Here is a 144,179-nt window from a genome sequence, read left to right on the forward strand (position 1 = left end):
TTCTTCTTGGAGCACTCTGGAAAGAGGAAGCCTCCCTTTAACAGATTTTTCTTTGTCTGATTGGTCAGAATTGGGTCATATGCTAATTTATAAACAAGCCACTGGTTGGGGGAAGTGGAGTTATTGTGATTAGCCTTGACTAGAGATTCTTACTCTATTTTGTACCAAGTACACCTGGCGCAGTTTTGTGAGGTCTACAGACCCCTTCTGAGAACAATGTTTTTAAATAAATACCACTAAAATCAGCTATAAAGAACTATACTTGACAAAATTACCAAATTTGTGAGCTACTGATATATATTATCTTTTATTAATTACCATTAGACCCTAATAGTAATTAACAATAATTGGTCTAATAATAATTGATGTAATTAAAAAAAAAGTTTTATGTTTATTTATTTTTGAGAGAGAGAGAGAGACAGAGTGCAAGCAGGGGAGGGACCAAGAGAGAGGGAGACACAGAATCTAAAGCAGGCTCCAGGCTCTGAGCTGTCAGGACAGGGCCCGATGGGGGGCTTGAACTCACGATGAGATCATGACCTGAGCAGAAGTCAGACACTTAACCAGCTGAGTCACCCAGGCACCCCTAATTAATGTAATTTTTAAGAAGTGCCTAGTATAAGTCATATTTTGAGATATCTGCAAGAGCTATCACGTGACTTGAAAATATCTGTGGTTTCTATTGGTGACAAAGACATAGGTACTATGGATATGCTACTTGGTTTACTGCCTACAGTGATAATTCAAGGAAATGCTACATTTTATTTAGAGGTTAACTAAAAAAATAGAGGTTAATTAAAGTATAGATGTGATTTTTTTCTTCATCTAATATATGGACACCCTGAACTTAATCCTAAATTAAGAACTCCTGGCTTACACTTGAAGATTAAATGATGCAAAAATGTATTTAAAGTGTTAAGCATAATGCCCAATACATGATAGGTATTGAAGAAATGATAGCTTAAAACATAGACATACACAGAAATCTTGGGAATCCAAAACCCAAAATAATATAATTTAAATCAATTCATTTTATCCTTATGAACTAGAAAAGGGGTTTCAGTGTAATATATTAAAATATACTACTCCAAAACAATTTTACATATACATTTCAAGGCAGTCAGAAGAATGGCAAATGGATGAAACGAACTTGGTGGGTGGATTAGAATCCTGTCAAGGAATATTCAAAATCACACCCAGCTTATTAAGGTTACTAGTAGGAGAACTTGCCCCTCGATGCCATGGTTTGGCACCACCAACCACTGTGATTGAAATGCCTGGATTATAGCTCACTCTGTCGTGTTGCTGATACTGGATAAGCCGGGACCAAGACTTGGCTATGCATCCTATGGTGTGGTCACCTTGGCTCAAAGCTGAGTAGTTCTGGCTTACACCAGTCATGGTTCTTCATTAAATTTTAGTTCCTTACCCGCCTCCCTTGAGAAGGATGTAATTCTATGACCATTAAGGTATCATATTTTTGTCAGAAAGATAAAAGGTCATCTTAACCTACAGGATGGGTTGGGGAGAAAAGGCACTTGCTTGTTCATGTGTGTGTTTGGGTCTGGAAGGAGAAACTTGGAGAGATGGCTGTTTTCTGATGATGGTTCTTATATTCTCTCCATAAAAGAAAGTAATTTCCTATTTCCAGAAGTGTTATTTTACTCTCAGAATTACCCTGGTTTAGTCATTCAAAAGCATTGCCTCCTCTAGACTGAGCACTCAAGTTCTGGAGTCAGAAAGACCTGAGTTCAAATTCTGACTCTGCCACATACTGTCTGTGTGACTCTGAACAAATACCTACTTCTATAACATAATAAACATTATAATATATATTAATTCAATCTATAACAATGCGTCAGAAATAATTATATAGTATGTATAATAATATTATGTAACATTGTATCTTTTTATGACATAATAATAGTAGTGATCATAGCAGCAGCAGCAGCAGCAGCACTAGTATTAGTAATGACATACTTAGGATTTACTCTTACAAGGCTAAGAGTAAACATGGATTCTTTTATTTAATTTTCACAGCCCTAAAAAATAGCTTATACTTTTTTTTTCTCTCATTTTACAATGAGGAGATGAAGCTAATGTGGGTTACGTAATTTGCTTCTAAACTTTCTTTTCCTTTCCTACAAAGTGGAGATAATTGTGCTACCTGCCTCACAGACTTGCTGTAGAGGTTACATTGCTTTATGTGGCAGGTTTTTGATTGTGTGATACATAGTAAGTGTGTGGTGAGTTGCATTGTTAGGTCGTATTTGTCTACCTGATCTTGTACGGCCAACAAGACTTTACTGCACTTCCCCTTACATTAATAAAGTACTAGAGTAGTTGATTTTGCTTATTGATTTTGCTTATTCAGGAAGAGATGATATGGATTCATAATCATAATTACCACATGTGACCCAAGGGTACATATATCCTAAGCATAGTCTATGATCATGCTGATCCCATCCCTTTTGCAAAACAATTCCTGGGCCTTCATGAACATGATTTGGCAACCATTGGCACTGTTGTTATATGAGAATATTTAGCAAGGAATATCTTTTTGTTTTATGTTTTTCCCTGCTTAATTCATTCTTATTCAAAATGGTTTGGGCTTGTTTTTTAATATTCAAAGTGACATATGGTTCGTTAATTCTATTGCAAATATTGCTAAATTATGCAAGGGATAACAGAAATATCTTAGACCAAATTACCATAGACAGGGTGGCTTAAGTAACAAGAGTTATTTCTCACAGTTCTGTAGGTTGGAAGGCTGTGATCAGGATGCCAACATGGTCAAGTTCTTGGTGAGTTCCATATTTCAGTTCTCCAAAGGGCTGTCTTCTTGCTGTGTTCTCACTTGGCAGACAGAGCAGAAAGCTAGCTCTTATGTGTGTTTATAAGAAGCTAGCCTCTTCTTCTTATAAAGGAACTAATCCCATTCATGAGAGCACTACTCTTTTTTTTTTTTTTTTTTTTAAGATTTTATTTTGAAGTAATCTCAACACCCAATGTGGGGTGTGAACTCACAATGCTGAAATCAAAAGTTGCCCGCTCCACTGACTAGCCAGCCAGGTGACCTGAGAGCTCTACTTTTGTAACCTAATTACCTCCCAAAGGCCCCACCACTACATACTATCATATTGGGGCATTAGAATTTAACAGATGAATATTGGGGGATACAAACATTCAGTTCATAATGTCCACAAAGCTATATTTTCAGTGTGGAATTTTTCCAGTCTCGGATTACTTTACACACAAAAAGCCACATAAATTGCTTCCTGCTTATATGCAATGTCAAAACTTCATTTAAGAAGACACTAGGAGTGAAATTCATGGTCTTTTATTAAGAAGCCATCTGTCTACTATTTATTTACTGAGCTGTAATGAACAATCTTTTGTGAACAAAGATTTCTCTGCCAGTGGGAAAGCTCCCTGTAGCCTTGGATGTGAGTGCCACCTGCTGGATGCTGCACACAAAAACTTTCCTGTACCTCAACCCAAGAATGGCTGATCATTATCTGGGAAAATGCCCAGGTAACACCCCTTTGATTTTAGGTCACAAGGACAGCTGTAATGCCTAATGAGTAATGTAATCTTTGGGTAAGAGCGCAGATTTTATAAGAAAAACACACTCAGGAAAAAAACCCAGTGCAAAAATATTCCACTGAGCTATTGTTTATAAGCTTGCCAGTGCCAAGAATATAGTAAATAGTTCTCTGTTTATATTATGAGCTCACTGAGTTTTATACATTGGTGACATAGGCAGTTGGTGGGTGGCTTTTTACCTTAAGGAGGCCGTACCTATATCTTGCAGAAGGGTAGGAAATTAGGGACCCCTTGGCTATGACCATGAGTTGGCTTCAATACCAAATATGTAATCTCATCAATTTTAGTTTTGGTGCCAAATTCCCTGTTTGGGGCTTAGGGAAAAAGTGTTTCTTTGCATCACTCTAATGGACTCTGTGACTTATGGACTCAGTAGCCTGGGGCTTATATTAGCATTGGGACAATTTGTAATTTCCATTGAGGGCAAGAAGGTAGAAATGGCTCTTTAAGAGAAATAAATACACACCTTGGTCTATCAAGAGCTTTGTGAAGTTTCTTCCAGTTTGGTCCTTGGGAAGGACATGAAAATTGCATAGCATTGTTTTCATGCTAGTTACCTAGGAGAAGGTAGGGGGAAAGAGGCCCTTGGAAAGGGACAATCATCTACCCTCCTTGTTTTTGTTTTTTTTTTTAATTTTTTAACGTTTATTCATTTTTGAGAGACAGAGAGAGACAGAGTGTGAATGGGGGAAGGGCAGTGACACAGAATCCAAAGCAGACTCCAGGCTCTGAGCCGTCAGCACAGAGCCCGACATGGGGCTTGAACTCACAGACCAGGGGGATCATGACCGGACCTGAAGTCAGATGTTTAACCGACTGAGCTACCTAGGTGCCCCTCCTGGGGTTATTTTGAATCACTTTTGCAGAAATTTAAAATTTTTAATCATTTTTGCAGAAAGTTTAAAGTTGGGCCTTTTCTCAGCTGCTGCTAAGGTGCTCTGTCCTTCCGAGGAAGCTAAGGCTGCTTTGGGGTGAGGCCCTCACTTCATTCAGCGACTAGCACTGTGCCAGCTCAGCACAGTGGCCTCTGTCCATGGCCTCGGTCTAGGAATTCACCTGCATCTGCTCAGCCCTCATCCAGCATGATGATGAGGTGACAGTCATGGAGGATAAGATCAATGCCCTCATTCAAGCAGCAGGTATAAATGTTGAACCTTTCTGACTAAGCTTGTTTGCAAAGGCCCTGGTCAATGTCAACATCGGGTGCCTCATTGCAATGTAAGGGCTGGTGGATCTGCCCCAGCAGGAGGACCTGCTTCTTCCACCACTGCTGCTCCAGCTGAGGAGAAGAAAGTAGAAGCAAAGAAAGAAGAATCTGAGGAGTCTGATGATGACATGGGCTTTGGTCTTTTTAGTTAAACCTCCTCTGTAACCTGTTCAATAAAAAGCTCTTAAAAAAAAAAGTTGGTCCCTAGGTTATAACTGACCCAAGGATTGTCTTTAGTATGTTCTTGACATGATGAGACCAGTTATCTGCTTTTAGAATTTTATAGAAGCTGGTGGCATGTATTTCTCCTGCCCTGGCTCCCTTTTCCTAGCGCTGGAAAAACATCATGCATAATTCACAAGAGTCTTTTGGGCTAAAACAAAAATTCTCTTCCTTTGTTCCAAAGTTGGTTAATGGATTTTTGTGGCTAAAATTTTTAAACCTACAAAATAGGATTCAGATTTGGAAGGGGCTCAAGGCAGAGTGAGCTTTTTATTTTTATTTCTGGTTATGTGCAGCTCAGGACTATAACACCATGGTGCTGGAATTCAGATTTTATGGAAAAATGATGGGTGCTTGACAAGATTCTATATTGAGGGGCACCTGGGTGGCTCAGTCGGTTAAGTGTCTGACTCTTGATTTCAGCTCAGTTCTTGATCTCAGGGGCATGAGTTCAAGTTCTGCATTGGGGTCTGTGTTGGGCATGAAGCCTACTTAAAATTTTTTCTAAAAAATGAAGAATCTATATTGTGGACGTTGACTAGCCTTTTTTTTAAGAAGGGATAACATGAGTGGGGTAGAGGGACTGAAGGAGAGAGAATCCTAAGCAGGCTCCACAATTAGCATAGAGCCCAATGTGGGGCTCAATCCCACGACCCTGGGATCATGACCCAAGTCAAAACCAAGAGTCAGACACTTAACCAACTGAGCCACCCACGTGCCTCTAGACTTATTTTTGCAATATATATGAATGCAGAATCATGTTGAACACCTGAAACTAATATGTTATGTGTCAAATATACCTTAATAAAAAAAGAATCTATATTGTATGAGATTACATGATATTTAGCACGCTTGTCTGTACCTACATCAATGCCAAGCCAGAACACAGAATGGAGATGTTACTTCTTATACCTACAATGGTACAATCAGCTCATGAGATTGACATATGTTGACTTTGCTAATGATTGCATGTTCAGATTTTTGGCTTCTCAGGACCCTTCAGGATAATATACCAGTTACATGTTTCTTGTACTCTTATTCTGGGACATATATCAATTTTTGGGCTTCTGTCCTCTAGCAACTCTATCCCATAATATGCAACCCCCAGAAATTTTTTCAAATGTGACTTTCAAATTGAATTGTTGTTATAGTTGGTCTAATAGTACTATCATGTAGATTTGCATCATATCTTAGAAATTTCCTCATTTTACACTAAATGGATTTTAGCATTTTCTGCTTTTTCATAATTGGGTTCTCCAAAAATGTTGCTGGGCAGAAATTTCATTCTGAGCTTCTGTGGAACAGAAGAGAAATTAAAGATTTACACAGTCATATGCTATAGAAGTCATCAGATTTTGCAAAAAGATTTTGAAACAAGACAGGAATGGAAGTGCAAAACTCAGTGGGTCTTAGTGTTTCATCACAAAGTTTTGTGGTAAAACCAAGATGAAACCACAAGTTTCACTGTTAGCCAGACCAGCACTGGAAGAATGATCGATTTCAAGGTTAGCCAAGGTCAGGCGGAAACTTGGCTTGTTTTATTCATATGTTCAAACCCCAGACCTACTGAATTTTGTATGATTTGGGGTTTCCAAAACAGAAAGCATTTTGGGGCCCAGTCCAAAGCTGAGGCCTACAGACTAAGGGTAAAGAAAGTTGTTCTGTCTTGGTTTGCACTTTAGCGCAATTACTAGCTAATTACTACCCAATTACTAGCTGAACCTTATTTACTTAAACTGTTCTTTGGAAGTTTAAAAAACCAAAGTATGTATTTTCTCCCTATCTTCTGTCTAATAAGAATACCAGGATTCTTCTCCCAGAGTCTCCAGATGTTTCTACAGGCCACAAGAAGATTTATTTCTTGAAAGATTTCATGGCTGCACTTACCAGCACTCATAGACTGCATTCTATTCTTCAGCTCAATATTTGGATAATTCTCTAGGGGTAAAAATAGCAAGGTTGCCTACTCTTAAAGAGTCTGGCCCAACCCAATAATTTGAAAAAAATCATGTACTTTCAGAATAAGAATTCAAAGAAAAGAACAGAAAAGAAAAGAAAAGAAAAAAAAAAAGTCAAGCTCAGAGCCTCAGACGTGTCCCCCATTACAGTGGGGAAAATGTGACACATGAAAGACAACCTGTGGCAGCCCAAGTTCTGATTAGGGCATCATCAGTGAGGAATATGAGGCTGGGAGTGACTCCAATTATGCCAGGACCAAATCTACTAGGAGGTGGCAAATCCATCAGGTCAATTGGACATGCTTTTGGCTTCACATTATGGAAAATCCTTCTACAAGGTTTCAGTCTTACAGGGTGTTATTTGTTGAGACTGGTTGGTGGTTCACTGATGCCATCAGGAACCTAGACTTTTTTCTTCTTTCCATTCCACATTCTTATTATGGTAACCTTAGGATCTTAAGATGGCTGCTGTGGTTCCAGACATCATTCATGTTTGTATTCCATTCAGGCAGAAGGAAAAAAGGAGCTAAGGCTTAGGGGCAAAGTGGTGAAAAGGCCCATTTTATGCAGAAAACAAGAACTTATCCAGAAGAACATATTTTCACATGTGCTGACTGGGTCATCCAGTCAACAATATCTACCTTAACTAACTGAAGACAGGTGGTCAACAATAAGAGGATACCCTGTAACTGCACAAAAGAGCAGATGTGAAATACTCTGGCTAAGGCAGAGCTCATCTACAAACCAGACCCATGGAGTAATTAGCTGTAGAGAGCCTTGCAGCTAAACTTTGGACGACTCTGAAAGAGAAGGTTCTTTGTGAAAGTTCATGGAGAAGTCCAGGGAAGGTAGTATCAGATGATCATAAAGGGATTGTGTAAACTACAATAATTGGACATGGGATGGTTAAAATGTAATGTTATGAGCTATTATTGACCATTAAAGTTTCCAGAATGATCAAACCAGCTAAACCCACATCTTTCAGGGTCTTAAGGAAGACTTGCTTCCTTCCTTCCTTCCCCCACCCGCTTCTCTTTCTTTACATTTTTCTTTTTTTCTATTCATATTTTTAAGTTTTTAATCATGAAAAATCTCAGCATACAGAAAAAGAGAAAGAATAATACCTCACAACTCCCCCATTAAGTTTCAATAAATTATTTACATGCTTTGCCTTATCTTTCATTCTATATACAAAACCATTAAATACATGTTAATAGGTATATACACACATGTATATATATATATAAATTCCTATATACACATATACATATACACATACACATATCTATCTATCTATCTATCTATCTATCTAGATATCTATCTCTGAGCTATTTAAGTAGGTTGTAGACACTTTACCCCTAAATACTTTTTAAAAATTTATTATTATTATTATTTTTTAATGTTTATTTATTTTTGAGAGAGAGACAGAGCATGAGCAGGGGAGGGGCAGAGAGAAAGGGAGACACAGAATCTGAATCAGGCTCCAGGCTCCGAGGTGTCAGCACAGAGCCTGGTGCCAAGCTCGAACTCACGAACCGTGAGATCATGACCTGAGCTGAAATCAAGAGTCAGACACTTAACCAACTGAGCCACCCAGGCACCCCTGTACATCACTTTCTAAACCACCTTGTTTTAAGGATTAGGTTTTTAAGCTGTCTGAAGGACAAGCAAAATTGTTTTGTTTTCATTCTTCTTGAATTTTCCTTTGTTACATGTATTTTTCCCTGGTTACCTCACTGTGTCTGCTTTTGCTACTGTTGATTTTATCACACCTCCACTGTCACAGGCAGCATGTTTTCAGCCTGCTGGGCTAAAAGTGGTGGAAAAGGTTTCCTCACTGGCACTGACTCTCTCTGGTTTCTTTTTAGGGCCAATATACTCTTGTTTTAATTATTCTATTTCTCCTGACATTCAAAATCTCCTCTCTTTTTAATTAGCTTAAACCAACCTCAGGCCTTTATTGATGGGAGAGAGTTTTCAAAAGCAATATGCAGAGGGTTTGCTTGCCAGAAAGGTTAGCCAGCAAGCACCTACCTCTTGTACAAGGCCATATGTTCTCTAAGGAATAGGAGTTCATTAACAGACTTTGTTGTCTGAGAGTTTCTTTTTTATTCTTTCCTCTCTTTCAGACTTAGAAGGATGTCTAAAGTGTTTATTATTAGCCTAAACTGAGAGCAAGTGAATGTTCTTATCATTCAAAAACAAATACACCTGTCTGGCAACAGGAACTCTGCCTGGCTTTATGAACCAGGAAAATCAACACTGTATTCTGAGCTCAGCCAGTAAATCTAAGGGGCCTGTAAAGTCATGTTGGAGAAGGGGCTCTTTGTGGAAGGATCTAAACTTCCACAGGCTCAAGAATTCTCACTGGAAGACCAGACTTGCTAGTCATTTGTCTGCACAGACTCTGTATCCTACTTATGTGTCCTATACTACTAAATATAAAATAAAAGAACTCTGAAGGTTGGGAACACACTGAAAAATTGGTAGGGAAGAAATCTAAGGGATAAAGAACCAATATCCTGTGACTGCTGTCAGATTGGCACTTCTTCCTGATATCTCCTAAGGGCCCCCTTCACTACTTTCCTTTTTGCTAAAAATGAAGCTAGTTTAGTTCCAAAAGTTAGCCATTGTCCTGATTTCCCTCTCCTAGAATTAAAAATGAAATTTAAAAGCAACTTTACTTTTCAAAAGGAAAAGGGTGTCTCGACACTGCCCAAATGCACAAAGCTAAAACACCCAATATTCATTTAGTTATTTGACTACTCTTTGAGTAACTGTGGATTTTAAGGACAAATAAAGGTGCAGTATATGAGAACTTGCTCTCCAGAAACTTATGATCTAATGGGGATATAAGATGCATCACACCCACACCAGATCCACACTCTCTAATCCTTAGCATCAAGGATGTTTTCATATTGGAGACAGTTTCAGTGTCCTGCTGGCCCTGACCCTTTCTCTCTGTAATTTTAAGCCTTCTTAGATTGGACTCAATGGAATTAAAACAAAACGAAACAGCTTTAGAGTCACCTGAATAGGTGCAGGTAGTGCTGTCTCCTTTTACCTTAGCTGTTTGGATATAATTAGATGGTTTATCTCTGAGGGGAGAGATTTCTACATCAAATGTAGGAGTTTGAGTGAGTTGTAAAGGAAAATATTTTTGACGAAATAAAAATGTTCAGGATCTGTTTCAAGAAATGATCCCAAATTAGGGAGCAATTGAACACATAGCTATTACTACTAATGAATGTGTTCAACCAAATTTAGAAGTCGTATTTGTCATACTTTCAAACCTAAGATAGCCTGTGAGACAATGTATGTTTTGAAATGAGCAGAATGGTGTTCAAATTCTGCTCCACCATTTTCTATCTGTATAGCTTTAGACAAATAACTTAAAAGTCTAAGCCTCTACTTTTACCTCTGCAAAATGGTTATTACCAACATTCACTCTTCACAATGGTGTGAAGATTGAGACAATATGTGCAAAAGCTTTTAACTCGGTGCCTGCCCCCCGTCCCCACCCCGCCAGTGCTAATTCTGTCCTTGTCTTTTCCTACACTTCTCTTTGGAGGATTATGCCTGTATTTTATTTTAGTTCATCCTTTTTTATTTTTTTTCCTGTTCTTGGCTTTTCTCATTGTTTTTGTTCTTATTTTTTCTGGCTGATCTTGTCTTTTTGGTTTCCCTCTCTCTCCTCTCTGTGGATGTTTGTTTTGCCTGTGTTTATTTTTCCATCGTGAACTTTCCTTGAGTTCCTTTCTCATTTGCCTTTTTGCAGGCGTCTTTTGTTTTACCTGGGGCTCTAGCCCTTTGCACATTGATGTCAACACTGACTGCTGATTTTGGACTTTGCTGAGGAAAGGGGGGTGGAAGGTGTGGGAAAACCGCTCTTATGGGGCCTAGAGAAAGGATATTGGGATGTTGAAGCAGTTAGTTACTTGGCTATACATATTTTGCAGACATACACTTCAGTTCCTGGCCAGAAGTCTGACGCTTTTTCCCGCAGATCTTCAGAATTTTTGAATCTGCCCTGATTTCACTCCCTTTCTCTTTCCTCCCTGTTTCTCTACCCGGTTGCAGTAGAGCTCAGCTTTCCCCTCCCCAACTTCCTGCTGTCTTGCTTTCTCTGAAACATGTTTTACCTATTACTGCTCCTATCCAACATTTCACTTATGTGGAACACCCACTTGGAAGGGGAGTTGTTTTTGAAGAGGAGGAGGTCATTATTGATGATAGCAATAAGAGTAAGAGTTGCATATGAGGCACCAATGCTCATACAAGGCCAAAAACAAGACAGCAGGAACTCATGACCCTGTTCCATTGGGCACAGATTCTAATAGAATCCAGAGAGTCCAAAGGATAGAAACAAGCTAAGGGAGTGGTGGGTGGTGACAGGAAGGAGAAGCCAGAGAATATTTCTTGCATCTTAATTTCCACATTTATTCATCACCTATGCTGGGCCAACCAGTGTGCTAGGCTCTGGGTATCATTTGATGAACAATATACAGAAAAGTTTTGTCTTTAGTAGTGTTTGATAGTTCTAGTTGTGTTCTAAAGAGTTAGACTCTCCCCAAAATTCCTATCTAGTATTTTAAATTTGGACATAATTTTCTACCTTGAGAAACACCATGGAAGGGAACCTGTGGCTCCAGTGGCAGCAATAGATCTGGCAGTGCTTGGGGGCAATGGTTGGTGGCACACCACGATTACCCATTACATGTCCTTAAATATTTTTATTATGGAGTTTTAAGCAAATGTGGAGAGAATAGCAGAATGAATGTTTATGACCTACCACTCAGCTTTAATAATTATCAACATTTTTTGGATCTTGTTATAATTCTTCCCTCCTCTACTATTTTCCTGAAATAGTTTCATGCAAATTCCAGACATCATGTCATTTCACCTTTATCTTAGTCTGCATCTCAAGCAGGCAAGACTTTTTTTTTACATAGCCATGATGCCATTATCACATGTAACAAAACCAATAATAATGACATAATTTCCTCTACTATTCATTCCACATGCAAAATTTTCCCCAGTTATCTCAAAGATGCTTTTTTATGGTTGGTTTGTGTGCATGAAGATCAAAGCAAAGCCCACACATTACATTTAGTCATTCTGCCTTTTAAATCTCTTACTCTATAATAGGCTCCCTCCATTTCCCCCCATATCATTGCTTTTTGTAGAAATTTGATGTAATGGATGCTGTGGTGTGCTGCCTAGATCCCTTCCTCATGACCAGAGCACTCATCCCTGTAACTTCCAGACCCACAGCATGTATCTAATGACTACAGTATGGAGGTTCTTCAAACAATTAAAAATAGAACTACCCTATGATCTAGCAACTGCACTACTAAGAATTTATCCAAAGGATACAAAAATACTGATTCCAAGGGGCACATGCACCCCAATGTTTATAGCAGCACTATCAATAATAGCCAAATTATGGAAAGGGCCCAAATGTCCACTGACTGATGAATGGATAAAGAACACGTGGTATATATGTATACACACACACACACACACACACACACACACACACTGGAATACTATTCAGCAATGAAAAAGAATGAAATCTTGACATTTGCAACAACATGGATGGAACTAGAGTGTATTATGCTAAATGAAATGAGTCAATGAGAGAAAGACAGAAGCAGCCCCAGCATCCGGACCGCAACATCTCCGTCTCGCACCATGAACCGCAATGCTCAGCCCTTCCTTCCTGGCACCCACACTGGTGTCCCCCCAAGTTATGAGATACTCAAGGAGGAGCATGAGGTGGCGGTACTCGGGAGGCCCCAGAGCCCAGCTCCCATGGCCACCACCGTGATCAACATCCAGACTGAGACGTCCGTGCCCGACCACATCGTCTGGTCCCTGTTCAACACAATCTTCATGAACTGGTGCTGCCTGGGCTTCGTGGCCTTTGCCTACTCCGTGAAGTCTAGGGACCGGAAGATGGTGGGTGACGTGATCGGGGCCCAGACCTATGCCTCCACCGCCAAGTGCCTGAACATCTGGGCCCTGGTCTTGGGCCTCCTTCTCACCCTTACGTTCATCATTCTTTTCTTCACTGGCTCACTGGTGGTTTTCCAAGCAATTTCAGAAATGATGAAAGGTTATGGAGGGTACTAGCAGTCGTCCATGGCCTGAGGCCGTCACTCCTGTCACAGCATTTTGTGTACAGGTCAGTCTACAACTGAATTCAATAAAGCATGTGTGTGTGTGAAAAAAAAAATGAGAGAAAGACAAATACCATATGATTTCACTCATATGTAGAATTTAAGAAACAAAACAGATGAACAGAGGGAAAGGGAAGCAAAAATAAGACAAATACAGAGAGGGAGGCAAACCATAAGAGACTCTTAAATACAGAGAACAAACAGGGTTGCTGGAGGGGAAGTGGGTAGGGGGATAGGTTGAATGGGTGATGGGCATTAAGGAGGTCACTTGTTGGGATGAGCGCTGGGTGTCATGAAAGAGATGAATCACTGAGTTCTACTCCTGAAGCCAAGACTACACTGTATGTAAATGAACTTGAATTTAAATAAATGAATAAATAAAAATTGTTTAGAGAGTAGAAAGGCCTGACTCTCTTGCTTCAGTTTAGGGCAACTCTGAAGGACTATCTCAACTCCAGAGTTTCCTGTGGGACTAAGACCTCAGTTGTGACTATATCACAGATCAATTTCTTCCTCTGCCTGAACTTTTTCCCCTCACTCCCTTCAGGTATGTTCCTGAGGCTACTCCCGGTAAAATGCCTTGCACGAATCACCATGTCAGAGTCTATTTCCTAGGAAACCTAACCTAGACAGCTGATACTATGAACACTCTAATCAAGCAGAGTGTAAAATGGGATTTTAGAACTGGATCACCTGCCTATCAGCTGGCAATACAAACACCATTACTGGTGGTAGATGAATACTGATAACATTCATATGGTGTAGAGTCATAATTTGTAAACAAGAATTTCATACTCCACTCTTTAATCATCAACACCCTTTCCCCTTCCTGCCCTCTAACTTCTCAAGGTATAATTATTGGCATGGCCTCACTCTCTCTTTTTATTGAAAAAAATTTTTTTCTTTTAGTAAGCTCTTTATTTTGAGATAAATTTAGATTTATATACAATTATAGGAAATAATTCTGAGAGGTCCCATATACCTTTTACCCAGTTTCTTTCGATGGTAGCATCCTGCAAAACTATAGTACCAGAATGCAATCAAGGTACAGAACATTTCCATTACCAACAGGATTTATCATGCTTTCCTTTAAAAACCACACTCTCTTTCCTTCAGTGCTCCCCTGCCTGGCAACCACCAATCTGTTCTTCATCTCTATAATTTTTCATTTCAAGAATGTTGCATGAACGGAACCATACAGTATGTAAACTTCTGAGATTACTTTTTTTTCACTTAGCAAAATTCTCTGGAGAGTCATTCAGGTTGTTCTATCAATAATTTATTCTTTTTTTAATAGTTTGTTCTTTTTAAAATTGCTAAATAATATTCCATACTATGGATTTACAACCATTTGTTTAACCATTCATCCATTGAAGGATATCTACATTATTTCTGGGTTTTGGCTATTATGAATACAGCTGCTATCAACTTTTGTATATAGGTTTTGTGTTAGCATAAGTTTTTATTTCTCTGCAATAAATGCTCAGGAGTGTAATTGCTGGGTAGTATGATAGTTTTATGTTTAGTTTTTAGAATAAACTGCCGAACTGTTTTCTAGAGTGGCTATACCATTTTACATTCTTACCAGCAATGAATGCATGGATGATCCAGTTTTTCCACATTTTTGCCAGCACTTGTGGTTGTCACCTTTTGTTTCTTTTTTCTTTTACTTTTCCAGCTTTTTTGAGTTATAATTAACAACTTAAAATGTATATATTTAAGGTGTACAACACGATGATTTAATATATATATCCATTGAGAAATAATTATGCCAAGAAAGTTAATTCACGCATCTGTCACCTCACATAGTTATTATTTGTGTGTGTGGTGAGAACACTTAAGATTTACTTTCTTAGCAGATTTCAAGTATACAGTACAGTATTATTTTTTTTAAATACGCTTTTTCACTTTTTAAATGCTTATTTATTTTTGAGAGAGAGAGCGTGCGAGTGAGCATGATTGGGGGAGGGGCAGAGAGAGAGGGAGACACAGAATCCAAAACAGGCTTCAGGCTCTGAGCTGTCAGCACAGACAGAGCCTGATGTGGGGCTCGAGCTCACAAACCATGAGATCATGACCTGAGCTGAAGTTGGAAGCTTACCCAACTGAGACACCCAGTGCCCCTACAGTACAGTGCTATTAGCTATAACTCTCATTCTGTACAGTAGATCTCACTTCATCTTATAACTGAAAGTTTGTACCCTTTGACCAACATCACCTCATTTCTCCCCACCCCCAGCCCCTGGCAACCACCTTCCTACTTTCTGGTTCCAAGAGATAGAGCCTTTTTTTGTATTCCCATATATAAGTGAGAACCTACGGTATTTGTATTTTTGTGTCTGGCTTATTTTACTTAGCTAATTGTCCTACAGTTTCATTCATGTTGATGCAAATGGCAGGATTGTTTTCTTTGTTGTGGCTGAATAATATTCCTGGGTGTGTGTGTGTGTGTGTGTGTGTGTGTGTGTGTGTAAAACATTTTCATTATCCATTCATCTGTTGATAGACTGTTAGGTTTTTTCCTATGTCTTGAATATTGTGAATAATGCTATGATAAACATGGGGATACAGATATCTCTTCGAGATACTGATTTCATTTCCTTTGGGTATATACCCAAAAGTAGAATTACTGAATCATTATGAAAATTTTTAATTTTTAAAGAAACCTCCATACTGTTTTCCAGAGTGACTGCACCAATTTACATCCCCACCAACAGTATACAAAGATTCCCTTTTCTCCACATTCTTACCAACACTTTTTATCCTTTCGTAAGAGCCATCCTAACAGGCATAAATATCTCATTGTGGTTTTGATTTGCACTTCCCTGATGATTAGTGATGTTGGACACTAATCTCATGTACATTTTATTGAAATTTGATGTCAGTTTGCTAAGTTGATAAATTATTCAGGTATGTTAAATGAAAGGAAAGGGGGAAGGTCTACGGTCCTCCTTTTAGTATCCCACTTCCTCTGTATGGTAATGCATATCTGACATCTGAAGATAATGCTTTAATCTTTATTGTTCCATAAAAAGAATGACTGTAGGGATGGGAATTCATAGCGGGAAGGGAAACACCTTGGCAAGCTAGGGTGGCAGCTTTTTGGCAGGGATGGTGTTGAATGTAGTAACTATCAATTAACTCAGTGGGCTGCAGCTTACTAAATTTACACACAGGCCTGGCTGAAAGGCTTATGTTCAAAAGCATTAAAAAAGTGTTCACCTAAAATAAAAGACATTATTTGTCGATGACATCTGATCTTTCTCACACACTGGATCACAGTCAATGTTGTAAGGTTCTTTTGATTGCCAGTAACAGAAAATAACTGGGAGTAGCTTAGCCAAAAAAGGAAAGGGGAAAAAAACACAGAGATAGACTATGAAATCCAAAAAGAAGTTGATCATTAAATAAGGTTATATGGAAAGGAAGTGACCAGAAGTTAGAAATCTGTCAGAACCCACGCCACTATTCTCACTTGCAGTGTCTCTCTGCTTACCATTCTCAAGAGCGATTGTGATTGGCTATGTCCGGTCAGGTGTCCATTCCTCATTCAACCATGTATGGTCAAGGGGACAGGCCATTTACTACAAATTTGTGGGGAGGGCCAGTTCTCACCAAATGGGACTTGAGTTATGGCCTGGAAAGATAGCCCCCAAATCAGGCAACATCTAATAAGTATGAGAAATAGATAAAAGATGTGTGTATGTGATTTTACACATGTACATGCAAATACATATATTTATATGTATGATTTAAACATAAAATTCATATTAAACAGTGAACACTAACATTAAAAAGAATCTGTAGATCAAATATTAAAATGATAAGATATGGAAGCTTCATGAAGGCAGGGACCTTGCTATTATATTTACTTCTTTATGCCCAAGCCTGGAAATATATCTGGCTCATGCTAGGTATTTGGTAAACATTTGTTGAATTTATCAATCTTCATTAATAATGATAAAAATAAAATGATACTTAGTATCATTAAAATTGGGACAGTGAGGGGGCTCCTGGGTGGCTCAGTCAGTTAAGCATCCAACTTTGGCTCAGGTCATGATCTCACAGTTTGTGGGTTCGAGCCCTGCATCGGGTTCTGTGCTGATAGCTCAAAGCCTGGAGCCTACTTCAGATTCTGTGTCTCCCTCTCTCTCTGCCCCTCCCCTGCTTGCATTCTGTCTCTCTCAAAAAATAAATAAAACATTAAAGAAAATTAAAAGTGAGACAGTGAGCCCTGTGAGTTTCTTAATAAGATGCAATTTGAAGCACACAGCTCTACCTATAAAACATTCTTGCTAAAAACTTGAACCTTGGTCTAAGCAAGGCTTTAGAACTAATTTACAGTTTATAAGAAGAGGGGAGAGAGGAACAGGTTAAATGGTATCACAGGGAATAAGATAAATCCAGAATATGGGACATTATACAGGACAATTGACCTGGTTTCTGTAATAAGCCAATGACACAGGGGAGAAAAAGGGAGATGTTTGAGACATAATAAGTAAATATAATATGTGGACCTTGTTTAGATCATGATTCAAACACAGTAAATGAATGATAAAAAGAGATTTTTGAGACAATTGTGGAAATGTGATCATAGACTGGATATTAAATGATACCAAAAAACTATTGTTAATTTTGTTAATTGTAAGAATAGCCTTATGGTTACATAAGAAAGTGTCCATATTTTTTTAGATAACTAAAAAATGGGTAGAATGATATGTCATCTTAGATTTTATTAAAAATGCTTCATCAAAGAAAAGCAAAAAGGAATAGAAGATATAATGGCAAATGTTTACAATTCTTGAGTGTGGGGGATATGCATACGGAGGGTTATTGTCTATTTTGTTTTCAATGCATTTGAAATTTTACATTAGAAAAGAAACTGAATAGAGCATACTTTCAGCTTTTTCTAAAAATATTGGGTATGTTTGAGTTTTGTCATTAGAATGTCTAAATTTACATAGAGAAACACTTCTTGTTGGACAAGATGAAATGGCGGAAAGTACACTAGCTTAGAAGTCAGACAAGTCAGTGGTTTGATTATTATCTGCACTGCAAGGTCCTGAGGAAGGAGAAACATGGCTGAGCACAGATGGCAAGAGCATAGATAAGGCTGGTTTATAACATGTATGTGCATGTTTTTTGGGGTGGGGATGGTGCTGGGGTGCTTGAGGCTGGCTGTGTCAAGTTTAGAGCAAGCATATACTTTCTCTGTTTGCCTTTTTGTCTTGTTTTTGCCGTAATTATGTCATCAGTCACAATGACTGCCTTGTCAACAAATTATCTCAAAGAAAATTGTTGGAAAGTTGTCACTCTTGGAGATTATGCCCTGGAAGCAAGTCTACTTCCCTTCCTCTCTCCCTAGTAAGACAGAGTGCAGTCTGAATAGAAGCTGGTGAGGTAGGTAGAGATGAGATCATGCAGAGCATTGTAGATGGCTCTAAGGAGTTTGGTCCTGATCCCAAGAGCAACAGGGAGACATCTGAAGATTTTTAAACAGGATATGCATTGTGACATGATTGGTTTTGTATTCTGAAATGATGACTCTGGCTAAAGTATGAAGAACAGATTGGTAGGGGCCAGAGTAGATGTATAAAAAACAGAGTGGGTGCTTGGAGGCCAGGGCTGTTGTCCATGTGAGAGTGGGTTGGGGGGGTAGTGGTGTTGGAGATGAAGGGGAGCAGATGTTTTGAGGGACACTGAAGAGGTAAAATGGGCAGGACTTGGTGATATATCGAAATAGTAGAGTAAGAAGATGCTGTCACTCTTGATAGGTTTCTGAGTGGTAAAACTGGATGGATGGTGGACTGATTCACTTGGGGATTTCTGGAAGCAGACCAAATTTTGAGGAGTGAAGGAAATAATGATTTTGCTTTTGGGCACATTGAGTTTGAATTTAAGGTGTCTTTGAGACATATAAGAAGTGATGTCAAGAATGTAGTTCAATACGACAGGGATGCCCACTCTCACCGCTGTTGTTTACAATAGTGCTGGAAGTTCTAGCATCAGCAATCAGACAGCAAAAGGAAATCAAAGGCATCAAATTTGGCAAAGATGAAGTCAAGCTTTCGCTTTTTGCAGATGGCATGATATTATATATGGAAAATCTGATAGACTCCACCAAAAGTCTGCTAGAACTGATACATGAATTCAGCAAAGTTGCAGGATACAAAATCAATGTACAGAAATCAGTTGCATTCTTATACACTAACAATGAAGCAACAGAAAGACAAATAAAGAAACTGATCCCATTCACAATTGCACCAAGAAGCATAAAATACCTAGGAATAAATCTAACCAAAGATGTAAAAGATCTGTATGCTGAAAACTATAGAAAGCTTATGAAGGTAATTGAAGAAGATTTAAAGAAATGGAAAGACATTCCCTGCTCATGGATTGGAAGAATAAATATTGTCAAAATGTCAATACTACCCAAAGCTATCTACACATTCAATGCAATCCCAATCAAAATTGCACCAGCATTCTTCTCAAAACTAGAACAAGCAATCCTAAAATTCATATGGAACCACAAAAGGCCCGAATAGCCAAAGTAATTTTGAAGAAGAAGACCAAAGCAGGAGGCATCACAATCCCAGACTTTAGCCTCTACTACAAAGCTGTAATCATCAAGACAGCATGGTATTGGCACAAAAACAGACACATAGACCAATGGAATAGAATAGAATCCCCAGAACTAGACCCACAAACGTATGGCCAACTCATCTTTGACAAAGCAGGAAAGAACATCCAATGGAAAAAAGACAGTCTCTTTAACAAATGGTGCTGGGAGAACTGGATAGCAACATGCAGAAGGTTGAAACTAGACCACTTTCTCACACCATTCACAAAAATAAACTCAAAATGGATAAAGGACCTGAATGTGAGACAGGAAACCATCAAAACCTTAGAGGAGAAAGCAGGAAAAGACCTCTCTGACCTCAGCCGTAGCAATCTCCTACTCGACACATCCCCAAAGGCAAGGGAATTAAAAGCAAAAGTGAACTACTGGGACCTTATGAAGATAAAAAGCTTCTGCACAGCAAAGGAAACAACCAACAAAACTAAAAGGCAACCAACGGAATGGGACAAGATATTTGCAAATGACATATCGGACAAAGGGCTAGTATCCAAAATCTATAAAGAGCTCACCAAACTCCACACCCGAAAAACAAATAACCCAGTGAAGAAATGGGCAGAAAACATGAATAGACACTTCTCTAAAGAAGACATCCGGATGGCCAACAGGCACATGAAAAGATGTTCAACGTCGCTCCTTATCAGGGAAATACAAATCAAAACCACACTCAGGTATCACCTCACGCCAGTCAGAGTGGCCAAAATGAACAAATCGGGAGACTATAGATGCTGGAGAGGATGTGGAGAAACGGGAACCCTCTTGCACTGTTGGTGGGAATGCAAATTGGTGCAGCCGCTCTGGAAAGCAGTGTGGAGGTTCCTCAGAAAATTAAAAATAGACCTACCCTATGACCCAGCAATAGCACTGCTAGGAATTTACCCAAGGGATACAGGAGTACTGGTGCATAGGGGCACTTGTACCCCAATGTTTATAGCAGCACTCTCAACAATAGCCAAATTATGGAAAGAGCCTAAATGTCCATCAATTGATGAATGGATAAAGAAATTGTGGTTTATATACACAATGGAATACTACGTGGCAATGAGAAAAAATGAAATATGGCCTTTTGTAGCAACGTGGATGGAACTGGAGAGTGTGATGCTAAGTGAAATAAGCCATACAGAGAAAGACAGATACCATATGGTTTCACTCTTATGTGGATCCTGAGAAACGTAACAGAAACCCATGGGGGAGGGGAAGGAAAAAAAAAAAGAGGTTAGAGTGGGAGAGAGTCAAAGCATAAGAGACTGTTAAAAACTGAGAACAAACTGAGGGTTGATGGGGGGTGGGAGGGAGGGGAGGGTGGGTGATGGGTATTGAGGAGGGCACCTTTTGGGATGAGCACTGGGTGTTGTATGGAAACCAATTTGACAATAAATTTCATATATTAAAAAATATATATATATATAAAAATAAGAATGCAGTTCAATATTAAAGTCTGGAGCTCTGATGAGACACCAGTGTACATCTATAAGTTTGATAGAGAAAGGAGCTTACCCTTTGGACTTTTCTATATAATTGTGTTACTGCTACAGCATATACAAAGATTTAACACCTATAATATCTGTGAGAAGCAAGGACTCATATAAACCAAAGTTTTGTTTTGTTTCACAAACGAGCAGGTTTATTTTTACAGGAAAGCATTTACCTTTCCCCTGCTTTTAATTTTTTTATTGCATATACTGAGTGATTCTGGCTAAGACTTCTGAGCCAAGCATGCCTTAGTTTTCTCCTCTTATTACCATTTCTCTTTTTCATGATGTGTATTTGCCAATTACTAGTTAGGTCAACTTTCCATTGAAGGATTCCATAGAAATCTGGAATTGCAATGTAGCAATTTCTAAGCAGGGACACACCTCTCCACCTCATTAGAAAAAAAAAAACTGTTAGAGAATTGTTAATATTATCTGAAGAGTCAGATCCCAAATATATTTTATATGTAGAACAGAATGAGAAAAGCTGGAGGGGAGGGAGTGGTGGTGGTGGAGGGACTATTTCTAATCCTATTTTAAGCAAAGTTGAAAAATGCTGTTTCTGTAAATAATTTGGTTTTTCAAAGGGCTATAGTCCTTCAGAGCCTTTGGTAAAGTCAGACATATGCTGAGATCAATTGTCCAATTTGGGGTTAGTTTTGCTTAGCTTTCCATAGAATGTTTTGAGTAATCATATATATACATACATATATATATATATATATATATATATGTATATATACACATATATATTTAATGCTACATAATATATATGTATATATATGTATATATGTATATACATATATATTTAATGCTACATAATGCTATTTAATGCTATGTGTGTGTGTGTGTGTGTGTGTATATATATATAAATGTTTGTTTATTTATTTATTTATTTAGAGAGTAAAAGAGAGAGAGAGAGAGAGTGCATGCACAAGTACACGAATCAGGGAAGGGCAGAGAGAGAAGGAGAGAGAGAAACCCAAGAAGGCTGGGCATTGTCAGCATGGAGCCTGACTAGGGGCCCCATCCCATGAACCATGAAATCATGACCTGAGCTGAAATAGTCAACGACTGAGCCACTCAGGTGCCCTGAGTAATGCTATATTTTTAACTAGGAAAGGAAAACAAGTTGATGGGGCACTAATGGGTCCTTGGACACCCCTTGGAGAGTTTGTCACCCTTCCCTTGCTGCACCTATTTACTCATTTCTAGGTTTTCCTAATTGTTTCTTAATTTTGTAGACAAGTCTATGGTTTAGTGAGTAGATAAAAATTATCAAAACAATAACTTTGATTTATCTAATTCCTTTCTCTTGATTGATATCCCATGTGTGATTTCACTAGAATTTATGTGATATTTCTGTCAGTGAGTTAGAGAAGGATAGGTGCTATTATTCCCTTTTTTGATAGGGTAATATTTACCCTATTATACCTTATTTTGATAGGGTAAAATATCAGTGACCCACAGAGTTAGCATCTGAACCAGGGCTGGAACACAGGTGTTTTGATTTCTATTCTAACAAGAGAAAAAGAAAAAAAGAAGGAAGATAAAGGAAAAAAGGAGGGGAAAGGAGAAAAGGCAGGATGTAAAATGGAAAATAAGTTTATTTATTCCTTCAAGAAAAGTCTTTTCCATATGGAAAGAGCACAAATGTCATGAATGGATACAGAATACGTGGCATATATATACAATGGATGCAAATACGTGGCAAATTTTTGGCAAATACGTGCCAAAAATACGTGGCAAAGAATGAAATCTTGCCATTTGCAATGTGGTGGAGCTAGAGAGTATTATGCTAAGTGAAATAAATCAGTCAGAGAAAGGCAAATACCATATGATTTCATGCATATGTGGAATTTAAGAAAACAAACAGATGAACATAGAGGGAAAAAAAGAAGATAGAAGCAAACCAGGAAACAGACTCTTAACTATAGAGAAGAAACTGAGGGCTCCTGGAGGAGAGGTAAGCAGGGAGATGGGTTAAATGGGTGATGGGTATTAAGGAGGGCACTTGTGACGAGCACTGGGTGTTTACGTAAGTGATGAATCACTACATTCTATACCTGAAACTAATATTATACAGTATGTTAACTAACTGGAATTTAAATAAACATTTGGAGAAAGAAAAAAATAAACATATGTAGAAGCATTAAAAAAAAAAATAAAGTCTTCCAAATTAGAAAAACACAAAGGAGAGGAGTGATGAAGAGCTGGGACATACCCTGTAGGAATATTATAAATGGTGTTAGGGCGCAAAATCTAAGGTGTATCATGGGTGTTAAAGGCAGAACTTGTAGTCCAATTGCTAGCTCTCAAATTATTAACTATATATATTTCCTAACTTTTTATCTGGGCCTCTGAGTCCTCTTCTATACAATACAGATAACAATACACACCTTGAGTGGTTACTACAAAGATCGGTCATAAATTTGTTATACCACATGGCATACAGCAGCAACTAAATAATGAATAGCCATCACCATCACCATTGTCATCATCATATGAGAATGCAAACCAAGGCTCAAAAATGCTGTTAACTAATTTTCCTAAAATCTCACAGAGAATTAATTGGGATTAAAACCTAGAGTTTGTTTGCTTGTTTGTTTGCTTGTTTTGTTTGTTTTGAACTAAACATCCTTATATAAAAAGGTACAGAGAAAAATCTGAAAAAACAGAAAAGTTTTAAAATTTATTATTATTTATTTTTAAGAAAAAACATTTTTTAAAGACTTCAATGTTCCCATTCCCGAGAATACAATGATGTATGATTCATGGTTACATGAGAGGAGCTAAAACCCAAGGTGGGGGGATGAACTCATAAATGTTATAATACAGAGGAAGAATTAAAGGAGGGACATGGAAGATGTATTGCAGAAAATGAATTATAACACAAAGTAATTTTTGTCAGTGGTCTCAGTTTCTCAATCCAAATATCTAATATCTTCTCATTTGTTTATTCTGAAGTGGATTTGTTTGTCATGTATTATATATTACTTCTCATTCACACACTTTTGTGTCTTTACACTATTTTGCCCACATTTTGACATAAGATTCCTTGATTTTCTCAAATGTGTATCCTTTCTTAGTCACATTTTGCCCATTGAAGTTGTTGTAAACTCCCATTTTCAATTTTATGCTCCCAGAATTACCAGTTTGGAGCAGGGGAGGACTGCAGGAGATCTTCGAATCTTGATTCCTGGCCTCTCTCCTTGTATCACCTTCACAAACCTTGATGGAGCACCATGTCGTATTCCTGGACTTCCAAACACTGTCCATTTCCCCCATCACAACCCAGGGATAACCAGTGGGCTAGATGCTATACCATATGCTTACTTAGTTTTTAAAATATATCATTTCAGAAGATCTTGTTACAGAATTAAAAAATAGTAACCAGGCAGGGGTAGGGGAGGGAAAAGATGGTCAAATCTACAAATGTTCAGTTACAAGATAAATGAGTATTAGGGATGTAATTACAACATGATGACTATTGCTAACACTGCTGTATGATATACAGGAAAGTTGTTAAGAGAGTAAATCCTAATAGCTCTGATCACAAGGAGACAATTATTTTTCTTTTATCCTTTCTTGTCTTTTTACTGTATCTATATAAGAAGACACATGTTAGCAGAACTTATTATGGTAATCATTTCATGGTATATGTAAACCATACCATCACGTTGTACTCCTTTGACCTACACAGTGGTATACGTTCATTATTTCTCAATAAATATGGAAAAGAAAGTGGAATTGGGTTTGAGTGAAGGAAAGGTATGGTAACTGATGTGACTCATTTAATAAAATGTAATTAACTGTTTTTATCTTAACGCATCATGCTTTGTGTTGGTGCATGTGCACACGTGCGTGCACGCGCGCGTGTGTATGTGTGTGTGAGAATTATCAAGAAACAAACCACTACTACTTCCTTACATTTCAGATGTGAGGGCTAACCTATTCTTGTGGTCAGTTTTGAAGAGGGAACTTTGCTTACATATGTATTTATTCAAAAAGCATTTATTGAATACCTTCTATAGTCAAGTCACCTTCAGATACCTGGGAGATACAGAGGTGCCTGGCTCCCAGGGTGGTGGCAGGGTTCAAATAAATTAATAAGATAATATGTTCATATGAAACCTGCTTTAAAAACAAACATTTTAGTGTTGTTACAAAGAACAAAACAAAATCAATTCATCTTTTCCTATTGCTTGTTTGGCACAGAGGTGAAATCATTTCAATGTTGCACCTTTGTAACCCTGGGCTTATGGAACCGCGGTAAATCTGGCTTGGACTTGGTTCACATTCGTAGATCTCAGAAACTGTGGGGACTGTGGTAGTGGCAGCACCATTCATCTTGTCCTTTGTAAGCCCCCAGAGTTATAATCTTCACTCCAATTTGTGTAGAAGAGGAATCTGAGACCAGTTTTGCCTTTTGAGTCATGTAGACCTTGAGTGACTTAGATTTTCATCCTCACTAATTTCTTTTGCAAAATGTCCTTGCATAGCAGGTGTGGGCAGAGAAACTATGGTAGACTCCCTCCTCTTGCAAAGCAAAGTGGAGTGTTACCGTCACAACAAATGCAGCTTTTCTTTTCCTCTAGTTTTCATAAATGCCCAGGTGCATAAACAAATGTCCTAGGACTATCTGTGGCTTGCTCAAGATTGTAATAATTTTTATATTTTCTATGTTGAGGTCTTTTTTTCTCCTTTCCTAAATTCTGTTATCTGGCCTACCAAGGAAACATGCTTATTCTCAAAATATGGATAAAGAAAAATAAGGCTCTACATAGTGAAATCAGTGACAACTCAAATTGTTTGGCCTTTGTTCACAAGATAAGAATTGTATATCTTGGTTATGGTCTATTAGTTGCTCTGAAATCTTTGGTACAAATTAGTAATGACCTTAGTTGTATTTGGGATTGAAAACAGCAGAGAGTAATACACATTTTATTCTATAGAGTAGTTCCAGCTGGTGCTGACTGGAGCCACCTGACTCTTAAATAGTGTTTATTGCAGAGGTCATTTTACATCATTGCTTTATTGTCCAAGGTTAATTGCCAATTTGCTTTTAAATATTATGCAAAAGCATTGGCTGAGATGTAGAAAACTTAGAGAATTTGACTGTCTTAGGAATGAATAATGTCTTGTGAAGTCACACACGTGAAAGAGAATTCTAAAGTTCACCTTGACCATTCTTCTTCCTTCTTCCTAACTGTATCCTATTTTTAAAAATTCCTGGAAACCACTCTATGTTAAAAAAGAAATAAAAATGTAAAAGCAAACATGCTGAGAAAGTATTCACAAAACATATGATAGACAAAAGATTGCTAATTTTATTATATAAATTTATAAGAAAATCATAGAATAGATTAGGTGAATGAAGAAAGGGTCTGAACAGTCTACAAAAGAGGGTTTACCTAACAAACATGGAAAATTGGTCAGTCTCACAAGTGTCACAGGTATATGATAACAGATGCTTTTTTTCCCCTGGCCAAATTAGCTTTGGGAAGATTATAATACTGGTGAGAGTGTGGTGAAATAGGCACTGTCTTACATAATTTCTGAGTGCACAAATTGATAAGACTGTTTTGCAAAGTGGGAAAACTGTATGAAGATTCTTAAAAATACTGCTACGCTTCGTTTTCAGTGATTACACCCCTAGGAATCTATTCTACAGATATAATGTCACATAAAACATATAATGCATAAATACGCTAATCTAAAGTGAAACATAAGAACCGCAACAGACATATTCAGCAATAGGAAAAGAGTCAATAAATTCTGTTTACTGTTGACCATTGAACACTAGGGGTTTGCACTAGGCTGGTTCACTTATACACAGATTGTTTTTACAGTACAGTGCTGTAAATGTATTTTCTCTTCCTCATGGTTTTCTTGATAACGATATGAATATGGTTTTCTTTTCTCTAATTTACTTTATTGTAAGAATACAGTATAAAATATGCATAACATACAAAATATGTATTAACTGAGTGTTTATGTTATCAATCAACAGGAGGCAGTTCAGTTTTGGGGGAGTGAAAAGTTATACGTGGATTTTTAGCTGCATGGTAGTTGGCACCCTTAACCCTTCAAGGGTCAACTGTATTTAATATTATGTCCTAACTGAATAATATTGTAATGTTAAATTGCAAGGTCAAAAGGACAAATATTGCATGATTCCACGTATATGAGGTACCCAGATAGTCAAATTTATAGAGACAAAGAGCAGAATGGTGGTTTCCGGGGGTGGTGAATGGGGTAGGAAATAGGGAGTTGTTTAATGGGTATGGTGTTTCAGTTTGGGAGGATGAAAAGTTCTGGAGACAGAGTGATGATAGTTGCACAGCCATGTGACTGTACTTACTATCACTGAAATGTATACCTAAAAATGGTTAAAATGGTAAATTTTATGTTATGTATATTTTATCACAATAAAATTGCAAGTTTCTTATAATAGTATGAGGAATGCTTCTTATATGAGTTCAGTTTAAAAAAGCAATATACATGCTCTGCAAAAGACACTGTCAAGAGAATGAGAAGACAAGCCATAGACTAAAAGAAAATATTTGTAAAAGACACGTGTGATAGAGGACTGTTATCCAAAATATATGAAGAGCTCTTAAAACTCATCAATAAGAGGGGTGCCTGGGTAGCTCAGTTGGTTAAGCATCCAACTTTGGCTCAGGTCATGATCTCATGATTCATGAGTTCGAACCCTGCATTGGGTTCTGTGTTGACAACTCAGAGACTTTGGATTCTTGTCTCCCTCTCTCTCTGCCCCTCCTCCGCTCACGCTCTCTCTCTGTCTCTCTCTCAACAATAAATAAACATGAAAAAAATTTAAAAAAAAACCCTCAAGAATAAGAAAAAAACCACTTGGTTAAAAAAATGGGCCAAAGATCTGAACAGACACCTCACAAAAGAAGAGATACAGATGGCAAATAAGCATATGAAAAAATGCTGAACGTCATATGTCATTAGAGAATTGCAAAGTAAAACAGCAACAAAGTACAACTGCATACTTATTAACATGGCCCAAATCTAAAACACTGACAACACCAAATGCTGGTGAGGATGAGGAGCAACAGGAGCTCTTATAATTTGCTGGTGGGAGTGCAAAGTGGTATAGCCACTTTGGAAGACAGTTAGCAGTTTCTTACAAAACGAAACAGACTCTTACTATATGATCCAGCAATTGAACTTCTTGGTATTCTCCCAAAGGAAATGAAAACTTATATGTACACAAAAATCTGCACTCGGTTGTTTATAGTAATTTTTTTTATGATTGTCCAAACTTAGTCCAATTTCATTCTTTTGCATATGGATATCTGGTTTTCCTAGCATCATTTGTTGAAGAGACTATCCTTTCCTCATTGGGTTTTCTTGGTTCATTTGTCAAAGTATTAGTTGACTGTATATGTCTGGGTTTATTTTTGGGCTCTTGGTTCTGTTCCATTGGTCAATGTGTCTGTTTTTATGCCAGTACCATATCGGTTTGATTACGACATCTGGGTAGTACAGTTTGAAATCAGGAAGTGTGATGCTTTCAGCTTTGTTCTTTCTCAAGGTTGCTTTGGCTATTTGGGGTCTTTTGTGGTTCCATACAAATTTTAGAATTTTTTTCTATTTAATTTAATTGTTTTTTTCTATTCCACAGGTTGCCTTTTCATACTTTTGATTTTCAAAAGCTGTGAAGAAACTTTTTAGTTTGATGCAGTCCTAGGAAGCCCTCATACTTTTATCAGCTTCACCTCTAGGAATTCTACCAGTTTTTAATTTTTTTAATTTTTAATTTTTTAATTTAAATTCAAGTTAGTTAACATATAGTATAATAATGATTTCAGGAGTAGAATTTAGTGATTTATCACTTACATATAACACCAAGGGCTCATCCCAACAAGTGACCTCCTTAACGCCCATTACCCATTTTGTCCATTCCCCCACCTAACACCCCTCCAGCAACCCTCAGTTTGTTCTCTCTGTATTTAAGAGTGTCTTATGGTTTGCCTCCCTCTCTGTTTTTATCTTATTTTTGCTTCCCTTCCCCTCTGTTCATCTATTTTGTTTATTAAATTCTATATATGAGTGAAATCATATATTTGTCTTTCTCTGACTGACTTATTTCACTTAGCATAATACACAGTAGTTCCAACCACGTTTTTGCAAATAGCAAGATTTCATTATTTTTCACTGCCGAGTACTATTCTGTTGTATATATATAACACATCTTATTTATCCATTTGTCAGTCAACAGACATTTGGGCTCTTTCTGTAATTTGGCTATTGTCAATAGTGCTGCTATAAACATTGGGGTGCATGTGCCCCTTCGAATCACCATTTTTGTATCCTTTGGATAAATACCTAGTAGGGCAATTGCTGGATCACAGGGTAGTTCTATTTTTAGTTTTTTAAGGAACCTCCATATTGTTTTCCAGAGTGGCTGTACAAGTTTGCATTCCCACCAGCAGTGCAAAAGGGTTCCCCTTTCTCTGCAACCTCACTAACATCTGTTGTTTCCTGAGTTGTTAATTTTAGCCATTCTGACAGGTGTGAGGTGATATTCATTGTGGTTTTGATTTGTATTTCCCTGATGATGAGTGATGTTGAGCATTTTTTCACATGTCTGTTAGCCATCTGGATGTCTTCTTTGGAGAAGTGTCTATTCATGTCTTTTGCCCATTTCTTCACTGGATTATTTGTTTTTTGGGTGTTGAGTTTGATAAGTTCTTTATAGATTTTGGATTCTAACCCTTTATCTGATATGTCATTTGCATCATTTGCAAATATCGTCTCCCATTCCATCAGTTGCCTTTCAGTTTTGCTGATTCTACCAGTTTCTTAGAGTGAAGAGGCAAGATAAACCTTCATGTTTCTGCTAGTGGGAGGGAAAAGCAACCCTTTTGAAATACATCTAGTGTATTCTCCTTAACAAAGGCATACTTAGCAACAGAAAAGATTACCAGAGCTTTATCTGAAGTGGGGGAAGGAAAATTACCCAACTCCAGCCTCTTCTAGCCTTTCTGTCTCACCTATGGGAAAAAACAAGATCTCAGCCCAGAAATACAGGCTCACTGAAAAACTGAGACAATCATGGGATTACAGTATGCTCCCCCTTCATTATAGTTGGAGACTTCAACTCCTTTCTTTCAGTAATTGGTAGATCATGCAGGCAGAAAACCAGTAAGGATATAGTTGAACTGAATAGCACCACCAATTATCTTGATCTAATATTGACACTTATAAAGTACTTCATCCAAAAAAAAAAAAAAGCAGAATACACATTCTTTTCAAGTTCACACGGAACATTCATCAAAATAGACCATATTCTAGACCAGAAAACACACCTGAACAAACTTAGAATACAAATCCTATAAAGTATGTTAGTGTGTTCCTCAGACCACAATAGAATTAAACTAGAAAAAAAAAAAACAAAAAACAAAACAGAGAGTCACCTGGACGGCTCAGTCAGTTAAACCTTGGATTCTTGATCTCAGCTCAGGTCTTGCTCTCAGGGTCATGAGTTCAAGCCCTGTGTTGGGCTCTGTGCTGGTCATGAAGCCTACTTAAAAAAAAAATGAAAAAATAAAATGAAAAAACCAGAAAGCTAGAAAATTCCAATATATTTGGAAAATAAGCCACACACTACTAAATAACCTGTGTATCAGGGAGGCTGGGTGGCTCAGTCAGTTAAGCATCCAACTTCGGAGCAGGTCATGATCTTGCGGTTTGTGGGTTCAAGCCCTGCGTTGGACTGTCTGCTGACAGCCCAAAGCCTGGAGCCTGCTTCAGATTCTGTGTCTGCCTCTCTCTCTGCCCCTCCCCCACTCATGCTCTGTCTCTCTCTCTCTCTCTCTTTCAAAAAATGAATAAACATTAAAAAAAAATAATAACCCATGTTTCAAAGAAGAAGTCTTGAGAAAGTAGAAGCTTTATTGTTTTGTCTTTCACATTTAGGTTTACAATCCACCTAAAATCAACTTTATGTGTGATGTGAGGCAGGGATCAAGTTTTACTCTTTTTAATATGAGTATCTGTCAAGCACACACAAGACAAGGTAAGGCCAATTCCTAACTGATTTAGTCATAAAGATACAATGAGCCACTTCTGGATTGGGGTAGTTTTTTACTGTACAGTGAAAGCATAAAAGCTTCCTATGATCTTTGTCCCCACACCAAGGACAATACCAAAACAAAAGGGGCTAGATGATGGCAATTAGGTTTGTGGGATACCCCCTTATGGAGGAGCCAACTCTAAACTGCATGGCTAAGTGGTTTTATATTCTGCTGCATTATTCTTAGAGGGATGGAGGAGAATGTCATCAGAACCCAGGAGGCAGTGAGAAATTGTTTCACAACAGCCTTTCAGGAGAAGCAAATGGGACGTGGCTTTGGAGTAGCTCTTCACAGGCCTTCTATCCTCTCATGCCCTGGAAGGATCACAAAGTATTCTACCAAGACTCTAATTAGATGTGGTTCAAGCATTTTCCTGCATGGCCTATGTAAATACATAAAAGTTACCAGGGTGTAGCTATTTCTCTACAATTTCTAACTGATCCGGGATTTCATTTTAGTTTCAGTTTAGCTTAGTTTAGTTTTTAAGTAGTCCCCATGCCCAGCATGGAGCTCATTGCGGGGCTTGAACTCACAATCCGGAGATCAAGACCTGAACTGAGATCAAGAGTCAGACACTTCACTGGGTTGTTTTTCGGGTGTGGAGTTTGGTGAGTTCTTTATAGATTTTGGATACTAGCCCTTTGTCCGATATGTCATTTGCAAATATCTTGTCCCATTCCGTTGGTTGCCTTTTAGTTTTGTTGGTTGTTTCCTTTGCTGTGCAGAAGCTTTTTATCTTCATAAGGTCCCAGTAGTTCATTTTTGCTTTTAATTCCCTTGCCTTTGGGGATGTGTCGAGTAGGAGATTGCTACGGCTGAGGTCAGAGAGGTCTTTTCCTGCTTTCTCCTCTAGGGTTTTGATGGTTTCCTGTCTCACATTCAGGTCCTTTATCCATTTTGAGTTTATTTTTGTGAATGGTGTGAGAAAGTGGTCTAGTTTCAACCTTCTGCATGTTGCTGTCCAGTTCTCCCAGCACCATTTGTTAAAGAGACTGTCTTTTTTCCATTGGATATTCTTTCCTGCTTTGTCAAAGATTAGTTGGCCATATTTTTGTGGGTCTAGTTCTGGGGATTCTATTCTATTCCATTGGTCTATGTATCTGTTTTTGTGCCATGGGCCACCAGTTTTCTTAAGTGCATGGACAGATTTTTTTTAATGTTTATTTTTGAGAGAGAGGGAGAGAGAGTGTGTGAGAGAGAGAGAGCATGGGGGAAGGGCAGAGAGCAAGGGGAACAGAGGATCTGAAGTGGGCTCTGTGCTCACAGCAGAGATGCGGGGCTCAAAGACCCTAACCATGAGATCATGACCTGAGCCAAAGTCGGATGCTTAACCAACTGAACCACCCAGTGCCCCTGGACAAACCTTTTATTAGCAAAAGAGAACTTCCAGTACTTGTTAAGGAATATAACCTGAAACTCTGCTGCCTAACACTTATCAAATATCTGTTGAATAAAATAGTGTTTATGGGGTATTGCCTGGAGAGTGTGCAAGCCATCTATTCCTCTATGTCTTAGGTCAGGTTGCCTGGGAAACTGACTCAGAGGGATGTTTACTGAGGAATATCCAGGATCAACATGGTGAGGGAGTAGGAAACAGGAATAAGAAGAGAAGCTTAACTGTGAGTAAATTTTTTTCTTCTTGAATTAATGAGATTTTCAGAGAGCTATAAAACAGGAGAGTGTGATTTTGGCTCCACTCATTCATTAGTTTATTCAACAAATATTTTTTGAGTACTTACTATGCATTTTGTGTTAGATTCTGGCAATAGTGAACAAGACAGACTCAGTCCCTGATGTGATGGAGTTTATAATCTCAAAAGAGAGAAAGAGATTTCAATTCAGTGGTTAATACCTAAGATTTTTTTAACTAGATAGGCAAATTCTAAAGTTACTAGTTAAAATATAATATGTAAGTCTAGTTAAAGTATTAAATAAGAGTCATAAGTGATGGCAGGGGAAACTAGCCCCAATAGATATTTAAAACATATTATAAAATTATACTAATTAACACCATTGGTACTAGTAAAGAGATCAGTGGAGCAAAAGCAAGCATCAGAAATCAATCCAAATAAGGAGGCTGAAAGATGGTTTATTTGATGAATGAAATACTTTAAGGCAATTGGTTGGTTATTTGAAAAAAATAATCTCTGCGATGAATTTCACTCTTTATACCAAAATAATTTCTAAATGGATCTACTATTTAAAAATATAAATTAAATCATAAAAGCATGAGACAAAAGCATGGAAGATTTTTTTAATGAGTTGGCATGGAGAAGGACTTTTAAAAGCAATATCTGAAATTTAGAATCCATAATGTAAAAACTTGTTAGGTCTGACTATATATTGATTAAAAATAGCTGCACTATAAAAGATAACATGAAGTCAAAAGAAAAATTGATAAATTTTTAAAATATATTTTCAAAGACTAACAATGGCAAATCTTTTCTTAGCATACAGAATCTCTTAAAAATTAATAAATACCACAAACCAATAGGCTATGTTCAGGCACATATAGAAAATAAATGCAAATGAGTTTTCAAGATATGAAAAAATGAATGAAACATGGTAAAAAAAACATCAATTAATTAAATAACCATACCTAATTTGGGAGTAAAAATATCAAATACTAAGGATAGGATGAGAAGATCCAATATCCATCTAGTTGTGGAGTCCCAGAGGGCAGGAATAGAAAGAATGGGAGAGACATTCTTCAAAAGATCCTATCTAATGACTTTCCAGAAATATGAAGACATACGTTTTCAGATTCAGGTACACAATGAATCCCAATTACTCAATAAGTAATTCACATTTGGATACTTCTTGGATCAATTGTGGAGCACTAAAGACAAAAAGTTTACAAAAGCAAGCAGAGAGAAAAAGACAACCTACTTACAAAGAGTATGACAATTACACTTAGAGCAGACTTCTCATCTCTGACATGGAAACCAGAATACAATGGAATGATATCTTCAGAGTGCTGAGAGAAAAAAACTATCAATTTAGCTAAGCTACCATTAAGTAAATACACCGTCTGACAAAAACTGAGATTTTTTTGCCTTCAACAGATGCTAACGCACATCTAACAGGATTACATCAGGATCAAGGAAAATGTTCTCCAAAGGAAGGTATGAAATACAATAAAGAATTGTGAGCAAAGCAAAAATACTGAATAGAAATACTAGGAGTAACATGTAAGATATGAGGAGGTAATCTTAATTCAAGAGTTCCGGGTTAAATAAAGCATAGTCTTCAAGAGCACAGTTATGGAACCAGACTGCACAGTTATGGAACCAGACTGCCTGGTTTGAATTCCAGTATTGTGATTTATTATCTGTGTAGCCATAGGCAAATTACTTAACCTCTTAGGTCTTAAATGACTTGTAAGTAAAGTGCTCACAACAGTTCCTAATAAACAGCAGCCACTGAATAAACATTACTCTTATGATTATAAAGGTTCTGAGATTGTTTAGAGAAAAACTGACACACTGATTACCTTTAGATATTAACAAATACGTGAGTTCAAATTTTAAGGATTAGTAAAAGTATAGAAATCAAGGTTATACTTTTCTCATCACCGTGAGAGGGGAAAAACCCTTAGTTAATTCAAAATGAGACAGTAAAAGCAATGAAAAATAAGCTTAGAAAAATAGAACATTTAAGATTCTCCTATTGATAATGCAGATGACAGTTGGTTTTCTCCCACTTGCCAGTGATTCCTCGTAATTAGGATATTGTTAAGGCTAGACATAAAACAAAGAAGGCTTCTTGATGGTTTTATTCCTTAACCATATTTGTCCTAGAAGCTGCCTCTATTGATGAAAATTGCAAATAGAGACTTTAGCCAAGCATACAGTGATCACCCTTACCTAAACCAAACATGCTGTCACCTACAAATTCAAAAGGTGGCCCTTTAAAACCTAATGGCCCTTGATATCCTGACTGCAGCTCAAGGAGGAACATATGCTTTATTAAAACAGAGTGTTATGTATACACTCCAGATTACCACAAAAATGTGACAGGGTTACTAAAAGACATGAATAATCAAACTGGCACTTTAAACAATCCCTCTCTTTCCTTTAGGGATTGGTTAAATTCCTGGACTGGAGGAAGATTTTGGTCAACTATCAAAGGTCTTTTATTCAGACTTCTCTTTCTAATAATAATAAAAAGATTATTATTTTGTTGTCTTTTCAAAAAAATTTTTAATGTTTATTTACTTATTTTGAGAGGGTGCAAGTGGGGGTGGGGCAGAGAGGGAGAGAGAGAGAGAATCCCAAGCAGGCTCCATGCTGCCATGCAGGGCTGACGTGGGGCTGACGTGGGACTCGAGCCCACAGACCATAAGATCATGACCTGAGCTGAAACTGATAGTCGTATGCTTAACTGACTAAGCCACCCAGGCACCCCATATTTTGTTGTCTTTTCCTATGTCTTTCTACCTGGTGTTGAGACTCTCACTGACATAACTTCAAGTTGACAGAGGATCCTTTGTACTCAAGGAGATTCATTTATGTTGTCTACTTTGGATTAGACTGCCTCTGCCTTTGGTAATTCCTATATGTAAGTTACCCAACAGACTAATGTTGACCCCTAGATAGGGACAGCTCTACGCCCCTATTGAGCAAGAAGAAGTTACAGAAGATAAGACTGTGTACCCTTAGCAACCTTAAAGATTTAAGGGTCAAAATTGTTCAGGGGGGAATGATGGGGAGAGCAAAAGCAAAAGGAAATGTAAAATTAAATTTCCTTACAACTGGCAGCCCATTGACAAATATTTGAGACAGGCAGAGTAAGTCATTCCTCCAGGAACTCCCAACTGTCTTAACGTTAATGCTTTGCTAGAGGAGAAAACAACCTTAGCTTGACAATAGCCAGGCCTCTAGGATCCTGTAAGTCTTCTTTAACATATGAAAATCTTTTGGAAATTTGCTTTGTTTCTACCCCTCCCAACTTAAAAGTACATAATCAATCCCAGTGCAGCTCTTTCTGCCCACAGGTCCTATCCCTGTGCTTTTATAAAACCATCTTTTTTGTACCAAAAACATCTCAAGAATTCTTTCTTGACCATTTGCTCCTGGACCCCACATCAAATTATATCAGTAGTACATGCCTCTTGTGTTACTATTTTATTTTTTTTAAGTTGATTTTTATTCTGAGAGAGAGAGAGAGAGAGGCAGAGAGAGAGAGAGGCAGAGAGAAAGGGAGAGGGAGAATCCCAAGCAGGCTCCGCATTGTCAGTGCAGAACCCGATACGGAGCTCAATCTCACCAACTGTGAGATCATGACCTGAGATGAAACCGAATCAGACACTCAACTGACTGAACCACCCAGGCGTCCCTCACATTTAGGCCTTTAGTCCATTGACTAATTGAATTTATTTTCGTGTATGGTGTGAGAAAACTGTCCAGATTCATTCTTTTGCATATGGCTGTCCAGTTTTCCCAACACCCTTTGTTGAAGAGACATTTTCCCATTGGATATTCCTTCCTGCATTATCAAAGATTAATTGACCACATAATTGTAGGTTCATTTCTGGGTTTTCTATTCTGTTCTATTGATCTGATCTATGTGTCTATTTTTGTACCAGTATCACACTGTTTTGATTACTACAGGTTTGTAATACAACTTGAACTCTGGAATTGTGATGACTCCAGCTTTGGTTTTCTTTTTCAGTGTTGCTTTGGCTTTTTGGGGTCTTTTGTGGTTCTATACACATTTTAGGATTATTTGTTCTAGCTCTGTAAAAAATGCTGTGGGGTATTTCAATAGGGAATGCATTAAATATGTAGATTTCTTTGGATGGTATGGAAATTTTAATAATATTTGTTCTTCCAATCCATGAGCATAGAATGTCTTTCCATTTCTTTGTGTTGTCTTCAATTTCTTTAGTGTTTTATAGTTTTCAGACTATAAATCTTTCAACTCTTTAATTAGGTTTATTCTTAGGTATCCTATTGTTTTTGGTGTAATTATAAATAGGAGTATTTCCTTACTTTCTCTTTCTGCTGCTTCATTATTGGCATATAGAAATGCAACAGATTTCTGTATCTTGATTTTATATCCTGCGACTTTACTGAATTCCTTTATCAGTTCTAGCAGTTTTTGGTGAAGTATTTTGGGTCTTCTACATATAGTATCATATCATCTGCAAATAGTGAAAGTTTTACTTTTCCTTTCTGAATTGGACGCCTTTTATTTCTTTTTGTTTTCTAATTGTTGCGGCTAGGACTTCCAGTACTATGTTGAATAAAAGTGGTGAGAGTGGACATCCCTGTCTTGTTCCTGACCATAGAGGAAAAGCTGTCAGTTTTTCCCCACTGAAGATATTAGCTGTGGGTTTTTCATATATGATCTTTATTATGTTGAGGTATGTTCCCTCTAAACCTACTTTGTTGAGGGTTTTTGTCATGAACTGATATTGAACATTGTCAAATGCTTTTTCTGCATCCTTTGAAAGGATCATACGGTTCTTATCCTTTCTTTTTTTAATGTGATGTGTCACAATGATTGATTTGCAAATACTGAACCACACTTGCAACCCAGGAATAAACTCCACTTGATTGTGATGAATGATTTTTTAATGTATTGTTGGATTTGGTTTGCTAGTATTTTATTGAGAATTTTTGCATCTATGTTCATCAGGGATATTGGCCTGTAGTTCTCTTTTTTGTGGTATCTTTATCTGGTTTTTGTATCAGGGTGATGCTGGCCTCATAGGATGAATTTGAGAATTTTCCTTCTTTTTCTATTTTTTGGAATAGTTTGAGAAGAATAGGAATTAACTTTTCTTTAAATGTTTGGTACAATTCACCTGTGAAGCCATCTGGTCCTGGACTTTTGTTTTTTAGGAGTGTTTTGATTACTGATTCAATTTTTCTGCTGGTTATCCATCTGTTCAAGTTTTCTATTTCTTCCTGTTTCAGTTTTAGTAATTTATATGTTTCTAGGAATTTATCCATTTCTTCTAGGTTGTTAAAATTTTTGGCATATAGTTTTTCATAATACAGAATGCACATTTCTCAAGCACTGAGAAGCCTCTGAAAAATTGAACATCAAGGAATCTCAATGAACTTTAAAGAATCCATAGTCTACCAATCATATTTTCTGACCATAATGCACTTCAGTTAGAAGTCAAGTACAAAAAATAACCAGCCCTGTTGGTAGGGGTATAGATTGGTCCAACCACTTTGAAAAACTATTTGGCCACATCAGTTAAAGCTGAATATACACATAGCTATGGCCCAACAATTCTTTTCCTCTAATAGAAATACATACATACATTCATTACTAAGTGAAAGAAGGTAACCTAAAAATGCTATAGATTGTAATGATTCCAACTACATGAAATTCTGAAAAAGGCAAAACTATGGAGACAGTAAAGAGATCAGTGGTTGCCAGGAGTTAGGGGGCAGGGAGGGAAGAATAGGTGGAGCACATAGGATTTTCAGAGTAGTGAAACTATTCTGTATATTATAACAGAATATGGAATGTATTGGATACATATGTGGATATCCACAAATGTGGATACATTTGTCCAAATCCATTGAATGTATAATGTCAAGAGTGAATCCTAATGAAAACAATGGACTCTGGGCAATAATGATGTGTCAGCGTACTTTCGTTGAGTGTAATGAATATACCACTCTGGTAGGGGAGGTTGATGGTGGAGGGAGTCTGTACTAGTTGGGAGGGTATGGGGTAGCTTTCTCTACCTTCCTTACAATTTCGCTAGACCCTAAAACTGCTCTAAAAATAAAGTCTATTTTTAAAGCATAAAAAAAGAAATACATACATTCAAAAAAAAAAAAACTGTACTAGAATGTTCACAGCAGCACTATTCACAACAGCCCTAAACTAGAAACTACTCAAATGTCCATCAGTTGTAGAATGGATAAAAAAATCATGGTATATTCTTACAATGAGGTATTCTGCAGCAAGGACTATTAACAAACTACAGTTAAATGCAACAATATGGATGATCTCACAAATATAAGGTTGAATGAAAGAAGACAAAACAACCTACATATTGTATGATTTTATTTACATTAAATACAAAAGCAGGCAGATCTATGCTGTTAGAAGTTAGGATAGCGTTTATTCTTGGGGAAGGGGTAGCAATGGGAAGGGAGCATAAGGGTGGCTTCCAGGATACTGACAAAATTCTGTTTCTTGATTTTGGGGTTGGTGACATGGCTGTATTTAGTTTGTAAAAATTTACTGAGCTGTGCATTTATAACATGTACTTTGTGTATGCATATTATTCTTCAATGAAAAGTTAAAATTAAACCCATATGACTTCCTTATATTTAGAAATTAGAAGTATTTACTAAGTAACTTATGAATAAGAGTATAGTCAAAATGGAAATTTATACATGCCTAGAACAACCATAAGGAAAATACTAAACCAAAATTAATTAAATATAGCCAAAGCAGAGGGAAATGTCTATTTTTGAATGTTTATATTATCAAGGAGAGAAGGCTGAAAATTTAATAAGCTAAGCATCCAACTTAAGATAGCAAAAGATCAGCAGAGCAAGCCCAAAGAAAATAGAAGGAAAGAAAAATAAGAGCAGACAATAATGAAATAGAAAAAATAAAGATAAAATAGAGAGGATCAACAAAGCCAGAAGTTGGTTCTTTGGAAAGACTAACACAGTAGAAAAATCTTTGGCAGGACTGATGATGAGGAAAAAGAGAAGATGAATAAATAAACAGTATTAATAATGAAACAGATATCTAGTACACATTCCACAGAAATCAAAAAGATAATAAAAGAAAGCTCAGAATGTCTTTAAGACAATAATTGAAATTTGCTAAGAAAGTAGAACTTAAGTGCTCTCACACACACACAGAAAAAGATATATGAGGTGATGGGTATGTTAAATTTTTTTCATTTTATTGAGAAATAATTGACATACATCACTGTGTAAGTTTAAGGTAGATTGCATGATGGTTTTATTGACATATATTCTGAAATGATTACCACACTAGAGTTAGTTAACATCCATTCTCTCATATAGATACAATAAAACAAATGAAAATTTTTTCTATTTGTGATAAGAACTCCTAGGATCTTTGTACCTTTTGAATGCCTTCCTCCAATTCCCTCTCTCTGTTCTCCATCTCTGGTAACCACAAATCTGATCTCTTTTTCTATGAGTTTGATGGGGTTTTTTGGGTTTTGTTTTTAGATTCCACATATAAATGAAATAATACAGTAATTTGTCTTTCTTTGTCTGACTTATTTCACTTAGCATAATGCCTTCAAGATCCATCCATATTGTCACAAATTATAGGATTTCCTCATTTTTCCTGGATGAATAATATTCCAGCGTGTGTGTGTGTGTGTGTGTGTGTGTGTGTGTGTATTACAACTTCTTTATCTATTAACCCATTGATGGACACGTAGGTTGTTTCCATGCCATAGCTATTATAAATAATGCTGCTATGAACATAGGGGTGGATATTTTTTTCAAGTTAGTGTTTTTTGTTTCCTTTGGATATATTTCCAGAAGTGGCACTGCTGGGTCATTTGGAAGTTCTATTTTTAATTTTTTGAGGATACTTCATACTGTTTTCCATAGTGGCTGCACTGATTTAAAATCCCACCAACACAAGGTTTCCTTTTCTACACATCCACGCCAGCATTTATCTCTTGTCTTTTTGATGATAGCCGTTCAAATAGGCATGAGGTGATATCTCATTGTGGTTTTAATTTACATTTCCCTTATGATAGTGATGTGCAGCAATTTTTCATGTACTTGTTAGCCATTCATACATCTTCTTTGGAAAAATGTCTATTCAGGTTGTTTGCACATTTTCAAGGGAAACAGAAGCAAAAATGAACTATTTGGACCATATCAAAATAAAAACCTTCTGCACAGCAAAGGAAACAATCAATAAAACTAAAAGATGACCTGTTGAATGGGAAAAGATATTTGCTAATGACTTAGCTGATAAAGGGTTAGTATTGAAAATATATAAAGAACTTATAAATCTCAACACCCAAAAACCAAATACAGGCAGATGACATGAACAGACATTTCTCCAAAGAAGACATATGGATGGCCAACAAACACATAAAAAGATTCTCAACATCACTGATCATCAGAGAAATGCAAAACAAAACTACAATGAGATATCACCCCACACCTGTCAGAATGGCTAAAATAAAAAACATAAGAAACAACAGGTGTTTGCAAGGATGTGGAGAAAAATGGACCATAGCATACTATTGGTGGGAATGCAATTGTTAGTAGTGCAGGTACTATGGAAAACAATAAAGAAGCCCCTCAAAAAGTTAAAAATAGAACTACCCTACGATCTAATAATTGTACTACTGAGTATTTACCCAAAATATACAAAAACAGTAATTCAAAGAGATACATGCACCCAATGTTTATAGCAGCATTATTTACAATAGCCAAATTATGGAAATAGCCCAAGTGTCCATCAACTGATGAATGGACAAAGAATATGTGGTGTATATATATGTACAATGGAATATTACTCAGCCATAAAAAGAATGAAATCTTGCCATTTACAATGATGTGGATGGAGTTAGAGTGTATTATGCTAAGTGAAATAAGTCAGTCAGAGAAAGATAAATACCATATGATTTCATTCATATGCAGAATTTAAGAAACAAAACAAAGAAAAAAAGAGAGACAAACCAAGAAACAGACTCTTAACTATATAGGTTGTTTGCTCATTTTAATTGGATTATCTGTTTTGTTTTGTTTTGCTATTGAGTTGTATGAATTCTTTATATATTTTGGATATTAACTCCTTAGGAGATATATGATTTGCAAATATTTCTAATGGATACGCTAATTAATTTGATGGTGAGAATCCTTTCACAATATATACATATATCAAATGTTGTACACTTCAAATTTACTTTGTCGATTATGCCTCAATAAAGCTGAAAAAGAAAAGAAAAGGGAAAAAAACAAAAGAATACTGACATTTGTTTTTTGTTTAAAATTTTTTTGTAATGTTTATTTATTTTTGAGAGAGAGAGAGAGAGAGAGAGAGAGTGAGGGTGGGAGGAGCAGTGAGAGAGGGAGACACAGAAACCAAAGAGGCTTCAAGCTCTGAGCTGTCAGCACAGAGCCTGACACGGGGCTCTAACTCACTAAACAGGAGATCATCACCTGAGCCGAAGTCAGAGGTTCATCTGACTGAGCCACTGAGGCACCCCAAGAATACTGCCATTTGAATCACTTGCTATGTCAAAGAAATACAGATATATTGTTTATAAGAGACACATCTAAAATAAAGACACACAAAGCAAAAGGATGGAAAAACATATTGGGCAAAAGCCACAAGAAAACTAGTGTGGCTATATTATTATCAGGTAGAATGGACTTTAAGACAAAAAATATTTTTAGAGATGGAGAGGGTGACAGTCTAGTGAATAATGATTTTATACATATATGTACTGAATAAACTAGGCTCAATATACATGAAACAAATGCACAGGAAGAAATGGATGCACAAATCTATCATTCTTGGGGGGATTTCAAGCAATTGTGCTTAGTGTTGTTAGAACAAACAGACAAAAAGCAGCGAAGATACAGAAAAAGTGGCAGCACAACTAATATGCTTAACATAATGTACAGATGTAGAGGTCTGTATCCAACAATAAGAGAATACCTATTTTATAAATTACTTTGGCAATATTTTCAAAAATTATTATGTACTAGGTCATTAAGAAAGCCTCAATAGGGGCACCTGGGTGGCTCAGTTGGTTGGGACTCTGACTCTTGATTTTGGCTCAGGTCATGATCTCACAGTTGGTGGAATTGAGCCTGGAAGTGGGCTCCCCACTGTCAGCACTTGGAATTCTCTTTTTCCCTCTTTCTGCCCCTCCCCAACTCACACCTGTGTCCCTGCATTCTCTCTCAAAATAAATAAAACATTTAAAAAAATAAAAAAAGAAAGCTTCAATAAGTTTCAAAGACTAATTATCATATATACAATAATCTTTCAACACAATGCAATTAAACTAGAAATTAATTACAAAAACATAAAAAAATTTAAGTTCCTGAATATTTTAAAATCTATAAAATATTTTACTAAATAACTCATTTTTTTAAAGTAGAAATTTAAAGAATACCTGGAAGCAAATAATAACTACTACATAGAAAACCTGTGGGATGCAAGAAAAATTGTGCTTCTAGGCAAGTTAGCAAAGCCTACAAATTAATGAGACAAGTATCAATTTTAAGATATTGGTAAAAGAATAAATATATATACATAAATGAAAATAAAATAGAAATGAAATAGAAATGAAAGATTCAATATAGGCCAACAAAGCCAAAGTTGATTTTTCAAAACAACTAACAACACAAGCAAACTGCTGACAAGATTTATCAAGAGCAAAAGGGAGAAAATACAATTTTATGAGTGAAAGGAGAACATAACTAAGACAAAGTAGAGATTAACAAACAAGAAAACACTACTAACAACTCTATGCCAACAATTTTGTAAATAGAGGTGAGGACAAAACCCCAGGAAAAAAAGTTTAACAGAAGAAATAAAAGGTTTGAATAGTCTTATACTATTACAGTAATTGAAGTAATTGAAACAATAGTTAAAATCTTCCCATAGAGAAAGCACTGATATTTTTATGGAAAAGTTTTGTTAAATTTTTAAAAAACAGATAAAATATGAAAATTATTTGGGACAATAGAAAAATAGAGAATATTACCCAATCTGTTCTAACAAGGCCAGTATAACAAACAAAATAAAACCAGGAAACGTATTATGAGAAAGAAAAACTACAGGCCCATTTCACTAACGAATATCAATACAATAATCTTAAAATATTCACGAATTGAAAAAATATATTAAAAAGATAATAAACTATAATGAAGTCGGATTTATCCCAGATTTGCAAGGATGCTTTAATAAATGTGGGAAATTTATGCATTTATTTCAAAGGTTGCATAAAAATCATTCATAATAAGAAATAAACACTTCATAATAGAAATGGAAGGGAGGCTCTTTATTCTCATAAAAATATTTACCAAATGCCTAGCACAAACATCATCCTAAATAGGGGGACATTAGAAATAGTCCCTTTAAAATCAGAAATGAGAGAAATATGCACATCACTAACACTTGTATTCAATATTGTATTGCAGGTCCAAGTCAGTGTAACAAGACAAGAAGAGTATAGGAGGCATAAAGACTGGTAGTATGTGGCAAAAGGGACTTTCTGGGACTTCCAAGTGCAGACCTTAAGAAAACTATTTCCACGGCCTGTCTCTAGCAGTCCAACCCCCATGTTAAATGTCTAGCTCCCCTGCTAAACAGACCCCATGGACAGATGATGTACAGAGGTCATATGGGTAGAGAGAGGTTCTGAAATGAAAGGATTTGAAAAATCTAGCCAACAAGAATCAAAACCCCACAAATATGACCCCAGTTGATGTTCTTGTCAGCCTCCAGCCATTTGAGCTACCCTAGCTGAGGTTCCAGATGTATGAGTAAAGGAGCCATCTTGGACATTCCAGCCCCAGCAAACATCCGGCAGAGATGAGATAAGCTGTCTCTGCTATATCCTGTCCAAATACTAACCCACCATCTCATGAGCAAGATAAAATGGTTATGGTTTTAAGCCACTAAATTTTGAGGTACTTATTTAATGATAGTCATTTTACACACCAGGAGTCTAACTCTATACACTGTTTTCTTAAGCTCCATGACATAAAGGATGTTTATATCCTTTATGAAGTATATATATATGTGGTACATATTTGAGGGAGAAACGCTTGAGGCCTTTTATCTGAACTCTTGCTATAGACATATGTTCACTGGTTGGCAATTTGTATATAATATGGATTATGTGGCAGATAGATGCCAAGGTGATCTCCAGTGATTCCTACCTCCTTGTCTTCATGACTGTGTAATCCCCTTAAGTGTAGGCAGGACACACACACATATAAAGATGACTGGATGTCACTCCCATGATTAGGTTATGTAATATTGTAAAGATGAGGAGATAACACTCCTGTGATTATATTACATTATATAAGCCTCTGTCTTAGTAGACTGGAACTACAGATTTTTGCTGGATGAATAAACAGCCATATTGAAAAAGCCCTTATGTCGAAGGGCTATGGGTAGCCAGCCTCTAGGATCAAAGGAGACCTCCAGTCAAATGCTAGCGAAAAGCTAAGCCCCCAGTCATGCAGTCACAAGGAAATAAAGTCTGCCAACAACCTGAATTCTTGCCCAGTGGATTCAAGTGGATTCTTGCCCAGTCAAGTCTCCAAATGGAAATGCAGCCTGGTCAATGCTTTGATTGCAGCATTGTGAGACTCTGAGCCAAGGATCCAGTTAAGCTGTGCCTGAGCTCCTGATCCATGGAAACTGTGAGATAATAAATGTGTGGTGTTTTAAGGCAGTGAATTTGTGGTCATTTGTCACATTGCAGTAGAACACAAATTCAGGAAAGTTTGTGTTGGGGGAGTATTATGAAGCATCACTTATGTATCCAGAAAAGAAGGGCATTACTAGACAAATAAAAGAGGTTACATAAATTCCACACATTACTTCATTCACAGGGTATAGCTGGTGGTCATCAATATGCCTCGTGATTTTGATTTAGAATTGAAAAAAAGTAAAAATAAGTGATTCATTGCAGGATTTTAAACTTTGGAATGTAGTTCTAGTGAGAGTTGGTATAATGGTAATTGTGAGTTTTGTTTGCTTGTGGTTTTGTTTTTTATATTTTGCATGGTGCTTGGTGTATGTGTGGTTGAATAAGGCACTTCCATTTACCTTTCCTAGGGTTTTTGATGGTTTAGTTCTTTCTGATTTTCCCTGTCTCTATGCTCCCCAAACCAAGGATTGTAATATTTTAGTGCATGATGTATTAGATGCAGAAGTCCATACCTTTCTGGTTTCCACAAGAAACCACTAATACTAAGTGTTTTATGACTTTTTTTGGAGTGGTGTGAGGGGTAGTGCCCTTTTACCAAAGGTTTGGAGACAACAAAAGTGGGGAGTCATGATGTGCAATGCTCTTGCTGGATCTTCCCCTCTCTTCTCAGTCTCTCCTAGTCTGCTTTGTGAGCAGTTGAGTATTTCCTCTCCTCAAGCAGGGAAGTTCTGTCCTCCTTCAGGTGCACTCAAGGTTTTAGCCTCTATCTGAATTAATTAATCAAGATATTTATTCCAATTAAATATTTTGTATGTGGCATACTCTGCCACTTGTCTACCCAATACCTATTTACTTGTTTTCCTTACTAACAGAACCCAGATAAAGTATTGATTCTCCCAAGCTTTTCTTAGAGCCAATAAGATGTATATAGGCTGTATGGGGCGTTGGGGAAAACTGTGATTTCCTGATATAAAGGAACAGACTCAGCTGGCAGTGGTGCCCTTTTGTCCTTTCTCCTTCTTCCTGGCTAAACAGACAACACTGATTCATAGGGCTGCAGTCATCTGGTAACCTTGGAGGTGAATAGCAGAGCAGGAAAATAGCAGGGCTACCTTGAGACTTTGTTGAGCTGCTTTACTTGCCCTGTTTATCAATCTCAGGACCTACTGTCATAGAAGAGAACAAAATCTCATATTTAATTAAGTCACTATTTATCGGATATCTATTACATTATCCTGGCTAATACAGTGCTCTTCCCAAAAGGAATTCTGGTGAGTAGTTTATTTTCCTTTCCACTTGTATTTTTATCTTTTATGAAGGGTTATTTTGAACAACTCAAATAAAACTGGATCTTTATGTTCCCTCCTTAAGGTCTCCCTCAGCATGGTGATTTATCTCAAAGTAACATGAATCTGACTTCAGAAAGCAGTATGGTGTTCATTGAAGCCTCTTGAGCACAGGGAAAATTGCCACATATAGCTCACAGCAAAACTTCCCCCAAACCCTTTTTTGTACAGCTTTCTCTCTAAAGGAACACACTAAGCTACACTTCTCCCTACCCCTTTTTGCTAACTCCTCCTCAAAACTGTGTCCACCTCTTTCATCCTCTTTACTAGCCTTTGAGTTGAATGTTTTCTTTAGGAGAAGCTTCATATCAGCACTTTAATAAATCAATCTGTCCCCATCTTTCTTCCTTAATTTTGTAGTTGTACCTATTAGCCCTGGAAACACATTGAAGAATCCATGTGCAGTCACAGACTTGTCCTCAGAAGGCAACCAAGGGAGAGAGCCGTGAATAGGGACACTTGAGTATTTTCCCCGCATGTATTAGCCAGGATTCTCCAGAAAAATAGAACCAACAGGATTGAATAGTTGGTTGGTTGATTGGTTGGTTGATTGGTTGGTTGGTTAGTTGGTTAATTGTTTTTGAGGAATTGGATCCTGTGATTATGGAGGATTTTAAGTCCCAAGATTTACACTTGGCACTTTGGAATCCCTGGATTGCTGATGGTGCAGTTCTAGTCTGAAGGCTGGTGGCTTGAGACCCAAGAAATCCAGTGTTTCAGCTTGAGTCCACAGGCAGAAAAAAAAACAGTGTTCTAGCTCTCAGGCAGTCAGTCAGAAGGAGTTCCTCTTTACTTGAGGGAGGGCCAGCTTTTTTATTTTATCCAAACCCTCAACTGATTTGATGATGCCCACCCATATTGGGAAGAGCAATCTGCTTTAGTTACTCTACTAATTCAAATGTTAATGTCATCCAAGAAACACCCTCACAGACACCTCCAGAATAATGTTTGACCAAATGTCTGGGCACCCTGTGTCCCAGTCACATAAAATTAACCGTCATACCCCATCACACTTGTTATCTCTCACACAGCTCTCCACTGTATGTGCCAACTCTCTAGGCTCATTTCTTTTCACGTCCCTTCTCTCCTCCCTTCCTCTTTTCACCCCAGGCTCTTGGTTCTATGTCCTAGAGTAGACTCTTGCCTCTCCACCTTCCTCCCCTTCAAACCTCTGTTTCTCCTTTAAGAATTGGCTCACATGTCACTTCCTTTGTAGTGTTCTTTGATTCCCCCAATTAAACATAATTGCTCTTTCTTTTCTGCATGCCTAGTATTTTGTGTGACTCTCGGCCATGTACTTATCTCAGATGACTTGTGTTCTATTCATGTCTGTGTCTGACATGTCTGTGTCCTGTAAGTGCTCTCCAAAGAGTTGATTGAAGTGGTAGGAGAGGATCAGTGATGTCATGTTTCCACAGAAATGGTAGCAATAATGAAAATTTGGCATGTGAGTAACTGGTTTCACTCTAATAACAAAGATATTTTAGTTGAAAATAAGTTTTAAAAGTTTTTTTAAATTTTTAAATATTTATTTATTTTTGAGAGAGAGAGAGAATGAACATGAGCAGGAAAGGGGCAGAGATAGAGGGGGGCAGAGGATCTGAAGTGGGGTCTGCACTGACAGCAGTGAGCCTGATGTGGGGCTCGAACCCATGAACCATGAGATCATGACCTGAGCCGAAGTCAGACGGTTAACCAACTGAGCTACCCAGTTGCCCCAGTTGAAAATAAGTTTTGAAATGGAAATGTGGATGATAATAATACAAATAGCTAATCATAAAAGCCCTATTGTGTCCTGGGCAATGCATTAAATGCTTTACATATGTCACCTTATTTAATCATCATATCAACACTATGAAGTATATCCTAATAACTCTATTTTACAAATGAGGAAACTGAGGCAGAGTGGGGTAAAGTAACTTGGTAAGGTCACAAAACTAGTTGCTGTGGAGCTGCAGTTTGAACCCAAGCATAAATATGTAACACCCACATGTGCACTGGGGAAAGGCAGAGGTGTGTAGAGTTCCCAGGAGGAAAGCTGTACACCTAGGTACTCTGTTATGTGCATTCTTTGTTCTCCCCACCCCCACTCCTGATAGCATTCCTTGTACTCTTGCCCACCGACAACAATGTGTTTTTTTGCTCCTTTTCTCCTGTTTTCCCTCCTTAAAAAATGTTATTAATTATTATAATGAAAACCTTTCTGGAAAAGCAACACCAGGCACCACATGCATTCCAAGCCTGGTTTTTGTTACCAGATTTGCTCTCCACACATGATTCTCACCATGAGCGTGAAGTTATGGTGCCCTTATTGTGACATGATGTAGTTGGCTCTGCTTTGTGGTTGGTGCTGCCAACCTCTGGATTAAATAATAAAGAGCCAATTGTATATTTCAGGGCTATTATACCATTTAATCAGGATTAAAAAAACTGAATAGAGTAATGGAATCTGTAAATGTATTTATAATTAATGCTATTTTCATTTCACTGAAGTAAAAACACATTATGTGGATTATGAAGGGAGGAATATCCTAATTTTTTATTTTCTAGAAATGAGCAATTTTACATCTAGAGTCTCCCTCCTCAATACCCCTTAAAAATTATTACAACTTCCTACTGGAAAAAGTGGGATTGGTCAGTTCTAATATATTTTTATAGTAGAAACTTAAAATTAACTAAATATTAGGATACTTCCTACATTATCATGTACAAGCAAATGTAGTGTCTTTAAGTTTCATACATTGCAATCTAAGAAAAGGTACTGAAATGAAGTAAATATTCTTATAATTTAATTCCCTTCTCAAGAATTTTCTTGCAGGTATCTTGTGAAATTTGCTACTGTAGGGACAAATATCTACTTTGGAGGAAATGAATCATCAGCATCTAAGTAGCTACTCCATAAATCACGGCGTTTTCAGAGCAAAGTCTCAGTTCTTTCACAACTTTTTTGATAAGCAAATGAGATTAAAAATGACTTTATATTTCACAAAGTTCTTTTTGATGGGAGAGCACACAAATCAGGCATTTAAATGTCAGAATTTTTCAAGAGGATTCTTTGCTACCAGACCTGCCTGTACGCTGCAATCTTTGGGGCCAAGGAGCTGAACTTTCTGAGAGAGTTTTGCTTTGAGGAAAGAGAACGGGCTTTAGCAGCAAGCCACTTCTTATGAAACAGCCTGGGGAAGGCTTCCAGAGAAAATATGAGAAATCTGCTATGTATTTAGAAATGCACTTTCCCAGATATGGAAGAGACATTACTTGCAAACTTAAACTATTTTAGAAGTCATCGTCCTACATGTAATTAGGACATTTCAGGAGTCCTTACCCTGGTTAGCATAGAGAATAACTCTAATTCAGAAAAGTCTGATATTCCAACCAGAAAAAAAAGATATCCCTTTTGTTTTTTAATTTTTTTTGGTAACTTAACTCATCAATTCAGACTATTTTGAGAGAGAAGAATTACAGCTATAGAATTGGAATAAAACTTTCTGGGGCCAAATTCAGACTGACCTTGGGCAAGTCATTTACCACTTTGGGTCTAGAGTTTTCTTCCCCTCTGCTGCATTTTAGTAAGCTGGACTGGATCCCAGATTTGCTGGTCTGGTAGAAAAGGACTATGTGTCCTTGGCTGAAGATGTAAGAGGTGATGTGGTAATTTATGTGTTTTATTTTTAGTTATTAAAGACTTTTTTTCTTTTTTCTTCCTATCTTCCTTCATTTCTTTCTTTCTTCCTTCTTTCCATCCTTCCCTTTCTTTCTTTCTTTCTCTTTCTTTCTTTCTTTCTTTCTTTTTTTCTTTCTTTTTCCTTCTTTCTTTTTTCCTTTCCTTTCCTTTCCTTTCCTTTCCTTTCCTTTCCTTCTTTCTTTTGAAAGAGAAAGAGAGCACGAGTGGGGGGAAGGGCAGAGGGAGAAGGACAGAGAGGATCTTAAACAGGCTCCATGCACAGCGTGGGGCTCAATTTTACAACAGTGAGATCATGACCTGAGCTAAAATCAAGAGTCAGACATTTAACTGACTGAGCCACCCAGACACCTCAAGACTCGCTTTCTTTTTTCTTTTTTTTTTTTTAATTTTTTTTAACGTTTTATTTATTTTTGAGACAGAGAGAGACAGAGCATGAACGGGGCAGGAGCAGAGAGAGAGGGAGACACAGAATCGGAAGCAGGCTCCAGGCTCTGAGCCATCAGCCCAGAGCCCGACGCGGGGCTCGAACTCACGGACCGCGAGATCGTGACCTGAGCTGAAGTCGGACGCTTAACCGACTGAGCCACCCAGGCGCCCCAAGACTAGCTTTCTTAACCAGAGAGTTGGATGGTGATATGTGTTTGTCAAGAATTTGGTCAATGAATGAGCAACAATGATAGACATGCAAATTATTGCTTCTATATGGCTTTCTTCTCTCAAAGGATCATAGGGACAAACTTGCCTATAATTATATTTTGCTTAGGTATGGCACTTTTAATTAGATGATATCAAAGTATTTTGCAAATGTTAATTAAAATTTGCATCTTCCCTGTGATGTGAATGTGATTGTTTTCCTGATATATGGAGCAGCAGACTGAGACATAGAATACTTTAAAGGCTGCCCAAGATTACCCTGATGAACAGTACATCAAGAACCAAAGAGACTGTTCATAAGTTACATGCTGTAACTTGCAACACTATATAGTTACTTGGTAGAGGTTAAGTAATTAAGAAACTTTTCCAAGAAGGCCATTTGGCCTTGGTGCCACTGACTAAGTTTTCAGAAGCATCAGAATGCTTTTCTCCTAGGCAGAAATGGAGGCAACCCTGTCTAAGTGAGGGTGGGAATGTTACCAGGAGACTAACTTGTTTTGTCTTCTCCTCAGAAGTTGCAGGCTTCATTTCCACCTGCTATGCTAGGCAGGTTCTATGACATTGGGTGGAGTTTGTAAAAGCAGGGTTTTTGAGGAATGGGGATACTCCCCAAGGTATTACTGTGGATACTACTGGGGATTTCAGGGTTTAAGTAGAGCAAGCTAAGGGTTGGATAAATGGTCTCTCACTTTTCATAAAAACACAAAAATTCTGAATCACCCCAGAGACTTCTATAATAATCTCTGAGTGTGTTATAGGATTATTGAGCCCTATCTTTACAGGTTCTTAACATGGAAAGATTTTGCTCTTATGAGTGTTCACTTGGTGGTCATGTGGAGAAGTGGCTGATAGACAAAAAAAATAGTAGTTATGGTGGAATGTGTTTTTTCCTTCTTCTTCTCTCATTGCCTCACTCCTGGACCACTGCCTCCTCACTTATTTTGTCATATTTACTGGTTTCTTCTTCAGTCTGTCCTGTGAAAACTAACTGCAAGATTAGTTTAAAGCACTGCTTTTTTTCTTTTTTTAAATCTTTAAAATGTTTTTATTTATTTTTGGCAGAGAGAGACAGAGAGAGACAGAGTACGAGCTGAGAAGGGGCAGAGAGAGAGGGAGACACAGAATTCAAAGAAGGTTCCAGGCTCTGAACTGTCAGCACAGAGCCCGACATGGAACTTGAATTTGTGAATGAGCCGAAGTCGGATGCTTAACCGACTGAGCCACTCAGGTGCCCCAAAGCACTGCTTTCATGGCAAATCTCTTCTTAGAAATCTCTCATGGCCTTTCCTTGCACAACAACGTCAACAAAAACAGCAATAAATATAAGCCGTGTCCTTAGTTATGAGTAGACATTGTGCTAAGGTCTTACATACCTTATTTTTATTTCATTACAAATATTTCTGTATAATTTGAAGACCTGTTCAAAATTGGATCCTACCCTCCTTTTTCAATTGCATTTTCTAACATGTACTCTCTGCTCCGGTGGTACTGTGTCTCATTTCTGTGCCCATACCCACCCCCATCCCTGCTTTAAATGCCATTATCATTATCCTTGGCTCATTGTTTCCCTCTCATTCAATGGGTCCACTTTCCTCTGCCCATTCAATTCGTTTTTCAAGGAGCAGCTTGAGTCCCACTTCAGGGCTTCTACCAACAATTCTATTTTCCTTCTACATACTAGTCACTATTGTTGAATCTATTATTATCACTCAATTACTTGCCAGTCTATTTTCTGATAGACTATCAGGGCATATTGAGTACCAATGTGCAAGATGTTCCTTGATCCCTCCATTTTCTCTTGGATCATCATCTTCTTCTAGATTTGACTTCTATATCAGGTAGGATAGGTTAAGTTATCCTTCAGTAGTGAAGCCTCAAATCTTAATGGTTTCTAGCAACAAAGATTTATTTGTTACCTATAATATGCGTCTGTTGTAGGTTGGCTGGAGGCTCTGCTCCATGCCTCCTTATTCAGGGATGCAGGCTGATTGAGGGGCAACATCTGGAACATTGCCTAATGCAGGGACAGGGCAAAAAAGATGTGGCTAATAATACACTAGCTCTTAAATCCAAACCCATGTCTCTTCTTGCTTTTTTATGGTCAAAACAAGTTAAATGGCTATGACTAACTTCAAGGAGTACAGGGAAGTACAATTCTATCATGTACCTGTCAGAAAGGAAACCAGAATATTTGCCAGAAACTCTGATGACTAACACAACATCCTTTTTTGTATAGACAAGATCAGTGGTTTTCAAATTTTTTACTATATCCCATTATGAAAACTACCTTTTACATCATCACTGAATATACAATACATATATGCATGTACTTAACTGAGACAAAGTACTCTGAGACAGAGTACCATTTTCTCTGGTATTTTTTCTTCCATTCCATTTAGCTTCATTTTTAAAAATGGGTATTACCCACTAAATTGGTTTTATGATCCTCTGATGAATTGTGACCCAGGATTTGAAAAATACTTGTCTAGAAGCCATAGGCCCAGCACTGTTAACCCTTTCTCACTGCCAATCCCACTTTTTTTCTAACTGAAAATCCCATTCCATATATTCACCTTCTCTATAGCAATATGCTTGCTGTTAAGTACTGCTGGTGAAAAATCATATGAAGACTCACTGGAGGTTGGAGACACTGCATTTGTAGAAGTCCGATCACCATAATTGTGTAATTGTCCTGCAGCTTTTTGTGTGTCCTACCCCATCACCGTCTTCTCTCTGCAAATGAGTCAATATGCACACACAATTAAGGTCATTTAGGGACATGCTCCTTCAATGTCTCACCTCATGTTTATAACCTTGTCAATCAATATCTGCTTTCTCTCTCACTTTCTTTCATTTGGTCTCAGAGAGGGTGGTGTTACTTTATGAAGGTACTCTTATTGATTATTTGAGTGTTCATCTGCTTTCTCCAGGAGCAGGTCTATGTCATTAGGCTTGCATTCTAATCATCCTACCTATTTCGCTTATTTCTGATTGCTGGATTGCCTTAGGTAAGGTGTTTCTTTTTTCTTCTTGGGCTCATTATTTATCTCTTGGGCTTATACACCTGGTTGCCATTCTTAAATGCAGGAAGTACAAGGCAAGTGGATCTTTGGCCCAGCAACCAGTCCCTCCTAGGTACCTGGAGAAGGTCATCTGCTCTCTACCTTTCTAGCTTGGAATTAAGGGAAGATTAGCCTTGCCATTGGCTCTCTCCTGGATTTTGGGAGTCAGGAAGATCAGCATACTTACATGTGGGGTTAAGGTAGGCTATCCCAAGAGCCATAGTTTGCTAAATGACAAGCTCTTCCCAGTATCCACTGCCTCTGGTCTTCACCCCTGAGTCTGGTTCACAGGTAAAGAAGCCCCACATCACGTCACTCCCCTGAAGACTGAATGGCTACCGCTTCACTTATACTCAGTTACTTGTCTGAAGGTCCCAGCACATTGTGACTCAAGAGAGACAGATGCCTTGTGGGAATGGACAGGAAGGAGCTGCCTTAGAGATGCCCTTTCCTGGGATCCCGATTAGTTGTCTCCCTAATTACCTCCTTATTGATATCTTTCATTTGCTACCAACTTTCTCAAAAAATAAACTACACCTGTTTTCTCCCTTTCTTATCTTACATTTTCTTTAGAATCTACTGCAATAAAAGGGAGAATAAAACCTCCCTGAAACTGCTTTGGCAAAGGCAACCATTGACCTATTAATTGCCACATGCTTTGCAATCTTCATGGTTCTGAGGTCTTTTTTTTAACCTCTCAGCTGCACTGACTCTGGCTGACCACTCCCACTCCTTTTTTGATTCTCTTTGGCTTTTGTGACAAAACTCTCTTCCAGTTCTTCTCTTATTTCTCTGATTCTTCTTAGTCTCCTCTTCTGCATTTCCTAACTCTCCTATGTTCTTGTTTTTGGTGTCACCCATAATTGTGTTCTGTCCTTTCTCACCCTACTTGCTCTCCCCTGGGTAAATCGATCCAATCTTTTAACTTCTGTATTTAGCCACCTGTATGTGAGTGATTCACAAATTCAGGTCTCTGGTCCAGATCTCTTCTGGAATCTAGATCTATTTTCACAGCTTCCAATAGTACATTTCTACCCAAACATTCCACAGGCATTCTGAACTCAGCAGTCCAAAATGGAAAGTAATCTTTTTCAGAAGTAGTAGCTCCGGAGTTTTTAAATGAAGACCAAAGGGCCAAATATGGCCTGCTGACTATTTTTATATCGCCCAAGGACAATGAATGGTTTTTACATTTTTAAATGGTTGGAAAATCAAAATAGTAATATTTCAGAAAACATGGAAATTATATAAAATTTATAGTTCAGTGTTTATAAGGAAAGTTTTTTTGTAAAACAGTGTTACCCATTTGTTTATGTCATTGTTTATGTTTGGTTATAGCTTTCCACTACAATGGCAGAGATGAGTAGTTGCAGCAGAGATCATATGGTTCACGATGCCTAAAATAATTTAGTATTTGGCTCTTTGCAGAAAAAGGTCTGCTAACCCCTGGTGCAGCTAAATGGACCTAGCTTCAAATCTCAGCTCTACCACTTATTCTCCATATCACCTGGGCAAATTACTTTACTTCTCTCGATCTTAGTTTTCTTATCTAAAAATGAAAATAATCATATTTACTGCTCAAGGCTTTTTGTAGATTCAATGAGATAAAGCATGTAAGACACTTGGCACAGTGCTTGACATATATCACCTCATATTTGTTAACTATTGTTGTTTCTCACCGAACTCACTCTTCCTCTTGTTTTTTCTCTATATGATAGCTACATGGTCCACCAGTCACCTAAGCCAGAAATTTGAGAGTCATTGTAGGCCATACGTACTATTTGTTGTTGATTTTACCTCCACAAAATCTAAGATGTCCATTCTTTTTTCTTCACAGCTACTGCTACTGCCTTAGTTCACACTCTAATCTTCTCTTGCCTGGATTGTCCTTAACTTGTCTGCCTGACTCGGATCATGTCCTCATTTCTCTGTTTTCTATACTACAATGTATTTTAAAATGAAAATCTTACTGTGTTACTCTTCATCTTAAAGCCATGCAAGGATTCCCCCAATGTCTGCATGATAAAGCCTAAGCTCCTTTCATCCTCCTCCAAGGTTAGTTCTTTGCTCAGGCTTAATTTTTACCATGCCTACTTTGGACATCATACACCAGCTTCACTATGGCTTGAAATTGTCAAAGCCACCTGGAATTCCCTTCTCCATCCTGTCAATCCAGGCAGCTCCTACTTCACTTTCAACATTGAACCCAACCATTACTGCCACTGTGAAGTAAGTTTTCTTTAGTTCTAACCTCTCCCTATTCTTGTGCAGAATTGAGCACTCCCTTCTTTGAGTTCCCATGGACCCTTATGTTCTTCAGTCACAGCATGTAATTGTGATTCTAGATTATAAACTCCTTGATAGCAAGATACCTGTTCAGGTCCCAGAATCTAGCACAGTGTTTGACACATTGTGGAAACTTACAAACATTTATCAAAAGAAAGAATGAACAGAGTCCTACAGAAAAAATACACACGTACGTAATTTCTCAAATGACTATCTACTTGTCTTTTCCCTCTGTGATTTTCACAAGATCAAAGTGATTCTTAAAGTGTGGTATCCCTACACCAGTATCACCTGGAAATTTGTGAGAAATGCAGGTGCTTAGGCCTCATCCCACACTACCTGAATCAGAAACTCTGGAGGTAGGGCCCAGTAAACTGTGCCAATAAGCCCTTGAGGTAATTTGGATGGATGCTATAGTTGGAGAACCACTATCCTAGACTAGTTTTGCTCAGACTGTGACTGTGTACCACCTGTATTGGAATTGTCTAGGCTGATTGTTGAAGCTAAAGATGGCAGGCCCCATCCCAGAGTCTCTGGGCGCATGAAATAGCTATGGTTTCAACACTGGCCGCACATTAGAAGTACCTGGGCAAGACTTAAGAAAAAAATAACCAGTGCTCTGACTTTATTCCCAGAGATTCAGATTCTTTGGGTTTGGTGGAGGATCCAGCAGTTTTTGTGTTGTTTTTTTTTTTTTCCCAAAGCTTCCTAAGTGATGGAAGTGTACAGCCAGGGTAGAGCATGGACTATGAGCATGGACTCTGGGGTCTGATGATTCACCTTCTAGTCCTAGCAGTGTGACTTTAGGTAAGTTAACTCTGTTTCACTCTCTTGTCTGTTAACAAGGATTAAGTGAGATAATATGTATAGAGTGCTTATCACAAGGTCTGGCCCACAGTAAGCTGTTAATAGATGTTAATTACATTTTCTTTAGTGAATATAAGCCCTTATAGTTTTTTATGTACACCAACATTTAGGAACCATGGAGCTAGAGGATATCCTTAGTCCCCGAAACTGACTGAGTGCTGGTGGAATTACTTTTCTCTTCAGATGGTTTGATTAGGAACAATGTAAATCCCTCAGTTTTCTGGTGGGCTATTTCATCCAGATAATCAGTTCTGACTAATCCTGATGGTGGTGACAAAGTGTAGGTATACCTGCAGAGACCTGCAATGTTGGAAGTACTTTGAAAGTGTCTATCATGATCTCTTGCTCAGAAGTGTTGCATAGGTGTATCTCTTCTTCCTAACTAGATTCTAATTCTTGTGGGCAGGAACTGAATCTTATATTTTGTTCTCATATCACAGTGCCCAGTAGAGTGTTAGATATACAGGAGACCTTCAACTTGACTGAAACACAGGCTCAAAATATGCCAATTTCAGTCCTGCCTAGTGTGATCCTGATTAGGTTTTCTAAATTCCTTGAGTCTTGATTTCCTCATCTGGGAAAGGGAGAGAGTTAGTTATTTCAATTTACTTTCCAGGGCTGCTATGAGAAAAAAATGTCTATGGAGCACCTCAGAATTTCTAGAGTGACTTCAATTTTCAAGTATTCAAAGAAAATAGACACAAAGTTTCATCACAGCTTGTGTTTCATCACAATACATGTTGGAGCTTCAAGTACTTATTTGAGGTTGCTGTATCACCAGGTATCTTAGTACAACCTTCCTTCATTGTGGTATCTCATTGTGAATGATTTTAACATGAATTGTATAAATGCCCACTTACAAAAAGTATTAAGTTTTAAGATACTACTGCTTTTTAAGCCTACCTTTTTTTAAATTTTCTTCCTTGTAAAATTCCAAAAGTCATCTATTTTTTAAGATTTGATTGGCACCTTTCAAAAGAAAAATGATAATTATAGAAGCACAAAGGGCCACTATATAAATCTCATATACTTTATGGACTAAGAGTATGTTACACAGATGAAGATTATGATTTTCATTCATGATGAAATAAATAAATCTTGTTTCCAGGAAATTGGGGGTGTTGTTTCAGTAATTAGGGCTTTGTAATGATGTCATCTACATGATTTTTATCATTGAATCCCATTAAAAATGATTGTCACCTTTGAAGGTTTTGGATTAGAAATCAGTACACCAGAGAATATTCCCTTTGACCTGATGTTAAAACAGAACTTTTAAGAATCAAAACCAAACTGGAGGTACTCTCAAACTTACCTCTCTTCACTACAATTATGCTCTGTACCTTTCTTTATCCTTACTTAAATCACAGAGCATTGTTCTTAAGTTTTTATATATAGTTACTATAGCGCTTTGGGCAGCTGGTTTTTATTTTAGTTAGAATTAGTCACACTGTTCTCTGGCCTTGGAATTTGTAAGAGTTTTGGATGGCGAGACTGTTCTTGGAAGCTAAGGCCCGTGTAATTTTGTTAGTTTTTTTGGCTTGCTGAATTCACTGCTGTGGTTCTTGACAGATGAAGGGTGTGTGTGAATTGGCTGTAATTTCTTTGTTGTATCAGGCAAAACTATGCACTGGGTGACTTTTAATAAACCAGTTTTACTTACTTTCTCAGTGTTGGAACATTTATGACTCCTAGAAAGAAATTGGGTAGGCATGAGTGCTCTCAGATTGTTTTATCACTGTAAGATTTCCCCAAATACCTCTAACTGTAATTAGAAATGTAATTGGGTTCATGAGCATTTGTGGGATGATTCTGGTGTATCTGTTTGAGTGTTAGAGCTTAGATTACCTATTTAAGAAATTACCTTTTATATCATAATTTATTCTTCACATAAGTCAATTGGGAATCAATTTTCCACCATTGAAATTTCCAGTCACATCAGTACATCTTTGTATTTCAAAGTTGGTTTCATTTTTTGTATTTGATCAAACTCTAATGGTAAGTTTTGCAATTCAACCTGCAGAGCTAGGTGGTGGAAACATTTAGTAATGATGTTCCAGCTGATTTGTTGTCCCATCTAAAAATTTCAGTAGAATCCTTTCGTTTGTCAGACATTTGTTGAGTCTCTGCCATGTGCTAACGCCTGGATACCTTGGGAATACAGAGGTGGACAACAGTCTTTTCTCTCAGGAGCTCACAGTCAAAAGGGTGTCAGGTGATAAAAAAAAAAAATCCAACACAAGGGCTGTGCTGGAGATGATGCCTAAAGCAAATTTCCACTATTTTTTCCTTGTCAGAGAAAGTCAGGGATGGCCTTTCTCCATCTACAGCCTCTCTTGAAAACTAGTGAAGACTCTATGATTCAGAGCACAGACTGGCTGTAGGTTTCTAGTTGGTTCTTTAGGAAACAAAAGAAAACAAGAAGCTTTTGCACACGAGGTGGTGCTGCTGCTCTGTAGCAAGAACAGGGCATCACTCTTAGAGGCAGGTAAGAGTCTCCTATCATTTTTGGCTTGTGCTGAAAAGCTGAGTTTTTAGGCTTTACCCTCTTAGGCCTTCTAGAGCTTTTAATTCCTAGGTACATTTACTTTCTAAATAAAAATATCTATTTCATTTCTGAAGTGCTATTCCTCCCCCATCTTAAAGGGAATGCTTTTTCTTTCACTAAAAGTTATCGAGGCTTTCCTGGAGCATTCTTGAGAAATATGGTATTTACTACCTACATGCTCTGGGTTTTTTGTTTCGTTTTGTGATTTTTGGTTGGCCTGACAAACTTTTGTAATGGCTTTGGCTATAGAAGGACTTTTTTTGAAAGGGTGGAATGGAGGCAGGAGAGGGAGGCCCTAAAGTACTGAATTGCATTAGAGTTTTTTACAATTGCTGCAGTATTTCTGGTAAGAAAAGTTATTAGGTGTTTATGGATGTTTCAAAAGACCAAGGGAAAAAAAGCAGATTCCATTTTAAAATACCCACTTGGGGACCCTTAACACTCAGAACAGAACCTAGGTTGGGAATGCTAAGGGGTGTGATCAGCGTAAACCAGCAGTTGTTTCTAACATGGGGGTGTTAGCTGGATGCAGTCCAAGAGGAAAGGGGTTGCCAGAGCATTCCATGGGGAGGATAGGTTGGCTTGGCCAGGTGGATCGGGAATACAGGCTTTCCTCCTACTGAGTCACACCCAACTTCTTAAACAGGGAAAACCCAGCTCAGTTAATGGAGAGCTCTTTACTTGTCTGCCTCCTCCAGGAGGTGTGGAGGGAAGCAAGCTTATGGGAAGAGGTAAAAACTCATAAGGGCCACAAAGAAGAAGTATTTTAGGCTAATAATTTTGGGTTACCGTTTTAGATTAAAATGATTGTCCTTCCTGGGACATTTGGGTGGCTCAGCTGGTTAAGCATCGGACTTCGGCTCAGGTCATGATCTCACAGTTGTGAGTTCGAGCCCTGCAGTTGGGCTCTGTGCTGACAGCTCAGGGTCTGGAGCCTGCTTTGGTTTCTGCATCTCCCTCTCTTTCTGCCCCTCCCCTGCATGTGTGCTTGCTCTCTTTCTCTCAAAAATAAACAAACATTAAGAAAATGATTGTCCTCATTGGAGATGAGGTTGCTTTGAATTAGTTTTTGCAGGGTAGGTGAGGGAGTGGCTTTAACTTGGTCCACTCTCCCATCCGATCCACTTTGGAATCCACAGGCCACATTTGGCCATACATTCCTTTAACATTCAAGTTTTGGAATATTCTGGGGGAAAGTCTGTAAGATATGTTATGAAAATTATGCCAGATATTCTTTCAAAATATTGTTTTGAATAAGTGTTATGAATAATGAGATCCAATGTTCACATCTTTCTAATCTCTTTGGTGTGAAAGTGATAAAAACGGTGTCTTGCCACATAACGCCTCATTATACCGTTTGTTCCTAAATTGATTATACACATATATACACATATATATGGCATTATACTGTGTTATGTAAAGTACAGGTAACAATATATGCATATTATATGGGACAATTATATAATATACTATGTATGTGTGATGTATACAACACTAACATGGGTAATGAATACATTAATGTATGTGGGTGCTTTTTATTGTATATTGTGGGATGCAGCAAGCAATAAAAAGACTACTACTTGGTAAACTTCAGGCTGTATAAATCAGTAATTATGTGTTCTAAAGTTCAAATCAAATTAAATGTTAATTTGGAACTCATTCTCTGTAAAACTTTTCTAGTCACTATTTCCAATATCTGTAAGTTCAGGACAAAATTATGAAATATTAAATGAGTCAGCCAATACCCAACTTATAAATGGATTGTGTTCCAAAAGTTTCTTTTAAATATTTATAAATCAGGGGTGCCTGGGTGGCTCAGTTGGTTGGGCAGCCGACTTCGGCTCAGGCCATGATCTCACACCTTGTGGGTTTGAGCCCCACGTTGGACTCTCGCTGACAGCTCAGAGCCTGGGCCCTGCTTCAGATTCTGTGTCTCCCTCTCTCTCTCTGCCCCTTCCCCGCTCATGTTCTGTCTCTCTCTCAAAAATAAACATTTTAATATTTGTAAATCAGAACACATTCCTATTAAAAAGATCATATATGATGGTTAGTTTCTCTACGTGCCCAACAAAAGCTCAATTAAACTATAATGACTTTTATAATAACTCCAACTTGATTTCTGGGGTTTGAAGATAAGGGGCCATGAGAGGAGATGAGAAGGAAGTAGAGTTTTTCTGCTTTTATGAGACGGAGCCAACTCTAGGCAAACCATTTAAAATAAAAAAAAATGTATATTTGGCCAGTGCCAACTTCCCTTTCTGCCCCTTTCTTGCAAGAATCCAGGACCTTCATGCTATCATAAATGCTTCCCATCTTGTGGCTCCCCACTGAAGTCTAACATACTATATCAGTGATGTGGAAAATATGGTCTTTGTATCATTACACAGAATCACTTGAGATGCTTGTTAAAAACAGATTTCTGGATCCTACTCTAGATCTACTGTGAACTGGAATATCCAATGATGGGGACTGGGAATCTATCTGGATTTATAACAAACTCCTTGAACCACATTTAGATTGGGCACCTCTGAAATGAAATATCTTATTTCATGAGAAGAGCCAAAAGTATAAAATATAATGTAGTCTTTAAAAAGAAGGAATTTCCATCATTCGCCACAACATGGATGAACCTGGGACAGGGACAGGGACAGGGACAGGGGAAATGGAGAAATGTTGATCAGAGGGTACAAAATTGCAGTTATGTAGGCTGAATGAGTCTAGAGATCTAATGTAAAGTACAATGACTATAGTTAAGAATGTTGTATTGTAACTGGAAATTTGCTAAGAGAGATTTCATGTGCTCTCACCATACACACATAAAATGGTAACTATATGAGAGTGATATGTTAATTAGCTTGACTGTAGTAATCATTTTACTATGTATATGTACATCAAAACATCATGTTGTGTAACTTAAATATATGCAATTTTTTATTAAAAATAAATAAAAATCAGAAGAAGGAAAAGGAGGAGGAGGAGGCGGAGGAAGGGTGGTGAGGAGGAGGAAAGGGGGAGGGAGGAGGAGAAGAGGAGGAGGAAGCAAACAATAACCAATAGTATAAAACAGTGTTTCTCAAACTTAGGCATGCATCAGAATCACTTGGTGGGCTTGTTAAAACACAGATCACTGGGCCCTCACCCCCAGGGTTTCTGATTCAGTAGGTCTGGGATAGACTCTAGAATTTTCATTTCTTTTAAAAATTTTTTACATGCTTATTTATTTATTTAATGTTTATTTATTTTTGAGAGAAAGAGAGTGAGCATGAGCAAGGGAGGGAGGGCAGAGAGAGGAAGACAGAATCCGAACAAGCTCCAGGGTCTAACCTGTCAGCACAGAGCCTGATGTGGGACTCGAACTCACAAACCGTGAAATCATGACATAAGCCAAAGTCGGACGTTTAACCAACTAAGCCGCCCAGGTGCCCTGAGAATTTTCATTTCTAGTAAGTCCCTAGGTGACCTTCATGCTGCTGGTTTGAGAGACACACTTTGAAAACCATTGATTTATTATATAGACTCTATGGAATTCAGAGATATTTGCATTACATTTTTTTTAAGTTTGTTTATTTATTTTGAGAGAGAGAGAAAGAAGGCAAGCAGGGAAGGGGCAGAGAGAGAGAGAGGGAGAGAGAATCCCAAGCAGGCTCTGAACTGTCAGCAGAGAGCCTGATAATGAGCTCTATCTTATGAACTGTGAAATCATGACCTGAGAGGAGATCAAAAGTCAAGAGTCGGAAGCTTAACTGAATGAACCACCCAGGTGCCCCCAGAAATATTTGCATTAAAAAAAAAGGCTGCTTACAAACCAGACCTATAAATACGGAGAACAAACTGACATTGCCCAAGGGGAGTGGGAGGAGGGTGGGTAAAATAAGAGAAGGGGAGTGGGAGATTCAGGCTTCCAGTGATGGAATGAATAAATCATGGGAATACAAGGCACCGCCGAGGGAATATAGTCAATGATATTGTAATAGCACTGCATGGTGACAGTTGTGGTGAGCATAGTATAATGCATAGAAAAGTTGAATGACTAAGTTGTACAGCTGAAACTAATGTAACATTTTGTGTCAGCTATACACAAATTTAAAAAACAAAGTTGTGATCAATAGTTTTAAGGAAACTGATTAAAAAATAAAAAAATAAAGAGGCTGCTTACTAATCCAAATGGATCTCAGATGGTGGAGCACTGCAAAATGAAAATGAAAAGGATGTAGAGGGTTAGAACTTCTGGATGGAGGCTGTGGCGTGTGTGTGTGTGTGTGTGTGTGTGTTGGGGTGAGATGAGTGAGCATCTTGAGATCTAACTAGGAATGTGACTGGATTTTTCCCCCTAAATCAGACCCTGATTTTCACAGCTTGTTCTCTCTAATCAAATCTTAGATCGCTCCTAGTAGTTCCAATAGCAGTGACAAGAGGATAAGCTGGGTGAGGAGAGGTAGGGCACGGAATCTATGCCTCTCCTGGAATTGTTCATTTCTGGAAATCTATTGTTAGCCATTTATTTAAACTTGCCCACATTGGAATTTTACTTTGGCCACCAGAGGGCTCTCCTAACATTGTATAAACTGACACATCCTGCCCTAGCAGAAGAAAAGGAAGTGATCGTTAACCTGAAGAGACTGGAAATTTTGACAAAATTTCAAATTAGGGAGTTTCTACACTATTTTGATTATTAGGTTTTACCTGAAATTATAACAAGATTTTAAAGTCACTAAGTGTTATACAGAAAAGGGCAATAATATAAAAACAATAAATAAACACAGGCTTGGAAGTTTGAGTCTTCACTATGGATTTGGCTAATAAAATTTGTAGTGTGATAACTGCCAGATGTGTAGGGCAGGGATTTGAAAATTAGTGAGTTTTTTAAAGAGATGCAGTATGCTAGACTCAGGAATTTGTTTTGTTTTGTTTTTCTTTCTGGACTGAGAAGCCTGTATTCAGAATTAATATTTCATAGGTAAAATGTTTTTTCTATTGTGGATGGGGATACAAAGTGCAAGTCCAAATGTCTCTATACATTGGTTTTATAGCTTAGCCTTTATTAGTCTTGACAAAATGAGGGGACTTTCAAGACAAATCAAGTTGTTTAAATAAACAATAATATTGTTTATGGATTTGTTATTTGTGGGATCTTAGAGGCACAGTGAGCACCACACTGAGAAAAGATTATGTATTTCTTGATCCTAAAAAATGAAGTAAAATACAGTAATTTGGTTTAGTAAAGAATGAAATCAAGGCTGGTTTCATGAGTGTGTTACCTGTGCTGTTACACAGGGCCCTGTGCTTAGAAGGATCTCATGTTTGGTTTAACACTCTCTGTCATTATCTTGAAATCTTAATAATATTTGAACAAAGAACTGACATTTTCACTTTGCACTGGACCCTGGAAACTATGTGGCTGGTACTGAATGGAATAGATGATTGTTTTCTCCTGTTTTTTTGTTTGTTTGTTTTCTCCTCCTTCTCCTTCTCCTTCTCCTTCTCCTTCTCCTTCTCCTTCTCCTTCTTCTTCTTCAGAAAAGTAGTCTTCTCTTTGGTTGCATTCTAGAATTACCTGGGAAATTTCTGAAAATCCCAACAGGCTATCCCCAGATTGATTAGATCACAATCTTCATGGATGAGTTTCAGGCATTGGTATTTATTTATTTTTTATTTTAAAAATTGTAATGTATATTATTTATTTTTGAGAGAGAGAGAGAGAGAGAGAGCAAGTGGGAGAGGGGCAGAGAGAGAGGGAAACACAGAATTTGAAGCAGGCTCCAGGCTCTGAGCTGTCAGCACAGAACCCGACTCAGGGCTTGAACCCATGAACCGTGAGTCCAACTGAGCCACCCAGGTGCCCCTCAGGCATTGGTATTTAAAAACATTCCTCAGTTTCTTCAACAAATGGAGTTGGGAAAACTGGACAGCAGCATGCAAAAGAAAGAAATTGGACCACTTTCTGATATCATACACAAAGTTAAATTCAAAATGGATTAAATGTGAGAACTGAAACCATAAAAATACTGAAGAGAACATAGGCAGTAACTTCTTGACATCGGCCATAGTAACTTTTTTCTACATATGACTACTGAGACAAGGGAAACAAGCAAAAATAAACTACTGGGGCTACATCAAAATAAAAAGCTTCTGCACAGTGACGGAAACAGTCAACAAAACAAAAAGGCAGCCTACAGAATGGGAGAATGATATATCAAATAAGGAGGTAGTATCCAAAATATATAAAGAGCTTATAAAACTCAACACCCAAAAAATAAATAATCCTATTAAAGATGGGCAGAAGACATGAGCAGACATTTCTATAAAGAAGACGTTTAGATGGCCAACAGACACATGAAAAGATGTTCATCATCACTTACCATTTGGGAAATGCAAATCACAATTATAATAAGATATCACCTCACACCTGTCAGAAAGGTTAAAATCAGAAATATAAGACAGAACAGGTATTGGTGAATATGTGGAGAAGGGGAACTCTCTTGCACTATTGGGAATGCAAACTGATGCAGCCACTGTGGAAAACAGTGTGGAGGTTCCTCAAAAAGTTAAAAATAGAAACACCCTATGATTCAGCAATCACACTACTAGGTATTTACCCAAAGAATACAAAAACACAAATTCAAAGGAATACATGCACCACTATGTTTATAGCAGCATTATTTACAATAGTCAAGATATGGAAGTAGCCCAAGTGTCCATTGATAGATGAATGAAGAAGATGTGACACACACACACACACACACACACACACACACACACACACGGAGATCATCCAGCCATAAAAAAGAATGAAATCTTGCCATTTGCAACAACATGGATGGAGGGAGAGAGTATTATGCTAAGCGAAATAAGTCAGAGAAAGACAAATACAATATGATTTCACTTATATGTGGAATTTAAGAAACAAAACAAATGAGCAAAGGAGGAAAGAGAGAGAGAGACAAACCAAGAAACAGACTCTCAGTTATAGAGAACATCAGTTCTCTCAGTTACCAGAAGGGAGGTGGGGGGATGGGTTACATACATGATGGGGATGAAGAAGTATACTTGTGATGAGCACACCGGATGTAACTGTTGAATTACTATATTGTACATCTGAAACTAATATAACACTGTTAACTAACTAGAATTAAAATAAAAACTTATAAGACAATTCCTTGGGTGATTCCATTGTGCAGCCCAGGTTGTGAACACTGTAAGTTTGGAGCCTAATTTTCAGAACCATCCTTCCATACCAATCTTTCCTTCTTGGATTGATCTTGTGGTTTCATGGCTTGTAAGATTTTAGACTTCTCACATAGGCTTTATATGTTAGAAGAACAAATGTGCATGAAATTCAAGTCCTTTATATGATGTGCTTCATTTTTATTACTCTTACTTAAAAGATTGTGGAGCTACAAAGAAAACCATCTTTCTTAAACACAGGTCTAATCAACTTTGTATTCCCTTTAAATAGAAAATTAATGTACTCTGTTAAGAAAAATCTCAGGTATTTAGTGAGATTAAAATTGAAGAGGGAAATACATACTTTCCTCTCCTTTGCTAATGGCTGAATATTCACTAAGCACCTTGCCCTGGCTGGGCCTGCATCAGGTTTCATTAAATGCCTCTTTTCTATCTGAAGTTGGGGGACACTAATTGTTTTTTCATTATGAGTCACCTGTGGGCTTTTGCAATAATCTAGAAGTGTCTGGTCCCAATCCTTCTGGATTACAGGAATTGAAGGTCCCAATTAGAGACCTGGGGTCCTGCAAGGGCAAATCCTTTTAACCTCAATTCACTGGGGGCCTTCTCTGAACACAGCTGTTTTGCTGCCTTTAACCTTCTTGTTCGTTGCAAAACAGCATACAAGGAATTGTTTTCTCCTTAGAAGATCTTCCTAAAGTTATGTCTATATCTGCATACAGGTAATTTAGGGATCAATTCCAACCCCAGATATTTTACTATAAGAGTTATATTAAATCCTTCCACTTGTTTAGCTTTGAATTGAGCGTTGAATACTTAATGACAAAATATTTAAATGTTTAACGAAAATATTAGTAAGCTGAAACCCAAAGGGAGATGAAAAACAAAATAATCCTTTGTCTCTCAGGGCTCAGAGATTCAGACCCATAGGGAGATAGCATTTTACTGCTATAATTTAATGGCCAAATTAGAAATAAGAAATGATGGTGAAGCTAGAGTTTAGGATAAGGTATTTTGATATTAAACAGTTTCTCTTTAGCAAATGGTCACTGGCAAGAGTAATCTAAATAATTTATGCATATAACTTCAAATTTTGGAAAGTAAATTTATTTTTTACATATGTCATTTTCTGAATTGAGGTGTGCATTTTTCTGAGTTTTTTTTTTTTTTCTGAGAGACAGAGAAAGTGAGCAGGGGAGGTGCATCACTCCTGGGCATCAGGGCACACCCCTGATGTGGGGCTCGAATTCACCAACTGTGAGATCATGACCTGAGCAGAAACCAAGAGTCGGATGCTTAACCAGCTGAGCCACCCAGGTGCCCCGAGGTGTGCATTTCTTTAGATTCATAAAAATATCACTTAATAAGCACGCACTCAATATCATATATGATGCCAGATGCCTTAGATATTTTATCTCTAAACCTCAGAACAACCATGCAGTGTAGGAATTATTTTTTCATTTTTGAGATGAGGAGACTGAGCATTGGAGAGGCTAAATGACTTTCCCTAGGTCACATAGCCTATTAATGTCAGAACTAGAACTCTCAACTACCTCTTTCCACTATACCACACAATCTCTAGAAATTGTAGGCACAGGATTTTTTTAATTGTAGTAAAATATACTTAACATAAAATTTGCCATTTAAATCACTTCAAGTATAACAGCTGAATGGCATTTAAGTACATTCACATTGTTGTGCAACCATCACCACTGTCCATCTCAAGAATTTTTTATTTATTCCATACTGAAATTCTGTACCCTTTAACAATAACTCCATATTTCTTCCTCCCATTAGCCCCTGGTAACCTATATTATACTTTCTGTCTCCATGAACTTGGCTACTCTACATGCTTCATATAAATTAAATCATACAATATTCTTTTGTGTCTTATTTCACTTCGCATGTTTTCAAGATTCATCCATGCTACAGCATATATCAGAATTTTATCCCTTTCTTAATATTCCATTATAAATATACACTATATTTTATTAATTTAATTGTTTATCTGTTCATCCATTGATGGACACCTGGATTGTTTCCACTTTTGACTACTATGAATAATGGTGCTATGAACACTGGTGTTCAAATATCTGTTTGAGATCCTGCTTTCAATTCTTTTAGGCACTTTTAGAAGTGGAATTTCTGGATCATATGGTAATTCTATACTTAACTTTGGGGGGAAACCACCATATTATCTTAAAACCTTAGAATTTTACATTAGGAAATTTGATCTTAAAAATACTCTATGTGGAATGCTGAGGTGCAACTCAACTACTGACTGAATCCACAGGAACAGATGTATCTCCTTGATTTTGGGGCTCTGATTTATGCACAGAGTTAAGGGAGCCTGAGTCATTTGACAAGGAAGAGATTGTTTTCCCCCCACTGTGGTCTCTTTGCCAACATGTGGCCATCCATATCTATTTGGCTCTTGCACTGGATATTCCAAACAGAAAGGAAGTTCTTTTGAAAGTATGTGCTTGCAGACTTCAAGCAGTATTACAAAGCAATCATCAAGACAGTATGGTACTGGCACAAAAGCAGACACTCAGATCAATGGAACAGAATAGAGAACCCAGAAATGGACCCACAAATGTATGGCCAACTAATCTTTGAGAAAGCAGGAAAGAATATCCAACGGAATAAAGGCAGTTTCTTCAGCAAGTGGTGTTGGGAAAACTAGACAGCGACATGCAGAAAAATGAACCTGGACCACTTTCTTACACCATACACAAAAATAAACTCAAAATGATGAAAGATCTAAATGTAAGACAGGAAGCCACCAGAATCCTCAAAGAGAAAGCAGGCAAAAACCTCTTTGATCTTGGCTGCAGCAACTTCTTACTCAACACATGTCCAGAGGCAAGAGACACAAAAGCAAAAATGAACTATTGGGACCTCATCAAAATAAAAAGCTCTGCACAGCGAAGGAAACATTCAGCAAAACTAAAAGGCAACCAACAGAATGGGAGAAGATATTTGCAAACGACATATCAGATAAAGGGTTAGTATCCAAAATCTATAAAGAACTTATCAAACTCAACACCCAAAAAAACAAATAATCCAGTGAAGAAATGGGCAAAAGACATGAATAGACACTTCTCCAAAGAAGACATCCAGATGGCCAACAGACACATGACAAGATGCTCAACGTTGCTCCTCATCAGGGAGACACAAATCAAACCACAGTGAGATATCACCTCACACCTGTCAGAATGGCTAACATTAACAACTCAAGCAACAAAAGATGTTGGCGAGGATGCAGAGAAAGAGGATCTCTTTTGCACTGCTGGTGGGAATGCAAACTGGTACAGCCACTCTGGAAAACAGTATGAAGGTTCCTCAAAAAATTAAAAATAAAACTACCCTACGACCCAGCAATTGCACTACTAGGTATTTATCCATGGGATACAGGTATGTTGTTTAGAAGGGCCACATGAACCTCAATGTTTATAGCAGCACTATTGACAATAGCCAAAGTATGAAAAGAGCCCCAATGTCCATCGATGGATGAATGGATAAAGAAGATGTGATGTATGTGTGTATATATATACACGTATACACACACACACACACACACACACATATATACATGTATACACACACACACATATATACACACATATATATAAGTGTGTGTGTGTGTGTATATACGTGTATATATATATATATACACACACATATACAATGGAGTATTACTCGGCAATCAAAAAGAATGAAATCTTGCCTTTGCAACTACGTGGATGGTACTAGACGGTATTATGCTAAGCGAAATTAGTCAGAGAAAGACAAATATCATATGACTTCACTCATATGAAGACTTTAAGACACAGAACAGATGAACACAAGGGAAGGGAAGCAAAAATAATATAAAAACAGGGAGGGGGACAAAACATAAGAGATTCTTAAATATAAAGAACAAACAGAGGTTTACTGGAGGGGTTGTGGGAGGGGGGTGGGCTAAATGGGTAAAGGGAATTAAGGAATCTACTCCTGAAATCATTGTTGCACTATATGCTAACTAACTTGGATGTAAATTAAAAAAACAAAATAAATAATAATAAAAAATTAAAATAAATAAATAAAGCAATCATTAAAAAAAAGAAAGTATGTGCTTGTAGGGGAGGGTTTTTTTTTCTTAATAAATTAAACCCAAACATCTCTCTTTCTGGACTCTGAATGGAGCAAGGCCTAATCTCTGATCATCTTATTGTTCAAATTATAGACATACAGAGCCACCTTGTGACTGTGGATATTGAATAATCCCATTTATGAACCTGTTGTCATGTTTTCACACCATAATAATGCTAATATATGCAGCTGATGCTAGGCTTCCTTACCTGTGGGGCCAGACCAAGTAAGAACTACAGGGAAAAGAATGAAAACAGTATTCAGTAGGGTGGATGTTGGTAAACTAGTGATTACTTAATAATAGATTTCACTGTGCCTCTAGTGCCTTCTGTATTAATAGATATTAATGACATCTTTGAATTTGCTTTGGCAATAATCATTGTGTGCCCATGTTCAGCAAATATGTATTGCATGTCTGCTCTGTCCTACTATAAGGAGTAAAGGAACAAAGAACTAAAGGCTACATCAATGATTAGCCATATGCTCCATCCCAGACTTTCTTCCCCATTTATACAACTATAGATCTGGAAGAGGATCATAGAATTTATCCAGCCCAATCTCTCCCTTCCTCAACTCCACTTCCTCCATGTTTTATAGATGAGGAAGATGAGGGCCTCAAAGATGGAGCTATTGTGAACACAGTTAGAGATATGGGTTTGAATCCCTATATATGAATGTGTATCTCTGGGTAACTTTCTTAAAGCTTTCTTAATTTCAATTTATCTGTACAGGAGAGTTCAAATACTCCCTTTGTTCTGAAATATTCTACTTGGCTTTTGTGATACCATACCATTCAGATTTTCTTTTTTCTTTTTTTTCCTGGTTATTCATTGTTTCATTTCATAGTCCCTTTTCCTCTGCTTGTCTCTTAAATACTGGAATTCTTAGAACTCTGCTTTGGGCCCTCCTCTCTTATTACTCTAAAGTCTTTTCTTAAGCAATCTCATCCATCACCATCTATAGGCTGGTTACCCCTAAATATGTATCTTCTGCCCAGAAATTTCTTCTGATCTCCAAACCAATACACTCATTTGTCTGCTTGATATCCCTCCAGGGATCCCATAGGCACTTTAAACTCCACATGACCAAAACTGAGCCAAGGATCTTCCCCCATATCTGCTCCTTCTCCAGTATTTGTTATCATAAGTTTTCTAAGTCAGAAACTGACTTAGAAAATAATTTGTATCCAACTAATTTTCAAGTCCTGTTGCTTTTTCCTCCTGACTATATCTGGTATCCATTGACATCTCTGTCCCTACCACCACTTTATTGCCACCATCCTTATTTAGATTCTCATCATTTCTTACCTAGAACTACCACTGTCTCCTAAATGATCTTCCTGTTTCAAATATCACTGCCCTCCAATCCATTCTTTATACAGCACTCAAAGTGATCTATCACTCAAACATATCTGGTCTATCATCCAGACACATCTCAGAGGAACGCCTCTATTTAAAGCCCTCCAATGACCTCCAGTTGTCCTCAGACAAAAGGTAAACCTGTAAACCTGTGTAGCAGGGTGGAACATTTATTATCCTAACAACTGGAACTAGAGTTTTTCTTAGTAGGAAAAAAGTGGTCTTTGTTAAGAAAAATACTTGAGCAAACTACTGGGGATGCTCTGAGAGAAGATTTAATGAATGACATGACATGCCAGAAGTCAAGGTAACAAAATAATTGTCAGTCAAAATAAATGAAAGTATGAAGTTGGTGAAAGTCCTAATAGTGAAGTGGCTGAGAACTTTGGGGAATCAGAATTTTAGTATTTACTTTATAAGTTTATTCATTTATTTTGAGAGAGAGAAAGCGTGCCTGTAAGTAGGGGAGGGGCAGAGAGAGAGAGGGAGAGAATTCCAAGCAGGCTCTGCACTGTTAGTGCTGAGCTTGATGCAGAGCTCAAACCCACCAATGTGAAATCATGACCTGAGCCTAAGTCAGCCACTTAACTGACTGAGCCACCCAGGTGCCCCTCTAATATTTACTTTAATTTTTACAAGGCAATGTTATAGCCCTCTTATACATTCTGTAAAATCTTCTGCTTACACAAATTACCTGAGTGAGTCAGTGATTGTGTGTATGTGTATGTCAGCATGCGCGTGCTTGTGTGTGTGTGTGTGTGTGTGTGTGTGTGTGCGTGTGCGTGTGCGTGTGTGTGCAAAGGAAAGGAAAGGGCTGGTCCCATGTCTTGGTCAACATTGTGCAGGAATAGGACCAGTACTTGCTCATGGCAGTGATAATCCTTTAATTGAATTAAGCAGAAATTCATAGTAATATAAACCTACTAGGAATTTGATGAAATCCTAGAGAAGGCTTTGGATTTTCCAAACTCCTGTGGAACGGGGTTTTAGATATGGGCTTATCTAGATCTTTGTTGAGTTGACAGTGAGTTACACTAGATTCTATTATCTTCATTATCTCTCCACTGCCTTTTACCCCCAGGTCTCTCATTCGTCTTACTCCTGCACTTTAGACTGTAGGCTAAAAAACTTTTTTTTTTTCCTGTTTATGTATCTTAAGAGAAAGAGAGCACAGGGGAGGGGCAGAGAGGGAGGAAGAGAGAGAATCCCAAGCAGGCTCTGTGTTGTCAGCACAGAGGCTGACATGGGGCTTGAACCCACGAACTGTGAGATCATAACCTGAGCCCAAATCAAGAGTTGGATGCTTAACCAACAGAGCCACCCAGGTGCCCCCATGCTTAACTTCTTCCATTTACTCAAACTTGATATAAATAATCTCTAATTTCCTTGTCTTTGCAATGGAACACTGCTCTCCTCATTTTTAACTGGGTTAACTCTATTTTTCCTTCAGATTGCAGAGAATATTGAGGGCAGTGAAACTATTCTGAATCCTTCTGCAATGGTGATACATGTCATAATACATTCATCAAAACTCATAAAATACACAACACTATATGATGTAAAACAAGGACTTTAGTTAATAATAGTATATCAATTTAGGTTCATCAATTGTAACAAATGTACCATACTGATGTAAAATGTTAATGATAGAAGAAACTGAAACTGGGGGTGGCAGTGGGGACAAAGACAGATACATGGGCACTCTTGTACTTTCTGTTCAATTTTTCTGTAAACTTAAAATGGCTCTAAGAAATAAAATATATTCATTTTCTTAAATAGCTAACAAAACAAAAACAACCACACACACACACACACACACACACACACACACACACGCAAGATCCAGCACAGGAAAATGGAGAAACCAATATACCTGGAAACTTTTATTTTAAGCTTTTCCCACTGTAAGACTTTGACATTGATCATGATAATCTGGAAGATACTAAAGAGACAGGTGGTACCAAAGGATCTCCATACCCCTTGCCCACTCTGTGAAGACACAAAACACTTTGTATCCAAAAATCCTGAGGGGAAGTATTTCAGACCAAAAGCTGCCAGTGTCTGGGAGGGTCATTTAGAGGGAAGGGCCAAGTAGGTGGCTGAAGTCAGGTGGTTGAGAATTAAATATGTGGGTTTGAACCTGCATCCACTGAAGTATATGAAGATGTAATGATAAAGGAGTGAGACAGTCCCTGAGATTTTAACCATAGTTGGTGATAAGGAGATGATGAGAAAAGACTGTCAAATCCCTGAAGGCCATTCTGCACTTCCCAGTGAGTGATATTCATGTTTAGAGCCTGAGAATTCTGAAAGGGTTGTGGTAACTAAAATCCACTTTTCTCTTAGAATTTGTTCTCATTCAGAAGTACTTTAAAAATACTTTTGGCTCAGGGCGCCTGGGTGGCTCGGTTAGTTGGGCATCCGACTTCGCATCAGGTCATGATCTCCCAGTTTGTGAATTTGAGTCCCACATCGGGCTCTGTGCTGACAGCTCAGAGCCTGGAGCCTGCTTTGGATTCTGTGTCTCCCTCTCTTTCTGCCCCTCTTGTCCCCCCTCTGAAAAATAAATAAACATTAAAAAATGTTTTAAAAGTATTAAGTTAAAAAATGCATTTGGTTTTAATAATTGATTTTGTAAGTTTGCACATATATATTATCCCTTATGTAGCGCCTAGAGAAAAATGAGCTATTTTTAATGCTTTATTAATAACTGATTAACTCTTCAACTCTCAAAAAAAAAACACGCTTACCTGTGAATAAAAGATACACATCAAACATGTTAATATGATTACCTATTGGCAGAGAGGGGAATGGGAATAAAATGTCTAAATAAATAAAACCAGAGATTATCTTGCACAGGCAAATAATAATGGTGTGTCCTGAACAGAAGATGATTCTCTTAACCCTCTGCAATGGTATAAAAAAATTTAACAGTAATTCTTGTTTGGGAAGAACAGTGGCATATCACATTCTCTAAATTATATTAGGGTGGACCAAAGACCGAAGAAGATTGAATTAGATGGTCTTTCCAACTATAAACATGTTGAAAGTGGTTTGATACAGTGAAAATAATGCCAGATTGGAAGTCAGAAGTAAGTTCAGGCTACTTCAACAGCACAGGCAGAGATGGAAGCCTGGATTAGGCAAGTGATAGCAGGTGGGTGCAAGAGAATCATTAAAATAGGAGGTATTTTTGGGGTGTGAATGGTGAAGAAGAGGAAGAAATCAAGAATGACTATACAATTTTTGCTTTGGAAGAGGAAGAAATCAAGAATGACTATACAATTTCTGCTTTGACTAGGAAGGTAGGGAACACAGGAAGAGAGGGAGATCTGGGAGCTGCATAAGATGAATTCAGTTGAGTAAACTGAAGCTGAGGTGGGTAGAGGTCAGGGAAATTCAACTAGCAGAAGCTGCTGAATGGGGTTAGTATGACTGATCAAGGGCCCTATGTCTTGGGGCACTCTGACATCCTTTGTATCAATTAGGCCCAGGCTTTGCCTCCCATGGGCTGCTCTAAGGCAGTGACTGAGCATGGTAGGAATACTGAACATGGAGATTTACAATTTTCCTCCTTTAATAAGCAATGTTGCCTTGAGGACTCTCCATCAGTCTTGCTGAAATTTCTTAGAGTTGCACAGCAATGGGCTCTTCCACTCAACTTCCCTTCCTTCCTTTTCCCCTCACAAAGAGGTACATACTCTGCTGCTTTCCCAGTATCACTGGCTTCTTCTCTATTTTCCCTCATTAGTATTTCTCCCAATTCATCTCTTGTTCCTCTAATCCTGTTTTGACATCTGCTTCTCAGACAACCTATACTAACACAAGTGTTATTGGGACATCCACTTGGAGACATCTAGCTGACAGATACAAATATAGGTTGAGAGCTTTAGAATGGTTATATCAATTCAAGTGCAAGTAATAGAAAAACCAGCCCAAACTGGCTTAAATGATAAGAAAAGTCCTTGCTAGAATGGTTTCTGGTTGTGCTGTGGTCAGGGATCTGGCTCCATTCCTTCAAGAACTCTTGCTTCTTCCCAACTACGTGTAGACTTGGTCCTCAAGTGACTGTATCAATCAAAAACCTGCTCTTTTTCCAGGCTCAGCTCAAATATTTCATACTCTGTGGAGGCTTACTCACTCAACCAAGTTGTAAGGTATTTCTCTTGTTTTCAAATTTGGATGTCTTAGTTCAAGTTGCTATAACAAAAATACTATGGGCTTGGGTGGTTTAAACAACAAACATTTATTTTTCACTCGTCAACCCTCTTTTGTCTCTTCTTATAATGGCACCAACCCCATTCATAAGGGCTCTACCCTGATGATCTAATTACCTTGCAAAGGCCCCCAATGCAATCACATCTCCAAATACCATCATATTGGTGAACAGGACTTCAACATATGAATTTTGGGGGAAACAAATATTTTATTCAACACTTGAATCTATTTGTGGCACTACTTTATTCTGCTTGTCAAGGCTGTTTATATGGCTGCTTCCTCTAGACCAGGAGGAAAAGTAAAGGCCATATTATATTAACCTTTATCCCTATTAATGCTTTGCATATAGTTGATATTAGTATTTATCTGATTAAATCCACTGTCATTTCTTTAGACAGAGAAATGGAAATAGAATCTTTGTTTGAATTTATTTAACATTTCAAAATAATTTGGAAAAGTAGTACATAGAAAAATTTGAAGTTCATACATGGCATTTAGTCTCATTAGATTGTACAACACTGCATGTATGTTGATAAACTTCAGGAAGATATAAAGAGGATGTAGTCAGATGGGTTGGGTATAAGACTTGAAATGTGGGAATAATGTATACAGCTAATACATTTGGGAATGATGCATATAGCTAATGAGTTCCAAGTTATGATTTCCAACAGATGGGACAGGATTTAAGAGTCCATTTGGATTGTATCCTGAAGATTTTGACCAAATATGTTGCCTCAGCCAAAAAAACCAAACTAAGAAAAGTAAAAATAAATAAAATCATAAATTCAGAGGAGAAAAATAGTAACACATACTCATACTCAAAATTAGAAAGAAAACAGGAAATGTTGTCCTACCCATGTATAGACTCCTATCTGTTTAAATCTTGAATGGTGAATCTCAAAGTAGAAAGACTGTAAAGGCTGTAAGATGATTGAGAGAATAAAAGAACTGCTGAGTGAAGACAGGCTGACAATAAAGATCTTGAGTGTAGAAATATAATCTGAGAAAATATATTCAAGCAAAAGTCACTGTTTAAGATGTATATGGAGAATTCCTATGAAACTCAAAAATTCAAAAATTTAGGGGTATACTTCAGTATTTGACAAAGGAATTTTATTTTTTTTCCGGACAGAATAACATCTTTATTTTTTTTTAATATGAAATTTATTGTCAAATTGGTTTCCATACAACACCCAGGGCTCATCCCAAAACGTGCCCTCCTCAATACCCATCACCCACCCCCATCAACCTTCAGGTTGTTCTCAGTTTTTAAGAGTCTCTTATGGTTTGGCTCTCTCCATCTTTAAACTTTTTTTTTTCCTTCCCCTCCCTCATGGTCTTCTGTTAAGTTTCTCAGGATCCATATAAGAGTGAAAACATATGGTATCTGTCTTTCTCTGTATGACTTATTTCACTTAGCATAACACTCTCCAGTTCCATCCACGTTGCTACAAAAGGCCATATTTCATTCTTTCCCATTGCCACATAGTATTCCATTGTGTATATAAACCACAATTTCTTTATCCATTCATCAGCTGATGGACATTTAGGCTCTTTCCATAATTTGGCTATTGTTGAAAGTGCTGCTATAAACATTGGGGTACAAGTGCCCCTATGCACCAGCACTCCTGTATCCCTTGGGTAAATTCCTAGCAGTGCTATTGCTGGGTCATAGGGTAGATCTATTTTTAATTTTTTGAGGAACCTCCATACTGTTTTCCAGAGCAGCTGCACCAGTTTGCATTCCCACCAACAGTGCAAGAGGATTCCCATTTCTCCACATCCTCTCCAGAATCTATAGTCTCCTGATTTGTTCATTTCAGCCACTCTGAATGGCATGAGGTGGTATCTCAGTGTGATTTTGATTTGTATTTCCCTGATGACGAGCGATGTTGAGCATCTTTTCATGTGCCTGTTGGCCATCCAGATGTCTTCTTTAGAGAAGTGTCTATTCATGTTTTCTGCCCATTTATTCACTGGATTATTTGTTTTTGGGGTTATAGATTTTGGATACTAGCCCTTTGTCTGATATGTCATTTGCAAATATCTTTTCCCATTTCGTTGGTTGCCTTTTAGTTTTGTTGACTGTTTCCTGACAAAGGAATTTTAAAATAAATAAAAAGAAACAACTTTTTCCAACAGGCAGTTATTAAACTCAATACTCCAAGAGGTGATATGGACTAAGAGTTGCATTAAATTCAGGGCTATTTGGGTGCTTGGTGGCTCAATCTTGATTTCAGCTCAGGTCACAATCTCATAGTTGTGAGATCAAGCCCTTCATCAGGCTCCATGCTGAGTGTGGAAGCTACTTGAGATTTCTCTCTCCCCTTCACTCTCCCCATCTTTTCCCTCCCAAAATAAATAAATAAATATTTTTTTTTTAAATTCAGGGTTATTCAATTCATACCAAGTTTAAAACTTGGGCTGGTTTAGAAATACAAATAAGTATTTTGAAATTAATTTTAGAGGGAACCATCATGCCCTTCTGCCAAATACCTTTTATGCCATGAACAATCCCATTGATTAAGATGAGTATTTCTCAGGGATTGGTAGCTACATGCTCCTCTTGGTGAACTATGAATGGATACAAATATATGAGTCCTTTGGCCTTCAGTCTTATGTGTCTAAGGAACTATTTACCTGTAACCTACTGCTATGGACTGAATTGCATCCCCACCCTCAAATTCATGTGTTAAAACCTAACCCCACTGTGACTGTATCTGGAGATAGGGCCATTACTAAAGTAATTAAGGTTAAAGGAGGTCATAAGGGTAGGACCCTAATCCATTAGGTCTGGTGTCCTTGTAAGAAGAGGAAGAGACACCAGAGTATCATGTGAGGACACATGAAGAAGGCACCGTCTGCAAGCTGAGGAGTGAGACCTCCCCTGTTGGTAGCTTGCTTTTGGACTTCCAGTCTCCAGAACTGTAAGAAAATAACTTTCCAGTTTTTAAGCCACCCAGTCTGTGGTATTTTGTTATGGCAGTCTGAGCAGACTAATACACTCACTAATGAATCACTAAAATTAAGTGAAATTATAAAATTTGGAGTCCATAAACAAAGGATATTATATTATCAAGGATATACACTGGCATTATATATATATATACATATATATATATATATGTATGTGTGTGTGTGTGTGTGTGTGTATATATAGTGAACACATACTGACTGCTTAGTATGTGGTAGGCACTGTGTACATACAAATTACTCCTTTAATCTTTAAAATTATGTAAGTTTGGTGCTATTAACTCTATTTTGCAGATTATGAAAAATCTGCAAATTATGAAAAATTGGGGGAGACCCCCCCCATGAGTATTTTGCCTAAAGTCACAGAACACAAAACTGGATTTCAAACTGATATCGGCCTGTGCTTCTAATCACTGAATATTGTATAGAAACAGTGCTGTTCAATAGAAATATGATGTGAACCATATATGTAATTTAAATTTCTAGGAGGTGCATTTTATATTTAAAAATTTTTAAGTTTTATTTAAATTCCAGTTAGTTCACATACAGTGTAATATTAGTTTCAGGTGTATAATACTGGTTCAGCACTTCTATACCAATACTTGGTGCTCATCACAAATGCATTCCTTAATCCTCATCACCTATTTAACCCATCCTCTCCCTGCCCCACTTCCCCTCCGGTAACCATTAGTTTGTTCTCTATGGTTAAGAGTCTGTTTCTTGGTTTGCCTCTCTCTTCCCCCTTCCCCACCCTCCGCTTTGCTCATTTGTTTTATTTCTTAAATTATACATATGAGTGAAATACTATGGTATTTGTCTTTCTCAGACTGACTTATTTCACTTAGCATGATACTCTCTATCTCTATCCATGTTGTTGCAAATGGCCAGATTTCATTCTTTTTTATGGCTGAGTAATATTCCTGTGTGTGTGTGTCTGTGTGTGTGTGTGTGTGTGTGTGTGTCTGTGTGTGTGTGTGTGTGTGTATCACATCCTCTTTATCCATTCAATGGACACTTGGGCTATTTCCATAATTTAGCTATTGTAGATAATGCTGCTATAAACATAAGGGTGCATGTATCCCTTTGCATTAGTATTTTTGTATTCACACTGAGTAGTGTGATTGCTGGATCATAGAGTAGTTCTATTTTTAACTTTTTGAGGAACCTCCATACTGTTTTCCAGAGTGGCTGCACCAATTTGTATTTTCACCAATAGTGCAAGAGGATTCCCCTTTCTCCACATCTTTGCCAATACTTGTTGTATTTTGTGTTGTTGATTTTAGCCATTCTGACAGGTGAAGTAATATCTCATTGTAGTTTTGATTTGAATTTCCCTGATGATCAGTGATGTTGAGCACCTTTTCATGTGTCTGTTTGCCATCTGGATGTCTTCTTTGGAAAAATGTCTATTCATGTCTTCTGCCCATTTTTTAATTGGATTATTCATTTTTGGGATGTGGTTTTCTAAGTGCTGTATAGATTCTGGATACTAATACTTTATCTGACATGTCATTTGTAAATATCTTCTTCAAGAGCCATATCTTAAAAACTAATGAGAAATAGGTAAAAATTAATTTTAATATCTTTCATTTTTATTAAAAATTCCTAAATGTTTATTTATTTTTAAGAGAGAGAGATACAGAGTGTGAGCAGGGGAGGGGCAGAGAGAGAGAGAGACACAGAATCTGAAGCAGGCTCCAAGCTCTGGGTTGTCAGCACAGAGCCCCACATGGGACTCGAGCTTAGGAACAGTGAGATCATGACCTAAGCCAAAGTCGGACGATTAATTGACTGAGACACCCAGGTGCCCATTAATATCTTTCATTTAACCCAATATATCCAAGATATCATCATTTCAGTATGTATTTAATATAAACAAGTATTAATAAGATATTTTAATTATTTCTTTAGAACTAAGTCTTCAAAAGCCAGTGTGTATTTTATTTAATTTTTTTAATGTTTACTTATTCTAGAGAGACAGAGAGTGTGTGTGTGTGTGTGAGCAAGGGAGGGGCAGAGAGACGGAGACACAGAATCCGAAGCAGGATCCAGGCTCTGAGCTGTCAGCACAGAGCCCGACATGGGTCTCAAACTCACAAACTGTGAGATCTTGACCTGAAGTTGAACGCTTAACCAACTGTGCCACCAAGGCCCCCCAGCCAGTGTGTATTTTAAACTTTCAGCACATGTCAAGCAAAATTTCTATTTCAAGTACTCAATAGTTATATGTGGCCAGTGGCTACTGTATTGGAGGGCACATGTATATAAGGCAGTGGCAGCATGTATGTAAGGCAGTATAGCTTAGTAACAAGCCTGGACAAGACACTGCAAAGCTCCTACTTTTTATATGCATACATAGTTGGAATTCTTCCAATTTTCAGAAGGAAGTTTTATAATTACAGTACATCACTAATATTGTCTTAAGTTGTGGTTTTAAAGTACTCCTATTGGTGTGTTAAATGAAAATATTTACAGAATTGCTATTATTTTTTTCTTGTAAATTTACCTGTGGTTGACACTTTGTTATTATCAAGTTCCTTTTTCCTTAGAAAGTGAGAATATGTAGAATAAGAGGACTTCCTGGCCTTTTTTCCACCTAAATAGGTTATAGAGTTAGAAAAAAAGAAAAATAAAACCACGGGGTAGATGAATCATTGGCCTCATCGCCACTAACACTGTTTATGGGCTTTTTTTTGTAACAAGTAAGATACAATCGTAAAACATGGTTGAGGTAGCTTCTGTGACCATGAAATAGAGTAATGCTAACCAGTTTACATAAATCAATTATGTTGAATACAGAACTGTTGGCCCTATTAATGACCTTACTGTATGGGTGTGGTTTGGAAGTGTTTCTGAGGGTTTTCCCTCCTCTCACATTAGACTAACTCCAGTGTTGCAGAGAAGTGGTTATTTTTAAACCAAGTAAAAAAGAGCTTTATCATGTTATCATGGCTACATCTCTTTAAGACAGAAAAAAAAATGATTTTAGATGATCCCCTTCTGTTTCACTATATACACATTTATTGTCTCTAGATTCCAAGGATAAGTGGATAAATGTGATGGTTCACATCTGCCCTGTAACAAGTTAGAATCGGTTCTCTAAGGCAAATGTTTCTATTCCTTTGCTTTAGCTTTACCAAATGATCTGAGCTGAAGCAATCTTTTAAAATGGCTGTGATGCACTCAGTGTTTTCGAAAGCAAAGCATTGTAATCACTTAGATCCTTCATCTTTATTACAATGTGTCCAGTGGCTCTTCTTGTAGAATTAATGCATGGAGCTTCCATTAAGTGTTTTCTGAATCCACTTATAGATGGGCCAATCTATTCTCTCTACTAAGTATTCATATATAAGATTTGAAAAATATTCAGAAACATTGCCAATCAGGGAGGAAAAACCTGCACAAATGTCAGCTTTGATAAGAGGTGCTCTTTAGAGGGTTCTTAGGAGATTCAGGGGGGTTCCCAAGGGACGGTAGAATAAATATACTATCCGGAAAAACAGTTCAAGTTTGGAGCTCTTATAGTAGCCCTCCAAAATCTACAAATGGTTGTCAGCTTAGAAAATTAATGGGGAAAAATGGTTAAGAAAATAAACTCATTGGACTAATAAAAAAATACACAGCAATCAGCTGTGTATTAGTCAAGAAGCATGGGTCCAAATGAAAGAAGCCCAATACAAACCAGTTTAAATGCAAAAAAGACTCATCTGTTCACATAACTGAGGAACATTTGAAGACCATCTGACTTTGGGCATACCTGGATCCAGGGTCTCAAATGATGCTTTCATGATTCTCCTTCCTTATCTGTCTCTCCTTTCAGCCTCATTGTTCTTTTCTATTTTATAGGGCATTTCTCCCTATGACAGAAATATGGCCTCTGGCAATGCAGATGTCATTGCTGGTGTCATTGCTCTACACTTTCAGCTCTAAAGGGAAAGAGAAAACTATCGGCCTCCAATTTGGAAAATTTCATGAATATTGATTGCTCTGTGTTGGATAACTTGCCAAACTGGCCATTCAGACCAGTCACTATTCCCTGGGGTTAACTTGGCCTGGCTCACAGGCTCACCCTTCCCTGGTGGTGATGGGGAGTGGAGGTAAGATACTGATTAGCAACCCTGTCACATCCACACAGAATGGGGGAGAGGTGGTGCTTCAAATTGGAATAGTGCAAAGATAAAAAATAGTTATGTGTTTTCCAAAGCTATTGAAGAAAACATAAGTAGTTAAGGTTCTAAGAACTCTAGAAAAGTGCTTTTTCAAATTTGGAGATTTTGTTACGGAAGATTCCAATTCAGTCAGTAGGTTTGGGGTGGGAGTCTGAGATTCTGTATTTCTAAGCAAGCTTCAGGGACCACCCTTAAAGTAGTACTGTAGAAGACATTTGTAAATTGGGTATAGTTTTACAGCATCTGGTCAGCAGAAAACTGAAGAAGATTACCTATATGAGGTTGAATTTTGAACGTTTTGGATTTAATTATTTGAATTATTCTTTATCAGCACCATCATACAAATTTTGATGTTCTTTTGGACCATACTGTTCTTTGGTGTAAGTGCTCTCAACTAGAAGGAGAGCAATGATTAGCACAATTACCTTGAACATAGTTTTGAGAAATACTTATGTAAGATACATCTGGGATATGCTGTTGTCCTTAAGACATAATATAATATGAGAAAGAGAACGGTATGGGGTTAGGGCTGGGACGGTGGTCTGTGATGGGGTGACACACTCACGGGGAAAAGGTTAGACTGAATAACACACCTTTCTGTGGGCAGTAGGAAGAAGTCCAGGTGGACAGAGTATGGCTTCTTGGTGCTCAGCATTAGAGAGAATTGGCAGCTAGTAATAGGGTTCCACCTCCAGGATTGGGACTTAGGGATAGTATTCAAGTGATGTGGATAGGATAGGAAATGAATACACAGACTAGCATGAGTGAAGTAAAGACTGAGGTAAAGTACAGAGGCTAGGAATGTGGGCAGATTATCAAGATAAGTATTTAAGGCACTAGAACCAGAGAGAAGGCAAGGGCTTGGTTTTGGAAGCACGGTTAAACTCAAGGTATCAAATCTGAGGTATAAGATGGAAAACAGGCTGCCTTGATGTCGATTCCCTTAGTGCTGAACAAGAGCTCTTCAGAGCCCATGCTGGAGGGAGCAGAAGTCAGGGGACTTGAGACAATGGAAGGAGTAAAGCCACAGGTCCCCCACTAAAAGGCCCCAGGTACAAAGGATGAATGTATTGACAGAAAATCAGACAAGTTAATTCAGTTGGAGAAAGTTCCTTGGCTTTTATGTGTAGCTCTTTACTGTGATTTTATAATTAATTATTGATTAATGCATCAGCTGAGAAATGTGTTCTCTCCACTAGAGTAGTAGTGATACTAGGTAAACAGATTTGTAACCCAAGTCTGTATGATTGCCCAAGATTCTGCAAACAGGAGGAGTAGACAGTCTATTGAATCTGACATACTTAATTTGAACTGTAGTATTTTCTCTTGGCCTGCTAGTTAGCTGCAAAAGAAGTTCCGTAAGATACAAATTGAAAGGCTTACTAAATTTTAACTTCTTTGGATTTATTTCTTACAAGAATAAGGCTTTGGATCAAAGGAAGAAATCTGATTGGCAATCTATCTAGAATATAATCCAAAAACCAGAAATGATAGATATTTGTCTTCAAAATTCAGTAATTTCTATACCAAAAATTTATAGAGCAAAGAAATTCTCTAAGAGTATATAGGAAAGTGTGAGGACTTTAAACTTTAAAGGGATACTTGTTTTCTTTTCCAATTCCACCTTCAAAATACCTGCCAATGCTTTCACTCTGCACGTATTCACCCTTTCTCTCCAATTAGTCAATAGTGAGTGTAGCAGTAAGCTCCCTTTGGAAGTCCTTGGAACTTTCTCTGAGATGGGGAAGGTCCCCAGGACTTCTCTCAAATTCCAACATGACATAATGAGGGGAAAAAGGAACCAGAAATAGTCTTTATTGTCATATTTTACATCTTGGGATGTAAAATGCATCTTGGGGTGCCTGGGTGGCTCAGTTAGTTAAGCATCCAACTTCAGCTCAGGTCATGATCTCGTGGTCTGTGAGTTCGAGCCCCACATCAGACTGTGCTGACAGCTCAGAACCTGGAGCCTGCTTTGAATTCTGTGTCACCCTCTCTCTCTGCCCATCCCCTACTCTCACTCTCTCTCTAAAAAAGAAATAAACATTAAAAAATTTTAAAAATTTAAACTATAACAAATAGTCATGCAGCTTTGATATCCTTGGATAACTGCTAAACCCCTTTTATAGAAGGGGGAGAACAAAAGAATCTATGCAGAAGGCAATAGCAGTCACAGAAGTTTAAGAAGTAACTCAGAGACAACATGTATATTTTGTGGCAGAGGTTCAAGAGTAAGAAACTACATTTTAAAGAATTCTGAAAAACATTGATTAGGGAATGCCTTATTAACAAGTAGATATAAATTAAAAACCAGAATGTCCCTGGTGATTCATAGTGACTCAGCTAAGATAATTTGGTAATCCTAACACAGGATATGTTTTGAAGGCCTCTTCAGGTGTGTGTGTGTGGGGGGGGGGGGGGGTGGAGATGAAAGAGGAAATCAATTTAATGTTTTTCATTGAGAGAATTAAAATTATGCAAAATTCTTTTTTTTTTTGCAGTTTGATTCATCAAATGAATAAGCACATGTCTATTTGACACTCTATCACTCCCACCTGAAAACACAAACATGCTGAAGCCTTCTTAATTGACTCCAGAAAGCTGATGGTATCCTTTTTACTTTTTATAATAACTTTAGAAAATGTGCAAAAATAGTGCAAAGATTTCATATATATGCTTCACCCAGTTTTCCCTAATGTTAACTATTTACTTAACCATTGTACAATGGAAAAACCAGGCTTAACTTTGGCACACTGTTATTAACTAAATTATGGGCTCTGATAATAGTCACTTCTAGTAGCACTTGAATTTCCTGCTTTACATTTCCTGTTATCCCCTAACTCTTAAGTAAAATTTTATTCAGAAGTTGTGGCTTCACATTAGCTATGCTTCAGGGATTTTAGTGGGGAGTCTGTCCTACATGGATGGAGGTGAAAAAGGGAGAACAGAATCTTCTTCGTTGAAGCCAGAGAAGTTACAGTGAAAGGATCATAGGCAGAGACAGCTGTGCCTACTGGCGAGGTAGTCTCATATATCAGCAAGAGTGTGGTATCAAGACAAGGTGGTCATAGAAGAAAAACATAAAAACACTTGTAACACAATATGTGGAACTTTCTTCAACCAAGGTAGCTTACTTCAACCAAGCCAACTGAGTCCACTGTAATTTCCACTGTATTTAGTGGAAGTGTGACCTGTGATCCTGTGACCTTATTTTGTAGTTACATGTTCTTAAAGCCTAGAAGTTTGGGAGAGACCTATTAAAGTTTATCTTGCCAGTTTTGACCCATCATTCCAGTTTAGTGGGATCATCTTGAATTTTGTTTCTATCATCCGTCATATTAATTATTATTTTTAGTTATAATTCTGTACCTTTAAAAAACATGACGCTTTTTTTAACCTTCATCTAAGTCCAGAATAAAAATGTTTACTTAAGATGGTGACTTGTAAGGGCACCTGGGTGGCTCAGTCGGTTAAGCCTCCAACTCTTGGTTTCAGCTCAGGTCATGATCTCGCAGTTTCGTGAGTTCAAGCCCCACATCAGGCTCTGTGCTGGCAACACAGAGCCTGCTTGGGATCCTCTTTCTCCCTCTCTATCTGCCCCTCCCCTACCCATGCTGTCTTTCTCTCAAAAATAAATAAACCTTAAAAAATTGTTTTAAAATAAATTATAAATAAATAAATAAATAAATAAATAAATAAATAAGGTAACTTGTGGCACTGCACTGTGGTCTTCTCTGAAGCTAGAGAACTAATGGCTCAATTTACGGTTTCTAAAATCTACCCTTTTTCCTCTTTCTGAGCTAAGGAGATTATCTTCCCATTCCAGGATTCTGGCATTTCTCCCATTGTCCATTGATTCTCTAAGATTTCTGGACTCAGACACTACCTCAATACTTTCTTTCCAGGTCCAAGAATATAATTCATTGGGGCACCTTACTGGCTCAGTTGGTACAGCATGCAACTCTTGATCTCCGGATTGAAAGTTCAAGTCTCACATGGGGTGTAGAGAGTACTTAAAAAAAAAATAGTAAAATCTTAAAAAATATAATGTAATTCATTAAGGTTTAAAAATCTGAAGTTGTTTAATGTGGCTAAGTTTCCCTTTCTGATCTCTACCTATCAGATAGTCATTTACCAATAATTATTTAAACTGTCAAAAGATTAAGAGATTTTTATTGTGAGTGGAAAGAGGCAAATGCCTTGCACATATTATGTACTCAATATATGCTGAATGAATGGACAGATGATTACAGGATGATTGAATGAATGAATGGATTTCTGGCCAGTTTGCTAATCTGTAACAGTGATACCATTGGGGTGTTGAAAGTAAAAATACTTCTTCATGAGAAAAAGTGCTTCTTCATGAGAGAGAATAACTAATAAATTACTAGTTAAGATGCTATAAATCAATCAAAAACCAATGTTAACTAACTAGAATTTAAATAAAAATTTAAAAAGAAAAAAAAACCCCAAGCTGCTTCCTTTAGCTAATAGGAATACTATTTTAGCTGATTATAAATTAGTATCTAAGTAGAAAATGTGTCAAAAGACCTGACTTTCAACTTTTAAATTAGTAGAACGAGGTTAAGACTTTTTTTTTTTTTTTTTTTGGTCTGCAAACCTATGTAATTTTATTGCTTTTTTTAACATCACAGTGGTTTATATAACTTCATTTAGGTCACAAAATCTTTCAAGATTTGAGAGTTCATAATTGAAAACAAAATAAAAGTATGCTTGGAAGAAAAGACTGGAGATGACTAGACAAAATCTCTAAGGTCACTTTCTTTCTTTTTTTTTTTTCAATATATGAAGGTTATTGTCACATTGGTTTCCATACAACACCCAGTGCTCATCCCAAAAGGTGCCCTCCTCAATACCCATCACCCACCCTCCCCTCCCTCCCACCCCCCATCAACCCTCAGTTTGTTCTCAGTTTTTAACAGTCTCTTATGCTTTGGCTCTCTTCCACTCTAACCTCTTTTTTTTTCCCTTCCCCTCCCCCATGGGTTTCTGTTAAGTTTCTCAGGATCCACATAAGAGTGAAACCATATGGTATCTGTCTTTCTCTGTATGACTTATTTCACTTAGCATCACACTCTCCAGTTCCATCCATGTTGCTACAAAGGGCCATATTTCATTCTTTCTCATTGCCACATAGTACTCCACTGTGTATATAAACCATAATTTTTTTATCAATTCATCAGTTGATGGACATTTAGGCTCTTTCCATAATTTGGCTATTGTTGAAAGTGCTGCTATAAACATTGGGGTACAAGTGCCCCTATGTATCAGTACTCCTGTATCCCTTGGGTAAATTCCTAGCATTGCTATTGCTGGGTCATAGGGTAGGTCTATTTTTAATTTTCTGAGGAACTTCCACACTGTTTTCCAGAGTGGCTGTACCAGTTTGCATTCCCACCAACAGTGCAAGAGGGTTCCCATTTCTCCACATCCTCTCCAGCATCTATAGTCTCCTGATTTGTTCATTTTGGCCACTCTGACTGGCGTGAGGTGATATCTGAGTGTGGTTTTGATTTGTATTTCCCTGATGAGGAGTGACGTTGAGCATCTTTTCATGTGCCTGTTGGCCATCCGGATGTCTCCTTTAGAGAAGTGTCTATTCATGTTTTCTGCCCATTTCTTCACTGGGTTATTTGTTTTTCGGGTGTGGAGTTTGGTGACATCTTTATAGATTTTGGATACTAGCCTCTAAGGTCACTTTCAATGAAACATTTTACATCTTTTTAAAATCAGCTTTGGGGCGCCTGGGTGGCTCAGTCGGTTGAGTGTCCGACTTCGGCCCAGGTCATGATCTCACGTCCGTGAGTTCAAGCCCCGCGTCGGGCTCTGTGCTGACAGTGCAGAGCCTGGAGCCTGTTTCAGATTCTGTGTCTCCCTCTCTCTCTCTGACCCTCCCCCATTCATGCTCTGTCTGTCTCTGTCTCAAAAATAAATAAACGTTAAAAAAAATAAAAAATAAATAAATAAATAAATAAATAAAATAAAATCAGCTTTATTGAGGTATAATTTACATACAACAAAATTCACTGATCTGAAAGTGTAAATTTCAGTAAGTTCTAAGAGGACCTTTTTCTTTTTAACTGGAAAGAAAATCACTAATTAGTAGATGGAGAATTCTGATTTCTGTTATCCTTTTTTTAAAAAAAATATGAAACAATATTATTTGAATCCTTTGAATTTAGCTTCAACATTAATGTCACTATCATTACCAGGGCTATTTACTCCATTTTTTGAGATCTCTAACAGAATTTTCCAGACCACATCATTTTCATTTCTATACAAATTATTTGAGCTATTTCACTTTTTAAAAAAGACCATCATGCTATCACTACATGCACATTACATTAGGAAGGTAGGTTTTTGCTTTCGTCTTCTAGGTTGCTAATCTCTACAACAAAACATTTTTATTTAGTTATTATTATTCACTTAGTTTTAACTTAATTTTTGAATAGGCAATGATTCACATGGTTAAGCAAATTAAAATATACAAAGTATACAGTGAAAAGCCTCTCTTCCACCTCTGTCCCCATCTGCTCAGTTGCTCCTCCAGACTTGAACTTGAAACTACTGTTTATAGTTTCTTGTGTATTATTCTGGGGTTTATGTATTCAGATATAAGTAAATATAAACTTATAGGTCTCATTTCCCACATTTTGAAGAACTTGTACCTTTAACATTCACCATCTTCCCTAGAAATCAGTGGGCCATTCCTTCTTTTATTTTTCTTTTAGGAAAAAAAGGCCATTTTTATAGAACTTCAGATTATTCACACTCAAGTTTCCTAAAAATTAAACATAAAGATTCTAGGTATCCTTTAGTTATTTTCATTCATCCATTTGATTCATTCATTCTGCAAAAATCTATTGATTTGTTTGCTGTGTCAAAGATCCTGCACTCAGTTCTTAGAGGATTACAAAGATTATGGATCTTGCCCTGGAAGAACATGTAGTATAGTAATAGATATAAGACATGAAGCTAAATTAACTATGATAGATGCATAAAATGGCACAGCAGTTCAAAGAAAGGAGAGATTAGTTAAATCCTATGGATCAAGGAAGACCCTCCCATTTTCCTGGGAGGAAAATGACCTTTGAGCTGAGCCATGAAACTTGGATCTAGGTACCTATGGAGATGGGATGATGAAAAAGGAAAACATTCTATGATATATCTCAGCAGTCTTGTTTGGAGAGTGACAGAAACTCAAAGTAGCTTAAAAAAGAAAGAAAAAGTAGGAGGGTACTATATTCACTCCTGTAACCAAAACCAGAATAGACAAGACTGGAGCTACCTTTAGTGTCAATAGCATACAAAGACTTTATCAGCATTAGCCTTTTCTGTCTCTCCTTCCTCCATTCTGCCTCTTCTCCTAACAGGCTCCTTCTTGTAACAGGTGACATGATTGTCAATAACTTTGGCATCATATTCTTAACTGCTTTCAACCAAGAGTAAAGAGAGAGTTACTTCTCTGCTTCCAACTCAGAAATTTTGGAAAGACTGGCCCAGTTTGCTGATTATACTCTGCTGTGAGTTGGGAAGGCAGGTACTATGTTTGCCAGCCCCGCTGGAAACATCAAATTGGGAAGAGCAGTTCCTAAGAGTGCTGCTATCAGAAGGTAGGAAGGAGTGCAGGGGAGGCACAAAGCATGGAGGTCTACTTACGCCTGCAGAATGAACAAAAGCAAGAAGGCAGCAAATTGCAGGCCACGATGTGAATATGGTGAGAAGCTCAGAAGTGAGGCATTTATTGTGAAAAATTTAGGAGGTACTCTCAGATGCCACCCCTAAACCTGTAGAACTCTGAGGGGGTACGGTGGGGGAGAGGGGGGAGAGGGAGGGAAGGGGGGGGGGAGGGGGAGAAGGAGAGGGGGGGGGGGGGGGGGGGGGGGAGAGAGAGAAGGACCTCCTTAAATGTTACACCTTAGGCATCTTGCTTGCTTCAACATAATTTTGGCCCTGTTTAGAAGGAAGGGATGCTCAACACTGTTGAAGATCAACAGGCTGAGTAGTTGAGGACCCAGTAGAGTGACCTTTGAAGGGACAGTTATGATGGAATAATGCCAGTAAAAGCCAGATTGCAAGAAGTTAAGAAGTATCTAGTGAAGAAATGGAGGCAAAGAATGTAGACTACTCTTTCCTCTCTTACAAAGTTTGGTGGTAGAACGAATGATAGAGAAGGAATTGCAATTTAAAGGGAAAGCTGGAGGCCCAACAAGTTTATTTTACTTTACTCTATTTTTAATATTGGTTCTATTTGACCCAAGAAGCAGTCATCTATTTCCATGGAATGAGTTGAAGGATTCCTGGCTCTCTGCCAACCAAAAATAATTTTGTACTAGCTTACTAGTGATGTCTGAATTGTTACCATTAGTGATTTGGGTTTATTGAATTAAAGGATTATCTCCTAGCAGTTAGTAAGTACCCTCCTAGGCCCCCATCTGTAGGTAATTCATTAAGCTTTTAGCAGCTATTTGTATGTCAATGTGAATTGGCTTATCTGATTTTTTGGTAACCACTGAGAATAGATTTTGATCAAGGGAGGGTAGAGAGCACTGAGGGTTTCTGATGGTTTGGGATGTGACACCTGTAAGGAGGCAAAGTGAAAAATCCTCAAAAGGAAAGGTGGGGTTCTAAGGGATAACCTGTCTATCTCACAGTCCTACCCAAGGCCAGCTCTATATCTGTAATCTGAAACTCACTTTCCCTCTATCAATGAAACACCTTTAAAAACAGCTTTTGAGTAAAACTTTGTAAAAACTTTCTGGGGAAATACATATTGTCCTGGATAAAAGAAAACCTGGAGTCAGAAAGCCTGTTCTGAAAGACATGAAGGAAGGTAGGAAGGTAGGAAGGTAGGAAGGTAGGAAGGTAGGAAGGAAGGAAGGAAGGAAGGAAGGAAGGAAGGAGAAAAGAAAGAAAAAAGAAACAGAAAAAGAAATACTTGGCCTGTGCAGAGGCAGAATTACCTGGAAGCAAGCGACACTAAGGTTACAAGGTACCTTACTTGCACAGACCCCTTCTCAAACGCCCTGGGAGGGATCCTAGCAATATGCTCACATGATCATGCATTTTTGGAAACTTTGCAAAATAGGTAATTTAACTATAATAGACCACTGTCTCTGTGCACTTCTATTTTCCCTTTGTCATTTCCCCTAGTGCTGGGCACCACTGGAGTAACCATTTTTCTATCTAGTAGCTAAAGTGAACTTGAGTTGGGGATACAGTTTGGGTTTAGTGGTACATATTTTACGGTTTGTTGTCATTTCTGTGTATTGTTAGGCTATTGCTAGCTCCTTTGGTGCAGGGATGTCTTGTAGGAATATTCCTACTTCTGTTGTGCCGATTTATGCGTCACAACACGAATATGTAAGGCCTTTGATTACAAACTGGTTAAAGAGTGTTGTCAATGCAAAGGTTACTTAAGATGGGTCACCGTTCGGGGCGCCTGGGTGGCGCAGTCGGTTAAGCGTCCGACTTCAGCCAGGTCACGATCTCGCGGTCCGTGAGTTCGAGCCCCGCGTCAGGCTCTGGGCTGATGGCTCGGAGCCTGGAGCCTGTTTCCGATTCTGTGTCTCCCTCTCTCTCTGCCCCTCCCCCGTTCATGCTCTGTCTCTCTCTGTCCCAAAAATAAATAAAAACGTTGAAAAAAAAAATTTTAAAAAAAAAAAAAAAAAAAAAGATGGGTCACCTTTCAAGGAAACTGAAAATGTCCTCACATCTTATGTTCACATACGAAAGAAACTTCCTAGAGGCTTTCCCAAATTTGATACCAATCTAAAAAATTACATATGGCATTGCCAATAATGAGCTATGAAACTGAAACTTTTCTAAAATCTGAATAATAAAAATATTAAAAACCAACCCATACTAAAGACTAAATTATCTTTCAAGACTGTACTGTAAAATTATTGTCATATACAGAAGCAATCAAAGAACACATAGGAGAAAAAAGTAGGGAAAAAACTATTCTAGAGGTATATGTGACAATTAATAAAATGATTTTGTTATTTGGATTTTGTAATGTGTGTTGTATTTGCTCAGTTTAAAAATTTTATAGTTGTTGTGATTTCTTACGTCCAATTTTGTACTCATAATTTTATATCCTTTACCTTATAGGGCATCCTCCCCTCCAAATTATTTAAACTTCAAGGCCTACAAACTCTGGATTCTTCCCTGGTCCTGTGGCTGAGCAAGTAATGTGAGCCCCGTTTTCTTATCTGGAAGGTAGAAACTATACCTGCTGACTTCCCTCACAGGATTCTTGTGAGGAAGTGAGATGGTGCAGCTGAAGGGACTTCATTATTAGCTATGAAGAGCCACATAAATATAAGTAAAGCAGGATAAATATAAGTAAAGCAGGGTCACTGCTTCTTCCTCAAAAAAAAAAAAAAAAATAGACCTTGCACTTTCCCTAAAAGGTTATCTTTTCAGTGATTATACTTACATTTGAGGTTATCCTGAATTGCAGGATAGGCTAAAATCCCTTTGGAGAACTTCATATATAATGATGAGCAGCGCCAACCAGAGTTAAAAGCCTAAGAAAGAGTGATGTTGTATTAGCACAAGTTTACCCATTATCAAGGTTGGGAAACCAACATACTGGGTCTTCCCTTGTAGGGGTGGTGAGCAGAGCTGCTTCTAAAAACAGCATTTAGCATTCAAATTCAATAATATTCCAAATGTGTAGATGACATCTATTAAAACACAATTTTTAAGGGGAGTTGTACAGCTTATTTCCATGGCCTAGCATTTAACCAGGAAAAATGGGAAAAGGGAAGTTCCATTCACTGAATACCTATTATATGTGAGGGTCTGGTCTAGGTGCTTTATCGCAAACATTCACGACGTCCCTGGATATTATCAACCTCATATTGCAGAAGTAAAAGTGAAGGCTCAAAGAGTTGAGTGACTTGCCCAAATCCACAGTGATTAGCAAGGTCTCTTTGATCCCACCATTTTAGGCATCAGTCTATTGCTACATGCTATTTACAGTATAGTTTTCCTTTTCCTATTTGCTTGTCTGTTTTAAATTGATGAATCCAGCTCGTAGCATCACATTTGCCTGCAAAAATTATTTTGTAGATCAGATGTCTAGTGTATATGCATACGCTTTTAGTTTAAATGCATACTTTATCATGAATTTATGGAAAGTCAGTATATCCAATGCAATAGAATCTGCCTTAAATGGTACTTAATTTGAATGGACAAATCTTTAATAGGAATTTTAAATATCTGAAAATGTTTGAAATGCATAATAAACTAGTTACCACCAACCAGACTGTTCATGTATCAAATTAATATGCACAGTCTAAATTTAGATATTTGATTTCATGCTAAAAAACTCAGGGCTATTCTCTTCAGTCTGAAAAACATATAGTAAATCAACATTCTGAGGTTGCAGACTGAGAGTGCCAGGCTAAAATGACTTTCCAAGAGGCAGCTGTATCTATATTTTATCAGAACTCAAGATTACACACAGTTCACTTCCTTCTGTCCATTAAAATTTTAAATTCAGATGAGTTTAGCAACCAGTGGATTTTCACAGGGCTTTTGTGATTTAAGATGGTAATGAAAATTCTGTTTTTCACCCCTTAGCCTAAGCATGGAGGTGGAATACCAATCCAAGATCTTAAAATTGGACACTTTGAATTTGTTATTTTGTGTGTTTATGTTTTAATTTGTAGGTCAAGACTAAAGTGGGGGTGGGGGAAGGAGAGAGACAAAGAAAGGAGTTATTTTGTAAGAAGAAACCTTTTTCATAACAGACAAAAATATTAGGAATTATATTTTATAGGGTTCAGAGGGTGTAATAAATAGAATTTTCTAAACCTAAGGAGATGACTCTTACCTTACTGTTTGGGGAAAATGAGTGTGTGAGAAGTTAATTTTCATGTTATGAACTCCAAGCCACAGGGTTCTAAAAAAACCACACACTTAGAGGGGGTATCATCCCAGAGAACCTGACAAGTAGGTAAGAGCTTGTAACCTGAAGTATTTAAGTGAACTCTGGGTCCAGGTTCTATTTGCCATTTTCGCTGTTCAAATGAACTCAGAACTAGCAGCGCTCCTCCACTAATTCGGGACAGGTTTTAACGAAGATACATTAATTATTTCAGTTTAAAAATATTTATTGATCACCTACTTCTAGGCCAGCCTTGGGAATATAAAGATGAATAAAATTCAATCCCTGCCCTTAAAGAGCTTACACTCTAGCGGGAGGTGGGGCGGAGGGGTTCAAACATATAGACAAATGCACAAATACATCACAGCAGTTAAAATAGACGTTAGATAAAGTACTGTGAGACCGCTAAAGAGGAAGTAGAGAAGTCTCTGTGGGGAGCCCGCTGAATCAAGAAAGACTCCTGGGAAGTGGGATCGGCTTCTAGGACCGAACGGTTAGCCGTCGAGGTGTCGGGGGCTGCGTTAGGTCGGCAGAGGAAGTGGAAACGGCGCGAGCAGAGGCACACAGCGTGAAACTGCTTGCTGTGCTCTGGGATGGCCCTCACACCGCTTTATCTTCGAACCAGGAGAAAAGGAGGGGTGTGGGGAGGAAACCAGTTCGATCCCTGACGCTGGGGTAGGTCTAAAGAGGTTTGGGAATATAAATCCTAGCAGATAGAGAGCTGCCCGGCATGATTCTGGGGAGATTTGTAGGAGCCGAAATGGGAGCGGCCAAGTTTCTGAAAGACCGGGGCTCCGGTGGCAGCGGAGGCCTGCGGAAGTTTGTGCCGCTGCGGGCATTTGGCTCTCAGGACGCTCTGCTGTGGGTCCCCAACCCCGACGGCTGACCCGCGGATCTTCGGGGCTCGCAAAGCCCTCTCGAGGCCTCAGAGCCTGCAGATCCCACTCCCTGAGTATGGAGCCTCTCTGCGCTCCGGTCACCGCTTAGGCAACTCACGCGGCTCCGCCGAGAGCCTGCGGTGACAACTGCCGTTCCCTGGTCCGGGGACACCAGGACGCTTACCGCTGCCGGTCGCGGGCGACCCTGCCCGCGCAGCCTCCTCACACGCAAGGCGGACGCGCGCCGCAGCAACCCGCGCAGGCCCAGACCCGCGGCGCATCGTCTTGCACGAGGCTGGCGAACCGCCGTAGCGCCGTCAGAGGCTCGAGGGCGAGCGCGCGCCTTAGTTGCTGCTGTGGCGCGCATTTGTTTATCGCCTCACCTGGGTTTTTAACCCTTCGCCCCCCCGCCCCTTGATTTTGAGAGGTTTCTCTCCTCGAGCTGTTTTGGGTCAGGCAGTCTAACAATAGGAGTGGCTCCCGGCCTACACGTCTCAGAGCTCCCAGGGCGCTGGACGGAAAAGGTGGGTGTGTGGAGTTGTCACCTCACGGAGTCGCGATTCGAACCCTGGCGGAGGGAATCACCTTCCCGGTACTGGGGACGCACTATGGAATTCTCCCGGGGAAAAAAGTTCGTGCAGACCTCCTCTCTCAGGCCTGCCTTCCCTAGGGGACCCACGCACCCGCCGCCCCTGCCGCCATTTCCCAGCAGGCCTCCAGGGGGCCTCCCGGCCGCGGCCTTCCTGCCGGCCGCTCCGGGCCCCCGCGCGGGGTGGGACGCGCCTCGGCGCCCGGGCCAGTGTGCGAACAATGACCCCTTCTCCCCTCACCGCCGCCTCTTCCCCGACACCGCCCCCCTCGCACCCCCAGGCAAACCTATTAGCCATTCAGGCCGACAAAACCCCGCGGCCCCGCGCATTGTCCCGCGGAGCTCCCGGCCACCGTCATTAGCCCTGATTACGCTGAGCCGCCTGACAGCCCTGCGGGCCGCTCGGCAGACCCCCCATTCACTGCCGCCCCCGGGCCCCGCCTCACAATAGGAGCGGAAATCGTCCGCGCTCCCGCGTCCCGGCTGAATAGAGCAAAAAAGCTGCTTCTCTTCTCCTCCCGCCCCATTCACGTTCTCTTTGGATACAATATTTTTTTCCTTTTTGTTAAAATTAGGGAGAGAGAACGGGGTCAAGGAAGATTTTGATTGAGCTCTTTGCCTGTCATTTGTTTAATGTAAACAAAGAGCAAGTCCTCCCCCACCCCAGCCTCTCATCCCCTCCCTCCCGGATTTTTATAAACAAACTGGAGGAGGGAAAGGGGGCGGGGGGGGGGGTGGCGAGAGCGGCGGGTGGAAGAGGAGTGGGTCATTAAAGTGGAGGAGAGAGGAACTGCGGCATTTGGGGAGCGGGAGCCATCGCGCTTTTGGTGGAACTGGCGGGTGGTTGAAATATTTATAACCGATAAAGGGGCCTGAGTTGGTTAAATCCTCACATTGGTCAGATCCGTTGAATTGTTAGAATGCAGCTTCTTTCCACTCTGCTGGAGTAATTGCTTTTTGGGAAATTGTTACAGGAAATAAATTTCATGAGAAGACAGAAAGGAAACCCATCAAATGGAGATTTCTCCAAATTCGGAAACTTTCAGCATTGCTACTACCTGGAATTAAACACAAACCAACCAACCAACAAACAAACAAAACCTTTCTAGCCTAGGATAAAACTGATATGGGGAGAAAAAATCTTAGAAAAAGAGAATTTTTACTATACCTGCCCATGGGAATTTTTGGACCAATTAACATAAATATCTGTGTCATGATTTGGAACAATTTCCAACACATGATTATCAAAGAATTGACTACTCACAAGAGCAGTTAAGTGCCACCAGGTTTCAGATAAACGTTTTAAAAATAAAGTAATGTGTCACCCCTTAAGATTCTAACATGAAATTAGATAAATGAACCTACAGATTGGTGAAACAGAATAGCTACTTTATAATGTAATCCTTAGGCAACATGTTACTTTAAGCAAATTAGGTGTACTTTAAAGGCTTTCACCAAAGCAGGAAAAAAAGCCCTCCATAACTGTTTGGTTTTGTCTTTTTTGTCAAGCCGTAAATGTTATTTAAAAATTATTTGTAAAGAGAAAGCTTAGCTCTTATCAGTGTTACCCTTTTTTTTCTTGAGAATGCGGAATGGACATTTTCTTCTGCTTTTAGGCATCATTTGAACTGGTTGAGTAGGATGGGATTTTTAGAATCTCAAATGCCTCTACATCATTTACTAATTTGTCCTTTCCCTTCCTTCTTGTACCTGGAAACATCAGTTTAAGAGAGAAAATTTGCTATTTTCTCCAAATGCTGGTCTGGGCAGCTCCTTTGTTAGCGTCTGGAGAGTCTGGGAAACAAGAATGGAAGTCTCTTGATATTTCATTGAAGCGCAATACTCCTTTGCAGATTCAGGACTACAGTGAAACAAGGCAAGCACCTATAGGGCAAAATTTAAAACAGCTCTCATTCCTAGATGCCTTGCACTTGCTGTACTTGCTTGACCTTGAGAGTGAATGCCTCCTTAAATTTTGTACTCTAGGTGCTTCCATTGCCTCATAGGAGTCCTGGCCTTGCTCCTTGGCATTCAAGGAACTAGGTGGGGAGGGAGGGCATTCTAGGAAACAAGAGTCTTCAGGAAGCTCTACCATGCTAGCCTTTCTGGACCCACAGAAGGGCATTTGCTTGCCTTCCTGAAGAACGCCATCTTGATCACAAAGATATCCCCACTCCTTCCATCTAGAGCTCTTGTGCAAGAGAGTTTTGGTTGTTAACAATTCTCTGGATAAGGGCCCCAGTATACAATGACAACAATTTATAAAACCCAAATGAGGCCAAATTTGGTTAAGTGATTTAGAAACCAAAAATCAACCCTTTTTCATGTCTTTGGTTTCTCTCATATATCTTGTCATATGACTGCTTTTTGTCTTCCATGGCTTCACTTATTTTATCTTATTTGTTTGTTTGTTTGTTTGTTTATTTATTTAGGTTTGGACATTGGCACTTCTACCCAAATAAGTTAGTAGGCTTCTGAACCAGAGGACATCTGCTAAGGACAGAGAGGTAAATTGAAAAGAGTCCTGTGTGTGTGTGTGTGTGTGTGTGTGTGTGTGTCAGGAGGAGCTCAAGGAGAGAAGTTCAGCTTAAGTGATTTAAAGATCAATGTCAAATTTTATAATATGCAACCCATTTCACTAGGAAAAAAAGCTTAAGAGACTCTGGATAACATTTACTTTTTTAGTGCAAGGACATTGTTTAGTTTTCTTTTTTTGGTATGTGTGTGTGCCTGCACAAGTTAAATCTAAGAATATTTGATAGTTTTAATCGAGGCCATTGAAGGACAAGGAAGCTCTAGATGACTTATTTCATGTTTGATACAGAGATCAGATTTTTAAAATGCCATCCTCTGCAGCCTCTATTTCACCTCAATATGTGACATAACATCCTTTCCTTCATCTAAGTATCCTTTTTGTGGCAAATAATGTTTGATAAAAACCTTCTCTGCAGCAAGATGTTCATTTAGTTATTAAAACTTCTCCTATCTTTTGTCTTATTTTAATATGAGTTTAATCCTAAATGTAGTATATATCCACTTTAGCATGATCGGGGGGTGCCTATTTTGTATGGGAGAGGGCCTAAAAGGAGATGGAAAACCTTTCTAATTGCAGAGCCTGTGTCAGAATAGTCTTGCATTTTTATAAAATAGGACTCACGACTGAGTCCCAGAGTTTAGCTTCTTAAATTATTCCTGAAAGCCACTAACATTTCATAAAAGTGAGTGTCAGGTGGACAAGCCATAGTAAACCGTGCTTGGGGATGTGTGGAGTTGCCTTATAGGGGATGCTCATGTTGCCAACTTCTGGGTTTAAATATATGCTACATATGCACATGTACATATATACATACAAATATACAATTTGTTGGGCAGGTGGTTATGAATCTACCATGGGCCACTTAAAAAATATACCAGGAGACGTCAGAGAAAGCAAAAGGTATAGAGAAGACTCTCCGGAGACTATTTGTACAAGGGCCCCCTGCCTACCTGGTGAAATGTTTTGTTTTGTTTTGTTTTGTTTTGTTTTGTTTTGTTTTTTTAAGAATCTGAGAGCAGCTCACTTAATTAAGAAAGGTTGATCACCAGGTTTTTATTGTTTGGCTTCTTCACACAGAACCCATCTGTTCGAAACCCTGCGCCTTTAGAAACAGCAAGTTCCCAAGATACAGAGAAACCTACCACGGTAGTCTCTTAAATAAGTAAATAAACAGCATATATATGTTTTGTTTTGTTTTTTTAAAACTTCAAAGCAAAAGTTATACATATATAACAGCGTCCTTTCGACGTGAAATACCCACGGGAGATTCAGGACAGGCGCTCAGCGGTGCAGTTTGGGTTCCGGAGGCATCTCTGCAGTAAAATTCTTGGGAAAAAGCAAAGCAAGGAGAACGTGGCGCTGGGTTGAGCCTCACCGCGGGCCCCTTTAATAGCGGCCGGAGGGCGCCAGTGGAGCCAGGCCGGGCGGAAACGCGCAACCCGAGCCCCGCGGGTCCCTGGCCACCTGGTTTCGGAAGCGCTGGGTTTGCGTGGTCTCTCATCCTCCCTTACTATTTCATTTTGTGTTGTTTTAATAGTGGATTCTGTTTCCGAGTGTGCTGGATGGGCAGCTCAGATGTCGCACTCGCTGTCGCTGGACGTGATGGAGATGGCCGAAGTGGCGGCCTTGCTGGAGAGGCTGGCGGCCGGGCTGGCTGCGGCGCCCAGCACCTCGGGCGTGCCCTCTTCCTCAGCCCTTAGAGCCCGCCCGGAGCCCTGCGACATGACCTGCTGCTGGAGTCTATGGGAAGGAAAGGGACACCAGTCACAGCGCGTAACATAGCCTCCCCTTGCGCCCTCTGCGCCCCCCTCCCCCGCTTTGCATCCCTTAAGCCCAGAGGCTAGCGGATCTCCCACAGACCCCGGCAGTTAAAGTAGGAAAAGTGAGGCAACGGAAGCCAGGAAGGATTCCACAGCTGGCCGCCTCTCCAAGTAGCCCAGCAGTTGTCCCATCCTTCTTCTGAATCCTTTCTGGGCTCCCCATCTGAGATGCTGGGCTCACAGGTTCGTTCGCGGTTGTTGGCCGCCTTTGTGAGATTTACAATACTGTCAAGATAAATGAGGTGTGGGTGACAAAGGCATATCGGGCTCCGGGATAGGGAACCCATTTCCCATCGTGCGTCTCCTCCAGGCGCACGCTCCTGTCAGTGCCCTACAGTAAGCCAGTCGGACCAAAGCTAAAGGCAAAAAGGGCTGTCTGAGGATTGCATGGAGCATTTGGTCCTGGGAGATGAGGCTGGGTTCTTGGACAAAATGTTTGGCTAATTTAGAGCCACACGCTGAGGAAGTGACAAACCTCAACTGACTATAGTTTGCTATTTTGAGAAAGAGTCGTCCACGCGGAAAGAGAACTCATCTTTCATCCAGAAGTCTATCGAAAATTATTTTCAAAGCATTAGAGGACGCATCTGGGCTTTTAAAACGACAACACTGACCTGCCACATTGCTAATAAGTCAGGCTTCGCTTAATAGGAGCCTGGGCCCAGGCTGACAAGAATTTGCTTTGGGCCTTGGGGGTCCCTAAATGTTGCTGGAATTTTAATGTTTACACATTTTAATGTTTAATCTTTCCTCTTTTCAATGCAGCCTTGGTTTTATGACTGGAACCAGTGGCTGGGGCGACCCCCTAAGTTCCAAGAATGAGGGAGAGAATGGAGAACCAAGAGCCCGGAAGGAACTCCCCCCGCCCCCCGCCCCCCTTACCCGCCCAGGATCCCAGAACGCAGTGGGCTCATAACTGAAGACAGACTGAGCTCTCAACTCCTTCGGATCCAAGTCGCTGGGCCCTGGGAAAGGGCCCCTGGGGCGCCTTCGCCCGACCCACCAGGGTGAGCGCAAGGAGCGTAGGCCTCTAGGTACCGACCTGTTCTTGGCTGCAGCCGCCCGGTCCCTTTGTCGGCGGTTTTTGAACCAGTTGCCCACCTGCGTAGGGGTCAGTCCGGTTGCCTGGGCGAGCTCACGCTTTTTGCTGGGGTTAGGGTATGGGTCCTGCAGATACCATTCCCGTAGCAGATGCCTCGTGCGCTCCTTGAAGCAGTGTGTCTTCTGTTCGCCGTCCCAAATGGTGCGCGGCAGCGGGAACTTCTTCCTCACGCGGTACTTGTCCACCGGCCCCAGGGGCCGTCCACGCAGCTTCTCAGCCTCCTGGTAATGCGCTTCGAGCCACAGCGCCTGCAGCTTGGCGTGCGACTCCTTGGTGAACTTGTGGTTTTCCAGGATATGATAGAGCTCGCGGTAGTTGCCGCCGTGAAAGGCCACGATGGCTCGCGCGCGCAGCACCGATTCATTCTTGTTGAGGGCCTCACAGGCCGCAGGGGCCACGGGCAGCGACCAGAGGAAGCGACCCAGGCGCTCTACGTCGCCGCTCTCCTCCAGAGTCTCGCATACCCCGGCCACTTGCTGGGGACTGAAATTCAAGATGGGCAACTGGAACATCGAGGCAGCGCCGACTGCAGCGGGGGCGCGGAGAGCGGAACCGGACACGCAGCAGATGTCGGCGGGCCTGGCGGGGTGCGCCAGGCTCTCCTCGGTGAAGCGGCTTAGGGCAGCCGGGACGCACGACCCGGGCAGCGCGGCGGCGCAACGGCTGGGAGCGAGCGAGCAGGAGGGATTGGAGGAGGTGCCGGCCCCGCCGCCCGGGTTCGGCTCGGCTCCGTTAGGGCACGCAGGCCGGCGAACTGGCGCCGCTACTGGAATGGGCGGATTGGCGGCGCGGGCGCCATGGAGACCCCCTGTCAGTCACTGGCTCTCTCTGCCAATCAAGACTGCGACCAGCGCGCCCGGGTCATTTCAGCACCTCCCCGCTCTCGACAGCGCCCGCCGTTTACCCGTGGACTTTTCCTCAGTATTTTGCAGAATCTGGAGGAGGAAAACACTGGAGAGTGGCTGGGAGAAAGTGGAAGGCAAGAACAGCAGCCTTTCAATACCCTCATCCAGCCTTGTTCCTCCACCCCCGCCCCCCACCCTTGCCAAAAGAGGCAGTGGTGCTACAGGAATCCACTTTGGAGTGATGCGCTGCCTGGGTCAAGAGGTCTCCAGAGGACAATGAGGACTGGGCCAAATCGAAATCCTCCAAGAATTCGCCAAGTTTAATTGTAATGAAACAGAAAACTTTGGGGGGGAGCGCACGAATGGGGAGGGAGGGAAGTAGATCACCCCATTTCCCCCCAGCATCCATCCCCGCATGCATTTTCCCCTTTTCCAGCTGCAAAGCAGCCGAGTGGGAAGCGAATCTGAAGCAGAAGGAACGGGACCAGGGATCTGTTAAGAGGTCAGTTTGGGCTATCCCCACCATCTTCAAAAGCCTCCTGAAATCATTTTAAATACGAGCTAGAACAACTGTCACACCTGATAACACAGGTGTTGACCATGAAGGCAAACACTCAAGAAAGGGAGTTGCACCTCCCCAAAAGTTTATACTTTTCAGCACTAACCCCCCTCCCCAGTTTAATGGACTTCAACAAATGTGCAGCCTAGCCACATCTAGAGTGAGAAGTCACGGGTAGGTCAGGACAGCAACTTAAAAGCTTATTTCAAAGATCTTTTTTAAAAATATTGATTTGCTCTTCTTGCAGGCTGATTTTGCCCTACCCTGTGTTAGAACATTTAACTCGAGCTGAGCTGGGAATAGAAACTGTAACCTTGGCCTTTTTGCCCCAAAGGAATTCAGTACAAGTAGAGAAAGGGGAATCACAGAAATGGGGGTGGTGGTGGAGCAGAAAACCCTTTCTAAGCTGCTGAGCACTGACCCCTCCTGCAGAGAGGAAGGGCCTTCTAGGCAGCTCTGCCTTAGGGCCAGCAGATTGAATTGGCAACTTTTATTGATTCCCAATTGACATCCACATCATACCATTTTCTGAGGTCTCTGTCAAAAGAAACCATGATCTCACCTGGGCCTTTGATAGGGGCTTGTTTAGTGTGAAGAAAATAATTGGGAGAGGGGAGTCCTTCGAAAATGCCTGGAAAACTATCGTTGGGTCCATCCCTAAAGGAATCAGATGGGAATATTCACCTCCGAACTGGACTGGACCCGGCTGTCTTTTCTTTAGTATCAAGTACAATTTGTATGCGGCTTGTACAGCTCTGGTAAATCAGAAGGCAGATAGATAGCACAGATGGTTGGAGGTGTCAGGTCAGATTATGCTACGCCTGAGTGCAGGGCAAAGCTCGTTCTGACGGAAAACCCTGATATTATTTTCACAGATCTTCACAGTTCACTCGAAAAAAATAGCCTAGGTTGGGGGTGGGGGGAGGAAGCCCTGCAACCATTTACATCATTTCTGTGAGATTGCTAGCCGCCTCGATGCAGAGGCTTTCTTTTCTAAGAGTTCATTTTCTTGAAATGCGACAGGGCAGGGGCAAAATGCAGAGGGCGGTGAGTATAATGTCAAAGCACAAATCTTTCCTAGCTTGGGGCGATTTCCAAATTCGCAGAAGAAACAACTTTTAGTGGAAACATCGAACACAAATGCCCAAAATACGCAGTATAGAAAACCCGGGCCTTGGGGATCGGGCAAGGGTGAAGCGGAACCCAGGAAGGCGGTGGTTCCCGGCACCTTCCCGGCCAGGGAAGGAAAGAATCGCCTCGCTCCAGTTTGCGGAGGTTTCTTATTTTTCCCTCTCGGGGTGTCTCCCCTGCCGGCTCCCCTTAGCAGAATGGCTTCACGTTCACCTTCCACGCGGAAGAAGCCGAAAGCCTGGGACACCCTACAGCCCCGAACCCAGAGAGGACCCCAACACATGCACTTAGCCGCTGGAGGTGAGAAGTTGCCGGTACCCCCAGGGGACCTGCCTCCCCCGCCCTTTTGCTGAACAGTTTGAAAACTGCGAATTCGGGGGGAAACTGGCTTCTTATCCTTAGTTTTCTTGAGCAAGTTGTGTTAATTTTCCAAGTCTACCTTCCCTCTCCAGGAAATGGGAATATCCCGTTTCTTGGACAACGGTTCTGCAAATACTGGGGGAGAGGGGGCGTTGGCTTCCGTGCGTTTGGGGCTCTCAGGCAACCGGGACCAAAATCTTAGGTTGCGCTGGAGCGGAGGGAAAAGGGCGCTGGCCAGAGGTTGCAAAGTCCCAGTTCCTCCAAGACTCCCTGTCTGGACGCTAGGCGTTTGGGGTATGAGAAGTGTCTAGAGGCCGGGGTCTACTGTCAGAAGAGCCTATCTTCGCCATCCCAGGGGATTTGGTTTAATTTTATTAACTCAAACGAATAAACTACCTCTGGGAAAGTTGGGATCACGTATTCATTCATCACAAACAGAAGAAATACATACTCCCCCACACACCCCAATCCCTGATAATGAAAAAAGCTCCGCCGGGTTCCTTAAAAATAATCCCGTTGTGGACAAGGCGGTGACCCCCCCCCCCCCCGCCGCCCCTTAAAGCGCCAGGTGAAAGTTGTACCTTAGGGTTGACTGCTTAATTTTACGGAAAGATAGATTTTTACCAGTTTTGAAACTTTGCACCAACCATCCGGGCAACCTCCTGCTTGCCACCCTCAACTTTATTTTTCTTTTGCGTTTGACCAGGAAACCTAGAAAGCTCAGCGGCCGCCCCTGGCGTCGGGCCTATCTGGGCAGCTTTGCAACTTTCTGTGGTTGGTTTGCATCTAGTAGATTTGGGAGGCCTTGGGCAGATGCTAGGTTCTCGCTGGGAATCCAAAAATTCTATTCCGCTTTCTGAAGACTCAGTTTTACTTCACAAGGGAAAAATATGGAGAAAAAAGCTTGTAGAGGACAATGCCCCTGGGCAGATTCTGTGTTTAATTATTCAGTGCGGCAGCAGCAAAGTACTCACCCCGCACCACCCCCGGAGGTTGTGAGGTTCATACCAGAGATCTTCAGAGTTCGTCTGGGATTTCTTGTGCTCATCGATCTCACCCCTCGTTTTGCTCTTTCTGATTTTCTAGAGTAGAGACACACGTGGAGCCCCCGTTACACCTTGCTGAATGGTTTGCCAGCTGAGAGCGCTGCTTAGAGGTCAATACAGTCTTATCTCTTGTTTTGTTTTGTCTGTTGTCCTGGTTTGTCTTTGACTTTTTCCTAAATCAAACACATGTAAAATAAGTGATATATTTTCGTTTTCTTTCCTACATAATTTCACATAGTCAGGGATTTGAAGAATGTAGTCATTGAGGCATCTGAATTCCTTGATAAAGACATTTGTGCTGCATGTGAGAGTCATAGACTGAAAGACAATGAGGTCCTAGCCTTTTGTGTAAGTTCATTTTGACTTTTGGGGGAGAGATCTTGGTTTCCCTTTCCTTGGCCTCAAAACTGTGTGTTGCTGGTGGGTGAGAATAACATAAAAAAGGATCTGGGAAATTTATCCATGGTTTATTTTTAAGATCTAGAAAGTTTAAAAAACATTTTACTGTCTTTGAATTTACAGTATTAAATTCACTTTCAAACATTTATTCATATATTTAGTATTGTGATTTTCAGATGATACAATATGCATAATATAGAAATGTTTGTTTCTGTATTTGGTTGTCTAAATCTTTAGATTTTAGAATTAATTCAATATCCTACTTTTAAAGTGCTTACTGTCCTAATAAGATCCCAAGGTAGATTGTGCTATTTCATGCATTCTTCCCCTGCCAGTATGCACCTTGTAACAAAGAACAGAGATGCCTCTTTATTGTGTATTCTTGAGAACAAACACCATTTAAGAAATATTTTGTAGATTTCCTGGCACTGTGAGATTGACTGGCAAAATTATTACAATTCAATAATTTAAGAGATTGAAATATATTTGTTGTTATTTGCAAAATTATTCACCAATTATTTTTTAAATGACGTAAAATTGCATATGTTGTCAAGTGGAGGAAATTTGTATAAGTTTAAATGTGGGAAAATGTACCATTTGAAAGTGATTATTAATTAGCAGTGATGTGTTGTTTTTTTTTAAATGTTAGGCTGACTATACAACTCTGTTTCGACTTCTAGTTTGTGGTTAATCCTAGGCATTTGTATTTAAACCAAAGAGTATATTTCAAGGCCTATTTCTTGTTTAAACTATGCTCTTAAATTCACTTTTCTCTTTCTTCTGCTTCTGTGGCATAAGTCTAAATCTGCATGGGACTAACTATACCACAGCATAGCTTGCTTAAGACTATATATCAATGGGCTCTTGTATGAAGGATTAATGCTTTAAAATGTAACCCGCATGTCACTAATAAACACTTTACTATCAGTAATGAAAATTAGTTGAATGAGTGAAAGAACGATTAATTCATACTTCTCTACCGGAACTTTATTTTTTTCCACCAGCAAATTATTTTTGGCCATTTTCAAATCCCGGATCTAAAACATACATAGAAACTTTAAAATTTAATGAAGTGAAAGAATGCAAGTTTGTTTATGCCCTTTGGGATGAGCCAAATATTATTCATGTAAACTGTATGTGTGGCACATACATGTATTGATTACATGTATTATATGAGTAAATAATCATTTCCTTCTAATACTGTAAAATCAAATACAGGTATTAGCCTCTAATAAAAACCAAATTCTCCTAGTAATCCAGTTGGTTAGCAGAAAATAGTTTTAAAATACATATATACATACATAAAAATATTGTGTTGTAAAAATACATTTACATGGCATCTTACCTTTCAAAACAGCAAATCTCAACAAAGAGCAATATTACTCCCACTTTCAGGGGACATTTAGCAATGCCTGAAGATATTTTTGGTTGTCACAACTGGCATCTAATGCCAGTGGAGGCCAGAGACCCTACTAAACATCTTACGATGAACAGAACATTCCCCCACAACAAAACGTCAATAGTGCCACTGTTGGGAAACCCTGCTTCAAAGGGTCTCAAAATAATCAACAAGGCACAGACATATAAAGCCTGCTAAAATTCTGTTTATTCTGGAGTTGAAGCACTTTCAAAGGAATCAGTGCCCTTTTAATTTCACCTTAGGCCTAGTCCACACCATTGAAATCTGTCCCTAAGAGCCTATTGTAATTTTATTTCTTCTTAAAATTTACTGTAAATAATACTTATGGTGACTGAATACTTATACACTTAGAAATGTCTCTGGGAAAGGTGGAGTTTTCCTTCTATCATGTTGGAATTTATATTTTTTAATTGATGGGACAGGCAACAATTGTTGAAAAGTTACTGCTCAACCCTTCTCTATTTTACAAATGAATAAACTATGAAGATCAAAGAGGTTAAACAGTTGCCCATATTACAGAGCTATTAGTGGCAGAGGTAGGTCTAAAACACAGATTCAAACCTCTGTCCATTATATACCTTGCTTTCCTTACCCATGGAAGATGGTATAATTCCAGTTGAGTTTGAGCACAGAGGATCTGAACTGCTCTCTGTAAAGTCTTATGCTACTTCCTGTTGCTGTGACTTTTCAGAGGTTGTCTCAGAGAGATTTAAACCATTCTGGGTCTTGTCAAGTGTTATACCCTTGCAGGCCCTAAAAAGGCCCTGAATCTCAAATGTGACTCGAGGACTTCTTTGAGGGGGTGGGAATGTTGGCATCAGGGTTAACTGAAGACCTTTCTCTGAGTCATCACGCTGTATACTACAGGAAAATGGGACTAAACACAGCCTCTTGGGGAGGAGAGATTTGAGTTGAGGTGCTATAAGGCTTGGTTTAAGTAAAAAAAAAAAATCTGAACTCTTTTGTCAGGTTTTTCAAAAGAATAACAGTGATGCTCACTAGCATTTCTATAATTAACAAGCTGTCAACATTTCTATTACAATCACAGAAGTCTATTACAGACCACAGAATTGTGATAAATGTTTCTTTAGGTCTGAAACGTTAGCCTTCATCTTCTTTTCAGCCTAAGGGCAATTTTTGAAACCAATTTTGTTTCAATCATTTTGGATCAGTTGTGTGGTAATTTTGGAAGTGCAGATGCTCTAGGCCCACCTATTGAAATAAAGATTTTTAAATGGAAACACAGAGAGGAGTCTGCTTAAGCCCCAGTGGGGACCAGCTGCAAAGCTCTGGTAGGAAATTACATAGACAGACAGTGGGAATAGATTTAGAAAAAAATCTAGGGATGTGTGCATGTTTCCTCTAACAGCAGGTTTTCTTTTCTTTTTTTTTTTTTTCAGATATTTCACAAACTATGGAATTTTAATTCTCCTCTTTTTCTGTTTTGTATTCTATCTGTTATTACTTTCTCTATTATTCCTGGGTTTTGGTGAAATTAGTGTAAGATAATTTCTCATTACACCTATTAAAATCTAGGCTGAACTGACTTTTTGGAATATTAATATTTAATTTTTACCCTTCATTTAGTTAAATTTTCTTCTGACCTCCTCTCATCTCCTTTGTGCTTATTACCTACTTTTTATCCTTGTCTGTCCTTTTTGTGGACTCTGAAAGTTCATATTTTCCAATGATTGTAGTTCTTTATCATAATAATTTGTATTTATTTTCTCTTTTTTTCCGACTGTTCTGACTCTATGACTCCTTCCTTCTGCTTCCCATTCTCCATTGCCAAATACCTCCTCACTAAATTAAGCCTTGTTAAAGTTGTGAGAGACAAAGTGCTCACTCCTGAAAGTAGATGGGGAATGGGAGTGGTTCTCAGAGAAGGGGGGATACTGTGACTACAATGATGTTTCAGGGAAGTGATGCTTCTCAAGCTAAAATTTGTGGAAGCAGGTAAAATAGTAGAAACAGCAAGGACTCTAAATAATTTAAATTTATAGCATTGGACTAACCCCATGATTTTAGGCCCCACTTTCCTTATTGGATTATGCATGACTGACTATTCCTTGCATAGTGCCTGGCTTATAGTAAATTCACAACAAGTATTAGTTCCCCTCTTGTGGAAAACCATCCACATAATCTTCTAGCTTGACCCTCTATATTTAGTGATGGCTCACTTTCCATCTTGTCCTTGGTCTCATAATCCCTTGGTATTCTGCTTAGGTTTCTTGAAACTTTCCAAGCAATAAATTATTTTGAAGTAGTCCTTCCTGTTCTGTGGATTACTGTTGTCCCAATAAGTTAGTCTAAAGAAGTCAGTAAATAGTTTACATGAAATTCCCCAAATGCTTACTGTATTGGTCTTCAGTACTGCTGTAACAAAAAGCCACAAACTTGGTGGCTTTAAACAACAGAAATGTATTCTCTCACAGTTCTGGAGGCCACAAGTCTGAGTGAAGGTGCAATGCTCCTTCCAGAGGCTCTAGGGAAGAATGAGTTTCTTGTCTCTTCCATCTTCTGATAGCTTGCTGGCACTTCTCTCTTTGTAGCTGTATTTCACCAATCTTTGCCTCCTTCTTCACACCACATCCTCTCTTCTCTCCATTCCTTTTCTCCCCCCCCCAACCTAAAAAAAATCCAGTGTAGGTAACATACAGTTATATTAGTTTCAAGTGTATAATATAGTGATAAAACAATTCTATACATTACTCAGTGCTCATCCTGATAAATGTACTCTTTCTTTTTAATTTTTAAAAAATACTTATTTTTGAAAGAGAGACAGAATGTGAACAGGGGAGGGGCAGAGAGAGAGGGAGACATAGAATCAGAAGTAGGCTCCAGGCTCTCAGTTGTCAGCACAGAGCCTGACGAGGGGCTCAAATTCACCAACTGTAAGATCATGACCTGAGTCAAAGTCGGTCACTTAACTGACTGAGCCACCCAGGTACCCCAATGATAAATACACTCTTATTCCCCTTTACCTATTTCACCCATCACCCCACCTACCTCCCCTCTGGCAACCGTTAGGTTGTTCTCTATAGTTAAGAGTGTGTTTTTTGGTTTGTCTTTTCTTCTTTATTTGTTTCTTAAATTCCACATATGAGTGAAATCATATGGTATTTGTCTTTCTCTGACTGACTTATCTCAGTTATAATACTCTCTAGCTCCATTCATGTTGTTGCAAATGGCAAAATTTCAGTCTTTTTTATGGCTGAATAATATTCCATTGTATACATATACCACATCTTCTTTATCCATTCATCTATCAATGGACACGGGCTGCTTCCATAATTTGGCTGTTGTAAATAACACTACATCTTCCTCTCCTCTCTTGCTCTTGCTCTCAGTCTCTGTGAAAACTCTTTCTACTTGTATTTTATAAATGCATGTGATTGCCTTTAGGGCCTACCTGTTTAATCCAGGATAAACTCCTCAAGATCCCTAACATCCTCATATCTTTTGCCATATAAGGTGATAGTCACAGATTCTAGGGGTTAGGAAGTGAATATATCTTTGGGTTTTTTTTCCCCTCAGCCTACCACACCCACTTATATGACAAATGTTCTAGTCTTAAATGTTTCTTGGAAGTAAATTAAGAGAATAGAACATTAAAAGTAGTCAATCTGTACAAGTAGGAAAATAACAAATTATATACTTTTCACCTCATCATTATTCAAAGTCAAGATTGGCATGATCCCAAACAAAAGACAATGTTCATTAATTTCTTCATTTTCATATTAAGCTTTCTTTTAAACCTTCCCTTGGGACATTAACTGAATTAAACAATTAAAGTAGTAGATTTATCTTTTGGGGTAAGATAAAAGATAAGGTTCCATCCCTCTCTGCAGGTGTTTAGTGTAAAATGAAAACATGTCATGGTATTATGCTGATGTACAATTCACAGATATGAGAAGAAATTTGCAATTTATTTGTATTTGTCTTTACTTCAATTAGTTGAAATAATGATTTGGAAGTTCTGTGGTCATTTTTAGTTCATCAATGGCTATCTATCTTTTCCCTGCTCTCTTTAATTGTTACATGTGACTCTACTACTGTTTATAAACAAGACACTTAATATTTCCCCCATAAAGATGCTCTGTTTTTCCTACCATGACATTAATTTTCCCATTCTTCTTCCCATCCTAATAGGATCAGACTTTTAAAGTATTTCCACTTCCCCACTTTCCTCCTCCTCTATTACCCCAATCCCAAAGTTTTCTGAAATGGTACAGTACCTAGAGTTTTCCTTGAAGTGTGCCCCTCTGTGTTAAGAATATTTACAGGCACACAGTTCTAGACAGTCTATTCTTATTAAGAACACACAGACACTTACCTTTCTCTCCATTCTTCTCTCTGCTTTGTTTATTTATTGACATTTAGATTCTTTTCTCATGTATTTTCCTTATCTGGAGTGCTTGTTGTTTTTTTTCCCCAGAAATAGCTTTTTTGTTTTTCTTATTATAAAAGCAATACATACTTACTGCAATAAATATCCATATACTAAGGTTATATGGAGTCAAAAGCAAAAGTTTTTTTATAATGTTATTATTCCAGAGATAATCACTATTCATGCTAAGCGCATACTTTTATGGACCTTTTTTTCTACATACAGAGATACACATTTTTTTTCTTCTGACAGAAATGTCACATTATCCACACTATTTTATAACCTTCTTTTTTATGATAATATTTTGTGAATATTTTTCCTGATAATAAATACATGTTATCCCTTTGAATGGCTGCACTGAATTCCGCAACATACATACCATAACTTATTGAACCAGTCCCTACTGATGTTTGTTTAAATTGGTTCCAGTTTCTCACAATTATAAACAATGAGGCAATGAGCATCTTTATGCATTGTCCAATTTTTTCCCTTCAAATTCTTTTTTTTTTCCTGCAGCAAAAGCAGTTCTTTTTAAACATTTAAAAAATCATTTTAATTTTTTCATCATGATAAATGTACTCTTTAATCCCCATCCCCCACGCCTCTCTTCTAGTAACTACCAGTTTGTTCTCTATAGTTAAGTGTTTGTTTCTTGATTTGTCTCTGTCTTTTCTTTGCTCATTGGTTTTGTTTCTTAAGTGTCATATGTCAGTGGTATTTGTCTTTCTCTGACTTAATAATAAATTAACGGATTAATTAATGGGTTAATTAATTAATTGATTGATTAAATAAATAATTAAAAATTAGCTCCATCAAAATAATTGAAAAGATTTAATTCTTTTTTATGGCCGAATAATATTCCATTGTATATACATACCACATCTTTATCCATTCATCTATCAATGGACACTTGGGCTGCTTCCATAGTTTGGCTGTTGTAAATAATGCTGCAATAAACATGGTGCATGCACCCCTTTGAATTAGTGTTTTTGTATTTTTGGGTAAATACCCACTAGTGTGATCCTGAATTGTAGGGTAGTTCTATTTTTAATTTTTTGAGGAACCTCCATATAGTTTTCCACAATGGTACACCAATTTGCATTCCCACCACCAGTATAAGAGGGTTCCCCTTTCTCCACATCCTTGCCAACACTGGCTGTTTCTTGTGTTTTTGATTTTAGCCATTCTGACAGGTGTGAGATGATATCTCATTGCAGTTTTGATTTGCATTTCCTTGATGATCAGTGATGTTGAGCATCTTTTCATGTGTCTGTTAGCCATCTGTATGTCTCCTTTGGAGAAATGTCTGTTCATGTCTTCTGCCCATTTTTTAATTGGATTATTTGTCTTTTGAGTATTGAGTTGTATCAGTTGTATATATTTTGATACAAACCCTTTATCTGATATGTAATTTTCAAATATCTTCTCCCATTCAGTAAGTTGTTTTCCTTCAAATTCCAGAAGTGAAATGAACAGGTTAAAGGGTTTACACATTTGGAAAATTGATACGTATTGCCAAATTGTCATCCTAAAGGATTTTTACTTCTACTCATTTACTTCTACTCAGGGCATTCTCCCCCCATGCCCTGGCTATTATTATTCTTTAAGATCTTTGTCAGCTTGATAGGTGAAAAAATAGTTTCTCATTTTTAAACATAGGCATTTCTTTGGTTATTAATAAGATTATATTTGTATTTTTCCTTTGAAAACTTCTCAATTATATTTGTTGATTGGAATATTTTAAACTTTTATTCATTTGTAATATTTCTCCAAATATTAAAGATCTGTTTTTACTTATTGTATGTTGCAAATATTTTTCTTACTTTTTCACTTGCCTTTTAGCTTTATGGTGTTGTTCTCCTTGTAAGTTTATAATTTTTACATAGATATATTAAATCTGGCTCAATTTTGGATGCCATGCTTAGTATAGCCTCCCTTTCAAGTTATAGAAATAATCTGTATATTCTTCTATTCTGCCTACATTAAAACATTTTTAAGGTTTTTAATCTATCTGGGTTTACTTTGGGGTCTTAGATAAATTTGGAATCTAACAAGTGTTCCCCCTTCAAATCATTTTCTAATTCTCCTGCCATTATTTATTGATTGATGTATTATTTTCCTATGGATTGGAAGTGCTACCATTATCACTTACTATATATATATATATATATATATATATATATATATATATTCTTCTTATTCTTTTATTCTCTTTCATTTATATGTCTCTTTATTCCTATGATTTAACTACTATTAAAATATATTTTAATATTTGAAAGGACAAATTATTCTTCAGCATTTTTTAAAGAAAATTCTTTGGCTGTTCAATGAATATTTTCTTCCAGATGGAAGGTCATTTTCGTCTTTTTCATACCCCTAGAGAGTCCAATGAGAGTTTTTGTGGAATTGTGTTTATTTGCAAACTGGCCCCATGCATAGAAGGCAGGAAGAGACCAATGAAAGAGGCAAACTACTCCAGATTGGTAGGTGGCAGATTTAATAAGCAAAGGAACTTACTTACAAGGGTTGCCTTGGGCAGCCACAAGACCAGTAGATCTCTGTCCCTGTTCACTACAACTTAGAGATCTTGGGGCGCCTGGGTGGCTCAGTCGGTTGAGTGTCCGACTTCAGCTCAGGTCATGATCTTGTGGTTCACAAGTTCGAGCCCTACATTGAGCTCTGTGCTTACAGCTGGGAGTATGGAGCTTGCTTCGGATTCAGTGTCTCCCTCTCTCTCTGACCCTACCCAACTCTGTCTCTGTCTCTCTCTCTCAAAAATAAATAAAACTTCTTTAAAAATTAAAAAAAAAAAAGAAGTTTATATAGATATCTTAATCAGGTTTAATCATGTATTCAGTCCAGAGGGTCTCAACCATGTCTTAACCTCTCAAGACTATGTCCTTGAAAATGGCTCCCACTGTGGAAATGGTAGACAGAACTTACATTCCAAGGACAGGGAATGGGGTGAGGAGGCTCCAGTTGACTGGGTCCAGCTCTCAGGTCAATGAGCAGGCATGTCCTATTAATGGCCTTCTCTAATATTTCATCCCTCTTCCACATTATGCCCTGAGCAGTCAGTAAGGGATTTCACTAGCATAGAGATGGCTCATTTGGTGGCTATCTGGCCATTCTGGTGGGACATCCCATTGTAAGTTCCAGTAGATGATGCCTTTCCAGGTGTGATAGGGCTTTGGTGTTCTTAGTAGCATAGCATGTTGATCCACAGTGAGAGTGGGGCAATGGCTATTTCCCACAACTTCCATTTATGGTATTGAGTGTCTCAGCAGGGGTCCCCAGTCTGGCATATGGGGCAATAGGCCCTACTGGTTGATTATTCAAAAGTATTAAAGCCTGGGACAGTACTTTAGTCCATCTGGCCCAAGTGATTTTACCTGTTAGTAATTTAATCTGCTGCTTTAATATTGTATTTCTCCTTTCTATAAATTCTGCTGCTTGTGGATTGTAGGGGAGATGGAACCTCCATTCAGTGTGATGTTCTTTGCTCAGTTTTGCATTTTATGACGTACCAAATGTGACCCCCAATCACTGTCTATTCAATAAGGATATCTGTACATGGTACTTGGCTTCTCTAATGCCGTAATGCAGCCTGGTTTGTGCAGCAATAGGGGGTAGCTTGGGTTAGGCCAGATGCAGTAACAATATAAACCAAGGCATATTTAGGGGCGCCTGGGTGGCTCAGTCGGTTAAACGTCCGACTTCGGCTCAGGTCATGATCTCGTGGTCCATGAGTTTGAGCCCCGCGTCGGGCTCTGTGCTGACCGCTCAGAGCCTGGAGCCTGTTTCAGATTCTGTGTCTCCCTCTCTCTCTGACCCTCCCCCATTCATGCTCTGTCTCTCTCTGTCTCAAAAATAAATAAACGTTAAAAAAAATTTAAACCAAGGCATATTTAGAACTCTCATTCTCAATATAATCTGCCAATTCCTCATAGGTTGAGAGCTCTGGTGGGTGGCCCCATACAACTTTGGCAATTGCTTCAGGCATTTAGAACATACAGGACATGTTGTTACAGCATTAATCAAGTCACTGTATTTCAAGGGCAATCCAGCATCCTTGTCAATATGCCCTCCCAGCTGGGTGCTATGGTGGCCACTCTATGCACCAAGTCTGCATAACTACTGAAGGGTCAGTTGCTAGGGCCCATACCCAAGCCTGATTCCTGATTGCCAGCAGGTGTCAGTGCCTTATGAGCTGGGACATGGAAGACAGTGAGGACTGCCTCAGGCTCTTGCAGGTGAACCCAAATGTGTTTCTACATATCTTCATCACACAAAGACTTATTAAGGATCATCTACCCCTCAGCTTGCCATTGTCCAAGCCATAGGGTTAATTTCTAGCTATCATTGCAGAGGGTTAATGGCCAGGGTTCACAAGTCAAGCTTATGACTCTGTAGCCCAGCGAACATCACACATTGAACATCAAACTTCTCTGAGCTCAGCACATTGGCTGGTTTGGTTGGTTCCTTTTTCTAGGCATCTATATACCAGTGGGAATTTCCCTTACTCTCTCTACAGGTTGCAGGTGTCATCACAAAAATAGGAGCAGGAGCATTTGGCAGATCTACATACTTTACACGAGTTGGTAACACCTGCATTTATAGACAGTGTGCTGGAAAACAGGGTACTCTTCTGCAGCAAATAGGCATGCCACTTAGTCACAGTAGGAGTTTGAGGTATGGCAGAGGTGGGTCACTTGACCATATTCTCCATCCACTGCTTGATAGGAAGGGAAGTTCTTACTATGTTATGCTATTCCTTTGTGAGAGACTCTACCAGGAAGAGTACTGTGTATACTGCCAGGAGCTATTGTTCTTTGGGGGGTATATTGGGTTTCTGCCCACTTCCAGAGCTGGGACCAAAATCCTAAAGGTATTCTCTTCTATTTTCTCTGCCACAGTGTCCAACCTATACCTTCTGGAGTCATAGACACATCTCACTCAAATGGTACGTCTGTGTGGGAGGTGCCCAGAACTTTAATCTGCTTCACTAGTATTTTTGCCTTTTTAAAGCTGGTTTGTTGTTCTGATACCCAGTCCTACATGTTCCCTTTTTTCACCAGATGGTATAAGACACAGAGATTCTGTACCAAGTGGGGAATAAAAGTCCTTCAAACCCCAAAATCCCTATAAAAGCTTGCACCTCTTTCATATTCTTAGGGGTTGGATAGGTTTGCACCTCATCAATCACAGCTTCTGGGATAACATGCATCTTACCTGATCAAACAACTCACAGAAACTTTACAGCAGTGTCTGGTCCTGGAATTTTCTGTGGGTTCACTGCCCATCCTCTCCCTCACAGATGTTCCAGCAAAGTCTGAAGAGTATCCTACAGCAGACGCAAGGCTTTAATACATGTTAACATTGTATTCTCAATATAATGAGCCCACTTTAGTGATATGAGGAAGAAGAAAAAGGCTGGGTCTCAGGCTATCATCTCATAACATAATGTGGGGCTGTGCAGGTAGCTCTGGGAAGGTACTTGAAAGGTCTATTATTACCCTTCCCACATGGAAGTAAATTGATCTTAGTTATCAGAAACCTGTACTTGTCAGAGTCTCCTGTAAATCTCTTTGATGATGAAACACTTTTGCATGGACACTTCTATTAATAATATGTATTTATATGGAATAACTTAAAGTTTAGCATCACTTCTTTTTATTTATTTTTTTAATTTATTTTTTTAATTTACATCCAAATTAGTTAGCATATAGTGCAACAATGATTTCAAGAGTAAATTCCTTAATGCCTCTTACCCATTTAGCCCATCCCCCCTCCCACAACCCCTCCAGTAACCCTCTGTTTATTCTCCATATTTAAGAGTCCTTATGTTTTGTCCCCCACCCTGTTTTTATATTATTTTTGCTTCCCTTCCCTTGTGTTCATCTGTTCTGTGTCTTAAAGTCCTCATATGAGTGAAGTCATATGATAGTTGTCTTTCTCTGACTAATTTCGCTTAGCATAATACCTTCTAGTTCTATCCACGTAGTTGCAATAGCATCACTTCTTTTTTTTACAATGCTTTACATGTAATTTAACTTAACAAATAAGCCTGATTAGTCTAATATCTCTTTTTTATAAGGAGAGAGAACACATCTTTTGAGATATTCTAGGGCCCCTTTGCAAAATCCCAAAGTTAGCTCAAGGTCAATAAAACTTTATTTAAAATTTGATTTGGGGGAAGTTTGTCAAAACTATGAAAAAGTTTAAAATTCTTTTTCTTTAAGCTTATTTATTTTGAGAGAAACAGAGATAGCACAAGTGGGGGAGGGGCAGAGAGAGAGGGAAAAAGAGAATCCCAAGCAGGCTCCATACTGCTAGTGCAGAGCCCCATGGGGGCTTGAACTCACAAATCTGTGAGATCATGACCTGAGCCAAAACCAAGAGTCAGACACTCAACCAACTGAGCCACCAGGTGCCCCATCAAAAAGTTAAAAATTCTTGATTAAATAGGATCATAGGTCACTGTGATATAATACTTAGTTATCCATTTAACCAAAGTGACAAAGACTTCAAAGGCAAATACTTAGGAATAAACTTAACCAAGGAGGTGAAAGACCTACACTCTGAAAACTATAAAGAAACAAATAAAAGACAACACAAACAAATTGAAATTTATTCCATGCTCGTGAATTAGAAGAATTAATATTGGTAAAATTTCCATGCTACCCAAAACAATCTACAGGTACAATACATTCCCTATCAAAATACCAACAGAATTTTTCACAAAACTAGAAAAAATAGTTCTAAAATTTGTATGGAAGTACAAAAGACCATAGATAGTCAAAGCAATCTTGAGAAAGAAGAACAAAGCTGGAGGTATCACAACCCCAGATTTCAAGATATACTACAAAGCCATAGTAATCAAAACAGTGTGGTACTGGCACAAAAATAGACACATAGATCAATGGAACAGGATAAAGAAATAATCTGTGACAAAGGAGACAAAAGTATACAATGGATAAAAAATCTCTTCAATAAATGGTGTTGGGAAAACTGGACAACTACATGCAAAAGAATGGAATTGGGACACTTTCATACACACACACAAAAATAAACTCAAAATGAATTAAAGATGTAAATGCGAGCCATGAAACCATAAAAGTCATAAAAGAAAACACAGGTAGTAATTTCTTTAACATGTCCATGGCAACATTTTTTTCTAGATATGTCTCATCTGGCAAGGGAAGCAAAAGCAAAAATAAACTGTTGGGACTACATAAAAATAAAAAGCTTATGTACAATGAAGGAAGGCATCAACAAAATGAAAAGGCAACCTACTGAATGGGAAAAGATATTTGTAAATGGCATATCTGGTAAGGGGTTATTATCTAAAATATATGGAGAGCTTATACAACTGAAGATTAAAAAAAGCCCAAAACCCACCTGATTAAAAAATGGGTAGAGCAACTGAATAGACATTTTTCTAAAGAAGACATACAGATGGAGGGGGGTACCTGGGTGGCTCAGACAGTTAAGCATCTGACTCTTGATTTTGGCTCAAGTCACGAGATAAAGCCCCGCATTGGATTCTCTCTCTCCCTCTCCCTCTCCCTCTGTCCCTCCTCCAATTGCTCATGCTCTTTATCTCTGTCTCTCTCTCCCTCTTAATACATACATACATACATACATACATACATACATACATACATACATACGAAAGCCATACAGATGGTCAACAGATGTGAAAGGATGCTCAGCATCCCTAATCACCAGGGAAATGCAAACCAGAACCATAATGAGGTATCACCTTATACCTGTCAGAATGGTTAGTATCAAAAAGACAAAACATAACAAATGTTGGTAAGGATGTGGAGAAAAATGAACCCTTGTGCACTCACTGTTGGTGGGAATGTAAATTGGTGTAACAACTGTGGAAAACAATGTAGAGATACCTCAAAAAATTAAAAATAGAAATGCCATATGATTCAGTAATTCCACTACTGGGTATTTACCCAAATTAAATGAAAACACTAATTTAAAAGATATATGCATCCTATTTATAACAGCATTATTTACAATAGCCAAGATATGGAAGAAACTCAAGTGTCCATCAATAGATGAATGGATAAAGAAGATATATATATATATATATATATATATATATATATATATATGTTTCTAATGTATGGAAGAAGTGGAGATTGCTTTGTCTCTCTCTCTCTCTCTCTCTCTCTCTCTCCACACACACACACACACACACACACACACACACACACTGGAATATTACTCGGCCATAAAAAAGAACATCTTGCTATTTGTAACAACATGGATAGACCTGTAGGGTGCTTATGTAAGTGGAATAACTCAGGCAAAGAAAGGCAAATATCATATGATTTCATTTACATGTAGAATATAAAAAAACAAACAAAAGAAGAAACAGACTGATAAATATAGAAAACAAACTAGTTGCCAGAGGGGAGTAGGGTGGGAGATGGGCAAAATGGGCAAAAGGGAGTGGGAGATACAGGCTTCTAGTTATGGAATGAATAAATCCCAGGGACAGAGCATAGAGAATGTCGTGAATGGTATGTTAATAGCATTGTATGATGACAGGTGGTAGAATAATATATAGACTTAAATCACTGTGTTGTAGAGCTGAAGCTAATATTGTGTGTCAGCTATACTTCAACAAATAAAAGAGACTTCAATGACAAATGCAGAAAGTTATATAGGTGGAAAAATAACTTAGCTCTTTTAGTAGAGAAGACTAAGTTTTCTTAGGTAATCAAAGACCTAATAAAGACGACATGAAGTATAGGAAATTATTTTGATAAAACACAGAATCTTTGTTTTCTAAGCAGATTATTTAAAGGATAAAAACATTTCACAATTCCATCAAGAATAGATCAATAGTCCAAGAAAACATTGTCCTTTTAGCATATGAAAGAAGATTAAGTTTCAGTTTTATGTAAGTACACAATTAATGTTAAAGCTTATTTTTCTTTAAGCCAATTAAATACAGCTCTTTTACAGGTTAATTTTGGCAATACCCTCTGGAGGCAGAAAATCATCACATATACATAACATATATCCACAGACATACATAAACATACAGACAAATTCAAACAGAGACCCTATAGCTTTCATTCCAAAACTTTATCCATGAGTTGGTACAACAATATAAAACTCACTAGTTTATAGAACAGTTGAACCCAAATGTGTCTCTGACTGACAGAGTAAGTTAAGGTTACCCACTCACATGGCTAAAGCTTTTTATTAATATTTGTGGAGAAAGTTTGTATCTGCCCTTTACCAGTAATCTTTTGGTGGACTAGATTCAGGGCAAGGGCAAGGGTGCTTCTACAGCACTCTGTATTTTCAAGAACTTCTTTCCCCCCTTTTTCTTCCTCACTCTCAGTCAATTGTGGGCAGCATTTTAGTTATCTGTTGGGCTGTTTATATTTCAAATATGATAAATTTACAATCTCAAGGGACAAAGAAGGAAAGCAAGTTTTCTCCTAGGAGTTTTGGGGCATATTTTTCTATTTTCAAAATTCTAGGGTAATTACTATTAAATTTTTTTATTAGGGGTCAGACAGCATAGGGTGCTCTGTCTGTATCATTGTCAATAACCACAACATCCTCCCCTTTGCTTTCCTCACTTTCCCAGTAATTCTACCTTTTGGCGCCCTAATCAGGCTCTGTCAAGAGCACCTGGATCTTAATCTGTGGCAGTTTGTGCTCTCCTTGCTTTGCAAAATGGCGTGCTAAAGTCTCCAATTTATTATCCTGCTCTCCCACCTGGTCCAGCTCCAAAGCTAGCAGAGTAAAGACAACTGCACGTCCTTCTCTAACTTCAGTTTTTCTTCCAACTTTCTAACTTGAGTTTACAGTCTTTCCGTAGGCATCAGTGGCCAGCTGAACTACCCACAACAGAAACCAGTTCACTGTGGCAGCTGTTTATTTCCCTAGTTTCCTGCAGTTTGCTGTGCAGAATTTCTCAAATGCATGAAATCAGCTTGTGTTTTTGAGGTGTCCATGTACTTATGTGGGGATCTACAAGCATCTGACATATGGGCCACCCCTCCCCACTTAGAAGTCAATGGCCTACTTGGAATTTCCCCTGCAGATGCCTCTTTCCCAAGGCCCATTTCTTTGGTTTTTTGGCTGACTCACCAACTGTTAGTTCAAGAGGGCAAGGAGAGACCAAACAAAGAGGCAGACCACTTCAGACTGGTAGGTGGCAGGCTTAATAAACAAGGGAACTTACAAGACTCATCTAGGTGGCACAAGATGAGTAGATCTCTGCACCCACATGTCAAACCTTAAAAGTTTATAGAGGTCTTAGCTGGTTTCAGTCAGGTTAAGTCCAGGTTGTCTCAAAAACACCTTACTCTCTCAAGGCTATGTCCTTGAAAATGACTCCCATTGTGGGAATGGTAGGCATCCCAAGGATGGGGTGGGGTTGAGGAGCCTTTGAGTGCCTGGGTCTAGCTCACAGGTCAACCAATGGTCATGTCCTCTTAATGACCTCCTCCAGCAAATTGCATTATGTAAATAGATTAATTTGGGATAAAGCACATCCTTACAACATTGAATATTCCCATTCAGGTACATGGAATGACTGTCATTTTTTCAAATATTCTTTTATGTCATTCAATAAGATTTTATAGATTCCTCATATAGGAAAAGCAGATCGTGAGAACTGAAAAGGTATCATGGTTTGAGGTTATTATTGCAAAGGTTTTAAGTCCTATACAATCCCATAGGTTTTGAAGGCATCATTGTATTCCAGCACTGTACAATAATTAACGTTTACTATTGTTTAAAATGAATGAGGAAGTTTTTCCACTGAGTCTCACTGAGTTGGTAGATATAGATAACTAGAAGGGGGAAGAGGAGCAGAAAATGAGGTTATGGCTTGAAAAATTATCGAGAGCAAGGCCATGGTATTTGACCCGTCCTGTCGCTTCCTACTCCTGTGAATGAACCCAGACCAAAGCCTAAGAAATAGTCTGTAATGAAATTGATTGATTAGCCTGGGAAGGTATAGGTCTCTCAAAGTAGAGTGTTTGTGCTTACTCTAAGCTTAGAAATTATGCTAGTGCATTTGACAATTAGTAAGGGGCCTGAGGGATTTAATGATATAATGAGGAAGACATATGATGCTTTTCTATATGGGGACAGGGGTATGGAGGTGTGGGGGGAAAGTGCAATTAGAAACTCCAGGGAAAACAAAATATGTATAAGAAATCATCGATCAAATATGAAACAAGCTAAAACATGGCGTGATTATAATTAATTGATGGAGACTAAACAAAGAAAATTTGATTAACTTTGATGCTTGGAAATTTGATGCAATCAATTTTCTTTTTTTTTTTTAATTTTTTTTAACGTTTTATTTATTTTTGAGACAGGGAGAGACAGAGCATGAACAAGGGAGGGTCAGAGAGAGGGAGACACAGAATCTGAAACAGGCTCCAGGCTCTGAGCTGTCAGCACAGAGCCCGACGCAGGGCTCAAACCCACGGACCGCGAGATCATGACCTGAGCTGAAGTCAGCCGCTTAACCGACTGAGCCATCCAGGTGCCCCAATGCAATCAATTTTCAAATGACATGTTTGGTGACATGAAATTTTATCATCTCCACTTTTCTCCATTTAAAAGAACAAAAAGGGAATATCTTGACTTATACAACTGAAAGTCCAGAAGTAGTTGACGTCTCTCTATCTTGCTTCTGCTTTTGTCTGTGTTGCCTTCATTATAGGGCAGGTTTCTTCCATATGATGAGAAAGATGATTATCAGCAGCTCGAGCCTTAGACAATTTTTCGAGTCCATCAGCTTTGACATACATTTTCCTTCTACCAATCTGCATATATTTAAAGAAAGACTGTCCCCAGAGGTGGAGTGCTGTGATTGGCCAGGCCATTCTTGGCCTGGTCACATGTCCATCCCTGAGGTGACTGGGAGCTAGTGGGAGCTAGATACATAGTGTTATTGATTTCTATTAAGAAAGAGGAGCTCTGTTGTCTAAGAAGGACTCCTGAATATCCTGAGACTGTTTCTCTAAAACTGATGTAATGTTTTGTGATCTTGTACCCTACTGGAAACCAGAAGTGGGGCGGGGGCGGGGTTGATATGCAGGGGACAACTTTAAACTTCTAAGAAATATCTTAGTTGTGGCTAGTTTAAAAGTTTCTTTTAGATGACTCAGTCTTTTTCTTTAAAAAAATGTTTACTTATTTTTGAGAGAAAGAGAGAGCATGCAGGCAAGCAGGGGAGGGGCAGAGAGAGGGAGATTGTGACTTCTGAAACGGGGTCTCTGCTGACAGCAGACAGCATGATGCAGGCTCCAACTCACGAACAGTGAGATGGTGACTTGAGCCAAAGTCAGATGTTTAACTGATTCAGCCACCCAAGTGTCTGATAACTCAGTCTTTTTCAGATAAATACTAAATCTTTTAGATTTCCTCTGTCTCTCTAAAATGGCATTTTTTATCTGTGGAGGATGGGGCAAATGTGATTTTATGGTGAGATAAATGGGAGCTTTGGGATACATTTGGTATTCTTTGGATCTTTTGTGGTCTTTGCTGTGGATTGGTCCCCCTATAACCTTTTGGAGTGTTGCACAGGCACGCATTGCTGGAATTTAGGCTTCCAGACATCATTTACCTTCAGGATCAGGAATGAAACACCATACACTTTGTCCTCTGCCCATACCTGTATAAGTAGTGTCTTCATTAAAGTCTTATCACTTAAGTCATCTGAGATGATCTTTTAAAGTTTATTTATTTATTTTGGGGAGGGGAGGAAGGGCAGAGAGAGAGGGAGAGGGAAAATCCCAAGCAAGCTCCACGCTGTCAGTGCAGAATCTGATGGGGACTTGATCCCATGAACCATGAGATCATGACCTGAACTGAAATCAAGATTCAGACACTTAACTGACTGAGTCATGCAGGCGCCCCAATCTGGGGTTATTTTTTAAATGTTTGTTTGTTTAATAATTTATTTTTGAGAGAGAGAGGGTGAGTGCATGTTTATGCCTGTGTGTGGATGTGTGCCAGTGCCAGGGAGGGACAGAGAAAGAGGAAGAGAGAATCCCAAGCAGGTTCCATCTTGTCAGCACAGAGCCCCACGTGGGGCTCAATCTCATGAACCACGAGATTATGACCTGAGCTAAAATCAAGAGTCGGTCACTGACTGAGCCACCCAGGTGCCCCTGGGGTGATTTTATTTCCTATGGGGATTGTGACTGATATAGAGTTGCTGACTGACTGAACTAAAAGTTACTGAGGTCACTACTTTAACAAAGGTTACTGAGGTCACTGTCATACCAATCACATATGTATATCTCTATTATAGTATTCATACCCATTAGTATCGGTCTCCACTGTCAGTTGTGAGGCTTTTAAGAGCAATAACTTTTTCAGCTTTATAATCCCAGTATTTAGCATACTGCATAATTAAGTACTACATAAAATGCCATAGACTTTAGAGAAATAGCCATAGACTTCAGAGAAAAGGATATTTATAATAGTCAGGTCAGGCTTTATGAGGAGGTTGGGACCTGAACTCTGAAGAATGGATAGATCTAGATTGAGTCAAGAAGAAGATATTTTCCAGCTGACAGAACAATGAACACAAATCCATGGAGGCTTAAACAATTATAGTATCTTCATGCATCAGTGAGGGAATTGGGCTGCTAAAAATAGAGAGATTTTGTTGGGAAATAAAGTTGAGGTCACATTATAGACAGTCCTAAAATAGTGCAGACATTCCAATTTAAAGCAGAGTAAAATTTAATCATTAATTTCTTTCAAATTAGGCAGGTACCATAATGACACAGATGTAAGAAAAGTCAGTATTGTTGTAGGATAGAATAGAAAGAATATAGGATAGATCAAAGGAACAGGTTGTCCCCAGTCTGTTACAGTAATCCAGACGTGAAATATTATAACCATTTTTGACCACTTCCCATTCTTTCATTTATTAATTAAGTATCTGTTCAGTGTCTATCTTTTGTCCGGCACTGGCTAGCTATTGGGCATACAATGGTGAGTCAAAAAAGGAATAAAATTAAAGCGTTATGTGACAAACGATAAAGTAGGGAAAGTAAATTAAAATTTAAGATCCTGCTTAATAGGACTTTAGAAGTAGGTATACTTGAGGGAAACAGGATTGCACCAAAAACAGAATCAAAGATACATGAACAATTAAACAATGAATGGGTCAAATTAACATTAAATGATGTCTATAAGATCTACAAGAACAAAAAAGGCTATTTGTGTGTTTGTTTGCATTTGCCTAATATGGTTTGCACACACTTAGAAAAAAACCTACTAGCATTAGGATTATTGTCAAGAAAATAGAGCAGAGTTGTCAAATAACTACTCATATTTTTCTGACTTGGTAATTCAAGGAAGTGATGAGAGGTACAAACCTAATGTGGCCAGGGGATCAAATGAGGAAACAAAGGAAAGGGGTTTGTTTTAATTGATATTAATATGTAAATTTAATATTAAAATGTAAATTTCATCATGCATATTTGAAAACCATTTTTTAAACTTGTTGGTTTTTTTCATTAATCTAATTGCCATTCATGTAAATAAATTTGTGTTAGCAGATTCACATTGCTTCACTTCCTCTTCTATGAGTGTTTTCCTTGTAAAGATTGTTCTTAGAATGAGGTGGCATTTATTACTTTATAATTGTGTGTCAATTGAATTGGAATTATTCATTGTGACTGTCAAGGTGTTTGTGTGTGTTGGGGATTGTGGGGCAGATAAAGTTGGGCCTGTTCTCATGAAGCCTGCAGTATAAAGGATGAGATAGATATTTACACAATAATTGCACAAATAATGTAGAATTATAACCATGTTAAAGACTATGAAGGGTAAATACATGAACTCTGAGGGTTTATAAGGAACATTATTGAGGCTATGATACTTGAGTTGAGATTTGAAGGATTAAGAGTTTATTAAATGGAGGATAGAGCATTCCAGGCTGAGCAGCCAGCAAGTACAATGTCTGGAAAGAAACATGTTAAGAACTGAAAGAAGGCCTGTAAGTCTGGTTTGCAGGGAAGAGAATAGGGGTGGTATAATATGAAGCAGAGATAAATAGGGACAAGACCATAAAGGATTTTATAAACCATGATAAGAATTTTGTCCTTAGAACTGTAGGTAGTCATTGCCATGGAAGTGTTTTAAGGGGTGTGTGTGTGTGTGTGTGTGAGAGAGAGAGAGAGGGAGAGAGAGAGAGAGAGAGAGAGAGAGACAGAGACAGAGAGAGACAGAGAGAGAGAGAGAGAGAGAGAGAGACCGACAGACACAGAGAAAGAGAGAGTAATATATTTGCATTTAAGAATCACTCCATCAAAGGATAGATGAAGAATGGGCTAGAGGGCCAGGGTAGATATGCAGCAAAACTAGTCCAGAAGCTATTATAATAATCCAGATGAGAGATTGATGGTAACCTGGACTAAAATGGTGGCAACTGAGATGCAGAGAAATGTATGGATTTGAAAGATATTTAAGAGGTAAAATTGGTAGGGCTTGTGATAGATTAGATATGGGGGATGATATGAGAGGAAGACTGTCAAGGATGATGCCTAGATTCATGGCATGTACAAATTGATGCTGGTCACATTTATGAAGAGATAATGAAAAAGGCCCAGCGTTTGTGGAGGGAAAAACATGAGTTATGTTTGGATTTATAATGTAGGCAATTAAGATACTTGCATCTGGAACTCAGAGGATAGGTATCACAGAAAGTTTCTGTTTTTTTGTTTTTTTTTTACTGCCCAGAATTTAAATCCACTTTTGTTTGGAGGATTTTTACCTTCAGTCTGAGGGAAACAAGAGATGGAACATGTGGCCTAGGCTTCTCCAAGTCAAATGTACCCACCCCAAATTTTGAATTGGGAGTTAAGTGACACAAAGAAGTGTGCCCTAGGAAGAATTCCCTCTGGCAGTGGTGGCAGTTGAAATAAGATCAAGTTTGTAGGGTAGTTGTGGTAGTAGAGGTAATAGAAGCATCTTGTGCTGGTGGTAGTGGTGTGAACTGCTGTCCTTAGTGCTTGTTTGTGGTTGTATTTTCTTTGCCTGCAGTTACTTGGGATGGGTTTGGGCATTGATCCTTGCTAGGTTGCCTCTGAGTCTAAATCCCCTATTCTGGGGATTTTGTGATAGGCACTATAATTTGACCAAATTCTGTTTTTACTTAAATCAGCCAGGATCACCTTCAGTTGTTTGCCACTAAGGATGTGGATTGATACTAGAGGTCTGGGCTAGAGATATACATTTGTGATTCATCTCTATAGTGGTTGTGGTGGAAGCTGTGTACAGGGATGAATTACTAAAATATAGAGTACAGAATGAGAAGGACTAGGATTGAACCCAAGGAATTTATAACATTTAATGATTAAGTAGAAGAGGATGAGTCTGGAAGAAGAGATAAATTATTAGAAATAGTAGAAAAATCAGGTAAATACTGTATCTTAGAAGCCAAGGTGTTGGAGTTCTTAAAAAAAAATAATCTCTACACTCAACATGGGGCTCAAATTTATGACTCCGAGATTAAGAGATGCATGCTGTACTGACTGAGCCAATGATGCACCCCAAGATGTTGAAGTTATTGATTTTCACTCTACATGTGAAGAAACTAATGTTGGGTTAGAAACCTGACAGTAGTATGATTGAACCAGAAGTTGAGTCCATATCTGCCTGCCTACAAAAATCATTTATACAGGATGCTGATGTGTAGGGGGCACTTGTACCCCAATGTTTATAGCAGCACTTTCAACAATAGCCAAATTATGGAAAGAGCCTAAATGCCCATCAACTGATGAATAAAGAAATTGTGGTTTATATACACAATGGAATACTACTTGGCAATGAGAAAGAATGAAATATGGCCATTTGTAGCAATGTGGATGGAACTGGAGAGTGTTATGCTAAGTGAAGTAAGTCATACAGAGAAAGACAGATACCATATGTTTTCATTCTTATGTGCATCATGAGAAACTTAACAGAAGACCATGGGGGAGGGGAAGGAAAAAAAGAAGTTAGAGAGGGAGAGAACCAAACCATAAGAGACTCTTAAAAACTGAGAATAAACTGAGGGTTGATGGGGGGTAGGAGGGAAGGGAGGGTGGGTGATGGGCATTGAGGAGGGCACCTGTTGGGATGAGCCCTGGGTGTTGTATGGAAACCAATTTGACAATAAATTTCATATTAAAAATAATTTATAGAGTTGATTGGATATATATGAGGGATACATCAAAGACTGTGAATAAAAGAGATGAAGGGAGTAATGAGTTGGTATAACATACCAACTTTCCATGTCTTGATTTTGGGGAGAATTACTGTGCTACTGAGACAGGGATACTAGAGGGAAAGGAAGAGATGACTCTGGATTTGGATCAGATGAACCAAGACTGATGGAAAAGCATGTAAATATAAATATTTATATAACTCTCAGATAATAGGATAGGACTGGAAATATAGGTTTGGGAGATTTAAGCATAGAAATGATAACTAAAGACATTAGCATGAATGATCCAAAGAAAAGAATATAGAGAAGGGTAGAGTTAAAGAAAAGGAGAGGTAGAGAACTATAAGAGAGTAGTGTCTTGGAATTTGGGGTTGCAGAGAATTTTAATAGGACTAAATATAAAACAGTTCAAAAAATAGGTGGAGGGGAAAGACTGAGAAAAGACCATTAGATTTGGAATAAAAACATTTTATTGATTATCTGAGAAGCAGTTAAATGTGATGGGGATAGCTGTTGAGTTTAAAAACTCAATAGGGAAAGGAGTGGAAAGCAATAGTAAATAGGAGACATGCTTTCTATTGGATAGATTTAGCAGTAAAAGGAAGGAAAGGAATACAATACAATTAGAATGGGGACCAAGGTTAAATACAGAATTTCCTCAGATTCTGATTTGCATCTTTGGAGCAAAGGGGAAGACACTAATAATAGGTGGGGAGAGATTTTTACAGGAGTACTTTCCCAGAAAATGATTTGTTAGGATAAATGTTTACCTGAGTCAACTGTCTGTAATTTTTCAAATGGTGCTCAGTATTTCATTGGGGGGATATAGAAGGAAGAATAAAATTTGTTATTTAAAAGTCTCCAGTAACTGGAACTTCTTCATCTTAATTGCTGTCCAGAAGGGATTTTTTGGAATGGGATCTGTGGTAGTGATTTTAGTAGAACTCAGTTGTATTTTTGTGAGAGTAATTAGGATATATATAGATGTGAATTTAAATGCAAATAAATTGATTTTCAGGTGTCAGTAAGGTGGTGTTTCTAGGTTTCCACAAATTTTTATAAGAAAATCTACTGTTAAGTTGAATTCAATCAACTTTTCTGACCTATCAAATTTTCTTGACCATCATAGCAAGCAAGACTAAATAACTGTAGCCTATTTATGCTCTTATGCCTTCCTAAAAAGGTAGCAAATAAACATATCATAAGCAAGTATAAGAATAAAGCTGCTAAATCTCTTACATCATCAGACTTACATTAGTTTTGATGGGTTACTATCATTAATACTAATGAGTAACATTACATCACAGTATAATAAAATCAGTTATGTGCATATAATCTGAGGCACTTAAGCGAAAAAAAGCTCTGAAAATTTCTCTTTCATTTTAATAATCTGTGAATTTAGGCTTTGGTAAATTGAGACAATTATTTAGAACATTGGGTATTAAAAATATCTTTACCAGAAATATACCAATAATTAAAGCAGTTTGGGGGCTTATTAGCTTAAATTAGTTTTACTCCACTCTTTTTTTCACTTTGGATATGTTGACAAAGTCTAAGAGCATAAATTACCTAAAGACAGCATTTGGACAAAAAACGTTAATGTTCATTTTATTTGAAACTAAACAAATGAGTCACTCAAAATGTTTGTTGAATGAAAATGCATTTGAACTCTTATACTTGCTTTTAAAGAAGTTTTGAAAATGCTGAATGCAAAAATATTTTTTGATGATAGATTCTAGCGTTTTTTACTTTCACGTTACGATAATATCGATGTTCCTGCTGTTCTGCAAAATACTTTTTTAAACTGCTAGGTTACAAGAGGAATGAATAGTCTTCATGACGTGTTCCCTGTTGTTTCAGGGCTTCTCTGTAACTCCAGCACCACTCCTGGGGTTTTAGGGTGTTGGGTTCTCTCCTCGCCCCAAGGGAAGGGGTGATGGCCGCAGCACCGGTCTCGCGGGGAGTTTAATCTCGCTCTTCAGCGCGATCTGCGGCTCCCGTTCTCGGCTTCGCGGGGTCTCGCGGGGCTGGGTGGGGCTGAGGCGGGACTGCCGTCGGCTTTTCAGTGTCCGGGTACGCGTCGAGTACCCCGCGCTCCGGACCCAGAATAAAGTGTGGGACCCGGAGAAGGAAGGGCGTGGATGTTCGGGTCCCGGAGGGAACCGTGAGGTGGGCGGGAAAGGGAACTGTCTGTATGTGGCAGTTATTCCCTGGGCGAGCGGCTCTGAGGGATTTGGGGGGCTGGCGGGCCCTGTCCCCAGAGTTCGACCAGAGGTCGCGTGGGGGTTTGATGGCGCGTGGGTTGGGGGGTTGGGGGCGGCCCCGGGTGAGGGGAGGCTCGATGGCTGTGAGGGTGTTGGTCCCGAGCCAACCTGCCGCTTCAAAACGCGCGGGAAGAGTGGCTCCTTGAATCTGCGAGTTAGGAGTGAAGCGACGCCCCGCCTCAGGCGTATTTTGTAATGCGAATTGGCAGTCCTGTGAAAACCTCCGCTTTTTGGAGTCCTGGTGGTAAATTCCTAAATGTAAAATTGCACTCTTCCTGGGTTTTACCTTGCTGTTGGTAAAGGACTTTGTTTAGGATACTAGTTATTTTCAAGGGCGTATCGTTTTGGGAAGTCTTGGTGTCTGTGGACTCCAGAAGATTCAATGACTTATTGCAATACCACATACAAACAATTATGAAGGCTCTCCCCGCCCGCCAGGTATTTCAGTCGTGCAGCGACATTCAGCAAGTATTAAGTGCCCAGTACTGGACTGAAGGTGTTCCTCCCCTTCCCAGTGCTTGCCCCCCACCCCATATTTTTCTGTAATAATGTCTGATTAGAAAGTTTGCTACCGAATGAATATATGCTGTTTTGCATATGACTTCAGAAAATCCTTCTTATAAATATTTTTGTGTTTTTTAGTGTAGCATCCAAGATGAATGACAGCCTATTTGTCAGTTTGGACAGGCTTTTGCTAGAATTTGGTAGGTATAAAATGAAAATAAAGAAATGGGTAACTATTTGTATTATTATTTAACATTTTAACAACGAAGTGAAGTCACAAAATTATTTATTTTAGTTTTCCAGTATGAGCAAGATGTAAGTACTAAAGAAGATATGATTCAACGGATTAACAGTAAGTCATTTGGCATGATAAAGGTATTTTAGTTTTTAAATTTTTTATGGCATATAAGATAATAATGCAGTTGCCAACTTACAGTTGGCATTATAACTTTTGTGCCAGTTCTATCTAGTGACTAATGCTATTTGCCTGAACTACAGATTCTCAATAATAAATTTCTGTATTCAGCATTTAATTATTCTGTGTTGAAGAATTTTGCTTTAAGCAGAAGTAACCCCTTTGGCCCAGGTCATGATCTTGCACTTCATGAGTTTGAGCCCTGCTTGGGCCTCTGTGCTGACAGCTCAGAGCCTGGAGAATTCTGTCTCCCTCTCTCTCTGCCCCTCCCCCACTCAACACTCTTTCTCAAAAATAAAAATTAAGAAATAACCCCTTAATTCAGTGCAGTTAAAAATATGTTATTTTTCTCAGACAACACCAGCTACTTCAAACATTTTATTGAAAAATTTTTGGTTTTATTTTTAAATTTATGTTCTTTTTTGTAGTTTCAAGTTTGTATTTATTTTTAATCTATTTTATTTGAGAGAAAGAGTGTGAGTGCAAGTGGGGGAGAGCAGCAGAGGGAGAGAGAGAATTTTAAGCATGGGGAGCCTGATGCCAGGCTTCCTCCCCACCCTGGGCTCGTGAGCTGAGCAGAAGTCCAGAGTTGGACGCATAACCTACTGAGCCACTCAGGTACCCCTCAGGTTTTTATTTAAATTCCAGTTAGTTAACATACAGTGTAGTATTAGTTTTAGGTGTAGGATTTAGTGATTCATCACTTAGGTACAACACCCAGTGCTCATCACAAGTGCAGTCCTTAATACCCATCGCTCATTTAACCCACCCCCTGCCTCCTCCCCTCCAGCCACCCTCAGTTTATTCTCTATAGTTAAGAATCCGTCTCACGGTTTTTCCCCCTGCTCTATTTTCCCTGTGTTCGTTTTGTGTCTTAAATTCCACATATGAGTGAAATCCCATGGTATTTGTCTTTCTCTAACTCACTTATTTTGTTCAGCATAATACTGTCTAGCTCCATCCATGTCATTGCAAATGGCAAGATTTCATTCTTTTTTGTGGCTGAATATTCCGTTATATATATATATGCCACATATTCTTTATCCATTCATCAGTTGTTGGACATTTGGGGTCTTTCCAGAATTTGACTATTGTTGATAGTGCTACTGTAAACATCGATGTGCATGAGCCCCTTTGAATCAATATTTTTGAATCCTTTGGGTAAATACCTAGTAGTGCAATTGCTGGATTGTAGGGTAGTTCCATTTTTAACTTTTTAAGGAACCTCCATACTGTTTTCCAGAGTGGCTGTACCAGTTTGCATTCCCACCAACAGTGCAGAAAGGTTCCCCTTTTTCCACCTCTTTGCCAACATCTGTTGTTTCCTGTGTTGTTAATTTCAGCCATTCTGACAGGTGTGAGGTGATAGCTCATTGTAGTTTTGATTTGTATTTCCCTGATGATGAGTGATGTTGAGCATCTTTTCATGTGTCTGTTAGCCATCTGTATGTCTTCTTTGGAAAAATGTCTCTTCATGTCTTCTGTCCATTTTTTAACTGGATTATTTGTTTTTTGGGTATTGAGTGTTCTAAGTTCTTTATATATTTTGGATCCTTTAAGTGAATTTTTAAAAATCTTTTTATACATGACCAGAAGTCAGGGGTCAGGATTGATGCATGCCACATTTTCAGGAATAATTCTGAAAAATGATATTATGAGTGAAATGGCAAAGCAAATTACATACATACAGTATTTTAAGATCCAACATAAAAGCTATTATAAAATAGAACCATTAATTTCTTGATTTCTGAAAAGGTAGAATTTGGTTACCTTTCTGTGACAAAAAAGAATACGGAGTATGAGTGCTAATAATTTATTTTAATGTTTAAGAAATTCTATTTTTATCTTGTATTTTTTCACTAGTAACAAAGAAGTGAGTTGAAGGTGTATTTAATAATTAATTGACACGGAATCAGTGAAGGGAAATTTTACATTTGTCAAAACCGAAACAAGTTAGTATCACATATGACTAAATGTTTACATGAACTCATACAATCATAAGATGCCACTGATTCTAGATATCACTTGATCTAGCCTTCTTATGTTAAAGATGAGGAACAGGGTCTTTTTTTTTAATTTAAAGTTTTTATTTAAATTCCAGTTAGTTAACATACAGTGTCATATTAGTTTCAAGTGTACTTCTCTTCAGTCCAAACACAAATCCTTTGCTTCTGGATCTATGAGCAAGCCTGGTTCTGGTTCTGTGCTTTTTAGTATAGGGCCCTTCCCATCTCAAACCTCTCTTCTCCATTCTCTAACTCCTCTTCTTTTAGCTAAGTTGCCATACCCCTTTTTCCTCTGTGTTTGTTAATTTTGAATTTATGACTTCTACCTTAAGAAAATAAACATTTCTCCTTTTCAGAATGCTTTGAAGATATTAAAGAAAACAAGGCAGCTATTTGTAAGATACATGAAACTATAAATACGACAGATGAGGAAATTGGTCATTACTGTAAACATAGTGAGGAGATCAAAGACAACTGTAGTAAGTGAGTATTTGAAAGAAATGAACTTTCAGTAATTGTCACTGGATTCTTTATTTAAGGTTTCTGTTATTTATAATTTATAGTTTTTATACTTGGAGACACTGTTGCTTTAAAGTAGTATTTTGTATTAGCAAAATAATGAATCAGGTCTTAAATTGCTTTGCTACATGCTTCTGTAAAAAGGGCTCATAGGAGGATCAAAAGAAAAATAGAAGCACTGTAAGATCTAATTCAGATCCAAATAGTTTGCAGAATTTTGAATAATATAGGCTCAGTATATAAAATTCCTATTGGATAAAGTTGAAACAATTTCCGTATTTGAATTTTTAAGATTTATTTTTATGTAGGAGAATCTAGCCTAAAATAAGTTGATTTTCAAAGTGAAAGTACTTACTATGTTAAGAATTCTTTCAACATGGCTTCAGGTTCTGGATCCTAATGGTTAAATTTACTATAAGACATAAACATTTTGAAGCAAAGGCTTACTAATAGAACTTTATTATATATTACAAAAATAAAATGTGTCAGGGTGTCTGGGTGGCTCAGTCGGTTAAGCATCCGACTTCAGCTCAAGTTATGATCTCGCAGTTCATGAATTCAGGCCCCGTGTTGGGCTCTCTGCTGACGGCTCAGAGCCTGGAGCCTGCTTCAGATTCAGTGTTTCCTCCTCTCTCTGTCCCTCCCATGCTTATGCTGTGTCTCTCTCTGTCTCTCAATAATAAATAAACATTAAAAAATTTTTTATAAATAAATAAAATGTGTCAATTTTCTGTACTTAATATAGACCATTGTCTTTGTATTAACTACTATATTTCAGAATCCTATTTGTTTAAAAATATATTGTTGGGGCGCCTGGGTGGCTCAGTCGGTTAAGCGCCGACTTCAGCTCAGGTCACGATCTTGCGGTGTGTGAGTTCGAGCCCCGCATCGGGCTCTGGGCTGATGGCTCAGAGCCTGGAGCCTGCTTCCGGTTCTGTGTCTCCCTCTCTCTCTGCCCCTCCCCGTTCATGCTCTGTCTCTCTCTGTCTCAAAAATAAATAAACGTTAAAAATATATTGTTATTCAAAAAATTTTTAAATATTTTATTTTATTATTTCTTTTGAGGGCAGGGGAGGGGCAGAGGGAGAAGGACAGAGAGAATTGTAAGCAGGCTCCACACCCAATGCAGAGCCCAATGTGGGGCTTGATTCCATGATCATGAGATCATGACCTGGCTGAAATAAGGAGTCAGGTGCTTAATCAACTGAGCCACCCGTTATTCAGAATTTTAATAAATCTTTTTTATTTTTGCCCTTTATAAAAGTAGCACATACCTAGTATAGAAATTCAAAAAGTATACAAATGTGTGGAATAAAAAGTTATTCTGTCTGCAGTTCCCACCTCAACCCTGTCCTCTTCCTTAAAGGAAATCATTTTTAATCGTTCTGAGAATCTTTTCAGGCATTTTTCAATAAAAATTCAATATCATTATTACATATATATATGTATGTCTACTTTTTCTTTTTATAATATGGGATCATACTGTACTTATGTTTTTAAATTTAACAGTATGTTATGTAAATTGTGCTATACATGTAATGATTATGTATAGATTTAATTCTTTAACAGCTCCATAGGATTTTATAGTATTAATGTATTTTATATCATTTAACCATTCCCCTATTAATAGACATTTAGGTTTCCAGTTTTTCCCTAATATGAGCAACATGTACTGGTATCCTTCCATATTAATGGACCTGTTGCTATAGAATGAGCTTCTAGACATGCAGTTGTTAGATCAAAGAGTATGCACATTTAACTATTTAATAGATAATGCTGAACTGCTCTCCAAAAAGATTATATGAATTCATACTTCCACCAACAGTGTATGAGAGTTCTTGCTTCCTCATACCCTTGCCAACACCGAAATTATGCTTAAGTTTTTGTTTAAATTTTTTGGCAATCTGATCAACAACAAAAAACCATATATTATTGAACTTTTTCTTCTATTTTGATTTAAGTTTTATTGTAGGAAGTTTTACCAGTGGTTTCCTTCAACTAGATGCAGTGGGTGCTGGAAAAGTAGTTTCCTGTTAGAATCTGCTGTTCTAAGAACCAGTTGTAGAACCAGTACAAGATGTACTGTACTACAGACAAGCTTAATCTCTCGCTGGGTTCCAAGGACAGTTAGTAGAGATCTTAATATCAAGATATACCTCTAATTCATGATTTCACCATACTGGTTAAGAGATCGAAATGTGGACTATGAATTCATGAAAGTACTAGAAGAAATGTAAGTGACTGTAGAATCTTTGAGAGTAGAAGACCTTTCTAAGTGTGTCACCAAAAGTAGAAACTACAGAGGAGACAATGGATAAATGTGACTACACACAAATTAAAATGAAAAATGCCCCCAAATGGTATAAAAGGCAAAAGAATAAGGTTGGGAAAGTGTCAAGTAATGGTTATTTTTAAAAATGTAAAGTACTTGTGGAAACTAATAAGCAAAAGCCCTGTTAGAAAAATGGGCAAAGAAAATAAATAGGAATAGGTAAATACCAACATGAAGAAATGTATGTTTAAGAAACATGTGAATAAATGCCCAATCTTACTAGTAATCTAAGACATCCAAATTCAAGCAATAATAAAATGCTTCTTTTTGCCTTTAAGTTTTACAGAAATTTAAAGAAAGATAATATCCTGTGTTGGCCAGGGAATAAGAAAATCACTTACCTTGTACACTATAGTAATGTATGCTGGTATAAACCTTTTGGATGATATGTCAGTATTTTTTTAAAAAGCTTTAAAAATAAACATGACTTTTGTTGTACCTGGGTGGCTCAGTGGGTTAAGTGTCCAACTTCGGCTCAGGTCATGATCTCTTGATTTGTGAGTTTAAGCCCTGCATCAGGCTCTGCATTGACCGTGCAGAGCCTGATTGGGATTCAGTCTCACCCCCTCTGTCTGTGTCCCTCCTCAACTCTCTCAAAATAAATAAATAAGCTTAAAAAATTAAAAAATAAATAAACACGACTTTTAATTAAAAGTGTCCATTTCTGAGAATTTTTCGTAAGGAAATAATTAGGCATTCTCTCAAAGATGTATAGCAAGGTGTTTTATTTCAACCTTTTTTAATGATAGGAAAACATTGGAAGCAACTCTAGCGTACAACATTAGGTGATGGGTTAAATGGATTTTGGTATGTGCATATGAACAGTAGGCAGCCAATAAAATTATGAATGTATATTTATTGACATGGAAAGAGGTTAACTTTCTATTGACACGAAAAGATGTATATTGCAAACTGAATGAAGCAATAAAACAACATTCATAGTATGAACCCAGCTTAGTAATTGTATATATATATATAATTAGAAATAAACTGGGAATATGTACATCAATATGTACATGCTTACAGAGAATATCTTTTCAGTGAACATGTATTTCTTACAGAATTTTTAAAACACTCAGAATATGTGTATGTATAACCTTTGACCTTATAATTCCATTTTTGGGAATGTTTTCTAAGGAAATTGTTAGAAATTCAGACAAATATTTAAGTAAAAATTCTATTTACCATGGAAAAACTTAGATTAAGCAAAAATGGCCAACAATATGGGAATGGTTAGATAAAGTTATGGAATATGATGTATTTATTAAAACCTTTACAATGAACTCTAAGTGACAAGGAAAATGTGTATAATTTAAAAGGTGATAAAGGAGGATACACATATATATGAATATAATCTCAAAGATGTTAAATTATGTACTTATAAAATCTGGAAATAGTTTATTAAAACAGTAGTAGTAGATATTATTCTGTATTTGAGAATATGGATGATAGCTATTTCCTTATATACTTCTCTGTGCTTCCAGTGTGAACTTTTTGACTCTGAAAAAATATTAAAAGATTAGAAAAAAGAGCTGGAGGAAATAGTTGAACAACACTTAGAATGGAAGCTGTCATGGTATATGCAAATTTTAGATTTGTCACATTGATAACATTTTTCAAGTCTTAAAACAAAAAATGTGTAAGATAGCTATTCATATTATTCTTACTATCTGATTTTATAATTCATTTTGGCCTAGTTTCTTTCTTTCTAGTTCAGGAGGGTATAACAATCTGAGTTTCTAAGTTTCAAGGGAGAAAAAGCCTCTCTTTAGCCCTTATAATTCTTTGAATCCTTATTCCAAAAGAATTTCTTAGCCAAGATATGAGAAATAGGAGAAGGAAAGCCTGATGTTGGAGTGTTGCAGAGTATATTCTAGAAATGCCATAGCAATACACAGTCCAACCACGTAACATTTGCTTCTACCTTAGTCATGGTTCCACAATGGGTTTTACATAAAAATTGATCAATGTTGATATTTGAGTGTATGTATGATTGTCTGAGTGGTGGTAGTGGTGGTGATGAGAGGTGGGAATATTTTCTTGTTATAAACTTGTTTTCTCCAGGAAGATATTCATTATCTTTAAATGGTTAAATTCACTTTTATTATCTCTTACAATTTGTCATTCTGAGATGCTAATTACAATTTTTTTTTCTATAGCTGGAAGCCAACATGTGATGTTTTTCATAAACATGAAGACTATATGCAGGACCAATTTACTGTTTATCAAGAAACTAGTGAAAAAGACAAGTACATATATTAATTTAAGCTTATCAATTCTATAATTTATTAATAGGATATGTGTAGCAAAGACGTTACTTGAAAAATGCAGAAACTTTGTACGTTGAGAGGTTTTTTGTTTTGTTTTTAAAGTAAATCCAGTGCTTTGTACTCTTTCGGTACCATTGGAGGTCTACCTATTCGTTATAAAGCTCTACCGAATCCTTAGGTAGAAACAATTTGTCAGTAGCAATTGTTATAGCAGAGTGCTTCAATTAATGGTCTTTATAACTGAATTGTTATAGGTAAACATCTGGGGGAATAGTTAGCTATGGAATTAGCTTATGAAAAATTTGGAGTATTGACTTTTGAAGGGGATTTTATTTATTTTTATTTTTTTAGAAACTGTTTTCCATCAACCTTATTTCCATTTTGTTTGCCTCTGTAAAAGAGCAGCTTAAGACCACTCAGTGGTTGTCCCTATCCATTCAGTGGCCTGAGCAGTGGGAGCTGCAGATCAGTCTTCAGTGGCAGGCTAAGCACTCCAGTCTTCAGTGGGGAACTGCTGAATAGGCACAGAGGGCACCTGCACACCTTGAAGGGGATTTGATATGAGACTTATCTTTTTCAGAGAGCTAATGTAGTGGGGTATTATATTCTGATGGAGAAACCCCAATATTTGTATGGGTTTATCTTATTATGTATAAAATAACCTGGTCTTGAGTACTAAATGTAATTAGTGAATATAATAAAACAAATTGAAAGACTTTGAATATATTATATAGCATTATAATTTCACTTAATTTTTTTTCAAAGGTCAATTTTTTTTAAATATAATTTTTTGTCAAGTTAGCTAACATACAGAATATACAGATTGCTCTTGGCTTTGGGAGTAGATTCCCATGATTCATCATTTATATACAATAGCCAGTACTCATCCCAAGTGCCTTCCTCAACGCCGGTCACCTATTTTCCCCTTCCCCCTGCCCTCCATCAATCTAATTCTTCATCAAAGACCAAGTTTAAAATATTCAAATTGATGGAATATTTTGGCCTTCACAATTCCACTTCTTCATGTAACCTTCCTTGATTTTTAATCCAGTGCTAGTTATTTATTTATTTATTTACTTATTTTTATTTTTAAAATATAATTTATTGTCAAATTGGCTAACCTACAGTGTGTCACTTAATTTTTATAATGTTTATTTTTGAGACAGAGCATGAGTGGGGGAGGGGCAAAGAGAGGGAACAGAGTATCCAAAGCAGGCTCTGCCCTGACAGGTGACCCTGACGCGGGGCTTGAACTCAGGAATCATGAGATCATGACCTAAGCTGAAGTCAGATACTCTGAGCCATCCAGGCACCCTAATTTCACTTAATTAAAAAAATTGAAATATTTTCATAAATATTTTTTTCATAAATATTGAAATATTTCATAAATATTTTCATCATTTTTTATATTTTATGTCCTCTTTTATACTTTATTTTGTTGTTTTTTTTTTACTTTTCTTCCAGATTTATTGATATATAATTGACATATAACATTGTTTAAGTTTGAGGTATACAAACATGATGGCTTGATACATGTATGTATTTTAAAGTGTCTGCCACAGTAAGGCTAGGTAGGTAGCACATCTGTCACCTCATATAACTACTGGGGTTTTTTGTACCAAGAACATTTAAGATTTACTCTCTTAGCAATTTTTAAGGATATAATACAGTATTGATATATTTACCATGCTGTGTATTAAATCCCCAGAACTTATTTACCTTACAACTGGAAGTTTGTATCCTTTGGGCAACATCTCCTGGCCCCTGGCAGCCATCATTCTATTCTGTTTCGATGATCTGGCTTTTTTTAGATTTTTCATATAATTAAGATCATATCATATTTGTTTTTCTCTTAATCACTCGGCATAATACTCTCAAGGTACTTCCATGGTGTCATAAATGGCAGCAGTTATTTATTATGACTGAATAAAAAATTCCATTGCATATATATACCACATTTAAAAAAATTTTTTAAAGGGTTGGGATTTTTAATTTTAATTTTTAAAAATTTTTTTTTTCAACGTTTTTAATTTATTTTTGGGACAGAGAGAGACAGAGCATGAACGGGGGAGGGGCAGAGAGAGAGGGAGACACAGAATCGGAAACAGGCTCCAGGCTCCGAGCCATCAGCCCAGAGCCTGACACGGGGCTCGAACTCACGGACCGCGAGATCGTGACCTGGCTGAAGTCGGACGCTTAACCGACTGCGCCACCCAGGCGCCCCTTAATTTTTATTTTTAAACTCTCTGCTCAACATGGGGCTCCAGGCCTGAATTTCTTCCATTGAATGTATATATAAATATATATATATATATATATATATATATATATATATATACACACACATACAAGTGCACGCACGTCCACACACACACACACATACACACACACATACATACATACATATATATTACTTCTGTATCCATTCATCTGTAGATGGACACTTGGGTTGCTTGCATATCTGGTTATTGTAAATAATTCAGCTATAAACATAGGGGTTCATATATAATTTTGAATTAGTATTTTTGTTTTTTGTAGTGGAATTACTGGATCATATGGTATTTCTGTTTTCTGTTACCAAGTGTGTGGACTGGTATGACTCCCACTAGGTCCCTGGGAGGCCTCCTGGCTAGTCACTGGATAGATCTGTGGGTAGTCATGACTGGCCCTAAACTTTAGTGGCCAGAAGGGACTGGAACTGAGCCTTAGTGAGGTTTCAGGTTCCACAATCAAGGTTGAGGTCTGTAGTCCTGGCTATGAAGGGACAGAAGGGCTTGTCTTCCACCAGGTCCCTGGGTGAGCTGGACCACTCCCTGACTGTAGCAGGAGGGGCTGGAGCCAAGTATAGGGCCCTTTTAGCATTTCTAGGGATATATATAGGAGTACCTATTTGGGGGGCTCCAGGGCTAGCAGGTCTGCTGGTGGCCTTTGGCTGTGAGAGACCTAGAACTAAGTATATGGCTCTTGAGGATCTCCTTGGGTGCAGACAGGAGTGTCTCCCACTGGGAACTAGACCCTTAGTACTGCTGATAAACTGTACCTGTGAGGGGGTTGGAACCAAGCATAAGGCCCATCAAGTATCAGGATCTTTAGGGGCACAGACAGGAGTGTTTCCTGCTGGATCCCTGTGCCAGCAGAACTCTTTGATGACTGTGGCTGGGATGGGCTCGAGCCCAGTTAATGGGGCCCTTCCAGAATCTATATCTGAATGAGTGTGGCAGGCTTGCCTCCAGGGGCTCCCAGACTGCGACCATAGGGACTAGAGCTGGTTCATGGGCCACTGCAGGGTCCACAGCTGGGACCAGGGGATGTATGCTTATTTCCTGACACAGAGGTGGGCATGACTCCTTCTGAGTCCTTTGGTGTAT

General features: G+C 38.4%; 3 protein-coding genes, 2 long non-coding RNA genes and 1 pseudogene across 15 annotated transcripts in view; 4 read left to right on the plus strand and 2 right to left on the minus strand.

Moving 5' to 3' along the window:
• The first annotated feature begins 4,639 nt into the window (after positions 1 to 4,639).
• LOC125908744 (60S acidic ribosomal protein P1-like) lies at positions 4,640 to 5,000 on the plus strand (annotated as a pseudogene).
• A 7,644-nt stretch (positions 5,001 to 12,644) lies between these two features.
• Positions 12,645 to 13,238, plus strand: LOC125908743 (interferon-induced transmembrane protein 3-like). Its single transcript, XM_049611536.1, has one exon. The coding sequence runs from the start codon at positions 12,688 to 12,690 to the stop codon at positions 13,126 to 13,128; it is 441 nt and encodes a 146-aa protein (XP_049467493.1). The 5' UTR covers positions 12,645 to 12,687; the 3' UTR covers positions 13,129 to 13,238.
• Positions 13,239 to 30,236: 16,998 nt separating this feature from the next.
• Positions 30,237 to 98,027, minus strand: LOC125908749 (uncharacterized). Of its 5 annotated transcripts, none has more exons than XR_007453422.1 (7): positions 97,948 to 98,027; positions 94,736 to 94,826; positions 58,595 to 58,660; positions 54,112 to 54,209; positions 53,393 to 53,490; positions 30,737 to 30,843; positions 30,237 to 30,313 (listed from the first exon to the last, which is right to left on the minus strand). It is a non-coding gene; the product is annotated as an uncharacterized LOC125908749 (long non-coding RNA). The 5 variants fall into 5 exon arrangements; XR_007453421.1 differs by lacking the exon at positions 97,948 to 98,027 and adding an exon at positions 97,256 to 97,796 and having other exon boundaries at positions 54,050 to 54,209; XR_007453419.1 differs by lacking the exon at positions 97,948 to 98,027 and adding an exon at positions 97,256 to 97,795.
• LOC125908753 (uncharacterized) lies at positions 97,506 to 101,348 on the plus strand. The gene is made up of 3 exons (XR_007453427.1): positions 97,506 to 97,595; positions 100,093 to 100,167; positions 101,274 to 101,348. It is a non-coding gene; the product is annotated as an uncharacterized LOC125908753 (long non-coding RNA).
• Positions 101,225 to 103,766, minus strand: SIX6 (SIX homeobox 6). Its single transcript, XM_049611537.1, has 2 exons — positions 103,059 to 103,766; positions 101,225 to 101,936 (listed from the first exon to the last, which is right to left on the minus strand). The coding sequence occupies exons 1-2, from the start codon at positions 103,628 to 103,630 to the stop codon at positions 101,768 to 101,770; spliced, it is 741 nt and encodes a 246-aa protein (XP_049467494.1). The 5' UTR covers positions 103,631 to 103,766; the 3' UTR covers positions 101,225 to 101,767.
• Positions 103,767 to 132,543: 28,777 nt separating this feature from the next.
• CB3H14orf39 (chromosome B3 C14orf39 homolog) overlaps positions 132,544 to 144,179 on the plus strand; it is a 52,921-nt gene continuing 41,285 nt past the window's right edge. For 5 of the 7 annotated variants that reach the window (XM_049611512.1, XM_049611514.1, XM_049611513.1 and 2 more), the window contains exons 1-5: positions 132,544 to 132,670; positions 133,408 to 133,469; positions 133,544 to 133,621; positions 136,047 to 136,173; positions 140,701 to 140,790. In XM_049611512.1, coding sequence (XP_049467469.1) covers positions 133,421 to 133,469; positions 133,544 to 133,621; positions 136,047 to 136,173; positions 140,701 to 140,790 — 344 coding nt within the window. In that variant the 5' untranslated portion in view covers positions 132,544 to 132,670; positions 133,408 to 133,420. The remainder of the gene's footprint in view (positions 132,671 to 133,407; positions 133,470 to 133,543; positions 133,622 to 136,046; positions 136,174 to 140,700; positions 140,791 to 144,179) is intronic. The other 2 variants (XM_049611515.1, XM_049611516.1) reach the window with 1 other exon arrangement.

Source organism: Panthera uncia, assembly GCF_023721935.1.
Source record: "Panthera uncia isolate 11264 chromosome B3 unlocalized genomic scaffold, Puncia_PCG_1.0 HiC_scaffold_1, whole genome shotgun sequence".
Classification (NCBI taxonomy): Eukaryota; Metazoa; Chordata; class Mammalia; order Carnivora; family Felidae; genus Panthera; species Panthera uncia.

Bases quoted from the DNA above. Each gene is read 5' to 3' on its own strand.
- LOC125908743 (XM_049611536.1), top strand. From the start codon at position 12,688: ATGAACCGCAATGCTCAGCCCTTCCTTCCTGGCACCCACACTGGTGTC.
- SIX6 (XM_049611537.1), bottom strand. From the start codon at position 103,630: ATGTTCCAGTTGCCCATCTTGAATTTCAGTCCCCAGCAAGTGGCCGGG. The intron at 101,937-103,058 runs GTCGGTACCTAG...TCCTTCCCATAG, and splicing joins GCGGCTGCAGCCAAGAACAG to ACTCCAGCAGCAGGTCATGT.